At 34.2% G+C, this 122,351-nt stretch overlaps 23 protein-coding genes and 2 long non-coding RNA genes across 34 annotated transcripts in view; 12 read left to right on the top strand and 13 right to left on the bottom strand.

Moving 5' to 3' along the window:
- Nucleotides 1–1,438: 1,438 nt before the first annotated feature.
- On the bottom strand, nt 1,439–2,300 carry LOC129796638 (uncharacterized). The gene is made up of 2 exons (XM_055838726.1): nt 2,074–2,300; nt 1,439–1,984 (listed from the first exon to the last, which is right to left on the bottom strand). Exons 1-2 carry the CDS (start codon nt 2,135–2,137, stop codon nt 1,683–1,685), a joined length of 366 nt encoding a protein of 121 aa, XP_055694701.1. The 5' UTR covers nt 2,138–2,300; the 3' UTR covers nt 1,439–1,682.
- Nucleotides 2,301–3,945: 1,645 nt separating this feature from the next.
- On the bottom strand, nt 3,946–6,269 carry LOC129796637 (uncharacterized). The gene is made up of 2 exons (XM_055838724.1): nt 6,119–6,269; nt 3,946–6,008 (listed from the first exon to the last, which is right to left on the bottom strand). The coding sequence occupies exons 1-2, from the start codon at nt 6,128–6,130 to the stop codon at nt 4,935–4,937; spliced, it is 1,086 nt and encodes a 361-aa protein (XP_055694699.1). The 5' UTR covers nt 6,131–6,269; the 3' UTR covers nt 3,946–4,934.
- Nucleotides 6,270–13,294: 7,025 nt separating this feature from the next.
- LOC129796636 (uncharacterized) lies at nt 13,295–14,376 on the top strand. The gene is made up of 2 exons (XM_055838723.1): nt 13,295–13,753; nt 13,900–14,376. The coding sequence occupies exons 1-2, from the start codon at nt 13,602–13,604 to the stop codon at nt 14,300–14,302; spliced, it is 555 nt and encodes a 184-aa protein (XP_055694698.1). The 5' UTR covers nt 13,295–13,601; the 3' UTR covers nt 14,303–14,376.
- LOC129796634 (uncharacterized) lies at nt 14,311–16,046 on the bottom strand. The gene is made up of 2 exons (XM_055838721.1): nt 15,844–16,046; nt 14,311–15,759 (listed from the first exon to the last, which is right to left on the bottom strand). The coding sequence occupies exons 1-2, from the start codon at nt 15,928–15,930 to the stop codon at nt 15,046–15,048; spliced, it is 801 nt and encodes a 266-aa protein (XP_055694696.1). The 5' UTR covers nt 15,931–16,046; the 3' UTR covers nt 14,311–15,045.
- A 438-nt stretch (nt 16,047–16,484) lies between these two features.
- On the bottom strand, nt 16,485–17,529 carry LOC129796635 (superoxide dismutase [Cu-Zn]). The gene is made up of 3 exons (XM_055838722.1): nt 17,243–17,529; nt 16,908–17,126; nt 16,485–16,822 (listed from the first exon to the last, which is right to left on the bottom strand). The coding sequence occupies exons 1-3, from the start codon at nt 17,306–17,308 to the stop codon at nt 16,646–16,648; spliced, it is 462 nt and encodes a 153-aa protein (XP_055694697.1). The 5' UTR covers nt 17,309–17,529; the 3' UTR covers nt 16,485–16,645.
- Nucleotides 17,530–17,981: 452 nt separating this feature from the next.
- LOC129796631 (cytochrome P450 4d2-like) lies at nt 17,982–20,372 on the bottom strand. Its single transcript, XM_055838718.1, has 5 exons — nt 20,018–20,372; nt 19,764–19,949; nt 19,126–19,195; nt 18,570–19,056; nt 17,982–18,512 (listed from the first exon to the last, which is right to left on the bottom strand). Exons 1-5 carry the CDS (start codon nt 20,370–20,372, stop codon nt 18,102–18,104), a joined length of 1,509 nt encoding a protein of 502 aa, XP_055694693.1. The 3' UTR covers nt 17,982–18,101.
- LOC129796632 (protein male-specific lethal-3) lies at nt 20,358–22,509 on the bottom strand. The gene is made up of 5 exons (XM_055838719.1): nt 22,182–22,509; nt 21,919–21,988; nt 21,742–21,850; nt 20,954–21,678; nt 20,358–20,865 (listed from the first exon to the last, which is right to left on the bottom strand). The coding sequence occupies exons 1-5, from the start codon at nt 22,281–22,283 to the stop codon at nt 20,513–20,515; spliced, it is 1,359 nt and encodes a 452-aa protein (XP_055694694.1). The 5' UTR covers nt 22,284–22,509; the 3' UTR covers nt 20,358–20,512.
- A 28-nt stretch (nt 22,510–22,537) lies between these two features.
- Nucleotides 22,538–24,249, top strand: LOC129796633 (histone acetyltransferase type B catalytic subunit). The gene is made up of 3 exons (XM_055838720.1): nt 22,538–22,904; nt 22,966–23,307; nt 23,373–24,249. Exons 1-3 carry the CDS (start codon nt 22,835–22,837, stop codon nt 24,179–24,181), a joined length of 1,221 nt encoding a protein of 406 aa, XP_055694695.1. The 5' UTR covers nt 22,538–22,834; the 3' UTR covers nt 24,182–24,249.
- Nucleotides 24,250–24,378: 129 nt separating this feature from the next.
- Nucleotides 24,379–27,180, bottom strand: LOC129796630 (protein inturned). Its single transcript, XM_055838716.1, has 2 exons — nt 26,875–27,180; nt 24,379–26,814 (listed from the first exon to the last, which is right to left on the bottom strand). Exons 1-2 carry the CDS (start codon nt 26,988–26,990, stop codon nt 24,456–24,458), a joined length of 2,475 nt encoding a protein of 824 aa, XP_055694691.1. The 5' UTR covers nt 26,991–27,180; the 3' UTR covers nt 24,379–24,455.
- A 188-nt stretch (nt 27,181–27,368) lies between these two features.
- On the top strand, nt 27,369–53,191 carry LOC129796610 (nuclear exosome regulator NRDE2). Of its 4 annotated transcripts, none has more exons than XR_008751243.1 (6): nt 27,369–27,495; nt 27,567–28,433; nt 28,502–30,049; nt 30,130–30,386; nt 48,334–48,420; nt 52,456–53,191. XR_008751243.1 is itself a non-coding variant. In XM_055838694.1 (5 exons), exons 1-5 carry the CDS (start codon nt 27,435–27,437, stop codon nt 52,465–52,467), a joined length of 2,745 nt encoding a protein of 914 aa, XP_055694669.1. In that variant the 5' UTR covers nt 27,369–27,434; the 3' UTR covers nt 52,468–53,191. The 4 variants fall into 4 exon arrangements, 2 of the variants coding, with proteins under 2 accessions (XP_055694669.1, XP_055694670.1); XR_008751244.1 differs by lacking the exon at nt 52,456–53,191 and adding an exon at nt 49,182–50,835; XM_055838694.1 differs by lacking the exon at nt 48,334–48,420.
- LOC129796629 (uncharacterized) lies at nt 43,850–44,675 on the top strand. Its single transcript, XR_008751248.1, has 2 exons — nt 43,850–44,340; nt 44,414–44,675. It is a non-coding gene; the product is annotated as an uncharacterized LOC129796629 (long non-coding RNA).
- Nucleotides 53,192–53,199: 8 nt separating the features above from the next.
- On the top strand, nt 53,200–63,856 carry LOC129794532 (spondin-2). Its single transcript, XM_055835285.1, has 4 exons — nt 53,200–53,425; nt 59,157–59,425; nt 63,215–63,436; nt 63,620–63,856. Exons 1-4 carry the CDS (start codon nt 53,200–53,202, stop codon nt 63,854–63,856), a joined length of 954 nt encoding a protein of 317 aa, XP_055691260.1.
- Nucleotides 63,857–79,287: 15,431 nt separating this feature from the next.
- On the bottom strand, nt 79,288–86,385 carry LOC129796608 (putative Polycomb group protein ASXL2). Of its 2 annotated transcripts, none has more exons than XM_055838692.1 (10): nt 85,982–86,385; nt 85,542–85,813; nt 83,628–85,135; nt 83,231–83,558; nt 82,881–82,964; nt 81,733–82,049; nt 80,443–81,288; nt 80,096–80,380; nt 79,755–79,899; nt 79,288–79,671 (listed from the first exon to the last, which is right to left on the bottom strand). In XM_055838692.1, the coding sequence occupies exons 2-10, from the start codon at nt 85,789–85,791 to the stop codon at nt 79,493–79,495; spliced, it is 3,942 nt and encodes a 1,313-aa protein (XP_055694667.1). In that variant the 5' UTR covers nt 85,792–85,813; nt 85,982–86,385; the 3' UTR covers nt 79,288–79,492. The 2 variants fall into 2 exon arrangements, with proteins under 2 accessions (XP_055694667.1, XP_055694668.1); XM_055838693.1 differs by having other exon boundaries at nt 86,230–86,385.
- Nucleotides 86,386–86,572: 187 nt separating this feature from the next.
- Nucleotides 86,573–87,011, top strand: LOC129796625 (uncharacterized). The gene is made up of 3 exons (XR_008751245.1): nt 86,573–86,621; nt 86,694–86,760; nt 86,812–87,011. It is a non-coding gene; the product is annotated as an uncharacterized LOC129796625 (long non-coding RNA).
- Nucleotides 87,012–87,627: 616 nt separating this feature from the next.
- On the bottom strand, nt 87,628–91,430 carry LOC129796618 (transcription factor Dp). The gene is made up of 7 exons (XM_055838706.1): nt 90,978–91,430; nt 90,444–90,565; nt 90,306–90,357; nt 89,349–89,953; nt 89,132–89,280; nt 88,749–88,915; nt 87,628–88,524 (listed from the first exon to the last, which is right to left on the bottom strand). Exons 1-7 carry the CDS (start codon nt 91,015–91,017, stop codon nt 88,373–88,375), a joined length of 1,287 nt encoding a protein of 428 aa, XP_055694681.1. The 5' UTR covers nt 91,018–91,430; the 3' UTR covers nt 87,628–88,372.
- A 1-nt stretch (nt 91,431) lies between these two features.
- Nucleotides 91,432–92,790, top strand: LOC129796624 (F-box/SPRY domain-containing protein 1). The gene is made up of 5 exons (XM_055838715.1): nt 91,432–91,565; nt 91,637–91,735; nt 91,798–92,034; nt 92,100–92,266; nt 92,326–92,790. Exons 2-5 carry the CDS (start codon nt 91,677–91,679, stop codon nt 92,616–92,618), a joined length of 756 nt encoding a protein of 251 aa, XP_055694690.1. The 5' UTR covers nt 91,432–91,565; nt 91,637–91,676; the 3' UTR covers nt 92,619–92,790.
- Nucleotides 92,791–94,182: 1,392 nt separating this feature from the next.
- On the bottom strand, nt 94,183–95,351 carry LOC129796621 (snRNA-activating protein complex subunit 1). Its single transcript, XM_055838710.1, has 2 exons — nt 95,227–95,351; nt 94,183–95,146 (listed from the first exon to the last, which is right to left on the bottom strand). Exons 1-2 carry the CDS (start codon nt 95,349–95,351, stop codon nt 94,249–94,251), a joined length of 1,023 nt encoding a protein of 340 aa, XP_055694685.1. The 3' UTR covers nt 94,183–94,248.
- Nucleotides 95,333–100,544, top strand: LOC129796615 (protein LTV1 homolog). Its single transcript, XM_055838704.1, has 5 exons — nt 95,333–95,952; nt 96,013–96,153; nt 96,224–96,325; nt 99,240–100,138; nt 100,206–100,544. The coding sequence occupies exons 1-5, from the start codon at nt 95,950–95,952 to the stop codon at nt 100,438–100,440; spliced, it is 1,380 nt and encodes a 459-aa protein (XP_055694679.1). The 5' UTR covers nt 95,333–95,949; the 3' UTR covers nt 100,441–100,544.
- LOC129796612 (glutamate receptor ionotropic, kainate glr-3) lies at nt 96,176–98,874 on the bottom strand. The gene is made up of 3 exons (XM_055838698.1): nt 97,517–98,874; nt 97,061–97,263; nt 96,176–96,947 (listed from the first exon to the last, which is right to left on the bottom strand). Exons 1-3 carry the CDS (start codon nt 98,807–98,809, stop codon nt 96,347–96,349), a joined length of 2,097 nt encoding a protein of 698 aa, XP_055694673.1. The 5' UTR covers nt 98,810–98,874; the 3' UTR covers nt 96,176–96,346.
- LOC129796614 (6-phosphofructo-2-kinase/fructose-2,6-bisphosphatase) lies at nt 100,497–104,532 on the bottom strand. Of its 4 annotated transcripts, none has more exons than XM_055838703.1 (9): nt 104,104–104,532; nt 103,620–103,714; nt 103,427–103,552; nt 103,017–103,177; nt 102,194–102,328; nt 101,873–102,130; nt 101,344–101,562; nt 101,016–101,250; nt 100,497–100,778 (listed from the first exon to the last, which is right to left on the bottom strand). In XM_055838703.1, exons 2-9 carry the CDS (start codon nt 103,672–103,674, stop codon nt 100,639–100,641), a joined length of 1,329 nt encoding a protein of 442 aa, XP_055694678.1. In that variant the 5' UTR covers nt 103,675–103,714; nt 104,104–104,532; the 3' UTR covers nt 100,497–100,638. The 4 variants fall into 4 exon arrangements, with proteins under 4 accessions (XP_055694678.1, XP_055694677.1, XP_055694675.1 ...); XM_055838702.1 differs by having other exon boundaries at nt 104,094–104,264; XM_055838700.1 differs by having other exon boundaries at nt 101,873–102,328; nt 104,094–104,225.
- Nucleotides 104,366–105,960, bottom strand: LOC129796622 (lipid droplet-associated hydrolase). 3 transcript variants are annotated; one of them, XM_055838711.1, is made up of 4 exons: nt 105,892–105,960; nt 105,510–105,588; nt 105,110–105,426; nt 104,366–105,042 (listed from the first exon to the last, which is right to left on the bottom strand). In XM_055838711.1, exons 3-4 carry the CDS (start codon nt 105,404–105,406, stop codon nt 104,422–104,424), a joined length of 918 nt encoding a protein of 305 aa, XP_055694686.1. In that variant the 5' UTR covers nt 105,407–105,426; nt 105,510–105,588; nt 105,892–105,960; the 3' UTR covers nt 104,366–104,421. The 3 variants fall into 3 exon arrangements, with proteins under 3 accessions (XP_055694686.1, XP_055694687.1, XP_055694688.1); XM_055838713.1 differs by lacking the exon at nt 105,892–105,960 and having other exon boundaries at nt 104,587–104,699; nt 104,773–105,042; nt 105,110–105,582; XM_055838712.1 differs by lacking the exon at nt 105,892–105,960 and having other exon boundaries at nt 105,110–105,589.
- A 37-nt stretch (nt 105,961–105,997) lies between these two features.
- Nucleotides 105,998–109,291, top strand: LOC129796611 (uncharacterized). The gene is made up of 4 exons (XM_055838697.1): nt 105,998–106,435; nt 106,507–107,848; nt 107,906–108,049; nt 108,478–109,291. The coding sequence occupies exons 1-4, from the start codon at nt 106,408–106,410 to the stop codon at nt 109,214–109,216; spliced, it is 2,253 nt and encodes a 750-aa protein (XP_055694672.1). The 5' UTR covers nt 105,998–106,407; the 3' UTR covers nt 109,217–109,291.
- Nucleotides 109,292–109,518: 227 nt separating this feature from the next.
- Nucleotides 109,519–116,299, top strand: LOC129796607 (PAX-interacting protein 1). The gene is made up of 7 exons (XM_055838691.1): nt 109,519–109,975; nt 110,048–111,569; nt 111,918–113,248; nt 114,280–114,750; nt 114,810–115,191; nt 115,260–115,485; nt 115,551–116,299. The coding sequence occupies exons 1-7, from the start codon at nt 109,916–109,918 to the stop codon at nt 116,110–116,112; spliced, it is 4,554 nt and encodes a 1,517-aa protein (XP_055694666.1). The 5' UTR covers nt 109,519–109,915; the 3' UTR covers nt 116,113–116,299.
- Nucleotides 116,300–116,554: 255 nt separating this feature from the next.
- On the top strand, nt 116,555–119,859 carry LOC129796619 (peroxisomal membrane protein PEX13). The gene is made up of 5 exons (XM_055838707.1): nt 116,555–116,671; nt 116,831–117,221; nt 118,890–119,120; nt 119,197–119,423; nt 119,522–119,859. The coding sequence occupies exons 2-5, from the start codon at nt 116,872–116,874 to the stop codon at nt 119,764–119,766; spliced, it is 1,053 nt and encodes a 350-aa protein (XP_055694682.1). The 5' UTR covers nt 116,555–116,671; nt 116,831–116,871; the 3' UTR covers nt 119,767–119,859.
- Nucleotides 119,860–120,104: 245 nt separating this feature from the next.
- LOC129796620 (luciferin sulfotransferase) overlaps nt 120,105–122,351 on the top strand; it is a 2,680-nt gene continuing 433 nt past the window's right edge. The window contains exons 1-2 of the mRNA XM_055838709.1: nt 120,105–120,213; nt 121,132–122,351. The exon at nt 121,132–122,351 is cut by the window's right edge and continues 433 nt beyond it. Coding sequence (XP_055694684.1) covers nt 120,117–120,213; nt 121,132–122,087 — 1,053 coding nt within the window. The 5' untranslated portion in view covers nt 120,105–120,116 and the 3' untranslated portion in view covers nt 122,088–122,351. The remainder of the gene's footprint in view (nt 120,214–121,131) is intronic.

Here is a 122,351-nt window from a genome sequence, read left to right as displayed (position 1 = left end):
ACACATAAGAAAAAACATGGACTCGGTTGTGAACAAGAGGAGTGATGTGGAGCAGGTAAGTGCAGTTTATGCTGCACTTATTCAAGAAAAAGATACATAACAATAACATTGGAGAGATTTTACCCCTTAAAAACTCTCCAAAATCTTTTGGATGAGAAACACATGTTTCGCAGCGCTGAATGAAGATGATGTGTATGCGAGAGGGGAAATGTTTTGCTTCGTGTGGAAGTTGGAGAAGAATCCGTTGCCTGATTCAATTCAAGTTAGACAAAGAGTTTTCTCTGAAAATTGTATTTTCTTGCCTTTTCTCAAAGAATTTTCATGTTTTGTATTTTTGTGACGGCTTCCCCGCACTATGTAGTTCCGTTCTGTGGTAGTCTTGGACGTTTCCAGGAGTTTTCATAAGGAATTTGCAATTTGATGTAAGCAATAAATATTGTTAGAAATTTTCTCGGAAAAATCAATAAAAAAGAAAAACTCTCTCCACAGCCATTGAGAAAGGCTCGGAGGGAGCCGAAAGCTCTGGAAGAAAAATTATGTTTTTCCTTTTAACTCCTGGTTAAGAAGAAAAGCCCCCACTGACGAAGACCGGATCAACAAGGAAGTATGTGACTAAAATGTTCATTGTTTATTATCACACAATTATTATTATGAATTATGAATATGATTATGATTTATGTTTATGTTTTAATGTTTTTATTATTCCTATCATATAATAAATACCTAAAGAGGGGTTAGATTTAGACATGTTCTAAGAAATGTCATTTTAAATTCTATGAAGAGATTTTTAAATTTTAACCATATACTTCGTGCCCAGTGTACTTTTATGGTAACCTTAAATAGTGGGATACTTTCAGAACACAAGTGTGCGTGCACACAATTTAGTGATTTTAAATGACAAATGATCATTATACATTATATATAATTTTTATATTTAAATTATGATATGATTGATTCTTATTATGATACGATGTTATGTTATTGATTGATACGATTGATATGATGATTTGCTTGTGATATGGAATGTGATTTTCAAAATACTCGCACAACCAGGGTACAATAGATGTCCACATCAAAAATTATAGAAGAATCTCACAGTTTTACTGACCTATAAAAATATTATAATTAGTTGAAAAAGAAAAATGGAAAAAATAGGTAAATGTTTATGAAAATAAAAAATATATATTCCACACTTCCTAGCTCCGGATTTGTTGCATTCAGTTACTGTTAGGAAGAAATTGAAAGAATTTAGCAAACAATAAACACTAAAATGCTCATTAATTTACACTTCGCACTTGAAGAAAAAAGGTAAATAGTGCTACAAGAAGTTAAGAAGATAATTGCTGGCAAGCGATGTGTAAAGCAAACGCAAAGCAGTGATATCATACGCAGATTACTACAACTTCTTATATGGAATTTTGTAATGAAGGTGAATTTACAATTTTTTTGTCTTACAATTGCTATTCTTTCAATATGGTATTATAGAAATAGGCCTCCATATGCTGCAAGCAAATTCTTTTCCGGAAAACACATTTCCCTCACAGTAAAGTAACACATTTATTTTCCTATCATTCCTAGAACTGTATTATTGGAACAATTAATCGGTTGTTTTGGCGCAAATAATTGATTTTACGGATTTTACACAGCCCATGCACGTGGGTGCTAGGTGCGTATAAAATTATTTACCCAATATTTGCCATTGCCATTGAATTGGCATAAAGGAAAGGTTTCTGTTGTATCGTGGATTTTTGTTGCGAATGTGTCTGGTGATTAGGAAGATGAATTTTGTTGATCCATTGACCATACTGAGGAATGTACGTCCATTGCGATGATTGTGGGGGTGGATTTTGAAGTATATTTGCTGGTAAATCTTGAGGTGTTTGATGTGGTGGATATGGTGCTACATGAGTAATTGGTGGATATGTGGCAATTGGAGCATAACTCCATGAGCCAGCAAAAGCATAACTAAACCACCAGGAAGACACTGTGGACAGCATAAAAATAAGAATAAAAAAGATTAAAACATATAACTATTTCAGGAAATCACACCTTAAGTTAAATAATAAAACTCACCGCATAGTACTAATCTCGTGTGCAGTATCAATCCAAAAAATGCCAAAAATCTCAAGATGTTCATCTCAACGTGACGCTATTATAACGAATTGGGAAACAAACTGAAATTCAGATCATTATGCAAAGTGTAGCGCGAGCTATGATAATGATTTTGCCAAAATGATAACGAATGAATCGTTTTTTTTTTACAAAATACACACGCGAAAAAAATGTAGCTAAAAACGCAATCTCACATAAAGAGCAACACAACTTGAACTTTTTCACACTCAATAAACATTTTAAAATGTAAATCTTCACTGCTAATCTCTTCAAAAGAGCTTTATTATATACATTTAGAAATACGCGGTTTTCAGATAGTGAATTATGCAATTTGTAATATATTATTTTTTAAGTAAGGAAAAAGATATGAATTTAATTTATTGTTGTTTTAGATTTTTTTAGGATAATTATTTTGAACTTTCGAGTTCATATCGCAACATGTTTGGTGAATTTGTATTTACAAATATCTCGAGTTTTTTTTAAGAAGCTTTCAGTCTTGTAGCGCACAATTGTTACTATCATTCTTTTCCTTCTTTTCTTAGAAAAAGTCCTGGATCACAGCTTCTATTAATTTTAAGTTTATGATCCTCTACAAAATATACCAAAGTGTAGGTAGGTACTAAGCTCTTTGCACATGTATGAATATGTATATACCTACATTGCTCATTGAATTTCATTGCTAGGATTTTGTTGAAGAATTTTGAAAAGTTAACTACATATTCTTAAACATCAACTGCGCCGAATTTTGGTGTGTAAGAATTGATAAAATTCAATGTTTTTTTTCTATAACAAGGTATTTGAAAGAAAATTTATTAAATGTGTTACGTAAAATTACAAAATTATTTTAAGAATAGGAGATAAATGTGTTTTTTAAAAAAAATCTCTGCTTCTGTTGCTAAAAATATCTAAAGTGTGATCGAATGTAAACATAAACGTAAAGTACAGTATATGTTATAAGTTGGGTATGCATGAAAATATACGCTCCAAAAACTAACAACTATATCCTCTTCACTATTTATATAAATTTCGCTACAAATTTTCGCCAATGAAATCTGTCTTTCGTCTGATAATGAAATTGTCATCACGTATTCTGTTTTTACTTTTATGTTTTTACTTTCATTCACTATCCATCTTTCACTCACTATGGGAGTGTACCGCGGTAGAGTTCAAAAATGCATCAAAGAAAATATATATGTATACAAAGCGTAGGCGGTAAGGGATTTGGTGAGTCTCATGATATAGTCTTGCTTATGCTGTGAATTTGATTTATTAGAGATTGGACAAGCAGTTTTCTTTCGTATTAATACAGTTATTGTTGCTAAATTGTACCTTTCCGACCGTTTGAATGTCGTCTTCAGTGGTTTTTCACCGATCATTTAAACTCGAAAAGCTGATCCCACAATTATACTCAAGTTTACATACCTATTGATTTATCATTTCTGTTAAAAAAAAAATACATTTCTACTTCTTTGTTTCCACAAAAATGAATTAATCATGTATACTGAAAGGAAAAATAAAATAACACACCTTTCATACATAAGTGGTCACTTTAAAAAAAAACAAAGGATCTGTAAAATGCCAAAAGGATCTCTAGGAAAAAAAATAATAAACACTAGTAATGGTAAAATTCCGAAACACACTTACCCCAAGTTTGACCGCGATCTCCGAAGATTCGTGTGTGAAGACAATTCCAATACTTATCAATGCAAAAATTGGAATAATAAAAAAAACGTTGTCCCATGATGTATAGAATACAAATTGTGTATAATATTTCGTGCCATTGCCATTCACCTCACAGTAGAGAAAAAAAAACAAATCGTGAATATGTATGAATTTTTGAAGTCAAAGTTTTAATTTAATATGTATCTCATTAGTTTATTTTTATTACAAAATAAAAATATATATTTTTCTCTCACTTTCAATAGCTCACACATCTAATTAAGAGTACAAAATATTGAGGCATATCAAGGTGTTGCATTTTTGTATTTTTTTTTAAGAAGGAAATAAAAGACAAACCATTTGTGGGTCATACTACTTAAATCGAGCATTGCATAAAAGTTAAGATGACCTTCCCAAAAGAGTTCATAGGAAAATATGATAAATCTTTTTTTTTTTTATAAAAATGAAGAAAACGATAAAAAATGTATTTACGACAGATTTCTTGAATGTATTGAAGAATACAACCTATAGAGCAGAATGTAAAGAGTAAATGCTCAATTAAATCCTGTAAGTTTACTTTAAACATCTTTATAATGATTTCCTTGTACTACAGTTATAATGTCATAATGTTTATGCTCATCAAAATTTTGTGAAAAGAAAAAAGCAAAAAAAAAATGAAAAAAAACAGCTAAAACTTGTTAGGAATACATAAGAAAATAAGGCGGGAGAAATCGCAAGTCTAGTATATTGTAGTGTAGATTTTAGTGAAGTTGCACAACAGTTTGTAAATACTAAAATTGTAATGTACAAATGAATAATTCTACTAAATATTGTGATAAAATACAAGATTGTAAAATATAATTTCCTTATTTAGAAGCAACTTTCTAGTCTCTCAGTGAAGATCTGAGAACTATAAATGAAAATTTAATTTTTACTGTTTTAAAAATCATAAGATTGAAGCATTAGTAAATACTACAGTAAAAGAAGATGAAAGAGTTAAGGAATATTTTAAAGAATAAAGAGAGCTAAAAGATCCAGGTGAAATAATAAAAGATTAAAAGTTTGAGGAGACTTTATCACAAAAATTTTACTAATTAATCTTCACTTCCGTCTTGGCCACACTCGCATTTTAATATATAATCTCATGGAATCAACAAGAAGCCCTAATATCCATGGTGATCATGGTAGTCTCCACCGTAGCTACTGAATCCATGTCCTGAACTGCTAAAGTCAGCATGATGATGATGATCATCGTGGTGTTCGTGATGGTAAACAACGGGAACCTTTACTGGGTAGGGAACATGCTTCTCAACAGGATATGGTACGTGCTTCTCAATGTGAACGGGAACTGGGCGATCGACGGGAACTTTGACTGGATATGGGATATGTTTCTCCACTGGTACAGGGATGTGCTTTTCAACAGGGTAGGGTTGTGGCACTGGCACCTTTACGGGTACGGGAATGTGCTTCTCAACGGGAACTGGAACAGGTCGGTCGACGTGAATGTGCACGGGTACGGGTACCTTCTTAATGACTGGGTACGGAACAGGCTTCTCAACATGCACAGGGACAGGTTTTGGCACATGCACAGGTACTGGACGATCGACGGGCACCTTAACAGGTACATGAATAATCTTTTCAACTGGATAAGGTTGGGGTACGTGAACAGGCACTTTCACTGGCACAGGAACGTGCTTCTCAACTGGGTAGGGTTGTGGTACAGGCACTTTCACAGGCACATGAATATGCTTCTCAACTGGATACGGTTGTGGAACGAACACTTTCACAGGCACAGGTCGATCGACAGGCACATGCACGGGATAGTGAACCTTCTTCTCAACAGGGTATGGCTGAGGTATATGCACGGGTACCTTGACGATTTCCTTGACGGGATAGTGAACCACTTTCTCAACAGGATATGGCTGTGGTACAGGTACTTTCACGGGAACAGGTATATGTTTCTCTACGGGCACATGAATATGCTTTTCAACTGGATATGGTACTGGTACATTCTTAACAACCGTCACGGTTTTAACGTGATGATGGTGATCATCGTGGTAAGCACCGCTGCTGCTGAAATCATGTCCTCCATACCCACCGCTAGACAAGCCAAAATCATGACCACCAAATTCATGTCCACCAAAGTCATGGAAGATACCACGTTTCTCCTGTTTCTTCTCCACTTTTTTATCCTCAGCATGGGCACCCACAATGAGGGCAACCACAACGAGACACACCTATAGAGGGACACGATAAAACAAAAATTCACAGATCACAAATCACATATTATAACGGATAATGCACAACATATATATGATAATCCACATATTATGAAGAATATGCCTACCAGAGATTTCATTGTGGCCAAATATATAATCCAAATGCAATAGATGTGAGTAATGCTGAAGAGTACACAGGTATAGGCTACTTGTGAGCCCAAGAAACAAACTGAATGGAGTGTGACTATGGACGATGGCTTTTATACAAATGTATAAAGCCACCACCGAAAGCTCCACTTGATATGATTTACTTTCGCCCGCCCCCCCCCCCTATTTTACCACCACAAACTTCATGCGCACACGATGGTTGTGTAGTTAAAACTCGGGTAAAACCGGTAAAACAAATAACCCAGCTTCTAGGTATGCTGAAGAATCAACCGTACTATATGCATCACAATTATGTCATCATATTTACCAAAAAGCTCATTCTTTTGGCATATGTAACATTCCTCGAAGCCGTATGTCCTGCAGCGTTATGCTTTCGCGGAGAGAAAAGTGAGATGTTTGCCGGAAATAGTATGTGGATCATGTAACGTGGTTGAAATACTGCAAGTGCCGTCCTCTGATGAGATATAGGCACTTGAATAGCATTTTAAGCTAAACTATAAATACCATATATATCTACTGTGAGACGATAAAATAATACCTAATAGACAAGAAATGAATGAAGAAAAACCGCAATAACAGTACAGTCTCACAAAATGACAATCAATTTCATCGTTATGAAATTATGTTTATTAATACACAAAATTTGACCTATCTGCAAATTTACCAAATCAACATAATAAACCAAGATGCAAAAAAAATGCCATAAAAAGTGGAAAGATACAGATAATTCAACATGTATCATATACTGTAGCGTTCCTCAATGTAAACTAATTCAGTGGTTCAGTAGCCTCTTGTAGTGGTTCATGATAGTGGTCAAGATATTAAATTCAAGAAGCTGAAATGATGATTTAATTTCACTTTTAATGAATACAATATACGACAATCACTTAAGTGTAACAAAATCACATTGGTGAGATATTTCCTAATTTCTAAAAGAAAATACAAATCATGCTTAATGATTTGTGCAAACCAAAACATAAACTCCTAAGAAAAAACAAATAGATAAAATATGAGAAATTTTGTGAAACTATGCCTAATAATTGCAATATTCATTACAAAAAAATGCGATAGATTAACTAGGGAAATAAAATATGCACAGATAAGTTCAATAGACAGAAAATTGTCTATTTGAATTCGCAGCTTTACAATGGTGTAATTGTTCTGTAAAACAATCATTCTATCTCTCCACACACAGTGAATTAATTTACTAAAAATTCTATTTAAGGTGTGACGAAATTGTGCTACTTCACACAATCTTGACCACATTTTTTTCTCCATCTAATTTACCTCCCTTCGGGGCGGAATTCTCACATTTTGTAATGCATAAAGAATAAAATGTGCAATACATCAAAATATGTGTGTAGGTGTTTTGTGATAATTTTCACAAATATTACACTCAAAAAATGTAGGTATAATGTTGTATATACACACAACATAAAATTCATAATGAAAATGTAAAAGCTATAAATTTGCTATATTGCAGCAACACTTATTTCTTTTTCTTTTATTTAGTCTTCCTTCATGGTCTTCTTAAGATGTTAAGACAAAAACTCTACACAGCAAAGAGATGGTAAAATCACCTTCAGAGACCCATAAAGAGACACCACACACATACTGTGAGAAGGCGCATGATAGAAAATGCAAGAAAAACTTTTATGTATATGCAATGTGATATTATGTTTGATTACTATGTAGATGATTGTGAAGCAATTTCAAATTGGGCGAATTATTATGCAATGCAAAATGCTTCCGATGCCATATGTTGCTCTTATACTTTGTTTTGGGAGTTTTACATCATGTGTTAAAATAAATTTACAGATATTGAAAGTGAGTACAAATTGAGATGAAAAATAATCTTAGGCAAAGTCCTAATAAATTATAATGTATGTATAATCTTACATTCCAATGAATACTTCAATGAAGTAATTAAACATGTATTATGCAGAAAAGATAAGTTAAAATTAGTTTGTCAAATAACTCTGCAGATGCAGTAGATGTTCAATATTTACGTATTTTCCATCACTTCTTCTACTATACTATTATGTCCTTCATTTTTTTACGCTCTCAATCTGTATTGGGGCTCTTCCGCGAAGGTAAAAATGGGAAAAATGTTAGATATCAGTAAACTCTGGCTAATAGTGTCACATAATATATAAAAAAACAGCATTTTCGTCGTCAAGGGAAGAGTGGAAATATTGACTAATATTGAAATATTGAAGTTAAGATTATACAAGATGTTGATTTCTTATTAAATGCAGAACTTTAGAATTAAGATCATTACTTGGAATTGTCTGTTGTTTTAGACTTACACTCACGAAAAGTTCTCACATGAACCAAAATTGAGTAAAAAACAATTTTGAAGCGATTTTTACGAATCCGTTATTTCTGGAAAGGTATCTGAGCTTTTCAAAACTGGTAGGCCCATACTGTGGTTGACTGATTTGAACAATCAATGATTTTTGTATGACAAAAGTTAATAAGGAGATTTGTCATACTTTGTGGTAAAATTATGAATCACATTAAACAATATGTTAAATTAGACTTATCTTTGATTTTTTTTCTTTGATCTTTCAACTCAATCCATCACCCAGATTACACTCCGCTTAAATTACCATGTAAATCGTGAAATTGTCTAAATTATAAGGTTGAATCCGCCTCAATGGCCTCAAGAAACACAAAAAAAATTTCTTATATCTGGCTGCTTGCAATCTAATTCCTATATTCGTTCAAGACCCATTCAAGACATTTCAATGTAGTTCTCGCTTATTTTGGTGTTTATTTTTGCGAACGAGTTTACTGATAGAAAGAAAAATGTTGAGCAATTCCCTATAAGAGGAGATTTGGAGATTCATGAATTCATCTTACTGCTAACAATACGTCCTGCTTGTAGAAAAAAAAAACAAAAGGCGATTTTTTTTTTAAAAGATGAAAAATTCGCGTTTGAATGGTCCACTCGTTCGCTCTCAATATAATATGGGAAACAAACCGATCTGACCTTGATATTTTTACCATTATTGCATAATTTTTGAAAGCAACATAATTTTATGTGCCGTTGTCTTTATGCTCAATAATTTAAATATAGGTTTATATACAGAGCAAAAGCTAGAAAAAGTATATGGTTTGGATATGCCAATTTTTGCAATTCGCTTTGAAAATACATAGAAGACATTTTTGTGTAGAAATTTTTTGATTTTTTTTTCTTACAAAAAAAACAGCTTTTGAAATAGATTTAAAGTAGGTACTATCGTAGAAAAAAAAATTTCAAAATTTTTAATAAAAAGTTATGTTATATCTGTAAAGATTGCACTGCGAAATGTTTATGCGTTATAAAGTAACTAAAAAAAACGTTTTTTCCTCTCTTGGTAAATGGGTGAGTTTTCAAGCAGTGCACCACAGTTGTTACACAATTGATTCAATTTAAAAGACAACATCCATGGTGGTACGTATAACATCAACAGTGAGCCTTGTAATGATGAAAAATACTCCACAGCCGGTGTATGTGCAATTGAAAAGTGAAATGGATTTGGTGCTCGAGAGATTTCAACGGTTTGCCGCGCAAATGCTGCACAATTAATTGCACTGTGTGTCTTCATAGATGAATGTTAATTTATAGCACCAACTCTAATAGCATATACCTATAAAACATTGACGGCAAAGTAGAGGATATTTGGTACTTATGGCAATTTTTCAAATTACCATCAAGGTTGGGGCCACTCAAATTTTCTATATTCCTCATAATCATGTCTAAATTAAAGTAATACTTTAAATGTTATGAACCTGATTCCCGGCGATAGTGTCAAATAACTAATTTATTCAAACAATTATTATATAATTCATAAAAAGATTTTATGCTTTTTTGGAATAAACAGTGTTTTTCATGAAAATTATTTTAAAGTAAGGACTTTCATCCTTATGAAAAAAAAATAAAATAAATAAAATTAGATCAAAAAATTTTTCATCAGGTATAACTTTTTTTTAAAGAAAAATATTAAGTAGGTATCTCGCCTACAATAATAATCCACAATATCTAACATTAATTATTAATCATAAAAAAGAACATTTTTACCTCTTTGTACCTCTTTAAAAGCCAATATTATTAAATCTTGTAATATTAGCCTCAATCAATGGATAGTATCAATTAAATCTTGGCAATATTTGCAGCTGACCAAGGCGGTTCGTTATGCAAATTTCTTCTTAGAAAGTTATATAAATCATCCTCTCATTTAACTAGATCTCTGCAGAATTTGCAGCACATATTGAAAACGTTTAGAGTTGCTGGTGCGCACACAAGAAAATTTGCAAAAAGAATTTCAACATGATTGCGAATACAATAAAACAACAGCAACTTGACTTAGAGATACTTAAGGATAAAACCTCTGTTGTCTTTTTCTTAGCATTGTCTTTGGTCTATAAGTTGCGCTCCAACTTGAATGCCACCACGAATGGGAAGCCAATAAAGTAAATACATTTAAATTGGTTGATGGAAAATGAATGAAAGCGAAAAGCTGGGGCATTCTGTTGCATAATTTTGCTTCACAAATGACACATATGATCTTAAAATGTAGGCTCCATGCATACACAACTTAATGTACAAGGTATGTATACAATGCCTTCCATACTCTATGCAGCTGAATCTTTTATCATGAATACAACACATTTTCCCATTGCCTCCATGGACTTTGCACTTCTTTATAGTGGATGCTGCCGAAGAAATGAAAAGTGAATGTGAATTCTATACACAACACCTTTTTTCTGACCACTCTCACAGGCTGCTGCTCACTTGGCTCCATTTTCATTATGAGTGTACAACATTAAAAAGATCTTCACACATGCGGCCACTTTTGATTATGTAAAAGAACTACATATATTATGTTTTTTGCAGGCATCCACTGACCCAGACTCGCAATGTTTATAAATTTAACATCTTTTCCTCATCACGTGCTCCCCAAAACACACCTAATTGGTAAATTATTGGTATGGTAAATAATTCACATTTTTATACAAATTTTTATACATAATCAAATGTTATTTCCGTAATGATAGAGGATTGTGAGGATTTTTAAATACCAAAAGATTATCTGCATAATATATGAATAATTTTCAAAACAAACACTAAATATTAGACATACCCTTGACTCTTTAAAATGCTTTTATAACACAACATATAAATTGTCTTGTTATATCTTATATGCAAAAGATCTTTTCAAATTTGTAATTTAATTTAAAAATCTATTTCTCAATTTTTACATACTTGATGAAGGAAATAAACAGACTCTACATCATTACAATATTGTTCTGAATAATTAGCATTAAAAAATATAGGAAATATTTTATTGTATTTAACCCATATATACCAGCGTAGTTTAGTCAAATCGTAGCGTATATTTATGTAAAAAAAATTATAATTTTTAACAAACGTTTTTATTAATTACTACAATGTAATTTTTTGCAATACATAATGTATAAAATCAATTGGAATATTTAAAAATTAGATAGGATCCTTTTCAGGATATCCGTTAGAGGTAAAAGAAGGGAGAAGAACGATTTTTGGGTGTTTTATTTCTCGAGTACAACGACTCTGAATAATTATTCAAAAATCGTTTTGAGATATGAAACACAATCTAATTAGCTATTAAAAAAATTCGCAGCACCGTGAAAAGATCTAGGTACGACAACTGAGAGATATCTGAACTTTTCGAATTGCGATTTCAATTCCTTTACTTTTTATAGGTAGATATAGGAACTCATTGGAAAATAATTGTATGAATTGCATGACATTTTGCTAGTACAGGGTGGCCAGGAAATTAGGGCATGATTTTAACGAGGGAATAACTTTTGATTGGATTGAGATATCTGAAAACCTCTGCCACCAAAAGGTGCGTAAACTCAAAAAGTTTTATTTGTTTTTTATTTCAAGTCGATATCTTAAAAATTGGAGCTGCTAGAGCAAAAAATGTGAAAAGAAGCGTTTTGTCGATGAAAAATATACTGCTTTTCATGTCAAATTAACGCTGAATTGCCCATGATGACAATATCTGCTTTAACTCAAAAATAATCTTAAAATGTTTGAATATTTGGTCGCATAAAGTCAGGAAAGGCTTCTTTTATTCAAATTTAATCAAATATTCAATTGTTTAATGATCTTTGGATTCTTTTAATGGATTTTGAGAAAATCAACAGACATGAAATCCAGAATATTTCATCGTTTTCCATACAAATGGTAACTTTTACATTTTTTGCTCTAGCGGCTCCAATTTTTAAGATATCGACTTGAAATAAAAAGCAAATAAAACTTTTTGAGTTTACGCACTTTTTTGTGGCAAAAGTTTTCAGATATCTCAATCCAATCAAAAGTTATTCGCCGTTAAAATCATGCCCTAATTTCCTGGCCACTCTGTATAATGATAAATAAATAAGTTATAATAAATATAGGTATATATACACTATGTATTCCTATAAAATTACCAAGCATCTCTCCCAATTGAATTCTACGTATAAACGTGATTCTGCAACGCGCAAATGATTTTTTTCTTCAAAAATCGTAAATGGTTCTCTTGTGTAACAATTTCTTGCCTCAATTGCTTCAATGAATCGTGATGTTCACCTTAATTGTGTCCATTTTTGATTACTGGGTAACAGGTTTGCAATAAAAGAACCTCAAATGCTCGTGAAATATGAAAATGGTAGTGGCACTGCTTTTTTCCAACCGATTTTCCTTATAAAAAAAATCTCTAAAAAAAATTTGAATTCCATTTCCTTTCGGTCTGTACTCGTTACATTGACAATTTTAGTTTATTTTTTAATTCTAAATCCTTTGGTGCAGCAATGTAATTCAAATAAAATTTTTAGGAAGAATTAATGAGCGATTAAAATCCATTAAGAATTTTAATCCATAATTATTTAGTTTGATTTGAACTTTATTGAATGACTCTCATGATAAATACATTTTTTTTACGTTCATCCTGTTTGCCAAAGACGATTCCCGCTTTACTTCTCTTTCTAATGCTTATCATCCCTTTCTCTCTTTTTATCTTATCAGATATAAATAATAAAGCCTTCAAAGATTGTTGGATTCATACTATTGCTCTTCAAGTGTTTATTACCTGAGATACGCACAAATGGAATCATTTTCCTCAGTAATCGTTCTCTTCTAAGCACAATTGGTTGGAATAAAATACCTTCGCAATATTTTTCATAATAAATTCGGCACAATGTGCGCCTAAAAAGTTTTTCATTAGTTAAATGGAAAATAAATAGAATAATCAAATTAAAAAGTGAAAGAAATATTTCAAAAGTGCTTCATTTAGGACTCCAAAACTTAAATATACTTATCAAAGTTTTGATAATAGGCTTGGAGCTTAACTCAAGTGTTTGTGAATCATTGTTCAGAAATTTTGTTAAAAAAATAGAAAACAGGAACGAACAATTCATCAAGGCTATAAAATGGATTTACAAAACCAAATTTACGTTTTAGCAGGTGTTTTTGGAGGAGTATCCCTTCTGCTATTGCTTTTTGTGTCATATCTCATGCTAAGTATGTCAGAGATGCATTCCCGTATAAAATCTCGCGATAGATCAGATAGATCGGATCGCAGGTGAGTCACGTTGGGAATTTATGAATTCAATTAATTCAATTACATATCCATTTATTTTGGTATTTCTCTAATAAAGCCAAAATAATAAGTAAATAGGGGTATTAAAGGAATCAATATTTAATTTAACTTTTTTTTACTTTTTTTAGGTCAAAGGATGACTTTGCCTATGCCAATCCATCCATAGTCGCTGGTGAAGAGCTGAACCGTCGTGGCTATCACATGCATGATGCTGGACAGGCTGGACACAATGATGGACCATCAGGTCTTGCTGCTGCAGCAGCAAATCGTTTCAGATCGCAGATTTCTTCTGATGTGGGAACAAAAGATGCCTCACGTGATTTTTCGAGTATTTTAAATAATGATGCCATTATCTTCGGAGGTGGAGATGGGAATTCAGGAAGGAGATCCAAGTCGATTCCAATTCCACCACCACCACTTGGAAAGCCTTCGAATTACAACGACAATTTTTCTTATAATCAGAATACTCCTGTAAATCCACTAGGTCGCCAAGATAGGGGCTACTTCAACTCCAGGGGCGGAGGATACTAAAAACACAGTTTAATTTACATATTCGCATATATATATATATTATATATATACGAATAAAGAGTATATTCTGATAATGAGAGTTTTAATTCTATTTCTTGCAGTGCTTTTTCGTGCGGGATATTTTTGTGATGTCATAATTCTTGGTACGAATCCTCTCAGAACTCCCCACAATTTCCGTATTTTACTCTTTCTTCTGGCCTTTATCATTCAAGAGAGATTTTTTCAGTTTTTTTTGGTACCTCGATCATAGCTAATTGAATTACTCTTTTCTTTGGAAGTAGTTTCAGTACTGCTAGATTCCTTTTGCTTGCACACATTTTTGTGTTCTCTATAACATTTTATCTGAATGCTCAGAAGAAAAGAAGCCTAAAAAGAATTTTAGGCCCTATATACAAAATTTAGGCACTTTCGGAAGATATCGTGCCGTATAAATTAATAGGTTCAGTAAGGATGGTCGGAGGGTGAACTGAGCCCGGTCGACCCGTCGGAGCCCAGAACACCCCCTCAGGTAGGCATTTCTCCTCTGTGGGTTGCATTGTAGATATTAAACCTTTCAGGAGGCGCCCGCCCCCCCAAATGTTCTCCCATTTCACTTAACTTTAAGAAAGAGTTCTTAAGTATTTATATTCAATAGATATAAATTCAAAAAGTTTATTTCACAGAGAAAAGAGAAAAAAAATTGGTCAAAGAGTTCACTCAAAGAGAAAAAAATTAATCACAAAATGCGCTCTGCTTAAATCCGTCTATTCTTCACGAGATCTGACACAGTACTGATCATCTGTTTTAATGTAATTTGTGGGTTCCTTTCCAACATTGAGATTCTCAAGGGAAATTATTCCAGAGGATTTAATGGCTCTGAGAATATCCAGAGGACTTAGACTTTGTGATGTCTTCTTAGGTGTGATTTGCGAAACTTTTAATTTATCTGTCTGTTTAACTTCCTGTTTAGTGTACTCATTCTTGACGAATTCTAAACATTTTTTGAGCTTTCGCGGAGTAGGTGTATGAAATCTTTCTGCTAAGATCTCTTCAATATTCTCTTTGATTTTCTCTTTCTTCTCATCAACGATGTTCTCAAGCCAGTTTTTAATATCATTGAATTGTTCACTTAAATCGCTAGCGGTGTCATGCTCCAAAACTGCATCTAAGTCAAAATCTAGAGGATACGGTTCTTCTGGAGACAGTACATCTGCTTTTCCATCTAATTGTAATGACAAATCTTCAATTAATCCTTCGTAGGGGACTATCTCACTATCAAAAAGTTGTTTCGAATACTCAATCTGATACCGGTACACCGTACCATCAGAGAAATTCTTGAAAATGAATTCCCGGAATGGATATAAACAATCCGAACTTTCACATTTCAGCACAGCTTCTTCTTCATTCACAAACATATAGCGTACTTTGCTGATCTCATTACTCTCACCGCATTTAGGACATGTCGATAGTAAAGCTTCCTGAAAAGATTTGCAAAGATTATTCGAAAAGTAAATAAATAATTTTTATCCCAAAAGAAATGTTTGTTGACAATGAAAACTAACCTCGACTTCCGGTGAACATAATTTCTTTACTAATTGTGATTCTTGCGGTACCACACTTGTGATGTTTGGAGAAGGTACAGAAGACATTACATAAATGTAAGGGAATTCAATGATTTTTTTAGAATATACTTAAGAAAAACTATCACGAAATTTTTCATGCAAACAAAAACAATAGTCTCATTTTCTCTTCAACAACTTGGTACATTTCGTACCAAGTGGTTTCTTTTGGAACTACATTTAGGGCGCCAATTTCAAAAAGTAATCAAAAAAGCATGAATTTTATATGGGGGCTATGTGAAGGGGGGCTCTGGGGGGAAAATAAATATCTTTAGTGAAAACCGCTTGGTATCAGTAGTCTCTGTATCAAATTTCATCGCGATCGGACCAACGGTGTAGAAATGCATAGCTGTTCAGAAACGAAATTATATAGACAGACCTTTTTTTTTATAGATTTTCAATTGAATTCCTGACGATTTCCGTGAGTTATGTTTTACCAGGGATGAGACATCCTCTCCAGGGAGTTGGGAAAACTATTTTAACGTAGTTTCATGCTAATGTTATGAAAATTCGACGATTTTGTCAAGAAAGGTAATATTCAGGAAGAGGAACATTTTCTCCTATATTTTAAAAACGACCGGAAGTTTAGGAGATTTCAAGTTTATTCCAATTTCCCAGAAATAATATTATGTTGAACAGGATGTAATTCATATTGTTTACAAATTTCCGAAGCCTTGCTTTCAATTCCCATTCCAGTATTCTTTTGCCCAAGCTTCCTTTCATATTCTGTTGGATTTCATATTGATTAAATCTTAGCGATTCCAATTACTCCGCAGGCAACACGAGCCCCGGCATTTCCGGTAGTCTTGCTCAGCTCATGCCCTCCAAGTCCCAAATCGTCAGGATCAGCATGTACGACCAGAGTACGACCAATAACGCTGTACTGACCACTAAGGGAAATCTGCTTATCGGAAATTGCGACCTACAATTAAATAAATAAAAAAAATTATAATTGAAAATTATTAATTTTTGGGCTTACGTCGTCTTCAAAAGAACTAAAAGATTACCTTGCCAACTCCATTGGCGTCAGCCACAATGTTCCCGAGATCCCCAGCGTGTCTCACAGCGCTATCGGGACCCCCGTGCTCTTTGCCATGGGGATTGTAGTGAGCCCCCGCGGAAACGCAACCGTTGGTATTATCTCCGAATTCATGTACATGGAAACCGTGTTGTCCGGGCGTGAGTCCAGTTACCTCGCCACTGAGTACGACAGGGGCATCCGGGGACTGGAATTACATAATGCAGATTATTCGAGAAAGCACAGAAACAAAAAGAATGATATGGCTGTTTTCTAATACAATCAACTTATGTATGGTGTACATATTTCCAAGGCCATCCTTACCGCTTGATCGAAATACACAACGCCCTTTACGTCGCCATTGAGAACGCACACAGCTTTTGCAGCCATTTCGGTGAATTTATCACTTTATTTAATGAAATAAATGGCAAACTTTTGCAAATTAGCGCAAGAAAATGCAGAGAAACTGGAAAACTTGTTCGGCTTTGACGATAATTTTTTTATCAGTCTATTCGCTGGTTGCAACAGCAAATATCGTACAGCAGGTAGGATTTTTTTTAGAGAAGATACGATGTTTGCTGTTGTAAGCAGCGTATTCCAGACGGAAGTTGGCTACAAAACGTGGTAAACTTTGTGAAATGAAAAAAAAAATTTCATATTTATTTTTCTTGGAAAAACGCTTTTTTGGGCCCCAAAAGTTGCTGGGAATTCTTAGGGGCCCCAGGTATTTTCAGTAAAAATTTGGGAGCGCAACTCGCCGAATATTTTTTCCGGAATTTTTACATTTTTTTGATAGGGATTTTGTATGTTTTGAACTGCTGATGATCACAAAAAATCACACAGAAAATTGCGAAAAATGAAAAATTGCTAATAATGGTATAAAAAATAAATTAAAAAATGTAATTGATGACGTTTAAAAAAAATTGTTGTAAAAAATCGTGCTATTAAAGGGATATTTTCCGACAATAAATCATCCTGAAGCTCCTAAGTCAAGATCTTTTAGCATTTGGTTTCCCTCGATTGCAAAAAAAAAAGATATTTTTCTTTAAAAAATTTTGAGATATCTTATATACAATTTATTTCTTGCGTTATCAATACAAAAATTAAAGAAAAAATAATTAAATTAATTCGATAAGCGAATTAATTCCATTTTAATACTCTAAAAACCAAAGAATAAAAAATGTTATTCCCTCTTTTGGAAATTAAGAAGAATTCCATTTTTGGGACGTAGCACAATTGCAGCGACTAAGCGTGGTTTATCGTATGTGGAATCTACGGATATCCTAAATGACTGAAGAATTCGTACAACGATTGTCTTCATCTCCATGAGAGCAAATTTCTGTCCAATACAATTTCTTGGTCCTGCACTGAAGGGAATATAGCTATAGGGATTCTTTTTCATAGTAGTCTCATCCTCTACAAAACGTTCTGGTTTGAAGGCATTGGGTTCTGGGAAAAGTGTAGCATTGCGTCCCATAAAGAAAGCTCCAATAATAACTGTGCTCTTGGCAGGTATTTTAATATCCTTCAGTTGAGTATCCTCCTCAAAGTATCGTCCAATCATAGGAACAGGTGGGAATAGCCTCAGAGACTCCTAATATATATATATTTTTAATTTCTTTCGCACATTAATGTTTTTCATTTTACTTACTTTAATGACACACTCCAAATAAGAGAGATTCTTGAGATCTCCTAATGAAATGTCCTTGTTCGGATTCATCCCCAGAATATATCGAATCTCATCGACAATTTTTTCTTGAACATCCGGATAGAGAGCAATGTTATAGAGAAGGAAAGCAATTCCAGAAGTTGTCGTATCGTGTCCAGCAAACATAAAAGTGCTAACTTCTTCACGTATGTCCTCATTTACAAGTGTTTGTCCATCAACCGTAGCCTGCAGGAGTACATCCAAAAGAACCATTTTATCTTTTTCCCCAATGGCTGTATCACCATGAATTTTCTTTGTTGCAATGTTGTCCCTCAGAAGATCTTCACGGCGCTTCTCTATCAATTTTTCTGTCCACTTGTTGAGTGTTTTTACAATTTTTCGTTCGCGAATTCCACTCCTGGACAACCGAAAGAAGAATTTGAATCTCAGGAAGGCATTGTACATTCTTTTATGGAGAATATTTGTGATTCTATAAGTAAAGATGGCATAATATTTGTAAGTTAAATGTTAGTAGATCAATATTAGTATAATAACGTACTCTTGAACCCCCTCAACATATTCGGAATTCTTATTTAGCTGAACATCCACTGAAGTTCCCATTGCAGATTCTTTAATTTAACGAAAAACGATAGAAAATGATAATGTTTTTTTTTTAAGTATAAAAACCTATAAATATAAAAACTATAAACATATAATTAACGTATTACTTAGTCAATAGATAATGTACTATATAATTGGTTTTTATTAGTGACCCATTAACTCTGACAATTTAACATGATTCGACTTAATTAACACATAATCTACTAAAGTTTGTCAAAGAGCTTTAACATTAAAATTATTTCTGTTGATTTTTTTTGCTTTTCATAAAAAGAAAATTCTCAAAAAAACTTCATTAGACCTACATTATTTACTGTTGATCTTTTGAATTTCAATAAATGCAAAACAACATTTCTGTGAAAATTTATGTATGTTCTGATAAGCCATTATCAGAGGTTCCATAGCTCAAAAAACACTCTTATCGCCATTTTTAGCAATAATAAATTTATGAGATTGCTCAATTAAGCCACAGTATATCGTTTATGTAGATATAAAAAAAATCAACAAAGAGAGTGACGGCGACCTTGAAAGCGATCTGTTCTTTTTTTACATTTTTTTTAAATACTGAATAACACTCACCACAAATCACGTCGAAGGTGAGAAGACTGACCAATGGATAAACATCCACAGAGCTTCCTGGATCAAATTGTCCCAATTTCTTTACAAAAATTCTTGCTTGCTTATCGAAGATCTTTACAAAGTTGTCCAGGATCTTAAAATGGAAGGCTGGAGTGATGATTTTTCTTCGTATGTGCCATTTTTTACCTTTAAATGCAAATTTTTGCCGGGATGAGCCCGTCGATCTCAAAGCTACATGTATATTTTGAACATACCTGTAGTCAAGAGAAGTCCATCACCAAGCCAAGGTTGCAAGAATGAATAATCTTGGGCTTTAGAAATATGGGTTGAACTATTGAGGATGGGTTCAACGTATTCAGGATCTGTGATGCTGATGAAGAGCATATTGAGAACCCAAACACGTGAAACATCCCCAAAGTGTCGTACACCTTCCTGGAGAAGATCAAAAAAGTCTGTAGGTTTTTTCAGGATCACTTGATGGGCATTTCCAATGATTGGTAGAAATATTGGACCACCGATGCACGATCCCCATAAGCGTTTCACTTTCTCCGCATAATCCAACACAACGATTAGAATAAAAATTACCACAGCAACTAGTAGCACTGACATGTCTGTATTGTTCCGCGTTCAATCACACACTGTTCAAAAGATAATTCTTAATCTCGGACGTTTTATATACGTCTCGTTTCGCGTATATAGAATGCACATCACAATCATTATTTTTTTTTTAAATTACATAGCATAGAGCTCTAATCTTCCATTTCCATCTTAATTAGCGACGTGTGGTAGTGCTCCTCCCCAAACCAATTTGTATGATCCTCAAGAAATTCCAGCAATTCGCCTAGATAGTCCAGAAGGTGTTTCATCTTTTCCTCGGACATCGTTCCAATGGAGTGTGTGAGAAATTCCGGAAGTTTTATCAGCAATCGTGCCAAGTGTGGTGCCCCATAGATCATTGATGGTTCTGCGGGGGCATTTGAGGGCAAAAGGTGCCATGCTAATGTATTCTGCAGTAGCATCTTCATTCGGAGGGGTACTGAAGAGTTCAGAGGCTGAACACTACGAAGAATCTCTGTAATTTTTGCAGCAAATGGCATTGCTCCTTAAATAAGAAAAAAAAAACATAATAATGAATGAAAATTGTCTTCAAACGAAAGGTACATTAGATTAAAAAAAATGTAGCAACATACCATCTGTTCCTACATAATCAGCTTCAAGTTTGTATGAACGCAACCGTCGACGAGCCGTGTCATCCGTAACTTCTGTAGCACTTGTAGGAGTTGATTTTTCAGATGTACTGGGAAATATGAGATCAGTAAAGGATTTCTCTGACGGAATATACGTGAATGTCTTCAGATACTCCTCATCTAGTACCATCTCTGCCTGTTGCTGCTCTTGGCTGTACAATAAATGATCTTTGAGGGTGAAGTCAAAATATATTCTCAGCCCATCGGCAACTTCTTTGTATAAATTCAACTTATTCGTCAACTTCTCCGTGTCCAGTGGTTCTTTATCCGATCTCGTAGTGCTATTTCGTCGCTTTCTGTGATCCTGACGTATGTAATTGCAAATCAATTTCACCGAGCACTGCTTTACGAACTTCTCGAGGATGGTTACAATGGGAATTTGCGCCGGGAGCACAGCCAAACGGTATTCCTTTGTAACCATACGATTGTCAAACTCCATAAACTCTCGGAGCTTTTTGCTGACCTGAATTATGACCTTCTCATCCTCAATGGGGCCACTACCACTCTCTGTCGAACTGCTGTAAGATTCTGCATCATTGTCCTGCATCTGCAGTTCATGTTCCTCCTTCGCAATGGTTGGAAATGTTACTGGTGGTGTGGTTTCTGCTACTTCAGCACTTCCGCTACTTTTACTCTTCTTCCTATCCTTACGGTAGAGATATGCTCCTCTGATAAAATAAATCTAATGATAGTCTATTTTACCTTAATTGCCAGGATTTGTTCAAACTTACAGGCAAAGTTGAGATTTTTCAGCCAGATCTTTCTGAAGTTGGCGATTAACAACGTTGTCTTTTAGCACAAAGGTTTCACTGACCCGACGATCCCAACTACTGTTCCAACCTAATGAATTAAAAAAAATACCAGCATATAGGTATAAAGAAAGAAGATGATTTACAAAATGTATTAACCTTGGAAATGAATTAAATATTCAACAATGCGACGTCCCCGGCGATCTCTCGTATCAAAGATTTCAAGAACCTGAAAGATTTTTTTAAATTATAATCTTTTATTTCATGTCTAGAATACCTATTAAGTTTTTTTTGTACAGAATAAGGACTCAGATAAAGAAAAAAACTATTAGAGGAACACGAGAATTTTCTTTCAGCCCAACATTGTTCGGCAGCACCAAACATTATTGTTAACATTGTTGTTTACTTTACTCTATCCTTACCTTACTATCGTACAAAACCTTTGCTTTTGTGGGATCTGGCTCGTAGCAGAGGACTTTTTCGCCCTCAGAAAATGCGTATTTAATGCCTCTCGTGGACACCATCCCTCATTCAAAAGCACATTTACCAATTTTCTTGGTTTTTGTCGTTTTTGTATTCCTTATTACGTAAAAATTATAACGTAAGTTTCTCCTTTAGAAAATCACAAATATTTTAGGTTTTCTGTGTGTTATATAGATCAGAAATCTCACTTTTTACTTGCAAACAAGAATTTCATTAAAATTATTAATAATATTGAGGTTAGGCCTATTGTTTGGGAAATTTTCTTCTTCTTCTTCTTTTATGTTTTGCAGGTCCGGACTCATTTCGACATTTCGACATCCACACAGCCTTGGGAAATTTTTTTATTCTGTCAGTCAATTTGACATTTTAGTAGTGGAAGTTGGATTGGGTGCGCGCATCATCGTTTATTTGCTAGTCTTTTTAAAGTCTCTTCTGGGTCTAATAAGATCTGGTAGTGTTTCCTGCATAGATTGAATTAGTGCTTGAGTAAACATACATTGTGTGGGGATCAATTAGAAAGGAATATCAAACGCCAAGGCGTCAAATCTAAGTGAAGTTTTTCCCGCCTTCAGAGACAACACTATTCTCCAAAATGTTTGATTTGGAAAAAGAGCTGCCAAACTACGTAGCTGATGCTCTTACGGCAGTAGAATTCAAGCTAGGTATGTGTAGCATAAGCTGAAAGCATTCATAGTATATAATTTCATTGAATTTCATTTAAAGTTCGGGATATTGGTGACTTGGATGATGACAGCGTCTCTTTTCATCCTGTTATGGCTCATCAGATTTTTGGAGAAAACGAAAAGATCTTTGGCTACAAAGACCTAAAAGTGAAGCTCTACTTCACAGCTGGACCTCTTAATATCTTCCTCAGTGTGGAATACAGTCACAAGCTTTCCTTTGATGAGCATAATATTACACCAGATGACATAACCTCACTGATCACAGAGAAGCTTCCTGCTGGATGTTACTACACAAATATCGATGAATTTTGCAATGTTGTTCGTAAGGCTGATACCTTCCAACCGTTTGGAGAGAAGATTGTTCAATTCGACGTTAAATCTGGTAAGAATTTCATTATATTACTCTCACAGGGGCAAGGACGAACTAATATAGGTACATCTTTGCAGATTCAGGTGATGAAAGGCGCTTCGAAATTTACTTTTGCGATCCAACAACTCCAAAATTCTTCCCATATCATGCACGCTTCGAATCTTTTATTATGTGGTACATTGATGCAGCTAGTTACATTGAGCAAGATGACCATAGGTGGCTGTTCTTTTTCTGCTACGAGAAGTACCTCAACAGGGATGGTAATACGTGCTATGCTTCCGCAGGCTACGGAACAGTTTACCAGTACTACGCCTACCCAGAACATGTACGCCCTAGAATTAGTCAATTGATCGTCCTACCGCCTTTCCAGAAGTTGGGTATTGGATCACGGCTCATTCGCACCATTTACGATCACTACGAATCCAATAAAAGCGTTCTTGATATAACAGTGGAGGATCCCTCAGAGGACTTTCAGAGTATTCGTAATTATATTGATGCAAAACTCTGCATCGATTTGCCGGCTTTTCAACCTGAAAAACTCCGAAAAGGTTTCTCCAAGGACATGGTAGCGGAAGCTAAAGCAAAGGCAAAAATTAATTCACTGCAGTGTCGCCGTATCTACGAGATTCTCAGACTATACCACACAAATGTCAACAATGAGGAAGAATATCGCGCATACCGGCTGGATGTAAAAAAGCGCCTCAACATGATGTACACTTTACATAAGAGGAATCTGGAGAGGGCAGAACGTCGTGGGATGGATGTGACAGCCGCTAAAGTGGGTATGACACCGCTTGCCGAAAGACTGGAGCAGCTCCATGAGGAGTTCAACGTCTTAGAGCACGAGTATCAGCGTGTCATTCGGAAATTAAAGGAATACAACTGAAGACTCTTTTGGATTATCTCTTCTCAACACCTCAAGAATATGTAATAAATTTCTGTTTTAAATTTAAAGTGTATTCCCAATTTCTTGGCTGGCTTAACTTACCTCAATGCATGGGTTGTAATTTTTTTAGAAACGCCGGAAACAGTAAGGTACCGAATAGTACAGGTAGATCAATTCAAATATTACATATTCCTTACTTTGTAAAATAAGTATGGTATTATATTTATTTAAAAAATGGACGGAATTTATAAAATAATATATATTCTGCAGCATATTATCCAGCTGCATTAAGTGTAAGCCTAAAGGCAATTTCCACGAGATTCTGTGGCACATCGGCAACGTGACAAAGGTAAGTTTCTCTTCCTGTTGCCAAGAACAAACGCCCAATGACCCAAAAATCCGTCGATTTCATCCGCAATAACACTCCGTGCTCCTTGATAGCGACAAGAGATCGATGGGAATTAGGTTTGCTTGTTTCTTGTGCCAGTAACTGCCTAAAGCGAATGGTGTTCTGAAGAACGGTGTGAATGAGAAAGCATGTTTGCCGGAAAGTGCGAATAAGGTCTACATTGGTGGTGTTTGTCGGTGCTAGAAGGATACCTTCACCAATCTCCAACTGTACGTAGTGCAGGAGAACATTTGTGTGGCCGCTTGTGAGTCGACTTGGAATAATATCAGACACTTCCTTGAGCAATGTCTCTGTTTCAGACATATCAAATCCACTACTGCTCTTCTGACTATCCGGAAATCCATCCCAGTCGCTGTCACTCTCATCATCATCTCTTTTGTGAGAATCCTCACTTGGTGTGTGACTACTGGATACGTCTACGTTCTCACTGGATGTACTCTTACGCTTTAAGATCGAGATGAGTTCCATCTTTTTTGTTTGCAATGTACCACTCTGTGATGCTGCATCATCGCGAAGGACATTTGTCACGCACTGAGGTCTCCGATTGGATGCAATCCACGTATTTGCTAGCGTCTCAACACCCCCAGTCCTTAGGTGTTCGAGTGTATCTTGAATTTCCTCCACGTAGAAGGGTGATGGTGGGATAAATTGTGTCGTTTGGTTCGCATCAACGTACCTCAATTCGAGAATGACAGCAATAGCCATTTGCCCACGTGCAATTATATTAAGAAACCATCTGCCTGTTGGAATGCCGTAGATCTTCCCATTTGATGTGAGACCACGATCGCAGCTTCTGAGAAAGACCTCTTTCCACAGAACGAAATCTTTCACATTTTGCTCTGCCAAAAGCCGAGGAATACCATGCAAGCGTAAGAATGCGTTTAAATCAATTAAATCTGCCACAGGTAGATGCGTCGCCAAAAGGAAGTTCTTAAAAAATAATGCACTGCCTACAATGTAAAACTCTCGATGAGATTTGAGCGGTTCATAATTCCACTCACGGTAATCCATTGCTTCCATCTCACTTAGAGCATCATCAATGCGTAATTGAGCCTCTTTGGGAAGAGGTACCAAATGAACTTCCCGTAGGATTTCTTCAAAGGCAAATGAATCCCCTCGGGAGCGACGAAGACGAATGCTCCAGTCAATTATTTGGCAAAGATCCCGAAGGTGATTCATATTACTTTCCGCAAAAGCACAAGGAAGAACACGATAGGCAAATTCCAGAGCACGACAGATCTCACGTGTAAGGAAAAGGCTTTCCTCTTGTGTACCAAACTCCGAGGCGAGAGCTAAAATAAGGAGATCTTCATTAAATGGCGTGTAGACAACATGAAAAGCTCTGCCATTAATATCGAGGATTGTCACTTGTGGATTAGCATGAAAATCCGCAGCTAAGAGGGAGTTGAGCGTGAGAAAAGAACCTCTTGTGGCATAGAAGCTATTTTTTTCTTTTTCTGGAAAGCAAAAGAGGGTATCCTGATTAAGGGGCCCTTTTTCTCCGTTCATGGTCAAGTACAGCAGTGCAAAACACTCATCTTCTGTACTTATGTTGCCAGGAAAGAGAAGTTCCAAATTATTAGCAACCATTGAGAAATTGAAGAATTTGCTGAGATTATCCTCTGGCATTTCAATGGGTTTCTCATCGGCCGTTTGCTGAAGAGTGAGAACTACATCTGTTGGAGTTTCATAAGTGAGGAGTAATGTATCCCAGTTGGCAACATTCACTTCCTCTTCATCAATTTTTTTGATCCAGTCTCCGACTTTCACACTCTGTAGGATGGATGAAAAGCCAGCCACCATAACTCGTTCTCCATCTGGAAATGGGCAGGTGGCGATGCCCAAGAGAGACTCACTAATAGTCGTACGTCGGCCAAATTTGTGCCTGCGTGCCGGATCAATTGTGACTGTCAACTCTTTTATTTGCCCCGTTGAAGTTTCCCGAAAAGTCACTTTGCTATCACCACCACCACTGCTGGTGGATCCTTGTGGAATGGGCAACTTGGCACGGCGTGAAATTAACTTTGAAAGCTTACTTATACCTGAACTTCTGTTACTCCTTCTAGTGCTAACTCTGCCAAATGCATTCCGGACAGATGCCAACGTATTAACAATATTCTGTTGCTCTTTTGCTGGAATCTGAGGCATTGAATTTAGCTCCAAGTAGAATAGTTGTCCATCGTAAGTGACAAAGGGTTCCCAATCTGGGATGTAGCTGTCATCACTAAAAAGTTTTAAGTAATAATTATCAGAATATTGCAAACAAAACGCTAGAAATTCTTACCTGTCTGTGTAGGATGACCGAGAGGAAAAACTAGAAGATGAATCATGCTCACTCCAATCTGCAGACGAAGTAGAATTCCTTTCGCCTTTTAAAGGAATTTCTTGACTTTTATTCATTTTCTCTTTCGATACTTCTCACAAGAAAATCCTACACAATTTTTTTATTCGAGATTTGTCATAAAAATAACATTTTGTGTTATTTTTTCGTACCACCTTAAAGTTACAACACACATTTTTTGCTTTAACACAAAAGGATTTACTTTTGATTTTGATGATAATATGCTCCACAAACCTCACGACAAGTTTAACAATATTAAACGTTTCGATATCAGAAAAATAAAGCATAAGGATTATTGGAAAAGTACTGATAATAATTACTATTTAATTATTAATAATTATTTTTATTAACTGGCCAGTGTGACCAAATTGGTTCTTTGTATGTATACGTTTCTTTGAGCTTCATGTTTTTGCTATTGCGTGTCAAAACTTCAGGTTGATACGTTATTTTGTTTTGAAGTTTGTGCAGCACGAGCATAAAGTATCTTAACATTGGTGCATAAAATGTCTCTTTTTCCAGCATATTCGGACAATATCGAAAGTCAGAATAACTCAAATACCCAAGGTAGTATCTAATTATTTTGTAAGATACATAAATACATATCTAATTATTCCGTATTAATTATTGGAATGCAGATGAAAAAGCATGGCTTATCAATACAAGTTTTATACCATTGAGCTTGGAACAGAATGACCGAGATCTCTCGCTTCCTGGTTCTTCAGTAGAAACATTTACTTCACCAGATGACGAGAAGGGGGTGTCCAAAAAGAGAAAGAATAAGGAGAAGAAGAAAAAACAAAAGAAAGAGTGTTCCGACGATAAATCTGAGGCTGCAACAGAACTGGTTTTAGAATTCACCGGTCGAGAAAATTACTACGTAGATAAGACGAGCCAAATTGGCTACTTAAAAGTTGGAAAACTTCACAATCCCGCATGTCCGCGGTACCATTCATCTAACCACGTTCTGGGTAAACCAAAAAGGTATGAAAATTTCAAGCATGTGCGCTACTTTGCAAGGAAGCCAAAGAAATCTGACCAAGTACCTGACAAAGAAGGACAGTATCAATTGTCTGAGGAGGAGTTCCTGAAAAAGAATAAGGAATTTAATACTGAATTGAGAAAAGAACCCGGAAACATTACCAAATGGGTTGAATTTATAAATTTCCAATCACAAGGTCTTCTAAAATCTTCCACAACTAATATTCAAGTTGCGGAGCGAAAAATTGGTATACTCAATAAGGCTCTTACTCTAAATGCGTGCAATGAGGAACTATATGCTCTTTATGTAGACATAGTAACAGCAGTTTATCCCTCGTTTGAGGTCAGTAAGATCCTGGACAAGCTTCTTGCCAAAGATCCAACAAATTATACCCTCTGGAATGCCCAAATTTTGGCTACTCAGAATTCTATGGCACGCTGTATTGTTCCAGATGTTCTAAGTCTCTATAATAAATCTATGGATATTATGTATCGTAAACTCAGGAATGATTTTACAATGATAAGTAAGTTTATCATTTTAGATTTTAATAAGGAAATTGATTTAAAAAAATGAATCCTATTAATTTTACAGGACTCTTTACAAGTTGTGCATTTTTCCTACGTCAAGCTGGTCTACTTGAGCAATTTTTTGCCCTAATTAAGCTGGCTCTTGAGCTGAATGTCTCTCAGGACAAATTCACCGGGATCGAGCCACTTGAGGCAGATCAAAACACACTCGTTGAATTTGAAGAGGTTGTTTTGAACTCCGGACTACCTATGAATGAGATTTGGCTAAGAATTGAGAAGCTCCGGACGAGTTTTAACTTTCTACCTTGCCCTACGGGAATGAGTTGCACCGATCCACAGCGTTCAGTCTTCAATGAAGATGTTTGTCATTTCATTTATCCATTGATGAACCAGGAGAACTCCCTTGAGCTGATCTTTAACATTTTGCGTCTATTGAAGATTCCACTACCTCACTACAAAGCTTTCCAACAGACTAGTTCACTGGCAGATTTAGATGCACCAGAAGAATTTTTAAACTTACTGCTCTTCTGTGATCTTGGGCACGATGCAAAAATTAGAGAATCAACAGTTAGTCTCATCCGGGAATTGGCTGTTGGACCGAGCTTTATGAGCAGCTGGATTGGTAATGATATCTACATAAAAGTTATAGGAGATATAATTTTGAAACTCGCAGATTGCCATAAAGGGCGTCAAAGGTGTATATTTATCATCCTGTGGATACGATTTCAGCGGATACTTGTTATCATTAGTCGTCTTGAGGGAAAGTTGGATGATAAAAATGCCAAAAGCTACCGACGTACCATCAAAAGTGAACTAAAACGAGAAGAGAATCGCAATGAAGTAATTTACTTCACAGAATATGCACTGCTTGAATATGAAATTGGTGCCACAGAAGTTGCCGAGAGTATCTTCATGGGTGCAATGGCAAATTCCGATGGTTGTGTCAATGCAGATAGATTTTACACAGCCGTGACATTTTGTGAAATGTGGCTTAAGAATGGTGATCGAGAAAGAGCCTTAGCAGCTCTATCAAAACTTGCAATTGGATTAGATACACCACAAATCTCCCAAAAATTGCTGATTCTTAAGAAATTTCAAGATCTCCTTGCAAACCTTGTTCAAGTTGAACGTTATACCGAGGAAATGAGAATAGAACAGCTAATACTTCCAGATTACCTTATAAACCTCATTAAAGCGTGCGTTTATACTCTATTTCTCGTAAAATCTTTCAAAGAAGTTCTCAGTTTGATTCAATACCTCAAGAAAATTTTCATTGGTAAAAATCGCCGACATTCCTTTATTCAGGAAAATATCTATGAGTTGTTGGTGAATCTTGAAAGTCTTGAGAAATGTGGTACAAATTTTGAGGATGTTTCTGAGGCATTAACATATTTCCCAGAGAATATTTTCCTCGCAAAGTGCCTGATTGCCGTACAGTCAGTGCCATGGTATAAATTAAAAGGTATTCTGATTAAATGCTCAACTCCTCAGTCAATTCTCATGCTAGTTGTTGCTGCAAGGTTGCGACACGTAATACACGAAGAGCATGATCCTGTCCAGCAACGGAGTCTGCAACTTAGAGTTCTTTCAGCTCTTAGAATCGTCACAAATGGTAAAAAATGTCATATTCATGTACATATATTTTTTTCATATGACATAATTTCGTGTGATTTTCTTTCTTTTTTTTTACAGAAGAAGGAAAACTTCGGAAGAATCCTCTTATGTGGCGTCTCCACCTTCGTTGTGCATACGAATTAGAAGCTTCTCTTCATCAATGTCGGAATGTTCTATTTGCTGCTCTTGATGAATGTCCGTGGAATAAATCTCTCTACCTGGATGGTGCTGTGTATGTTCCACACGAACTCACGCAACTACAGGATCTCATAATTGAGAAGCAGCTACGGATATATGCTTTACCTGAAGAGCTTGAGATTCTGCGTAGTGATGGGGTAAGTTGTTATACATTATTATAAAATTCTAGGTGTTCCATCCAACGGATGGTCATTACTAATTAACACGGTGTCATCATACACCCGCAGAAGGGATACAATTTACTTATTATGTCTCTCCTGAATTCATCCTTTTGCTCGACACCGACACCATCTCAGTGTCACAGCGTCGTAAAATTTCACTAATGATGATGAAGAGTTGAGATTGTAAAGGGTGGTTCATTCCTAAAGTTAAAACTATATTTCAATTAAATCAAAAAAGGTAATTCATACTTAAATATACTTATGAAATAATTGGGGAAGATAATAAACCAATTTTTTTTATTGCATTAAATACGGTTACATTAAAATTTTAAAATAAAAAAAAAACTCGTCCCATGTGATTCACCAGGCGTTCAATAAACAGTTAAAAATATTTCTTTTGGAAATGAAGCACTACTTAGTAGCCCCTTTAGCTTTGGATTAAAATGATGCTATACTAATTGCCAGGAGTCACCTTTGCATATATAGAAAGTCGGATATGACGATCCGAAAATGTATCTCGTTGATTATAGCCTACTCGGCTGATGATGGTACTCCGTAGAATAACATTTTCCGTTTCCTCAATTAGTTAACTAGACGACAAGAGTGGTGACTGCGCAAAGCAATTTAATTAATAATTCGCGTCCCTTAATTCATGGAAGAAGTGAAAATACTTAAAAACAGCTATTTATATTGTTACTTAAAAACAGTTAGATATGTTTCCTGGAAAATTAGTCTTTCTGATGGGTTTTAAGAAAAATTAGTCATATAGGGGAGGGCGGGGCTAATAAAGTCACTTAAGGGTTTGGAAAAAGCCTAAAATATCATATTTCCTAGCTAGATAGAACAAAATGATCTGAGAAAGAGTTGTAGGGCAGTAAATCTCCTAAAGAAATAAGCTATACATTTCGCTTTATCTATTTGGGAAATATGATATTTTGAGCTTTTTCTAAACCCTTTAGTGACTTTTTTAACCCCGCTCTCCCCTACCCCCTGATAAAGCTACTGAAAAAAAACTTGATAAGTACTTTATTATATTTTTACACTTTTATTTTGTATACCAATTAGGGATTTTTTTTACTAATACTCGAGGCCTAGTTTGTAATAAATCTTTTCTACCTAAAAATAATGTAAATATTTAAACATCCCCCAACATAGGGTGCCGTTACCCTCTTTGTCTGAACTCTAACTAAAGATTTCCTTATATAGATAGTCTTATTTCGGTAAAGCCTTAATATAGTTTCAAATAAGGCATACAAGGTAGTGCTCATTGCTCGATATATTTTTATTATTAAATATATAATACATGGATAAAAAAAATGGAGACAAATATGTACCAGTACTGAAAGAAAGCTAGGAAGGTTTAGAAACTGTTAGCCTAATTTTTTCATTTCGAATTCATACACGGTTACTTACATTTAGTTTATTAGAATAGTCCGATGCTTTTTGGTTGATCTTATTGAAACTTTTTCTTCTGGAGATTCTTTTTAATTTCCTGTTCTGTTAAGATCAAGAAAGATAAATGTGCAGATTAAGATACGAAAAGAGAGTGAAAAATGGAATGAAAAAGTGTTTCAATTCGCCACATTTTGTATGAATTAAAAGTTTGTGGTTTTTATTTGTAAAGATTAAGGGGAGGGGGCTCAACTGAGAAAAATAGCAAGTTACTTTCACAAGAATTGTGTGTGTGGAAAAGCTATGAATTGCTGGAATTGATTTAAAAGTTTTTCACTTTCTCGTCTTCTCCCCTTCATGGCGTTCACTTTTTTTCCTTTTTTTTAATGACGCCTGTGAGGAAAACTTTCTAAATTATTCTTTTTCTCTCGTACACTTCATGTCATTTGAGACAAGTTGAAAGTCTCTATTTCTTCTACACTTTGTTCCCCTATTCTAACAGTCTAAACCTTATGGTGTTACTCAGAAAATGTTTGAGGGACATTTTTTGGGGGAGAGAATCGACGTTATTGGTTAAATCTAGAAGAATTTCTTCTATATATAACCTACATGCCTGCCTACCTATTCCATTTACTCAAGTTTATATTTAGCACTTCGTCTAACTAAATGAGTCTAAATTTTTGAAAAAAAATGAGAATATTGAAAAAAGCCCACCTAAACTGTGTGATTAGTTAACACTTTACTTAAAATAAGAATGTTAAAACTGACCCCTTGACCCTTACCAATAAAAGATTATCGTTAAAAGCTGTTTCGAAAAATTGAGATTTTGATCAATTCAAACTGGCGAAAGGGCTCGTCATATGTATTAAAAATGTCTCAGTACATTCATGTGTTTGTATAGTACTGTAGATAAATATGTAGGTAATAGAAATGAATGATAACAGTCTAATAAATTCTATAAATCACATCAAAGTGAATTAATAGGTAATAGAACAGTATTTTATTTAGTTTATTTCTCCTACATTTTTGCTGATCAAATAAGAATGTGAATATAACTTATAGGATTATAGTCGCGTTTCAGTATGAACCCTTCTTGCTTTAATCATGAGGTATTTTTCGACCAATTAACAAATAAGTATCTACATACATATGAACTTATATATACATATATTATAGTTTTTGTTAGAATTTATGTGCAAAATCTCTCCTCCATGTGACAATGTTTATCTCAAATCTAAAGAACTTTACTGAGGATGAGAAAAAGGGTGTGCTTGAAGTGCTTTCGGGTTGTAGAAAGAACGTTATTCACTATACATACAGTAAGTCCCCCGCATGTAACCAAAATTGGGTTTTAAATTATTGTAGGGGATCATTAAAGGTTCAAAATAAGCGTGGTCATTTCCCGGAAAAGCGCTGGGAAACCTACGAATTTTCCGATTTTCTGTTTAACCTATGTTGATTTATTTCTCAATTTCTAGCAATTGTAGAATATTGCGATTGATGTCAAATTAAAGCTATATTAATGCTTAATATTATATATTAAAACCATTTTCCAAAATGCACTAGAAGGTGAAAATTCGGAAAGATTTTCCGAACACGCATTTTTATTTCGCCTCCCATTTCCACAATATTGCATGGGACCACCTGGAATATCCCTTATTTTGTAGTTTTTTTAATCCCCTTTCATTTGGTATAGCACTTGGTGGGGAAATCCGCTGGGAAAACTCGCTACAGAATGATTTTCCAAAATTAAGCACATTTTCGCATTGGAGAAAAAGAGATGGACAATTTTTTTCTAGGGGAACATTCTAGAAACATCAAAGAGGAGAAATCGTTTATCTCTTTTCTTCCAACGCGAAAACGTGCTTAACTTTGGAAAATCATTCTGTAGCGAGTTTTCCCAGTGGATTTCCCCTGCAAGTGCTATACCAAATGAAAGGGGATTAAAAAAGCTACAAAATAAGGGATGTTCCAGGTGGTCCCATGCAATATTGTGGGAATGGGAGGCGAAAGAAAAATGCGTGTTCGGAAAATCTTTCCGAATTTTCACCTTCTAGTGCATTTTGGAAAATGGTTTTAATATATAATATTAAGCATTAATATAGCTTTAATTTGACACCAATCGCAATATTCTACAATTGCTAGAAATTGAGAAATAAATCAACATATAGGTTAAACAGAAAATCGGAAAATTCGTAGGTTTCCCAGCGCTTTTCCGGGAAATCACCACGCTTATTTTGAACCTTTAATGATCCCCTACAATAATTTAAAACCCAATTTTGGTTGCATGCGGGGGACTTACTGTATGTATAGTGAATAACGTTCTTTAACATTAAACATCCTGAACAATATGTAATAGTGCTTAGTTGATAGTCCATTCTTCACAAAAAGACAGTACATACCTACATACCAAACATAACGTATTGTATATAATGTATGTTTTTACAACAAACATGAGAAGAGCATGAAATGTAAAATTAGCATTGGGACTCAAAAGGTCTCTTCACTTGGAGAATGTTAGGACTTAATCTGAGCATAGAAATCTCTCTTTAGAGATACTAACCCTTGGGTTAGTCATATGTACCTATTAAATCACTCTTACTAATTTCCATTCTGTTTTGAATAGACCTTATGTTTCCTAAACATTAAAGTGAGACAAAATTAATATGATATGAAGCGTAAAGGGGTGGATATATATTGCCATTTAAATTATATTGTACCTCCTACTAAATCTTAACGTGTACCATGTCACTAAACATTCGAATATATTCCGAGATAGTTGATAAGGAGATCATCAAATGACGTGAACTAATAACATATTGTGTAAGTTAGCATCTGACTAAAATGTTTTCCCTACATTACACGGATAAATATTGTCATTTTCTCTATATATAAATAGTTGGTATTCTATAAAACATTAATTATTTCATTGGTTATTGTATTGCCAAAAACACAACTATTTTATTATATCAGATTAAACAAAATTAGGCATGTATATTAGCACGCTTTAGACATCTACATAAATTTTATAACAAAATATTGGGTCGTATTCTGCGACAAAGAAATTTTTGAAATTTCAGTATAAATTCTTGAAATTTCAAAGATTTCTTAGTCGCAGAATAGGACCCATTATGAACTTTTTAGTCTCACAATTTATATTGCAATTTTACTTATCAGTGTATTTTACCCTTCATTTTTGTAAGTGTAAAATTAATTAATTCTTTGCCATGGCAAATATTTTCCAGAAAATAAAATTAAATATGAATACAAGAGATTGAAGTATTAAACATATTAAGGAGCAAGTGGATGAGTTATACCAAAAATACGACAAATTCGTCATTACATACGTTTTATTAAATTTATTTACTTGCAACATTCAATTCCTCTCCAAACGTCATCTACTTTCCTTCTATGTGCCATGGTAGAAAATTAATAGAAAGAGTATATACCGAAAACGTACATTCCCAAAATGTTTGAAGTAATCTCCAGCACAAGAGCAATAAGTAAATTGTGATTTCACGATTTAACGAATAACATTTTCATGAAGAAACTCTGAAATGCATCTAAATAATGCTAAAAGATTTTTTGTGAATCCTAATTTATCTTGGTGATACATTAATTCCATTAAATCGTTTATAAAGTTACACATTATTAGTAATAGTATGCAGGATCGATAAATTTTTAATACCTTAACTTATAACGGACTTTCTCATTCACAACTTCAGTTTTTCTTTTAGCCATCTTGTCACATGATTTCTTCTATTGGATCTTCCTTTCGCGCTACCCACCCACGGTATATGTATAGTATGAATTATAACTTACGGATGAACTAGTTATAATTGAGCCCTGTGAAAACAAAATTCGAGTAGGTATATAATGAAAAATTATTGTTAAGAGATGATATAGGTATCTATACATGGCTGAGAAGAAATTGCGAAAATGATAGAATGGGAAAGTGAGGAAAGCGTAATTTGTGATATACCATCCCATAGCTCATGTAAAATTTTGTCGTAGATTAGTTTTAGGATATGGCGCTTTAGTAATTAGTTTGAAATGATAGTATGAGGGTGAATCTCGCTTTCGAGAATTGGGTGGAGTGGAGAATGTGAAAAAGCTAGGGTAGAATTTTGGTGTTGTGTGAATGTTGTCCAGCATTGACCATTGCATGGAGATAATGGGTTTTCAATAAACCGCCCGTGGTGAAGTTTAGCATCCCCTCCTGGAATACCCTTACTGTACTATAGAGCTCAGGATCCGCGTCCTGGAAATTTTCTATACAACCCAAGGGGGTTTATATACATGTGTATTTATACTATTTTTGTGCTACATACACACATCTCTGGACCGTTCATTGTGGTATATATACGAATATGAACAATTCGCTGGGGGTTGTTTTTCTCGCTTCTCCACTTTGATATTCACCCTCACAGCATGTTTTCATGAGTATACAGCAAACCACGTCAACATTTTCCGCTTCTGCACGCAAATTGCTTTATCAAATTCTCCCGGATGCATGAACTGACGCCTCCACATCACATTTCTGGCCATTTTAATATATAGCCTGTGTCAGTGCTTAGCTCACACAGTCCACACCCTCCAGTAATATACTCCATCAACAGTCCCATCCGGCTAACCATGCTCAACGATCAGAATGTAACATAACGACCCCACCCCCACCCTTCATCTTTTCTCAATTTACGCATCAATGAATTTTCAGCCCATGGTTGTCGTTGTGTACAACTTAATGAGACGATAACCATCAAACAAACCAGGCGTCTCCACTATATTATATAAATGCCTATGAACTTTAAACTTGGTGTTCTGCATTTTGTACAAAATGTACCTGTCCCTTCGAAAGATTGATAAGGTAAAATATTATATGTAAATAAAATGTATCAGAATTAATTTTATTGATTTTTGGGATATCAAATAAAAATCACAAATATGATTTTAATCATTTCAATTATAATTCAGCTTGACGAGTTTGTGATTACCACACTTTTTTAAATTACCCAAAATAAATGGTGTATTTCGATTGGTTTAAAATGATAAATTCAGTCATATTGACGTTTTCATTGGAAAATAAAACATTTTATATTTTTTTTATGCTTAAGCTGTTCAAGAAGGAAAACTTATAGCAAAATATTATCTACTTGAACTTAATATTTTTACATATTACGAAATTCGAATTCTTATTTATTAATAAACTTACTTTACCTACACAAATAACTTCATCTCTCTATTCCCATTATGAGGCATAGACAAATATTTCACGGTGATGCACATACATATGTATATCGCATCCCACCTCTAACTGCAATCCTACGGAAGGTATAGGTATAAAATGGTGCAAAATGCTCCATGTGAGCAATTAAAAAACATTCCACGTCATGCACATAAATTGAAAATACTTAGGTATGCCTAATGAAATTATTAATTGGTGTTTGAAAAAATACATTCTCTTGGACAATAAAGAATAAGAGACAGTTTATTTTAATTTTTTTAGAACGGTATAGGACAAATACAACAATATTTTAAATTTTATAAATAAAAATAATTACAACTTATTGTCATTTTCATTAAATATCATAGTTAGAAGTTGCTACAGCTGCTAAATCACAAACTTATTAGTTGGTGTTCCACTTCGTTGTATGTAGTACCTACATTATGTTATGTCTGTATGCAAAATACACTTCTTTCTACAAATGAAAGTTGAATAATGTTACAAATTAAATTTAAAAAATATCATATCTCAATAAAGCTAAGATATAGCTATAAATATTATAGTCAAGTAATCACACACACATATTTATTTTATACATTTGAAATTGAAATTTTCAAGCCAGACCGACATATAGGCAAAGGTAAAAATTGTAATATTCCCCAAAGGAAAAAATACTGAATAATAAGATATCTACCCAACTTTTTGTAAATATTGATCATCAATTGATGTCGTTTTGTTGATATATTTCAAAAAACCCCAGAGACACTTAAGGCGCCTGTCCGTTCAGTCATTTGCTGACACTGTAGAATCTAATAATACCAATCACCCCCTACCCCTACATATATTTTCCCGTCTGTTGCATTTGACCCCTGGGGCAGCCGAAAAGAGAACCCATCCGCACGATTTTATTAAAATATCCCTGATAAATCGATGAAGGAATTTATGAGTCGATTGAAAGTCGCATGTTCATGGATGAGAAACGATTGGAATGGAGAGATTTCAATATTTTCCCTATACCTACCTCTCCCATCAATTTTTCACTTATCATCGCATCTTTAACCTATATTCTTTTTTTATATTCTAACCGGCTGGATATGAAATTCACTGTGAAAGTGAGATTCTTTATTGCCGAGAGAAAAATGTGTCACCGGAGATACCTTTTTATTTCATCCGAGTTTTCTATCATCTTCAGATTTCACGCATTTTCTTTTTTGCCATTTAATTTTCACTTTCTCCCTCTCTGAAGTGTAGCCAGCTCATCGTCAAATAGCACGTATTTTCGCAATTTTTTTATTATTCTTATACCTGTTTTATAATTATTTCTATATACAAGCCTATGCGTAAATTCCAGAGCGTTAGAATAGAACCAATGAAAAATTTCATTATTAAGTGTTGAAAATGTGTATGATTTATTATTCTTTTTCCATAAATATAGTCTTAATATTCTTTTTCATGAAATTTGAAAAAATAAAGAAGAATAAATATCGATTTCAAAAAAATACATAGTACCTACTATTATTCTTTAACAAAAATTTTAAGGGTATGTTAACATCTAGGTTGAACATAAAAGTATGAGAAGTTACCCTCTTGCTCTTGAGACATTTCACGCTTTCCTGTTTTGGTATCTGACTCAAGTCTACTGAATGGGATCTTTGATTTATATAGAATTTTAAATAAAATATTAGATAAGAAGTTCTTGCACAGATAAAAATATTTTACATCACAACATTTCAATAAAATTTTTTAAATTTTCTTCTTGGCCAAGATTCTCCCAAGATCTTTGAGAAATATTCGGATATGACATTTATTAAGGTTAGGTGGAAAATACATTGGAATTTATTTGTAAAATGGTGAAAAGTTAAATTGCAAGTCACAATTGTTATAGAATTATTGAGGGAACGATGGTACTCAATTTGTAGACCGACACATCATCAAATATGTAGAAATTCTCCCGTCTACGTTTATCAAGCTAACACTCCCTACACTGAATGAACTGTGTCTAGTTTTAGTTCCATGCTCTCCATGAATGTGAGCGCCTTAATTAATATGATCTCTGGCACCATCCACTTTTGTGGGTGGTTTTGGGATTCATTGGCCTTGAGTTGAGGATGGTTTAGCGACTAGCAAAACAATGAATACTAAATGAGCATAGTTCGTGTTACTCTATACAACAATGCCCCTTGTATGTTACGTATCTACATGTGTATATATAGGTACTATGTAAAGTAACATACATATTTGAGTACCTACCTACCCTAAACGTGATATACGAAGGAGTGGTATCAGAGCCTCCTACTGAATTATCATGTTGGACGCCTGACAATAGGGATGAATGTTCAATTGAAGAATGAAGTGTCACATTCAAAATGAACTTGAAGTGCATCACACACAATACTACAATTTAGATTCTTAACACTCGGTATTTGAACGTGAATAAAATCATATGACTTGGTATTTCACACAAAAAGCGAAAGGATTGAAAATCTAAGGTTAAATAACGAATAAATAAAAATTTGGCATTTATTTAAAAATGTTGATTTATCTTAATATTTAAAGCTGAAAGTTTTGTTTTTTTGTTTGTTTGTTTGTGGCACATGAACTCCTCCGAAACGGCTGGGTCGATCTTGAAGTAATTTGGTATGGGGGTAGAGGGGGTCAATACGAGTTGCAAGCGCTATATGAGATTCCGCCCCAACCCCCCTTTATAGCGCCCCAACAAAAAATTGATTTTCGCATTTTCTACCTGCTGAAGGGTCTGATAACGGGATTTTTTTTATTTTAAAAAATTTTTCGGGGTACCGTATTATTCATCCCCCCTACTAATATACGCCCCCCTTTTATAGCTTAAAATAGAATTTGCTCACACGTGATTGGTGGCTCGGGTTGACTAGTAGAGAATATTTCGAGAATGTTGAAAATAATTTTAAAGTATATGAAGTTTCAAAAATAAAACATTTTTGTATTCATGATAGTTAAGTAATTCGAGAGGGTTGAATATAGTTTTCATCGTTGTCGTCTCCAGAAGAGATTTTTTTTTATTCCAAACCCACCTTAAGGTCTTTTGGTTTAGTTTTAGAAAAGGTATCTTCATTCTACTTTTCAAAATTTTAAAATCATTAGATGAGGCTGAAACGTGGTGCGAGCACAAATTGATTCGTTAATTTAAAAAAAAAGTATAAACCCTAAGAATATTTAATATAATTCTTTATATCTAATAAAAGAAACATTGTACCCGTAAGTAGTCAGCTTATTAGTACAATTCAACTTATAAGGGTATAGGGGTTATAGCTTCAGTCTACTGGGAAATACAGAATTGAGGGGGTTAATGAAATAATATAATTTGCGAATTTGGGCCCTCAAGTATATTTCTCCTTCATTCACTTTGCCGGTGTGTCTATTTTGTATAAAGGGTGGATTTGGTTTGCCTTGAGATTCGCATTCGCTTAGAATCCTTCGGGCTGATGGTGCCATGAGCAAATTGTGCTTTTAGATGAATTATTCAGAAGATATGCGAGAGATATACGAGATGAAACCCACCATGGTGAATCCATTTGCCTGCGCCTTAAGTCCATGGACGTACTTTATTTCCTTTTCATTTCACCCTCTCCGGTCGACAATCAGTGAGGTTTTGCAGAAAAATCTCCTTTACAATCCCTAATTTTTATGTCCTATTATTTTTCTCTCTTACTTCTGATTCAAGTCTGACTTATTATTCTACATACCTAACATAGATAGATGTATCTAGCACTTGGTGACTTTAGTAAATTCACTTCAATTTCCATCATATATTTTTTCTTCCGAATGCCTAATGGTATTTCTTGTTTGTTGGGTACATAGTCGCAAATGAAAATTGAGATAGAAAAGAATTCTTTTCCCTTATACACCTTGTTTATATTTCATCCACAAAATTAATCCTTCTCGGTCGTATAATAAAAAGCAATATTGTGGTGCGATGCGGAAGGTTAATTGTGAGGATGATGAAAGAAAATTTTACATTGGGGAAAAATCCTTTAAAATTTAATTGGGGCTACATTAATTTTGACTTGTGTAGAAGTGAGTGAACCAAATTTAATTTAGCCACCCACTCTATCCTTAGCTCCTTGTGCTAAAAATGAAATTTTAAATAGCTCATTCAAACCACCCCCAAGTTTATTCGCAATATACAACCAGAGCTGAGGGGTAACATTTTCATTCTATAAAGCGTCAGAGCTCTAGCTACATCAGCGGAAGTATTGATTATATATTAATTGTAAATAGAATTTCAAAAAATAACAATACATATGTGGTACCTATGTAAACTATTTTTTATTGAACTTTTAATTAAGTCATGGGACTTATGGATATGTCCTTATTAAATTTTATAAAGTAAAATTACAGAATACTAATTTTATTCACGTAGGGTAAATCGTATACTGTATTCATAGAGCTAAGTATGATTGTACATTATAGAGTAGCACAGTACCTATATATTATATATAGCATATATGATAAAAGTGCTGAGATTGCAACGCACAGCCACTAAAATGCATATTTAATCCTTCATCATGACTGCAATGCATTTCTCTTTCATTCTATTGCCACACACAGTAAAATGTTTCCCTTCATCACCCAGTGTAGAATGAGTAAGGGGGAAGAGGAGTTGATAAATATATAAATATAGATGGTGTTTGTATAAAATTGAAGGGTGGTTTTGACATCCTGTGGATGGCAAAAATGTCATAAATGTCTGAAATCTTGGCTTTAGAAATGGCAACGTTAGCGTTTAAATATTCATTACGTATCATTTCATTCACATGCGACGCTGTGTGTACTCTCCGGTGAAATGAAGTCGCATCCCACATAAAAAAAAATCTTTCTTTTTGCGAAATTGTCCATGACATCTTGTGCATTCAACGTGTAAGTCTATGAGGCGATGCTATTACAAAGTAAGGGCTGTTTAGGACAGACAGATAACCTCGACTCTTTTAACAAAATCTTTTTAATACATCATACAATTTGTTATCATAGGAGAGAACGGTCCAGTAAAGATTAGGTAATTTAGGTAAGGTTTTTATCATTCGAGATTTCGGGTAATAAAATTTTTAATTAAAGCCTAATTGGAACAAAATTGTTATTAATTTTGAGACATTAGGCCTTTGATTTTTAAATTCTTTTTCTGATGATCATTTTCATTTAGGATTAACTTTGGTATGTAACTTTTTTTTTTGTTTTATTCGGTGATTTGAGAGATTTCCCCTTTTGCACTAAAAGATAAAATACTAGTTTTTCATATTAATTATAAATATGTTCTTTAGACTCAATATTAGTTGGTATACCACAATCGTGGCATACCAAGTATTGTAATCATCGGAAAAACCGACCACCTCAGATCGGGCTCAAACTTGGTATGAGCACGTTTTAGACTTCCCACATTACGAAAATGGTGGTGGAAAATTTTTGATCCGGCCGGCCGGCCGTCCTGCCGGCCGGCCGTCCTGCCGGTCGCCCAAACTTTGCCTTATATCTTAAGAACGGTAACAGATAGAGACTTCCAGTTTGAAGTTTTCTATAGAAATGTGGGTGTAAAATTTCATTTTTTCACATTTTCAAAATTCAAAATGGCCGCCGTCCGCCATTTTGAAATACCGTGAACCACTTCCCTTATAGTTAGAGGTCTGAAATTTTAGTATGTTGTAGTGCTCAGTGAGATGTTTTCATCAACAAATCATACTTGAAAATCGGTCAAGCGGTTTAGCAAATATGGCGGCCTAAAGCAAAAAGTGTTTTTTCAATATAACTCGAGAACGGCTTGACCGATTTTGACCATCTTGGTATCAAATGAAAGGTATTGAGAAGCCCTACAACAGTCTAGAACATTCCAAGTTTCAAAAACATCCGCAAGAGGCGCTAAAATCGAAAACAAAAATTGCCTAACTTTAAGGGGCAATATCTCCGAACATCTGTTATAGATTTCCTTTAAATTTTGATATGTTGTAGCCTGACTCAATATCTATCATCAGTCCGAAAATGAAGAAAATCTATGTCTCCGTTTAGAAGATATAGCCATTTGAAAAATTCTTGAATTTGAAAAGTTCTAAGAGCCATATCTCTTGAACGGTCTGTCCGATTTTGCTCAATTTGGTATCAAATTAAAGGTTTTGCAAAACTCTATAACTTTCCGAAACATCAGAAACCTCTAGAACCATTCCTTGTGGACAAAAAGTGCAAAAAACTGTTTTGGTAGAACAAAAATCCGCCATTTTATGTTCTGGAGGTGACCTTGAAATGTATCGCAATATACATCAGATTATAGCTTATTTCAATAGCTTTCCATAACTAGTCAAGAAATTTCTGTAGGTCTAATAGAACTTAAGATATAAGCATTTTAATCTGTCAAATTGCTTAATTTTACAAAAAATCGACTTTGCCTACTAATACTACTCACAAATTAAATTACAACGCATAGACTGACCCATCCGCGTTGTGGTATACCAACTCTAATAACTGGACGCGTTATGATTGACTTTTTGCAGCTATTGTTAAAAACATTTTCTTAAAAAAATCAATCAAAGTGAATGTTTTCCATGATGATGGATAAAATCTTTAAAAATACATGATGAGGGAGGCGAGAACACGCTGAAAAGCACTGCATCGTCCCCTCATATCAATCTCTACGCTATTCCTTATCTGGACCATGCGATAATTGTACGATCGTCGTCGATCAGACACTGTAGTGGCCAACTCACACACTTCTGTATTTACAAGATTCATGCTTAGATGAAGGTCCCGCATCCGAGCAGCAGCAGACATTCGTATTCACCGTCCTGCATAAATATTTAATTATTGGAGCTTATTCTCACAAAAATATTTTCTTTTCTATCTATTTCGTCTTACAAGGGATTTTGTAAGATTTGGTATTCCAGCAAAAAAATCTTTTATAGCACCTTTTTAGAACATTCCCCTCAAAACAGCAAAACATAACTAGATGTCGCTATTTGTGACGTTTGACATTGAGAAAATAAATAAAATTAATTCGGATCGAACTTTATTACAGGAAATTTATTGAAAAGGGACGTTTATTTTCTATTTATTTCGTCTTACAAGGGATTTATTAAGGTTTGCTGTTCCAGCAAAAATTTCTTTTTCATTCTTTTATAGTAACAGACCTCCGAAACTGGAAATCGAAAACAGATGTCGCTGTTAACGTTGAAAAACGAAGTGAAACCTAAAATGCCGAAAATAGACGAAGTGAATAAAGTTAATGTAAACAAATAAAATGAGGTTAAAGTTAAGTGAATTTATCAACAAAACACAATGGATTATTCGGGATTTTTGGTAAAAATTTAACCCTATTAAAGTATTTTTGCATTTTATATAATAGAGTTTTTTTTTTAATTTTTTTATCTAGATTGTGATGTGAAAAAATTGAATCATCCAGAACCTTTGGACATCTGTGGCATCCACGGATTCCGGGAAGAGATACCCGGACAACTCCCAGGCAGCATGAAATGGATGAAATGTTTATTCAATAAGAAAATCTCATCCGTCGATGCTGGAAGCATTTGTGAAAGAATAGAAATTGTTGGGACCAGCTCTACAGAGTGGCCATAAAGAGATGAAGTCGTGAATCTAAAAGAATATTCTTAAATAAAACGTTTTTTCGTACTCTATCTTTTTGCTTTTAATTCTACACTAAATATCTTTCAATGCAGCCTGTGTGAATGAATAATCTAATCATCTTCCTCAAGGCCAAGTCTCTGGAAAGTATTGACATTCGTTGGCATAATTCCTAAAAAATGGTCAGAATTTTTCCACATATTTCACAATAGTTTTTGTTTAAAAACAACCTAAAACAATTCCAAACACTCAGATTCATGTAAAATATCCGTCAAAGTAGATAATTGCTGCCTATCATGACGATGAATCATGCTTTAGCGGTCACAAAAATCACAAAAAGATTGAAAAAGCACCTCGGCAGGTCCTTATAAATCATATGATTTTGTAAGATTTTCTTACAAGTTATAAGAAAAAACTCAGCCGGAATACCAAAATCTTTTCTTTTCTATTATAGCAAAAATGTTTCACGCGACGTGGTCTAAAAGTTGAACTGTGAAACTTTTTAGATCTTACAAATTTATAAGTTTTTTTTGTGAGAATGCCAAAAAACCTTATAACTCACGAATTGTAAGAAAAGAAAAGAAAATATTTTTGCCAGAATTAGCCCCATTATTGGCAATTTTCTGCGAGGACCTCATCGTGCGCGTATCAACGTGTTCGCGTGTTCATTACTTTTCATATTTCGCACTTAAATGTATCCCTCAAGTAAACAGAAAACTCTCAAATGATGGGAACTTAATATTAACCTGAAGCTTTACCTCATCACCTCTACATTCCTTGAATTCATAAATCTTTGGGTCATGTAGGAAACTAGGGTTATGTACAAAACCAGCATCCCTATCAAATACTGAGGGTAACACACCCACTTACGAAAACTGGAAAAGCATAAAAAGTAATGAACATAGTCTTATATAATAGTTTTAAATAAATAATAGTTTTATAAATAGTCTTATATATCTTTTTAACGAATATTATTTTCTTAAAAAGGATATTCCTAACTTTTGCGCTTGAGAATAACCTTGTTTAATGAAATGTTTTTTTCTAAATTAAATAGTTTTCTTTAAAAGGCCTTTCGATTAACAATTGGGTAATAATTATTTGAATCTATCACACAAAAATAAATATTTTATGTACCAATGGATATGTTATGTTGGAGTTTTTTTTAGTTAATATGTAAAGCACTTTTATGCCGATTCAAACGATAATCAATGTATTTTTTTGACTGAAAATCTCGATGTTTTTCTGGATATAAATGGATGAGAAAATATGTGTTCAGTATGTTACTGACAAGAAATATCGATGTGATCTCTGTTCCACGCTCTCGTGTTTTTTCATGTTGGCCCTTTATCGGCCTGGTGTATAAATAAAAGTGTACGGGTCCTCATTCTATCATTTCCTTATACACATACATACATCAGAAATTGTATATACATAGTTAGAGAATTAGTTTTGCTTCAGCGGAAACGTGACTTGAAAGTGAAGATGTACACACCACAGAGTATATGTATGTACTTCTTTTGGGTTCTCATCTCACAATATTCGATGCTGTAAAAGTACATATGTGCATTCATAGTTCGTTCTTAATATAAGACGGTGGGTTAAGGGAGAACTTGCTCACAGTTGACGCGTCACTGTTTACAAATTTACGGAAAAAAGGGAGCAGAATTAAGAATGTGGTAAACATGCCAAAAGCCACCCACATACACGAAATCTTAGAGGTGGGAGTATTGTATATACATTGCGGTTGAAGATTATGCCTTGTAACGAAAGGAAATAAGAGAAGGGTGGTCTTCGAAGTTGAGGAGCTTTGAATTCCTGGAAAATTCTTCGAAGAGTGATTGAGTAAAGGAAATCAAAGATGAGAATGGGAGGGCACAAGATAAATCAGCAAAACAAGATGCGAAATAGGGTGAAATTTTCCCTTATCCACATCTCTCCTCTTTCTCTATACAAGAGAATCTAAAGGGATGCCGCATATAACAGACATAAGAAAAAAAAACGAATAAGGAAGAGGATATTGAAATTTTTTTCTAATCACCCCCTCTTAAACATTTTATCTGTAATCTTTGTAAAACTCAATTACGTTTTCTCACAACAAACCCTCTTTTGATTTTTTTTTTCATAACAGATGTTTAGCATTATAAACCTATTCACAATAAATTGATTTTAATTATAAAGCGTATAAGAGGAAATAGGGAATAAAACGTAAATTAAAATTACGGAAATTAATTTCGCTAAGATAAAAAATGTGAATTTTTAGATTCTTTATCCAATTCTCCCTCGTGTTATCTTTGAAATTATTATGAAGAACAACATATTCCGTATGTATATGTATATAGAAAGCCCCTACTTATAAGAATTATATTGTTAATGTAATATCAAATTATAAATTGAATTAATGTATTTAATCAAAAATAAAGATAATTCGGAAAATACCTCATTTTCAGTTTCCAACGTTCACATTTAATATTCCAATAAAAGATTTTCCAATCCACGGACACACTATGTTGTTGGAAAATTGTAAGAAGAGTTAAATCCAGAGAAACAAATGATGATGGTAGAAAAAGTAAATTTGTGTTGGAATTTTCTCATTTAAAATTTCTATCTCTTTTGCATATCTCCGTGTTGAATCGTTTTATCTCCGTGGAAAAATTTTAGAATTTCCCCCGCCCTTAACTTTATCTGTGAAAAGCCATACATACATATGTAGCCTATACATATAAGCAAGATTTTCCTTTATGTACTATTTTACCTAAGAAAATCATGACAGAGATTGATGCAACAACCAAACCACCAGCGTTCTCCCCTAAAATTGCTGAATATGTGAATTGATTTAGGAATTCACTTTTATGTGCCCACACGTCTCATATTTCACAAGAAAACTTACAATAATATACCCTTTATCAATTGCATTTTTTCGATTTGTAAACCACTTTTAATATTAGTTGCTATTTTTTTAAAGCACAGTTTGCGTGATCCACGTAGAATACAATTTCGTACGACAGACTAATCCTTAGAACTAAGGAATTAGCTTAAACATTTTTGCATCAAAAGATGTTAACGTTCCTCCAGCTATCCGTAGGTATATGTAACTATATAATGAAGGAAACTGCAGACATTTATATACATAGGTACATACAGTCGATGGCAGAGTTAAAATAATGAATAAATCACTCCTACTATTTTTTTTACACCCACAATAATTTATAATCCGTATTACCAACACCACGCCACTAACCATACTCCTGTGTTAAAAGATAGGAATATGGTTCATAATCTTCAGGCTCATCGATTTAAGTATTTTCCATACAATACCAATATCTCACACAAAAAAACTTAAAGCGAATTGCTTTTATGGCGTATAAAACAAATCTAACTTTTGCCCTTCAAGTGCTTTCGTTTGGGATTTCCTTTTGTGGAAAAAATTGAGATTTTCGTTACGGCAATATAAGAGTTGAAAATCCTCTTCACATTTTTGTAGATGGTACAGAAGTGAGGGAAAATGAGTGGGAAATTTTCCTCTTATGCTTTTGTGCTTCTGTAAGAAACTCATTTACTGCATACCTTTCGTGAGCTCGCTCTATTTTGAATATTTTATCTAACGTTAGAAAAAAAAAGTCTATGAATTTGTCTATGAATGCTTAAGAGCTTTCTTTATCGCTTTCTTTGACATTTTTATTAAATTTTTTACCATTCCTTTTTTCTTTTCAGAATTAATTCTGAAATTTCTTTGTATGGAAAATGATGTTGCTGGCAACCCCTCAACATGGGTGACAATTGTCATTGAAATTATTGCAGGTAGCTATTTTTGTCTATCTTGTATGTATTATTTAGCGTAAAAAGTATTGAATGAAATTTATTAATACTTTGTCTATTATGAATTATATTGTGAGAAATAAAAAGAAGTTGAAAATGGTAGATAGAGTTTCCACTTTTACCTAAAATTAATATACCTAATGAAAATCATTTTTATAATAAAAATTATTCAATTTTTTAAAACCAAATTGTAAAGTATAAAATTAGAGAATGTGTAATTAAAATTTTCAATCAACAACATACGTACATGAAAGGACAATAATCTTACCAAAGTTACATTTTTTGTACATCTTTTATATTTTGCCATATACATATAAGGGAAAAATAAGGGATGATGGCAACTCTCTCCTTCATAAAAAATAGATAAAATGAAGTAAAATTTTGCCATATAGAAAAATATTGTCTATTTTTTTTCTTTTTTTTATTTTTTTATGGTTTTTTTTTAATATGTACTTGCTCAAAAAGGTATATTGTGTCTTTCGTACATAAAAATATATTTTCATGGTTGTTGGAAATAATTTTCGTATTCACTATTTTCGGAATTTTTGAGTACATAACACAACATTCGTTTGATTGATTTCATTAGGGACAATGAGAACAAAGAGAATGAATACCTACTAAATGTTGCAATTATGAGTTGATATGCATAAAAAAGGAAATGCCAACTATTGTAATCCACCTATAATATTATATAATCAATATAAAAATCATATTTTGCATTATGTATTTTACTTTATTTACAGCTTATCTTAGAACTCTATAAATGCGTAGAGTTGTTTAGTAAAGTGAATTTTTTTTAATAGACCGCTGTAAAAAAAAAGCCCTATAACTTCAAGAACTCGGTGTTATAAAACAAGCTAAGATCTTCAAGAACTGCTCATATTATAATCTCAGCGATCTCAGCTGTGTAATTCATCTGATAAATGCATATGTGTTGCACGGTCTGTTGTTCTCAAATACCAAGTTCTAAAACGTCTGTGCGTTATCGTTGGCTGTATTTTATGTGGACCTGGACATCCTTACCATTGTGTGCAGCATCATCTATAAACAATGCAAAAACAATGTTCATTGGACTTTTTTTTAATATCTACGTATACCTAAAGAAAAAAATGGCACAAACTTTGAAGGGGAAAATCATTGGTAAATGATCACAAATTATTTTTAATTTTCATATTTAGTTAATTATGGTTAGGTAATTTGATTTACTAAAAAAAAATTGTATTATAGAGACAAAAAATATGTTTTTTAAGCTTAGGGTTTACGAATAGAGTACACTAATTTTTTCAATTTTACTTTTTTTGTTTTGAGTTACAAGTTATAATAATCTTCAATTTATTCAGAGAATTTTAAAGTAACTATCTCTTTCCGTATTATTTAATTACTAGTCAAGACGAGCCCCTAATCACGTGTAAACAAACTCCATTTTAAAGTATAAAAGGACGGCGTATATATGTATGTAAGGGGAATACAAATTTTAAAAATAAAAAAAAATCCCGTTATTTGACCCTTCAGCATGTAGAAAATGGGAGAAAATCAATTTTTCTGTGGGAAAGCTATAAAGGGGAGTTGGGGCGGAATCCTATATAGCGCTTGCAACTCGTATTGACCCCCTCTACCTCCATACCAAATTTCATCAAGATCGGCCCAGCCGTTTCGGAGGAGTTCATGTGCCACAAACATACAAACAAACGAACATACAAACTTTTCAGCTTTATAGGTTAAGATTAACAGATCAATTATGTTACAGTTTTTAGCCTCTTAAACAAAGGGCGATAGAGAGAAGAGGATGTAAAGTGAGAGCTGGATCATGTTTCATTTTAATTAAAATTGCTATACATGTAAAAATAAATTGTATGTACATCGATATCATTTTTCATATAGCCCCTCTCACATACAATTTTTCACTTGACTATTCACTATGCCCTCCAAAAATTCTTGCTCTCTGCATAGTGGGTCTGTTGTAATTTCCTCTACAACGTATTTTTATGTCATATAAAATGAGTTATTACAAAAAAAACTGTATCCTTCCTATATGGTGTAAATAGTCAAGTTAGAAGTGCTATTTTTATGATCTTGCCCCTTTACTTTTTATAGTTTATATTATTTACTGAGGTTTAATACTTTTTTACCTTAGAAAACAACACAATTTGTAAATAAAATTCTAAAACAATTTTCTTTTAACTGGGGTATATATTAGTGCATCGTGGAAACTATCGGTATGGATCACCATATTTTCCAACACTGACTTTAAAATCGTATAATAAGGATAATAATGCATTTTTATATGATTCTTTAATCAACATTTTTTTAAATTATAATTCAACAAGAATTGCTCTTTCGATTATGATGAAATTTCTATGTATTGGTCGTTTTGGGATAGTGGTATATACAATACCTACATTTGATTAATTTGTCTATTAATAAAATTATATTGTAAAAATATGAATGCAAGTTGTTACTTTTATACTAGTTAATGGTTTTGAGGAGGAAGGAAAGTGAAAAGAAATATCTGTTGCTGCATCATCATTTAGCAATCATCAGGATTATGAATGTCCTGCGACGCAAGTTTAGAGATGGAATAATACACACCAAACATCAATTGACCATATAGCTATATTTATCTCTGCTCGGTGAATTCTCTTGGAGATAAAGGGGAGAAAAATAGCACCCAGTGAGTGCGCCCTCCACAAAGGAGGGAAAGCACAATTTTACCGTAACACTCTGGATATCACCCACACAGCAAATATAACATATATACACCCAAAGTTCATCACCCCCCCCCCCTCTATGTACTGCGCAGTTTCAGTGGTTGAGAGCATGGTAGCGCATTTCAAGAAGCAACCATAGGGTTGTTCTCATTTAATCCTCGGGAAAATGAAAATAAATCCACTGTCCGCGATATCAGATTTAGGGATGGGAATCCCTCTGCAAAGAGGAAAATTAATTGGTGAGATGTAGGTACCCTCGCTAATGAGCTTCAATAACGCGTGGATTTCCCTACCCGCAAAATACTGCCGTGGATTGCTTTTAGTCATTCCAGCCCACGGTCCGCCGGAACACTGCGGAATTAGCAAGAACTTTTCACACGTATTGAGATAAATATTTTCCCTCTTTTTCCCAAATGAGGGTCACGACTCAGTTTATACCCAAGACTTTTCTGTGTCAACAGCTTATGTATACCCTCCTAATTTATTTACCCAAAGGATTTATTTCGGATTATATTTCAGAAGTAATTTGTCGCTTAATTATTAGCCGTAGGGTGCAATTGAAATTATTGTTCATAACATTTTTTTCAATACCTACTGTATAATATTTTTATAATATATTGTACATATTACATTCCTGAAGAAAAATTTTTTTCTTTTCAGTCGCAGAAATTATATGCTAAGCTTTTTATTCTATCCATCCACATTATGGTTTGCGGATTTTTTCGATTCATATAATTTATTTTATACTATGTTTTTTTTCTCTAAGTACACTCATAGAAAAAAATTGCGTATTTATCACTTAGCGGTGGTAAAACGGGAATTTGTTCTATGAGTGTAAGATACTTCTTGTATAATATTTATTATTCTCCTTATAAAACCAACCAATTCCTAATTAAAGCACTTTGAAAATTATTATATACGATGTACTCTGAAGTCATGGATGTAATAAAGAATGTTTCAACATTCAAACAAGTTTTATATTTTATATGATATCTGAGTCTTTCGGAAAGGTACGTTGCATTTCTGAAGTGACTGATTTTTTCCGCAATTGAAAAGCCAAAGAATGGATAGACTCAATCACATCAAACTTTAAAGAACATGACTATTTTTGTGAATTTTTGAATTTGTTTACTCTAGGAGTGTTAATTGTTATTTTTATGAGTTTTCCACGAAAATGTTTTTACCTTTTGTGCTGTGCATATTGTACGTATTATACATACATACTAGCTCCCACTCTGACCGAGAGCTTCAAGTTATGTTCCGCAGCTTCTGCAAATTTATATGTAGAATATTTTTTTTCTTACTATAGGTACTCTCATAGGCATCTTGGTCGGGATATGGAGCGCATGGTTCAATTTGAGTTTGAGAAGCGCAGCGACGCCAAATTTGTAGCTCGTCCTGTTCGCCGTGCCGAAGCTTTAGTTTTGCGGCGTCCGTCTCGGCGATAACACGCTCTTGGAATCATACAGAAAAAGATACCTCGTGAGCCCCAGCGTAAGTTCGGTTACAATTATTAGGTATCTATTGTGCGGGTGTGTGTAAAAAAAATAACTCAAAAATCAAATCAATAATTTCAATCAATATTTAAAAATATACCTACTTAAAGAATAAGAGTAATGGTGAATGTGGCAATAGTATAAATTATTGTAAAGAAATATCATCTTTTCTGAGTCCCGGGGTGTTTGCAGACTGGATTGCTTTTTACGAGTTTTTTTTTTATAGAAGGCACCCGCACAGAATGAAAATTAGAGAGCAAATTTAAGTTCAAGTTAAGCGTCTATAGGCTGAAAGAAGAAGTGCTATTTGGAAAAATTCATTACATTTTTTTTCTTGCACTGAATTCTAAAATCTCTTTTGGGTGACGTAGCCCAGGGCAGATTAACATTATGAAATCTACATAATCATATATGTATGTTCGTTGAAGAGTGTAATAGGATAGTACGGTAAAAGGATTAAGTGTTGGACCTATTTAAAGAAGGTAGAAGTGTGTAACTTCTCAAAATTATTGGTGGTGATTGTTAATAAATTGAGAAATTTAACCAAAAGTGGAGCAATGAATCAAAATCCAAGGTCTCTAGCAATTGGAGTGTGGATCATTATTTGGATAAAGATAATAGGTGTACAGTCATCGTTGGTAGCATCAGTGAATCCAACCGATTGTCACATCGGCGACCGTCTGGCAGTCTACAAGGTAGTTTTGCATACCTACTGGACACGAGAGCTCTTCCCCAAGCACTTCCCAGACTGGCGACCGCCGGCGCAGTGGACGAAAACAGTCGGTAAATTTCACAATTTTATCATTTTATATTAATTTCCTTAGGGGAGAGCGGGGTTAAAAAAGTCACTTAAGGGTTTAAAAAAAGCTCAAAATATCATATTTCCCAAATGGATAAAGCGAAATGTATAGCCCATTTCTTTAGGAGATTTAGTGCCCTATAACTCTTTCTCAGATCATTTTCTTCTATCTAGCTAGGAAATATGCTATTTTAAGCTTTTTCTAAACCCTTAAGTGACTTTATTAGCCCCGCCCTCCCCTATATACCACATATTTTAGAAAAAGTGTGCATTGAAGAAATTATGAACAGATAGAACTAAAATATGTCCCTATATAAGGTTAAACTACTTTTTTATTTGAATTTGGGACTTCGGACAATTTTCAATGTTGGGGGAGTCAACATTTTATTTGACGCATTTATTAAAAATTAATTTTTTCATAAACAATATTTTCAATTACTCCTGAATTAAATTCGCACTTATGTTTTTTCCTCCTGCGCTATGTTTTAATTTTACATTTCTTTATTATATTTTTTTACCGAAATATCTTTTTCTAATTTTTCAAACCCTTTTAACTCAAAGTATGTAGTGTAATACATGTTTATTTGCCACCTACGCCACGAACATGGAAAAATGAGTTTAGATATATTATCTATAATATGTAGATATATAGAATGTGAATAGAAAGATAAAATGTTTCTTTATTATTGTAAGCTTTTTAATAAATTCTTATGGGTGAAAGCGACATAAGTTTGTTTTGAGTAGGTACCTAAAAGAGAAAATCAATTTATTGGAGGTTCGGTCAAATTTAATGTTGTGGGAGTCAAATGCGGGATCTGACCTTTTTTTTAAATTCCTCGTTTATTATTGTTGCTTCGTTTCGGAGCTTTATTTCTCCTTCCTCAGGCAGTAATAATTGAAAAGTCAAGTGTAAAAGGGTTCAGGAAAAGCTCGAAAACTCATATTTCCCAACGAGACAAGGAAAAGTGGTCTAAGACAAAGTTGTAGGCCAGGAAATTTCCTATGAGAATGACCTATCGAGGAAAATTTCTTGTCCCGTGTGAGTCCTCCAGATAGCGATTTATCCAAATTGACACAAATAGCCCTGCCCTCCCCTACTATTAGTTTTCTATAAAATACAAATTTTTTTTTCTTAAACCTAAATTAAATAAAATGAAGGTTTACAACCAAACTTTTTAATTCTTACTCTTTTTAACCCATCTGTTTCACCCTACTTTAAAAAAAATTTGCGTATATTATGTTGTTACTATATAAAGAGCTATGTTTCTTAAGTGAACTAATATAAATTAGAATTAAAACATTATGTAGTATATTATTATATTGGGATGGTACGGATAAAAAATAGAATAGTATGTAGGAAATGTATTTGAGTCGAAATTTTCAATGCTAACATGAATCCTATGTGTCGAACATGTGGTGAGGATGTGGATACAATTCCTGGGATGATTATTCGACTCTCAGACCTGAAAGGAAATGGGTGTAGAATCTCGTCTGAGAGGGTGAATTGACATAGACAGTGTCTGGATTATCTCTCATTGTTTTCCAAAAAAGACTAAAGCTTCTTTAGAAAAAAAATGAGATTGTTTGTATTTCCACGTTAGTTATTATAAAGTTGCTTCAAACAGATCGATACCTACAATCCGTACAATATACAGTGTCGAGAAAAATAATAGGACCACCAATATAGGTTTTAAATGTACCCCTGACTTCAATCGTCAATATCTCAGGCTGTGGGGGACATATTTTGAAAAGTGGCATAGATTCGGAAAGCTACATTCATCTCCTTTCCAAAGATGGTAGATTTTCGAAAATCGGCCCATCCGTTCAGTTTTGGCAGATGATTGAACAGAAAGTGGCATTTTTGGTATGGGTCTACTTGAACGACTGTCAAAAATCAGCCCCTCAACCGATTTTGATCACCCCGGCAGTTTTGGGCAGGGGAAGAATGTAGCTTTCAGAGTTTTTTGAAATTTTGAAAATCGGACACCCAGAAAAAAAGTTAGACGGGTTTTTGTGAGTGATCCTATTTCAATAATTTAAGGGTGAAAATGTTTCCTAATTTAAACAAAGTTTCATAACAAATTTTTATTTTTTTTTAGGAAAAATTTATTTTCGCAAGCTATAAGTCTTTTAACTTTACTCAATTAAATTCAAATGAACATTTAAAAAAAATAAAAATTTACAAAAATTTGTTATGAAATTTTGTGTAATTTCACCCTTAAATTATTGAAATAGGACCACTCACAAAAACCCGTCTAACTTTTTAGCTGTGATTCTTTCTTCAAAGAAGCACAGCTTCTGTGTACACTCTAAAATCGAAAGTCGTCAGATCGGGCTCAAACTTGGGATGAGCACGAATTAGGGTCCCTACATTCCAAAAAACGTATGCGCCAAAAATTGTTCCGTCCGGCCGGCCGGCCGGCCGGCCGGCCGGAACCTTTTGCTAAATTACAAGAGAACGGTGATAGATAGAGACTTCCGGTCAACGGCAAAGTTCATATATCAGGTGGAGGACATCTGATTATGATGTCAAATCCAACCCCCCACCCCTCCGTCCGCCATTTTGAATAACCTCTAAATTTTGTTTTCGCTATATCTCAGGCCCTATTATAGCTAGAGGTCTGAAATTTTGATATGTTGTAGGGGCCATCAAGACCTTTCCAACGATACTTTATTTTCGAAAATCGGTCAAGCCGTTTAGCCAATATGGCCGCCACAATTTTTCATCGAAAATCGGCCATAACTCGAGAACGGCTTGACCAATTTTGATCAACTCGGGCTCAAATGAAAGATATTAACGAGCCCTACAACTGCTCGGAACATCGAAACTTCAAAAAATGACCGCAAGTGGCGCTAAAATCAAAAACAAAATTTTCGATGAGTTTTCGATGAATATCTCAAGCACCGCTTTATAGATTTCCTTCATATTTTGATATGTTATAGTTGACTATAATATCTATCACCATGCCAAAAATGAAGAAAATCTATGTAGCCGTTCCGGAGATATCGCGTTTTAAAGTTAACATGTCATATCATGAATTGCATAAGTCCAACGCCCCGCGAAACGGGGCGTTTTATATATACACATATAAAATTAAATAAAATATATATAAATGCATAGATATATACATTATATATATACATATAAAAATGCAAAGATAAATATATAAAAACTGCAAAGATAAATAATAAATATAACATGGATGGAACAGGAAAGCGAAAGAACGGTAAGTAAAACTTACGGGCTGTGATTCTTTCTTTGTCAGTGAAATGTGAAATTGACGAAAAATTGAGGATAGGAAAATTTTGAGGAAGGCTTTCTCGCGTACCGAATCACAGCCAACGCCCACGATTAAGGCTTTTCACATAATTTCTTCGCGTTGGCTGTGATTCGGTGCGCGAGAAAGCCTTCCTCAAAATTTTCCTATCCTCAATTTTTCGTCAATTTCACATTTCACTGACAAAGAAAGAATCACAGCCCGTAAGTTTTACTTACCGTTCTTTCGCTTTCCTGTTCCATCCATGTTATATTTATTATTTATCTTTGCAGTTTTTATATATTTATCTTTGCATTTTTATATGTATATATATAATGTATATATCTATGCATTTATATATATTTTATTTAATTTTATATGTGTTTTCTGGGTGTCCGATTTTCAAAATTTCAAAAAACTCTGAAAGCTACATTCTTCCCCTGCCCAAAACTGCCGGGGTGATCAAAATCGGTTGAGGGGCTGATTTTTGACAGTCGTTCAAGTAGACCCATACCAAAAATGCCACTTTCTGTTCAATCATCTGCCAAAACTGAACGGATGGGCCGATTTTCGAAAATCTACCATCTTTGGAAAGGGGATGAATGTAGCTTTCCGAATCTATGCCACTTTTCAAAATCTGTCCCCCACAGCCTGAGATATTAACGATTGAAGTCAGGGGTACATTTAAAACCTATATTGGTGGTCCTATTATTTTTCTCGACACTGTATATGTATATACCTACATTAAAATAAAACTTTTTTATCTGTTTATAGTAAGAAAATTTTTGCCAGTTAGTTTGTTAAGTAAGTAATGGTTGTAGTAGGTACATACTTCGTCTTTTTTACTTTTTTTGGGATTTCTCGTTAGGCACTGTTTTTTTTTTTTTAATTCATATTAAATCGAATTTGCCTATTAAAAATTTTCTAATTGCAAAATACAATCACAGTTGAAAGAGTGGAAAGAGAGTTTAAGTTCTGTTAGTTGCAAGCTTTATTTGACGATTTTCATAATAAACTATATACATATGGAGTTAGTTCTAGCTTTTAACATGATTGATATATTGCCATAATCATTTTTCATAGGGGGCCAATTTATCCCATCTTCACCTAAAATTAAGTTTCAACCTCTATCATCAAAAAATTAAGTAGTTCACCAGGACCAAAAATTGCCATGTGCCAAATTTCATTTTTGATCGTGATGTTTTTTTCTTCTCTAAAAAACACAACAGGAAATTCAATAGAGAGAAAGTTAAAATCATTTTGACACATTTTTTTTAATTCGAAAATTTTTCCTTCATTTTCCCTGGTTGTATAAGCTCATAAATATTATAAAGCATCTCAGAGGCATGCTCTCACGAGTAAGCAATAATATACCTAAATATATAGGTACCACACAAACTATATATTACGCAGGCGAATGCGGAAAATTTTACCGGCATGAACAAAATATTGTGTGTTTCAAAATGAAACTGATGAGATGTAAATTGGCCAAATGCCATAATAAAGACGTTTTATACAATCTCATGAAGAAGAAAAAAATACATAAAACAGCAAATTATAAAATGTCTTTACACTTTTGCTGTGTAACCTTTGTGTACAAGTACATCTCTCACATCTTCACCCCTTTTGTGTTATATTAATATCACCCCCAATTCATATTTTGATTATATACATACATACATTGTACATATATAGGTATATTGTCGTATTCCAAAATAATCTGCCTAATATAAGAAATGTTGTTATAAAAGTTTGGTCAACCCTAGCAGCCTCAAATCAGGTGTGAACCTACTACTGATTATCTAGTATATCACAACTATAAAGGCCGTTAATCCAAATTCTTTATTTGACATATGAAACAGGGAAAAGGCGTCAATTTGGTATTTAAAATTTATTTCGAAAATGGTTTAAAAATCCTCTCCATAAAACAAAAGTTTTTAAAGTAAAAACCAAAAACTTTTTATAATAATTTTTTTCTGTAACTAAAAAAGAGACAGGTCATAAAAAGATTGCACTCATTTAGGTACATATTAAATAAAGAAAAAGGCCCATAGCATAATCAGTTATTTGCTAAGTATTTTTTTTTTCTATTTTTTTATTATTAAGTTTTAGTGTGCTTAATCCATTTAGGTATAAGATATACTCTAATTTATCCTTTATACTTCAACGTACATAACATGACTATGTTCGTTGGCAAAAAGTGTCAAGAGACCTTTGTCTTTCTCCTGACAAAATATACTCATATGTATACAAACTAATTAATTAGATTGATTAGAATTTCGGGGAAAGTTGAGTGAAATTGAGTGGCACACACGCAATCAGTCGAAGGAGTACGCTTGCTGTCAGATTAAATTACCGCACGAAAGCGTGCGTAGGAAGGTAGTACATATATGGTGGCTAGGGGTTTTGGTTGCTGCTAAGAAGGGAAAATTAATCTAATATTACTTTTCTCACCCAGGGCGAACACACACATCGCATTGGCGTCTCTTTCGCGAAGGTGAACTTGCGTCCGCAGGTGTGAAACAGTTTGTGGAGACAGGTCGTAGTGACCTACTTACAGATAGCCTAGATGAGAGAATTTTGGACGCCTTCACGCTACCTGGAATTACAAGTGGGAATGGTCGCTCCCAAGGAAAGTTCTTCGTTGATGGCAATCATAGTATTGTATCTTTAATTACTCGAATGGTGCCATCTCCAGATTGGTTTATTGGCTTGGATTCATTTTCAGTGAGTTCTTTTTATTATACACATTTTACCTATACCTGTTTTATTATTTATATATAGATATTTAATACATAGAAAAAGATTTTTTTTAAACCAAGAGCACCTTTTTCCTTCTTAACTTCATTTTTCCATTATTTTAAACGAAAAAAAAACACTTATCCACAGGCTCGAAAGTTGGATCTCAGACTTAAATTATATATACCTACATTTCTTCCAGACCTTTCGGCATAAGAAAGTTTATTACAATCAGACATACAATAGTAGAGACAAAGAAAAACACAGATATTATTATTCATACACCTTGTGTATAGATTTTCTGAACATCATCAAGTAGCTTATTGCAGAAGGCAAATGATGATTGAGAGGGTAACCTGACAAAAAACACAAGAGCATATAAAGTTAAGACAATGGAAGCAATACAAGAAAAGATTATGAATAATTAAAATTTAATTTTAGAGAGTTGTATAGGGATTATCGAGAGCTTTCATTTAAGTTAAATTTGAACAATATCGGTCAAGCGGTTTTGAGTTACAGCCGATTTTTAATGAAAAATTATATCGGTCATATTATTGGTTAAACCGCACGACCACTTTTAGAAAATGAGCGATTGTAAGAAAGAGATGAAAGAGTATAATCACCGCTACAACATATCAAAATTTCAAAACCTCGAGTTATTATAGAACCGGAAAGATAGGCTAGGTAAAACAAATTTTAAGTGTTATTAAAAATGGTGGACAGGGGAACGTGAAGTGTAAAATATGACCGCATAATCGGATGTCGTCTCGTCGATATTTAAACTTTACCGTTTACAGTATTTATATCTAGGCGTGATCATGAAATGTTGGAAACTCAGATACTTTCAAGAGCGACTTTAGAGCCAATTTTCAAACAAAAAAAAATTCCTCACACTCTCGTTAAATGGCCAAATATTGATTAAAATTCAGTATTTTCGCTTTTAAAAATAAATTTTTTGTGGTAAAAAAATTATTGAAAATTCTCACATTTTGAATTCCAAAATTTCTTGCCTATTTCTTGCAATTTAGCGCTGACGGTCGGCCGGCCGAAAAAAACTTACTTTTTGAGCATACGTTTTTAGCTGTGTTTCTTTCAGACACAGCTTTTGTGTACCGAGCAAAATCGAAAGTCGTCAGATCGGGCTCAAACTTGGGATGAGCACGAATTAGGGTCCCCACATTCCAAAAAACGTATGCGCCAAAAAAAAATTTTTCCGGCCGGCCGTCCGTCCGGAGTTCAGAGCTAAATTGCAAGAGAACGGTAATAGATAGAGACTTGCGGTAAACGGCAAAGTTTAAATATCGACTGGAAGACATCCGATTATGATGTCAAATTTTACCCCCCACCCCCGCGTCCGCCATTTTGGATAACCTCAAAATTTTGTTTTCGCTATATCTCAGTCCCTGTAATAGGTAAAAATCTGAAATTCTTATATGTTGTAGGGGACATCAAGAGCTTTCCAATGATACCTCATTTTCGAAAATCGGTCAAGCCGTTTAGTCAATATGGCCGCCACAATTTTTCATCGAAAATCGACCATAACTCGAAAACGGCTTGACCGATTTTGATCAACCCGGGGTCAAATGAAAGATCTCAACAAACCCTACAACACTCTAGAACATCCGAAGTTTCAAAAGTGACCGCTAGAGGGCCAAAAATCAAAAACAAAATTTTCGATGAGTTTTCGATGAATATCTCGAAAACGACGACATAAATTTTTTTCATTTTTTGATATGTTGTAGCTGACTATATTATCTAGCTTCATGCCAAAAATGAAGGAATTTCTTTGGATCCGTTCTCGAGATATAGCCTTCCAAAGTTGGCATGTCATATCTCGGGTTCTACAAGTCCGATCTTGATCAACTCAAGCGCAAATGAAAGGTTTCGAGAAACCCTACAAATGTCTAGAACATTGAAACTTCGAGAAATGATCGCAAGAGGCGCTAAAATCGAAAACAAAGTTTTCGAAAATTTCGAACTCGAATTTTTCGAAAATGGCGACATAATTTTTTTTCATTTTTCGATATGTTATAGCTGACTTCAAGACCTTTCAAACAAAAAAAAATTTATGAAAATCTATGGATCCGATCTCGAGATATGGCCTTCTAAAGATTTATTAGGGTATGACTTTTCTACTTTTCCTGACTGCGCGTATTTTAGTTAATTCGCATTCTAGTTTGCTCTCACAAAATTGGTACACTGAAAGAAACACAGCTCTCGTAAGCTTGGTCAGCTTACCAGTACATTTTGAAATGTGAGGACCCCTATTCGTGCTCGTACCAAGTTTGAGCCCGATCTGACGATTTTTGATTTTGCTCGTTACACAAAGGCTACCCAACAAACATTTTATTTGGCTTAAAAGACTAAAAGTCCTAAAAAGGTGTTATAATGGTGTAACACAGAACTTTTTGTCTTATAAAGGGATTAAATAGGCTATATATTCTACTAGAATTTTGCTCTTATAAGCCATGATTGTAGTTCTCTATAGGACTTCGATATGAGTCATTTGTTCTCAGGAAAATAATTCCAATAGTCTCTTCTTATAAAAGCCTACAGCCCATCCATATAGGATCAATCATCTACAAGAAAATATGTTTCATAATGGGGTATTATAAGTTAAAAATACTCAAAAGAAAGCTTATAGCATTCATTAAGAATTTTATAGAACTGCTTATAAGATTTTTATGAAACCTCTTTCTCCCTTAATGAAAAATTATTATTAAAGTTTAATTTTTATTGCTAAATATAAGTTAATTTATTGAGATCTAATCGATCTAATATGCGCAACAATACATCATCTAGTTGATTTTTCAAAGAAAAAAAAAAAGAAAATATTTTTTCTCGTATTTAATTAGCTTTGACATATCGCCTCTACCATGCAAAAGTATGGTAGCTGAGAAAGGCAAATTTTCACATGAAAAAGTATATTTATCGCGTACGTACAATACTTTCTCAAGGGAGATGCGAAATTTTGTTAGAGCATTTTTGAGGAGCTAACTAGATCGTTATAAGAATTCAATTCTCAAAGGTTCTTAAGAGCTCTCATAATGTTCTACGAGTATAAAAGTGTACCAAATATGCCGTATACTTCGGTAGAAATAAATTCTGAGGAGTTTTGTTAAATACGAAATTCACACACTTGCTTGGCAAGATATGTGTGTATTCTTAACTCTTTCAGATATGTTCCCGGAATGCAGAGGAAGTTATCCAAGACATATGTATGTTCATCAATTATACATATGAATTAATGAATTAATCATATAATATAATCACAAAATAATATGATATATAAATACGAAATATCAAAAAAATCACAATAATATAGAAAATTGGAAAAAAAATAATAATTAAAAATCTTTTTTAAAAATTTTACGAATTTTTTCGTAAGTTTTATAACGTTCCTATAAGCAGTCCTATAAGTTTCTCATAGTGTATTACAAGACGCACTAATAAGCAATCAAAACTTCTTATAATATTTTTCATAGACAGTTATAACACTGTTATAGGATAATCCTAGAGAACTCTTGTAGGCCCTTATTAGTGCGCCAGATTGGCTCATAATGGTCTGAGAGACATATATGAGCTATCTACAAGCGTTCTCTAGGATATTCATGGTTTTATAAATTTTACTTGAAGTATTCAATGAGAATACTATAGAACTTATTTTGTTCGTTGGGTATGTATGAAAGAAACACAGCTAAAATGAGCCCAAAAGAGATCCCTTAAACATCTTTTCGATATATAGAGTCATGTAACGTTACTATTGACTATTTGCAGTTGTGCTCTGGAGACACATGGATTGATAGTGTCACAGTGGAAATGAACCCAATGGATGCTGGAACGGATAATGGATTCACATTTACTGCCCCGAATTGGCCGACGGAGCCACAGGGTGAGATTTATCGTATAACAGCTCGATATCCTGCCCACCCAGCTGGAAGCTTTTTCTACCCGCAGAGTTCTCGACTCCCTCCAATTGGGACAATTCAATTTATTAAAGTAAGCTTATGTTATATCTCTGCTAAACTCTGATTTTTCTATCGATAAGGATGAAAAATTATCAGGGATGTGTTGTAATATTTTTTTCTCTCTAAGAAGCCGTGATGTATTTTAAGAAATTGATATCGTTTGCTATATCATCGTATCTAAATGGCATTTTTGTTATGTGATATTTTTTTTCAGTTGAAAGAGTATGAACTTAGTGAAGTCTTCAATCATGAAGAAGATGATCATAATTACGAAATATTAGCGGTGACAAAGACACACTTGAAATCAGAGAAAAATCATGTTGAAATGAATAATGAGCTCTCAGCTAACATTGAACGGGAACGACAATATGAAGTTTCACCATTGCCCAATGTTCTCAGCGAACACGATCGTATTCGTGCGAAATTATTAGCGAAACTTAATCCAAAGTAAGTGAAGCATAGATTTATCTCTTAAAACTTAGATTTATGTATGGTACATGAAAAGTCTCGTTACATTTTCTATTAAATTAAGAAGAGACACAAAAAATTATAAAAATAAAAAACTTTAAAATATTTATAAATTGACTGTGCGTATATGGATTTTTTTTACAATAAACATGTAGTTACCATTACTTATTACTAGTCAACCCGAGCCCCCAATCACGTGTGAGCAAACTTCATTTTAAACTATAAAAAGGGGGCGTATATTAGGGGGGATGAATAATACGGTACCCCGAAAAAATTTTAAAATAAAAAATCCCGTTATCTGACCCTTCAGCAGGTAGAAAATGGGAAAAATCAATTTTTCTGTGGGGGCGCTATAAAGGTGGGAGGGGGCGGAATCCCATATATCGCTTGCAACTCGTATTGACCCCCTCTACCTCCATACCAAATTTCATCAAGATCGGCCCAGCCGTTTAGGAGGAGTTCATGTGCCACAAACAAACTTTTCAGCTTTATACATATACTAGTCAACCCGAGCCCCCAATCACGTGTGAGCAATCACCATTTTAAGCTATAAAAGGGGGGCGTATATTAATAGGGGGGATGAATAATACGGTACCCCGAGAAATTCTAAAAATAAAAAAATCCCGTTATCTGACCCTTCAACAGGTAGAAAATGGGAAAAAAATCGATTTTTCTGTGGGGGCGCTATAAAGGGGGGTTGGGGCGGAATCCCATATAGCGCTTGCAACTCGTATTGACCCCCTCTACCCCCATACCAAATTTCATCAAAATCGGCCCAGCCGTTTAGGAGGAGTTCATGTGCCACAAACAGACAGACTTTTCAGCTTTATATATTAAGATTAAAAGTCAATCATAATGCGTCCAGTTATAAGAGTTGGTGTCCCACAACGTATAGAAGTTTGTTTATGCGTTGTAATACTATTTGTGAGCAGTATTAGTAGGCAAAGGTGATTTTTTTTGTGAACTTCAGTAATTTGATGCAAAAAAATGGTTATATCTCTGGTTCTATAAGGCCTACAGAAATTTCTTGACTAGTTATGGAAAGCTATTGAAATAAGCTATAATCTGACATATGTTTCGATACATTTCAAGGTCACCACTAGAACACAAAATGGCGGATTTTTGTTTCACCAAAACAGTTTTTGGCATTTTTTATCCTGAAGGAATAGTTCTAGAGGTTTCTGATGTTCTAGACAGTTGTAGAGTTTTGCAAAACCTTTAATTTGATACCAAGTTGAGCAAAATCGGACAAGCAGTTAAGGAGATATGGCTCTTAGAACTTTTCAAATTCAAGAATTTTTCAAACTGCGATATCTTCTAAACGGCGACATAGAATTTCTTCATTTTCGGACTGGTGAAAGATATTGAGTCAGGCTACAACATATCAAAATTTAAAAGATTTGCCTAATGGGGATTCGGAGATATTGCCCCTTAAAGTTAGGCAATTTTTGTTTTTGATTTTAGCGCCTCTTGCGGATGTTTTTGGAACTTGGAATGTTCTAGACAGTTGTAGGGCTTCTTGAAACCTTTTATTTGATACCAAGATGATCAAAATCGGTCAAGCCGTTCTCGAGTTATATTGAAAAAACACTTTTTGCTTTAGGCCGCCATATTTGCTAAACCGCTTGACCGATTTTCAAGTATGAATAGTCGATGAAAACGTCTCACTGAGCTCTACAACATACTAAAATTTCAGACCTCTAGCTGTAAGGGAAGTGGTTGACAGTATTTCAAAATGGCGGACGGCGGCCATCTTGGATTTTGAAAATGCGAAAAAATGAAATTTTACACCCACATTTCTATAGAAAACTTCAAACCGGAAGTCTCTATCTGTTACCGTTCTCGAGATATAAGGCAAAGTTTAGAGTCCCGGACGGCAGGCCGGCAGGCCGGCCGGATCAAAAATTTTCCACCACCATTTTCGTAATGTGGGATGTCTAAAACGTGCTCATACCAAGTTTGAGCCCGATCTGAGGTGGTCGGTTTTTCCGACGATTACAATACTTGGTGTTGGCCACGAAGTGGAACACCAACTAAAAGATTGAGTAGATCAGATTATTGAAAGAATAAAAAATTAATATTATTGTTTTTTTTTTGTGTTGCAGTCTTAACAACACAAGCAACAGCAACACATCATCTGTTATTGTTCCAAAAAATGACAAAGCTGCATTACTATCAAATATAGTGGATGGTTACACAACGGCAACACCTTCACGACATTCACGTAAGCGACGACTAAGGCTACATTCACGACGTGATTGTCGCGTGAGTCATTGGTCAGATTGGAGTGCGTGCAGTAAATCATGTGGTATTGGAGAAATGCACCGAAATCGACGTATGTTAAAACCAGCACGTCGTGGGGGACGGCCATGTCCGCCACTTCAAGAATCAAAATGGTGTGGTTCTGCTCGTGATTGTGCCACAAACGACAACTACTTCAAATGGTGAGAGTGACTTTAGTAGCAACATGTTAATTTATTAGTGTAAGTACATATACTAAGTCTTTGGTTCATCCTCTATTCTTTTTGGATGCCCCTGTAAATCTTCATCACAAGTGATACATTATTCAGTAATAAACATAAATGAATCATATAGAAGCACAATTAATATGCCCTTCCTATTTCTTTAATATCAATCATACTTCTTTTTATTACCTCTCTGTTTAACTTAATGGATACGAAGAGTTAAAGTGAGAATTAATAAAGCAATGTATGAGTGTATAATACAAACATTAACATAAAACACTGTCTGTAATAAATGTAACAATGGCGACAATATTTGTGCAAAAGAGAAGAGAAAAAAATCTTAAGATTGTAAGGAGACAGAAGAATATATCCATTCTTATGAGTGTATGACAAAAAAAATAATACAAAATTAAAATTCTTCCAATTGGTATTTATTTGCTCACATTAGAAAGTGTAAAAACAATGTAGATGAAAGGAAGTAATCCTAATTGAGGACGAGTAATGAATAAAACTACATTTCTTGAATTGTGATCGAAAATCATGTTTTACGTAGTTCTCCGAGCATTTTAAAAAAAAATATGACTACGATTTCTTATTGAACGATAAATATTTAGCCCTTATGTGTCTGCTTGAATTATTCAAATCAATTCTAGGTTCAAAACAAAATTCCGGATCTAGATTTTAAATACCTACAATCCTGTCTTGTTATCAAATATCAAATTATGAAATATGTTATATTCTTTTTTTTAGTTAATTTTTTTCATAAATTGTATCAACTGTTATGTATGTAATTGTAACATGTTGATTGCAGTCAAATTAAGAAAAAATATAAACATTCAATTGCCTTTTTTAGTCTTATTTGTTTACAACTCTGTTCAATTTTATAAGATTGACTCACTTATATGTATACGTACATACTATATGTACATATGTATGTACATACAAACAAAAAAGAAGGGAAGGAAAATACGAAAGGCCGGAAAAATGTAATAATTTTTGAGAATCACTTTCTTTTCTGCTTCTTTCTTAGTGAGAAGACAGAATTTCATTTTCTTTCATTTTTTTATTATACTTATACATGTTTAAGGAGTAAGGAAAAATGAAAGTACATAATATACATACATACATTATGTATGAAGAAGAAATAGGAAATACAGCACCTATTATTTTTATTATATTTTATATTTAGAAAGAGTAAAAAAAAATATGTATTTACGATAAATTTCAACTTTCATTGGAGGGTCTCTGGCCAAACATTTTCATTTTTATTTTACATTTTTCCTTGTTGCTCTTGTTGCTTTACTTTTAGGTAAACATTAAGTGGTCGAATTATGACGATTGAAGTCTTCAAAAATGTAAATAAGAATTTTTTTTCTTTTACCTTATAAATACAGTTTTGTATATAAGTATTGGTATATACGAGGGTATATACACAAGTAGAATTTTCATAAACAAAATTGAAACAGTTTGTAGATATGATTGCCTTTTTTATTTTCTTTTTTATGTCCAAAGACAAAATCAAATTTAATGTAATAGATATTATATAACATGACGTCTCATATGTTTTCTTGGTGGACATGTATGATAACAAAACTTTGATAAATATGTAGGTAAAAAATAATAAATTTATTTTGACAAAGAAAAACGACCGAAGAAATAATCAATTAATAATTTATTATATTAAGAAAAGAAAAAGAAAATAAAAAGAATGAAAAGCAACGGTTCAGTAGTATTTTTTTTGCATTCCTCTCGCCCTTTTAGAAGGTCATACCAACAATTTTCTGTCGAATATATAAATATATCGGGATATTTTTTTATTAAAAATCCCAACCAACCCTAAGATCATATCAGAATATTAAGTCAATAAATACCTGAGACATATTTACATATACATTAAAAAGTATTCTTTTGCAACTTGACCTCAATAATATGTGAAATTTAAATGAAATATTCTCATTACCTATATGTACGTACATTATGTAGGTATACTACATAGATATGTATGTATATAGACTTGGTAACATTAAGTTAGCACCTATTTTAATTAACTTTTATAGAACTAAACCAAGTGACTATGTTTGTAAATTGTACGAAATGTATATAAAGCATCCATGTAAAAGCATATATGAGATATTCTTGTAGCACTTTTTCTTTGTGTGGCCATTAATCATCCTTACTGAGTTAATGGGGTGTAACTGAACACCCCCAGCACCTATTTTCAACACACATACTACCTCGCGTACAATAACTTTTCCGCATATTCTTCAATATATTCTGTGCTCATGAGTTGAAATGTTACCAAGCTGAGGAGAATTGATGATGATCACATATCCAAAGTGATGATTTGTCGAAAGATTAGGATAATATATTAATGATTATTAATTGATAAAAAAGAAGACGTTTTAATATTAAATCAATAATTAATATTAGTATTTAATTCATAATTATTAATTTGAAAACTTTAAATATATTTAACACAATTCTAAATATTTCTACATTTACATAATCACTCTGGTTGTTTTATCTACTCAGCCCATATAATATTTAAAAGATATGTAATTATTTCTCATTCAATGTGTTAAATCATGAATGCTTACAATTCAATTATATACCTACAGATACTCATATACATATGTACATAACAACTAAGAAAATTATATAAAGCTTTTCAACAACATAGACGATACATTCTCGACATCTATAGTATGATACTTCAGGAAAATTTTCATTCGACTTAAACGTTAATGGAGCTGCTATGCGATAAGAAATATTCTCAGAGACGATATCTTCTTCGCACATGGGTTGTGATGATTTGTATGGCACTGGAAAAGCGGACTTTAATCTTTCGCCCAATGGGAAAAGAAGGTAAAAAATGTTTTCAACGAAAATTTATGAAAATTCAAGTGTTGCTTAATAATGCTTGTGGAAAATAACATGTTTTCGTGTGTATACTAAGGCCTTTAAGGGCAGCAATTAATTCAGTGACTCCCTAATTTATTGAATTTCTTGGTTGTTTTGGGCTCAAATACATATAGAAAGCTATTGATTCTAACAGATTACAGTAGAGGTCTACATCTAAGAATAATGGGATGTCGACCTCTACTGTAATGGAAAAAGAAAAAAAAACGAAATGAAAACTTCCCAATAAGTTTCAAAGGAACGAAGTCAAACAAATATTATACTCTGTCAACCTCAATCTACTAATAAATCAAATTTTTACGCATAGTATTAAACACCATCTACCCTAACGTGTATCCATTACATACACGTTGTCACTGACTTTTTTTTCTTTGTAATGTAGGATGGTTCTTTTTACTCATTTTTATTTACTCCCTTGAATTCGCAAAAATTATGCTTTTACCTTAAAAAATGGTTAAGTTTGTTTTTCGTACCGAAGCCTCGTATCATGCCGTCCCAGCTCTTGTGGAGGATTCTAAAGTAGATATTGCCCACGCACAGCAAAATCTCTTGAACACTGTGTCGTAGAGATGTAAATAAATTTCCTTTCTGGCCACGTACAACCAAATGAGTATTTTATGGGAGTTTTCCATTATGTGTAAGACACTGGGACACATCTCTCTTTCCATTTTCACCCATCCAGAAATTGAGATCGAGAGTTCAGGGTATGAGTATATATGTAAGTGGAAGTTTTATATAAAAGATGTTTTTCACCCTTTGCACCATTACGCTACCTTTAGGAGATTTTCCCCTTATCGCACGTTTGCTGTTCCGTCATACTGAAGATCTCATCCCAAAACCAGCATCGCATTTCCTTCAGAAAGCTTCTTTCTAGATATTTAATGATTTTCAGGTGATTCCACTCAATATGGTACTTTTCGTTCTTGGGATGAGGAATACCAATTGAATATTTAAAAGTGTAAGTTTTACTTGAATCTCTTTTCACCAATATGCAAGAGTTATATGAATTTATGTATCTACGTACATACATATACATATCTATTTAGGGTCAATAAGGGGGATTACGGATGGGAATACTATAAACCTCTCCAAATAAATAAGTATAAGAGTTAGAAGTGGTATGGTCCCAGCAACCTCTACTCCTTTGCATAGCTGAACTAAACTGACGGTACCAATGTACACGATCTTGTTCTTTATAATCTTTATAATGTATGTATGTAGATAAAAGGTAATGACCAAAAAGGAAATGTTGCACAGTATCTTCCTTTTAATAATTTCATTAAAAAAATTATTTTTATGTTAGAAAATCTCCATGTGTTCATAAAATCAACGAAATTATGTATTTTTCTATGAAAACATAAAAACTGACCACTATAATGATGCTCACTAAGTAGAAAAATAAAAAAATGTAAATGTTCATGGACCTAAGTCACCTAAGTAATTGGGGGCTCAGTTTGAATAGTCCTTTATAAATTTCTTGTACCAAAAAAATTAAAAAAAAAAAAGATATGAATTAATTTCATTTTGCTTGTATTTTTTTTATTTATACTTTTCAGTGTTGAATTTTATCAGGATTACCCACTTTAGACGTCTCTTAAACTTTTCATTTTTTCTTATCTCAAGATCACATTGAATTTGTGTATTAAGTTTAAAAAACGTTTTTTTATCTTTTAACACATTTTTACTGGATTATTGCATTTATATTTCAAGTACCTACTGAATCTTTTTTCCTCATTTTTTTTATTCACATGTAAAATCAGAAACATATTGGTGCTTAAAGCGATTAGGTGATCACACATAGCTCTTCAAGTCATTGAGTAGGTAGGTATAATATGAGAAATAGTTAGGGATTGTGAAGAATGAGGGCTCAAATTCAAACGGTTGGGATAAATGTGTCAGTGCATATAGCCCAAGGAGAAATAGGAAAGCATTTTTTAGCAGACCTCCCGCTCCCTGCACAGATTTTTCCAACACAAATCTTGCGAACATCATCCTCCAACACATGATAGAAGTCTAAGACGTATTTATTTTGTTTTTTGTTGTTACTTGTGTACATTTACAAAATTTATGAATCTACATCATATCATTCTGAAAGTATTTTTATAAAATTCAATATTACAAAATTATTATCACTGACTCTGCATATACAGTAAAAGAAGGCATAAATAGTGTATATAATAATCATATAATTTTTTAATCAACCACAAAGTCACCCTTAATATATCTACAATATAATGAATAATATCTTAAAATGAAAAAGAATAGACAGAGAAACAAAAAAAACTTAATCGTCAATTTAAATCATTTCGCTCATTGAGCTGAAGTAATTCAATTTCACGGATATGCGTTGCAGGCTAACCATCTCTATTCTATGTACATGTAACTCATTACATTATTCAAGCAATTACTGACAATTTTATTCTTTCCGCCAACTTACGAGAAATATTTTCATTAATTTAATAAATCCTATGTAGGTATGTTTCATTCTTCCTGCTCAAAAAAGTTTCATTTCAAAGTGGTTGTGAGGACTATGGAGCAATTTCTTTTCTCCAAGAAAAAAAAAGAAAGAAAGAAATATCATTGGATGAAAAGTATCTCATGCGTATTTTAGGTTCTGCAAGATATTACCGAATATACGCGGATGAAAAAGGGGAAGGGAAATGTTGTGCAAATGGAAAGAGTCACTTGGGAGAGCTTCTCTTTTCCTCCTTCAAAATATACCCTCAAACCATGTCTCCTGAGTGCGATTCCGTTGATGGAGGAAACTTGTAGTTACTATACGTCGAAAGAATGGGGAGAAGTGAAATGTGGGTGTTGGCTGAAAAAGACGTAGAAACAAAGTTTGATGTTTCCCAGTAAATGGAAGTGAGTGAGCTTTGACAATTATGACCCAAGATTTCCCACAGTTTTCTTCAAATATCCTTTTGGTTTTATGAGTAAAAAAAAATCAAAAAAAAATAAACACAATATACCTATACCTACAGTTTTGGCTATATAGCAAATTAATAAAAAAAATCCTTATCTTTTGCGGATACATATTCCTATAAATATGAACTACCATAAAACTTGTAGTCTCCTTTCTCACATGATGAAGAATTATAAAATAATAATCAAACTTATCCTTAACGTATCCGTCTTTCTATTTATTGTTCAAGTAATGCATGTTAGAGTGAGTATAAGCTTACCCAAAATGTGAAATATCTTAATTGGATCGACACCATGACCTTTTAGGAAAATAAACATATTCAATTATAAATAACAAAACAGAATCCTAATGAGAAATCCATTATAGGTAAGCTAAAATTGCATGGCAAAATTACCTATAATATATCATAAAGACACACTAGAAAAGATCAAGATATCTGTTCCTCGATTTTTATGTTTTAATGGTTGTAATCAATTAAAAAGTAAAGAAGGAATACGTACATAAAAGTAGAATGACGAATACCGAAGAATTTTAATATAGCAACCTCTGAAACCTTCTTTCGCTGTAAAAATAAAAAAGAGATGACACAAAGCATGACAGAGTGAATCGTGCGGAAAACTTTCACCTCTCTTCCACACAATTAACTCAAGATTCTTTTTTCCTAACTCTGGTACAGGACATACATATACTATATACTATGTATATATGTATTTTATATTCACTCTATAGTGCGGTGAGAATAATTTTTATATACCTTTTGAATAAAAAACATATATAGGTACGCGGTATAGAACCTAATATGTATTTTTCTAGGTTTACAATTCTTGGTGTTAACAACGAAATGGAACACCAACTAATTTAACTTTCATCTTTTTTTTATATGTACACAGTATAATCCGTAGCTACGAAAATCGAATATTTTCGCTCTCATATTTTTATGTGAAAGATACTACATAACATAGGTATAAAATGTATAAAATTCTATCCCCTTTACCAAACATGCATCACGTTCCATTCATAATACCTACTTACTTCTGCTTGCTGATCCATCTTATATGTGGTGTTATGATGAAGGTAACCTATTATCGAAAGAATAGGAATGGACAAGAAGTCGCACATTTACTAATCTGAAAACATTGATTAAGCAAACACATAAAGTCAATCGGAATTTGAGACACATATATGCGTATGGAATGAATATAATATACCTATAAATACTTATTAATCCTTTAAGAACAGCAAGGAATCAAGTTTACTGAATGTATTAAATAGTTCTGTGCTTTACTTTAAAGTTAAATAAAACAAGGCAATTTTAACTAGAAAGTCAATCATAACGCGTCCAGTTATAAGAGTTGGTATCCCACAACGTATAGAAGTTTGTTTATGCGTTGTAATACTATTTGTGAGCAGTATTAGTAGGCAAAGGTGATTTTTTTTTTGTGAACTTCAGTAATTTTATGCAAAAAATGGTTATATCTCTGGTTCTATAAGGCCTACAGAAATTTCTTGACTAGTTTTGGAAAGGTATTGAAATAAGCTATAATCTGACATATGTTTCGATAAATTTCAAAGTCACCACTAGAACACCAAATGGCGGATTTTTGTTTCACCAAAACAGTTTTTGGCATTTTTTATCCTGAAGAAATAGTTCTAGAGGTTTCTGATGTTCTAGAAAGTTGTAGAGAATTGCAAAACCTTTAATTTGATACTAAGATGAGCAAAATCGGACAAGCCGTTCAAGAGATATGGCTCTTAGAACTTTTCAAATTCAAGAATTTTTCAAATGGCTATATTCTTCTAAACGGCGACATAGATTTTCTTCATTTTTGGACTGGTACAAGATTATTAGTCCTGCTACAACATATCAAAATTTAAAAGATTTGCCTAATGGGGATTCGGAGATATTGCCCCTTAAAGTTAGGCAATTTTTGTTTTTGATTTTAGCGCCTCTTGCGGCCATTTTCGGAACATGGAATGTTCTAGACAGTTGTAGGGCTTCGCAATACCTTTCATTTGATACCAAGATGATCAAAATCGGTCAAGCCGTTATCGAGTTATATTGAAAAAACACTTTTTGCTTTAGGCCGCCATATTTGCTAAACGGCTTGACCGATTTTCAAGTATGAATTGTCGATGAAAACGTCTCATTGAGCTCTACAACATACTAAAATTTCAGACCTCTAGCTGTGAGGGAAGTAGTTGACAGTATTTCAAAATGGCGGACGGCGGCCATCTTGGATTTTGAAAATGCGAAAAAATGAAATTTTACACCCACATTTCTATAGAAAACTTCAAACCGGAAGTCTCTATCTGTTACCGTTCTCAAGCTATAAGGCAAAGTTTAGAGTCCCGGACGGCAGGCCGGACGGCAGGCCGTCAGGCCGGCCGGATCAAAAATTTTCCACCACCATTTTCGTAATGTGGGATGTCTAAAACGTGCTCATACCAAGTTTGAGCCCGATCTGAGGTGGTCGGTTTTTCCGACGATTACAATACTTGGTGTTGGCCACGAAGTGGAACACCAACTAATTCAGATTGTTCCGATGCATTTTCAATACATATAACTCTTTAAGAACTGTTAAATCACATAATTATAAGAAACTGAGTGAGATAAGAACGTAACATTTAAGCTAAATAAGAATATAATTCCCGCGGGAGGGAAATTAAGCTTACAGCTGCAATTTTTTTAATTAATAGAAGCCTCGTATTCGATTTATATATCAGTTGTGTTTTGAGAGGAGTAGAGAACATAAAAATTTTGACCAAAATGCTAGATTAACTCACAATAAGTACAGAACTACACATGTCTTCATAGTTCCAGAACCTGAACATTTTGAGATAACAAAAGGACATTACCTACAGAAAAACCTTCAGGATAAAGAAGGACAAAAAATTGAAAATTTAAAAGTCTGCTGTATTCCTTACGGTCCATAAAGGTTTAAAGTGACTGTTTAGTCCTTAACTGATGATTTTTTTTAGTTCATATTGAAAAAAAAATAATAATTTGTTAGGATGTTCGTACGTATATTATGTGTACAGTACACGTATATACATATGGGTATGTACTTTTTCAGATAGAAGAATAGTCTACGAGAGCTCGGTGAACTCGATTGTGGGTTCTATTGAAGATTGTGGATGGAGTAGCAGCATATGTTGTTAACAAGGCGTAAATCATCCTATTACAGTTCATGAATTCTGAGGAATGAGGAAGAGTATTTTCAGATGTGCAGGGTTGGGGTTAGGGGAATATACGGCAATTTGGTATTCGAAGAATCGAAAATATTTTTCTAAGATGCAGAAACGACTTTAGCATAGCAATATATATCATAATATGAAGAGGCGCATAAGTAAATGCATGATTTAAAGCTGCTTAAATGCAAAAATCATGCATTAATTTATGCGCCACCCAGTACATACCTCACATACCTATATTGAGTAACTATTGCGTTCATGGTGCAGTTATTTGGGTATATTTTTGCTTTCATGGTTCACCTTAGGATCTAGTTATTCGCCCCCTATATTAAGTTAAAAAATATCTGAAAATGTTATCAATCAGTAGAACCAGTAGAATGATTTCATTTTGGTCAGGAATACGTTCCAATTCTCTGGAGAAGTTTTGATAGGGAAAATATCGTTTTCTGAGGTAGTTAAGAACTAATTCTCATATATTATAATTATATAGATTAGTAGAATAACTTCGTTAAGCATAAATTTTAGAAAAGGTATTATTGTTTATGCAGTAAAAAAGATTTTTTAATTTTAACCATATACTTCATGTCCCATGTACTTTAAGGATAAATTTAAGTAGTTGTATGAGAATTCCGGTATTTCCATAATTGATTGATGATTATATTTATGAGGATTATGATATTATGATATGACTTATTATTGTTTGCTATTTTATTTATTATGCTTTATGCTTATGTAATATTTATTACCTATGATTTAAAATTACATAATTATGGTTTTTATAATATCTATACATAATGTTCGTTTCTTTAAATGTAGAAAAAAAACATTTTTCATTTTAATCATATACTTCGTGTCCCGTGTACTTTTAGGATAAACTTAAGTAGTTGTATGAAAATTTCAGTATGTTTAATTTATTGATTAATAATACCATTACGATTTATTAGCATTTGTATGATTATTTATTATGCTTTATGTTTATTGTGATTTAAAATATGTACTATAATTATGATTTTATAAATTTCTAAGTTCATTTTTTTTAATTCAGGAAAAATCAGTGTAATGTAAAGCTTCAAGTAGTGGTATGAAAAGTTTATCACTAAATTGATTATTATATACATACATATTAATTAAATTTACTATTAATCTACTATTGACCTATGGTTTATTATTTTTATTATGATTTATATAAGAATTATGTTTTTTTTATCATGAGTACCTACATGCAATAAGTAGGGGAGAGCGGGGTTAAAAAAAGTCACTTAAGGGTTTAGAAAAAGCTCAAAATATCATATTTCCCAAACAGATAAAGCAAAATGTATAGCTCGATTCTTTAGGATATTTCTTGCCCTACAACTCTTTCTCAGATCATTTTGTTCTATCTAGCTAGAAAATATGATATTTTAAGCTTTTTCCAAACCCTTAAGTGACTTTATTAGCCCCGCCCTCCCCTACACAGTATTACAACATAAGCGAAATAGTGGTGGTTTGGTCAGTCTCTTTAAAACAATATCTTTGCTACCAAAAAACAATCTTGACCACGTCGTTACTTTAGATCCTAATTATTTTGTTGGTTTTTTGTGCTACTGCTCTTGTAATTGCGTACGTGGATTAAAAAAAAAGTTAGAATGTTTGAGAATGTTTTATATCTACTTTTTTGAATATTCTACCCAGCTAGTCAGCTGTGGTTGTGGCTCCTGTGGCTGATATATGAAGCTCCAACAGGGACCTATAGCCGCCACAAGTCGCGGGGTTGCTGCTTTTGGTGAGCTGAGTAAGAATCACTGCTCCAAAACTTCTGGATCGATTTTGTTTAGATAACAACACTACAAATTCTAAATATGATGAAATTTAATTTAATTTTCCACAAAGCAAGAGGAAGGTAGAATTGAGCCTAACAAATTCGACGTAAAGATCCGTTATCCAAAATGCTGTTAGAGGTAATGAAGTAAAATTTTTCACTGAGAAATTTATTTTTTTCTTTTATTATAATATTTTACTCAAATCACATTTTCTTAAAGATTACAATAAAATATAATACTTATAATAGAAAAAATAGGAAATCTATAATTAATGTAGGACAAAAAAGATTAAATTGTTTTATTGATATAATTTTATATTATGTTTAGTGGGGCTACCATTACTTTTTTTATGGTTTGCTAAATGTGTTTTTTTTTTCTCATGTAATGCACGATCATAATTTATGAAATGTTGCCAATGAAATAAAACATTTATTTTCTTTCATTAATCGCTGTATTTTTCGAAAATTTTATAATATTTTATAGATTACCTTCGCACTATTTACATTGTACTTATCTTTCATATATTTTTATTCCTCCCTCTCTCTCTCAGGACAACTAATTTTCCCATCAGATTCAAATTTTTATCTTTATATTAATTTAAATTGTATCGTCTTCATCTAAACTTACTTATATTTATATGTATTATTTTCTCGTACATAAGAACTTAATAATATAGACACAACAGAGGTTTCATGATAGCTGTAGAGTTGGTATACCTACTTCACATATTGATTTAAAAAAAACTGTTTGATTATATATTTATTTAATTTTGTATAAGATGTTTTGTCTGATGTCTGTATTTTTTCATAAATTATGTATAAATTCTTGTACACTTAACATTACACCGACAAGTTAAATTACACCAACTTATGCAATGCGTAGGTATTTCTCCTGCTGAAAAATACCAACTCCTATAACATCGACGAGTTATCACTGGCTTTAAAGATGTCCAATCCAGTCTAACTTTTATATAAAAAATATATATAAGATCATATTATAAAAAACTATAATTTTTTAGAATTATTATTTTCCACATAGGGATTTTTTTTTAATAATTTTCTTTTAGAAATCATAATGTAAATATACTTGGGCATTTTCTAAAAAAAAATTGAAAGGATTTTTATGAACCACATAAACATATTTAGGTATTCTCAATGGGAGTACATAATATAAAAAATATATATAATACTACATTAATAAATAATTTCTTTATTTACTGTTTTGCTAATATTTTTGAATCCGAACCTTATATCATGTCAATTCACATAAAATTACGATAAATTCTTTTTTCTCTTACTACTCGCAAATGTTCGAATTTTTTTTAGAAGTACCTATATACAAAACTAATTCATAATGAAAGTTAATATTTTACAACACCTTTTTTTTATACTGTAGCATATTTTATCTGTGATTTTGTTATCATATCATATGTAATTATACTCAATTTTCCTTTTACTGTTAAACATATATTTTAATTGAATTACATTGCTTTTTTTTTAGAAGAAAACAAAATGCATTGAATTTTATTTTTAAAAATTAATAGAAAACTTTAGATATTATTTACTCTAAAATGATTGAAAAGATATATCACAGATAAAAGATGCGCAAGTACCCTCAAAGGAAATTATGGTTAATAAATGAAATGAAAGGAAATTCTAATACACAGTAATTCAATAGTCCAGAAAATTGAAAACAAATAGGTAAATATTGTTAGTTTGAGGATATCTTTCAGAACATTACAAGACAAAAAAAGACTCCATCGAATGCTCACTGAGCCTTCATGGGCATTCTATTAATAAATACACAGGGAGCCCCTATAGTTTTTATATGAAAGATGAGAATTTGGTGTGATTTTATATGCTACGACCGGAACTATATAAAACACTAAATACAAAATTAAGTACATTACTTAATTAGTGTTGGAATTTCTTAGTCATCTACATCCTTTTAAAAATCAGCTTCAACTTTCCTTTAGGTATTGAAAAAAAATCAGATATCAGTAGTGGTAAGTTAAAAATTTAACAGTATTTTGCTTAATTCCACCGTCTCATTTAGAAAAAAAAAATTCGAAGGCTCCTTTAATAAACTTTCTTTTAGGATACTACAAAGAACATTTTCTGCTGTAATTCTTTATTTTTTTTGTAATAATATCGCATATATAGCCCCGGTCCCTTTTAATGATAGTGGTGTTGAAAGAAAAGAATACAGTGTATACTAGCAAAAACAACATCAGAAATTATGAGCAATTCACAGAATTATCCATAATAAATCCATAGGGTATGTGTATAATGTGATTTTGGCAATGGATGCCATCCATCTCATCTAATATCGCAAGCAACACACAATTTGGACGTTCCCACGCAGGAAGCATGAGAAAAATTACCACATTGCTGACAAATGACCATCGCATTGAGGGAGCACGCACAATTTGGTGGTGTTCCTTCGCCGGCTAAACCAAAATTCTGCAGCGACGGATCCATGCTTATATCACCATAAACTGCACATGAAATTACAAGTGAATAAACAATTTGTAATTTTGTAACATTTTTTTTTAACATTTTCACATTTTCAAAGACTAACCTTGATTCGGTCCACGACGCGTCACCGCCTGGACACCTGGATTCGGACCAACAACAATCATCTGCTTCTCCCCAAGTGAATCAACTTCGACAGACGCTGGACGCCCTCGGTTACTGATTGGAATTCCATTGACACCATGAATTTGCTGAAATTTATACAAAAAGTTTTTTTTTTGCAAATGGTTTATAATATTTCCAGTCAGTCCCCAATGTGTAACAAATTTTTTGACTCAAAAAAGTTCGGGTATTTTCCGAAAAAGCGCTAAAAAATATACACCACCCCCACCCCTTACAGCACTCTTAATAGGGTTATATAACAAGTATGCCTGTAATGTTTAATACCTGATTCTGAGCTGGTGGTGCACTTGATGCTCTCGGCATGGATGTGTTGTCAATCCCAGCTCGCTGAACTAGAACATACTGCCCATCGGCATGAAGAATTTGCTGCTGTGTCGACGGCGATTGGTGTTGAAGATTGCCCGATGAAGGAATAACTGATATAAAATTTCCAACATTTCCCTGATTGGCATTTGATGCAGTGTAAACTTGCCGGACAAGTAGAGGTGATGTCTGTCTCTGAGCAAATGTTTTCTTTTGCAGACCAGCACGAAGAGTATTACTCTGAATCTAAAGAAATTTTTTTAATACAATTTAAGCTTAAATTTATTTTTTTTAATGTATCGACTAACCTTGTAAATTGTTCTATTTGTTGATGTTACAACACCATGCTGAGTCTGCTCTTCCTTCTTTGAACAATTACTACTTCCAGATTCGGATGAATTTGAATTATCACTACCAGAATTTCCTGAGGTTGCAGCTAACATTGATGGCGGTGGCCGCAGTTGGTGCTTCAATTGGTGCCTATTGGGACTATTCTGAATGACAGCCTGGCAAATTTGATAGCTCCTCTCGAGGTTCACCGCACCTGGTGGAGGTTTGTTGCTTTGTGATCTCCGTCCACCTGTGCTTTTATTTCCCGCACCAACAGTCGTCATTTTTGCACGTCCCGCTACCTGATTCACAACATTAGCAACCGATCTAAGTGGCTGGGCAGCAGTAAGAGAAAGAAATGGTACAGAACTCGAGCTAGCAACCACAGCAGCTCTTGGTTTCTGCAAATGTATCTCCTGATTCACATGCTGCACCTCTTGCTTAACTGCAGCCATTACAATTGGCTGCTCCTTCTGCCCAGTTGATGTTGTAAGAATCATTGTTGTAGGGAATTTTTCATTCACACTTGTATTCACATGTTGTAGGACTTTTGCCTGTGCTACCGTGCCAGTGGGCTGTGACTGTGTCATGATTGTCAAAGGATGTTTAGTGGTTGAATGTGTGGCATTAGAATTCTGTGACACAGACGTCATTGCTGTTGGGAGGCAGACAATTGTGGTAGGTGGGAAAACGGTTGGTGTTTGCCGGCTAATAGCTTTAGCTATTGACACATTTTCATTGCTTCCGTCGCTATCTGCCTGACTCACTACAGTACTACTCACTTCGGCTTCTGGTGTCAGTGTTACTTCAAGCTCCAACTTTACCTGTAATGTAAGAAAATAAAACTCTATCCATACCATAGGAAATTCCTTACAATCGTATTTACTAGCAGGGAAGTGAGACTCGCTTAAAAATCCGAAAAATAATCATGAAATAATTAACTTATAGTATGTACTTAAATTCATTCTTTTAATGACATCTTTTGGTTTTAAACAAGATCTATCCACAAAAATTGTTTGAAACGAGTCCTTGTATGTACTTCAAAATTGGGTTCTAACACATATTTTTTTCGCCATTCTGGTAATAGAGTGAAATCTGCGATACACTTCAAAACTAATATTTAATCCATGAATATAAAATGAAAACTTTTAGTGACCACCATTAAAGATCAAAAGTTATTTCATGAAAATGAATTTAAATTTAACTCTAGAACCGGAACTTAAAATAAATCACAAATAACAGGGAAAAGAATAAAAATCCTGACTCGCCTGTGACGTTGTCGAAAAGGGTATAATCGATTCACTTTTGGAGAGGATTGTCGCACATCCTGCCGTATCACTTGATGACTCTCCGCCAGATGAAACAATAAAAGTATCAGGAGTATTTACATCCATTTTTCCGCTACTACTTTCTCCGGTTGATGCACCACTAGTACCATCAGTTGGAGACCAAGGTGTAGGTAGCTGATATGTGCTCTCCTCGAGCCTCAACTCCAGTGTCTCCTGCATTGGAATCACTTCTGTACTTTCCGATGGGCTCACAATAGTCATTGCCACTGGAGCATTAACTGGTACACTGTCGAGTGCTAAATGGAAGATCACAACAACATTAAAATTTTCTACACCATACTTTGTAATTTGTACACATACATAATACTCCTCCTAAGAATCCCTAATCCACACTCCACCCAAGTTCTGATAATTTTACTCTCTAACATAACAACAAAAAAAGTAAAGAAAACATAATAAAGAAAGTAGGGAAGAAGAAGGAAGCAAGATGAATATTTTCAAATGAAATATTAAACAACATTGCACTATGAAGAAACTACATTGGCTATACTCATATGTATTAAAATTCTCGGAACTCATAAAAAAACATGTTTATATTTTTACGGAAGAAGAGGTGAAGTCATACATATAATAGAAGGAAAAAAACATATCCTCTGAGTTTTGTCAATAAGCAAGAAAATAAACAGATAATGGATAATCTCACTAATTAAATAAACTAAGATAATTCATCATTTATGTATATTATGATAATTTGAACTTGATTTATAGGAATTGTATTTCGGGTATTGGCATTTTGAATAAAAATTCTGTAAGTACAGCCGTGGTTACAGACCTGAGAGGTGGAAAAGTAAAATAAAAACGAAACAATACAGCATTTAATGGTTTAAAAATAAAATTTATAATAAATGCTAATATGTAGGTACGTATATATGCCGAAGAGGGAATAAATTCTTAAAGGAAAATGGATCTGAACAGAGTCATACAAGATTTCAAAGAAAACACAAAATAAAGAAGGCAAACATTGAGCACATGACATTTTGAGCTTTTGCCTCGGTCTTCCCTGATTATAAGTACAAATTACATAATATTAGAATGAAGAGAGCAAAATATATATATTTACTACCTACCCCTTGCTACAGCTGCTGCAAAAAGATCAGCTTGAATATCTTCTCCGCCACATAGTTTAGGACCCATTGAAAGTGTCCCAGAACCTGCAGAAAAAGAAAAAAAGTATATGAACCAAAAAGTTCTTGCGTTCTATGGCCTAACGTTCTCTCCTAAGACAATGATTGAAATATGATTTTTAGAGCATTTAAGATTTTCATTCTATGCGTCGATTTTGGTCGGGTTATAGCTTTTAGTGTGGGAGCCCGGTTTACACGAGAAAGCAGGATTTTCTTTTTTTTCTGTATTGCTTTTACACTAATGCAAGAGGTGCGAATGACGCTATTTTTCACTATTTTATAATTTGACAAACCTTCATCATCTGCTACTATTTCTCCTGATTCCAAGACATAATTTTCTGCGTCGGTAAAAGTTTGCTCGATATTTTCATGATCCACAACATCGATTGGGATATTCTGTATTGTAGGTTCAAGTTCTTCTACAGCTGCAGGATCAACACTGTTATCTCCACTGCAGTCCGCAAGTGCGGAAGCACTAGAATGACTTTCTTCATCTGCAATGCACGGCAATGTTGAACTCTGGAAAATCAGCGTGTCAGGTTGAATTTGAAGGACACCCTCAAAATTTTGCTGATGCGACTGTAAACTGTATTCCGTCGTTACAGTTTCCTCATCCAGCAACTGTGAAAATTTTTAATTAGGAAATTATTCCAATTACCTTTTTTTTTTAAATAAACCATTCACACTTACCTCATCTTCCTCTATAGGTTCGTTGAGTTTTTGCTCACAACTCATTGTGGATGCATCATCAATAGCTCCAACACTGCATTGTTGCTCAACAACTTCACTCTCCTCCACAAAATCCTCAATAATCTCATCATCTCCATCAGCACATACATTCTCCTCTTCATCATCTGCATTTTCCTCTACAATCATAGGTTGATTTGCCTTCTCAACATAATCATGTTCCTTTAGTGTCAACGATTTGGGTGATATCTTTTCTTTCAGCTCTACAACAGAAAGTTCTGTATATCCTGCAACATCTGACTCCATGGGCAATTCATCAGCCGCTTCATCGGTCTCTTTTTTCACATTTATCTTTGATGGGACTTCAGATGTTGCCTCCATCTCCATGGACACAAACGGCTGTTCATCAATAAAATCTGTCGTATCTTCAGACTTGATCTGTTTGCTAGGAAACGTTTCCTCTAATGAAGCAATTGGCGATGATCTCTTCAGTGATATACCCGACGTTCCCTCTGATGCATTTTTCTTTGACGTTTCAATGATTTCCGTCTTCAATATCACAGTACCTGCAGATTCTTTCGGTGGTTGCGACTGTTCTAGCACATGCGGAATCATTTGCGAAGGACGTGTAGCCTTTGTCCGGATAGGCAGAAGATCCGGTAATGGACTGCATATCTTACTAGGGCTATTCTGTTGCTGTTGACTTGCTAAACTTCCTGTTGTGCTCCGCGTGACAGCCCCTACAGTTCTCATACGCCTCGCAGGCGTCGGTGGTGGTTCAACAACTTTTTCCTGTTGCGGAACATGTGTTGTGCTAGTAGAAATAGTAGCTGTAGGTTTGAGCTTAATTGTGGTTTTAAGAGATGGCCTCTGTGGTAGTATAAGTTCTTTCTTTGCCCCTTTTTCACCCCATATGGGCTCAAAGTGTTTCAATTTCCACGGATCGAGGCGCATCTTTTCCCTTTCAGCTTCAGACTTCATTCTCAGTTGGTTTTCCGGAGTAAATTCTCCTTCGGCTAGTCGTTCACGCCACTCCAGACATGCCCGTGCAAAGAATTCATTATTCAAACTTGAACTATTAAGTCGTATGCCGCCAGTAGATGCACTGGATTCTCCATCAAGATCAGCCCGATCGACCCGTGGCAGCAGCTGTACGAGTTTTCGCTGATATAACGGAGGAAGGATACTAAATGTGTGCTTATTGAGCAATGCACGCAAATTTGTTCCAACGAGAATGGAATCAGGTGTCTCCAGATCAATACATCCTTCTCGTGTCTGCTCCAGTTGAGCTGCCGTCGACATCTTTTTGTTTCGCCTTCGTGGTTTTACGCTAAAGCCAGGAATTGATGCTAATATTTCTCGCATTGTCGACGCCTGAGATGTGGGAGAGACTTCCGGTTGATTTTTTGTCGCCATGGGTTTCATCATAATCCTGGACACAGAACGACGTAGACTATGATGGTGCTTAATAACTTTAGGCGCAGGCACAGGAGGTACCTTAGAACCTTGTACTGTAAAAACAAGAGAAAAATTATTGCCTCCTCTCATATTTCTCAAATTATTTTGTACTAAATAAATTTAAGAAATTAAAAAATTCCCAAAATAAATTAAAATTTTACACCAAAGAATCTGTACCTATACACGAATAAATGCATTATTATATAAATTAATTTTCTGTAGGTAACATTCATGTTTTATTCCTAGAAATAAATCCGCGGATGCAGTGCATGGGCTAAATATAGACTATGTAGAACAGCAAATTAAAAAAAAATCAATAAAACATTTTGTAGAAAGTAAAATGAAAATATAATAACTTAGGTTGTTCTTTAAAGGTATTTCTACTCCTAACAAATCCTTTCTTTTGTATACCATTGCTAGTTGAAAAAAATGTTTTACTGTCACTTTCATAAAACTTACCAATTCTTTGTGTTGTCGTACGCCTTAAATTGATTTCAGATGTACAGGGTTCTAGGGCACACGGCTCTATAGCTAAAGGGTCGCAAGCAAAGCCTCTCTGCTCATCTGACTGCGTTCCATCACCATTTTCGGGCAGTATTGTGTCCTCCTTCTCTGTTACTTCCATAATAGTGAACTTAACGATCCCATCTTCTCCTGCCTCCTCCTGAGCAATCTCAGTGGATTTTCCGGGTGTCACATCACACTCCATGATTTTAGCACAATATCAGAACCTAAAATATCACAGTTTCAATATCTAATGATTTTCTTGCAAGATTCTTGTTTGGGTTGAACTGTCAAAATGTCAGAATCCCCAGTCGCAGCAAAACACTCCCATTTTTTATTAACCCCAATTATTGGCTAAATTTCTTCGGTGAATCACTTTAACGACATACCCTTACCTTACATTTCCTAAAACACGATAAGTCTTAACTTTTAATGAGCAACAAGAGCCAACAAAAGGCTAAAAAGTTTGCAGGAAATTCCTTTGTCAGAATCGAGTTTATCCCGGATCCATCTGACGGAACAACACTAGTGTATGAATGCAATGGCGTTATACGTTGATGAAATGTACGAGAGAGAAGCACTGACGCTTTTTTTTCGTTTAAATATTAGCCTGAGAAAATCAAATTCACACTTAATATCTCACCGCAATATTACTTTTCATGATTACACTACACTTTGTTACACAGTTCTAAACAAGCTTTGAATAATTTTAAGACCCAAAAATAAGAGATTTTAGAGAAAGAAAAATCAATGGATCATAGCCGAATGCACTGGTCGAAATTTTTTCCGAATAATTTCGTTAAACTCGATGAAAGGCCGAAGTGATTTCGTCGAAAGTTGTTTTGGTACGAGACTTTGGTTCTGTCGTTCTTGCACAAAAAAAATATTGAAGCGTACACAAAAACATTGGCATCCATAAAGAATTTCGCCACTATTTTAGGAAATAAATTAGAACCATTAGTTCCAATGAAACCCACCATTGTGGCAGACGAAATGTTTCCCGAAGGTGCAGGCCCATTTATGGATTTGGAGGAGGTAATATCAAATGACTGCAAATTCCAATCTTGCTTCTTTTTGTCGTATTAATTCCTACAAAATATATTTTAGGGTTCCTCTGGCCTCTTAATGGACCTAGCAGCAAATGAAAAGGATGTTCATGGTGATTTCTACAATGGTAAAAAAAACAATGAAAAGAAATAGAAAATAATATATAATTTTCCTAAAGTGAGGTTATATTTATTTACAGCCTTTGAAGATCTCTTTGATGAAAGCGATATGCAAATCTAACTAAATGATGCTCGTACGATTCATTTATTTAAAGGCTATTACCAGAATGTATGGAGAATGAAAAAAACTTTTGATTCACATTAAATTTTTTTTCTCAATATTTTAAGAAGTATAAAATAAAATTATTTTGACTCATTACCTAGAGTTTCTAAAAAAAATCATTTGTGTACGGGATAAACGTCTTTCCTTTTATAAAAAAAAAATATATATGTATTAATGATTTTTGTTGTGTAATAAATATGTAAATCACTTTATAATCGGAAATAAAGGTATTAATGGTAGGGGAGGGCGGGGCTAATAAAGTCACTTAAGAGTTTGGAAAAAGCCGAAAATATCATATTTCCTAGCTAGATAGAACAAAATGATCTGAGAAAGAGTTGTAGGGCAAGAAATATCCTAAAGAATTGAGCTATTCATTTCGCTTTATCTGTTTGGGAAATATTATATTTTGAGCTTTTTCTAAACCCTTTAGTGACTTTTTTAACCCCGCTCTCCCCTACAAATACCAATTAGAATATTTTATTAAAAGTTTATAGTTTAATTAGGGAGGATGCTACATTAACGGCACCTCAATTTATTCATCCTGTGAGTATAAATCTATTTAGGAATTGTTTACTAACTTGTTTAAAATTGGATTTCTAAAAAATATTTTTTTTTCAGTCTCAATTCAAGGAATGGAACTGCTAGTGAGTACAAAAACTCCAAGAAAATAAAAAGAAGGGTATTACCTTGTTTTATTAGGGTAATGCAAATGTTTTTCTAGTTTCATATATTTATTTAATATTGAATTTACATGTAACTTTTGCATTTTCACATAAAACGTTTACCATATTTTTTTCAGACAATAGAACAAAAAAAAAAGAATAAACTTATGAAATTATTTTATAAAATTCTGTAAATCGCAAATGTGTATTAGTCCACATATGGGTAAACAGTATCAGCTTATAAAAATTATTTAAAATTTCGCCAGCCGGTTTACTGCCAAAAATATTCGCATTTTAACCCTTTTGCAGAGCGTATATAATAAAAATTATCCGTGAACACCTTAAGGGATACAGTTGCTCAAAACGTGATAATATATAGTATTCTTATCTTCACTTTAAATTTTTTCACGCATTTTTTAGTTCATTTTTCTAAATTTGTTGTCTTCATTATCTTTTTAAAAATATAATGGCAATTGACCAATAAAAGTCACCAATCTTTCATACATCCATCTGTTTAAAGGATTTTTTTTATGAAAAAAAAACATTGGAAAAAAATTATAAAAAGAAATTCCAAATTTATAAGATCAAATCGTTTAGCATAAATTCATTTCTTAAAATAAAAAGAAAACATAAGAAAAGCCTTAAATCTAATTATACAAACAGATAAGATCTGTTTCCTTTTATATCCACTAAGTTTTGTAATCAGAAGCTTTATTAGGGAGCCTCTTTAAAACTTCCTTCTTATAGCTTCTGCCTTGTGGTGCATTGCAGAGAATTATAAAAATTAAAAAAAAATTAATTTCCATCGCTCTGCTCGGACATATCATCGTCGTCGAGATCGGCACTATCGATAAGCTCGTGCTTGGGAGAAAAATACGAATTGTGTCGTCCTCCGTCTGCCATGTCCCAGTCATCTGACATATTTTCATCGGAGCCCCGACCATAGGCTATTAAAGTAAAACTTATTAAAACCTCTATAAAATATCTAGCGATGTGGACTAATAGAAGTATTAGGTACTTGAATTTTATTCAATCGGCATCGCATTCGTGCTACTGAAACGCAACTTTTATGCTTCATCTGCTTGCATTGCTGATTGAATAAAATTCAACAAAATCTATTCACGGTATAGTCGTTAAATCTAATAATCTAATAATTTTACAGTGTACTTACATTCAATGTACTTCCAAAACTGTTGTGGCACCATTGTCTTTAGCTTCTCAATATCCTCATATGTGCTCTCACCTTTGTCCAAACCTAACAAAAGTCCCATCTGCTTGAGAACCTTCACATGGTCATGAATTTCAAATTTGTCATCAAATTTGAAGAAATATTCTGTCCTAGATGAATTAAGAAAAACAATTATTACATATATGATACATTCACAATACTAAAGTCCTCCTTTTCAATGATTTTTTTTTAATTAAAAGTATAGGGGGTCTATAACACACACGAATTTAAAAAAAAAACATATTTCAGCAACTCATTTTACATACTAAATGAAAGTATTAATAAAGAATTTGTAAAAGAATTAAAAAAAAATCAAATGCACTTACTTATCGTGAGATATGCTGCAATTGATGTGAGTCTCTTTATGTGTATTAACAACTACAAAAGGCAATTGTATGGCTGAATTTGGCGTGGGGATTAATCCTCGCTGTTCTGCCTCCTTATTCCTTGCCACTAAACTTTTGAATGAGACTTGCTGCTCAGGATAAAAAAAAAGGAATAAGACTTTTTTTTTCATTTGCAATGGAAAAAACATGTACATACCAAAAGAATCAGTTCCTTGAGTACTTGGGCTTTGGACTCAATACGTTTGCGACGTTGCTGATTTTCCAACTCAAGATTCGTACAGCGTGCTGTGGAGTTGGATGGTAAACCAATCCAACGAATCTCCTTCTTTTCTTTTGAAATAATGTTCATGGCCATGAGTACATTCAGTGCATCATAGACGCGTCGACGAATATTTTTTTGGTCACAGCTAGATGGATCTGCAGGATCTGAACGACTGCTGTCCAATTCCTCAGCCACCAGCTCATCGGCCACTTCATTGTACGTCGTAATCATTTTTTCTTTCACCTTCTCGCACACCTTCATGGAAAAGTGACGTAGCCCCTTCCCTAGCTTATCGGACTTACGACGACGAACTTGAACACCACCAGCTGGCACGGGAGTCCCAGCATTACTCGCACGAGAAAATGATGCCGATCCTGTGGGCATTGGAGTAATTGCATGTGTTGTTTTACCGCCGCTCATTGTAAGCGTTGTTGCGCTCTGCCCATTCCCAGATCCTTGATGCCCCGACGATTGTATAAAATTCAGAATGCGAACTGGTTGTTTTGGATCACCCTTCGATTGTGGAATGGTCAACAGTTCTGCGAGAGAGAATAAGTAGAGAGTAATTAAAATTCTGGTCGATACTGAAGATTTATTATAATGCTTGAGATCATTTTAATTTCTGAACATATTATCACGTATCATTTAATCATTCTAATCAAACCACCAGGTACCTCTGCTTTAAAATTATTGTATATTTTCTAAATTTTAGTGTATCCAAAACTTAAATGGAATTCTTAAAAAAAAAACTTTATAAAATTTAACATTAATTTATATTAAGCTATGATGGCACCCCTTTAGTAAATAAATAAATTAACATCAAGTTTTTATTTATGATTATTTTTAAATAAAAATATCAATCATAATCAAATAAATATTCATTTAACTTACTGGAATTCTGTGGCACTGGCATTTTCTGTCCAATTTTGCTTGTGGATGTTTGCTGTAAGAAATAAATACATATATATAATAAAGGTATTACATTAATAGGTACATATACTTAATTAATAATACATATATGAAACTCACGGAAGCCGTTATAACTCTCGTAGCTTCTTGTCCAGTAACTTCCTTTACAATCGCCTTCACACCGTCCGCGGTGAGGGGTCTTCCATGGGCAGAAGGCATCACCTTGATTACCTGCTTTTGACCTATCATATATATTTTTTAAGTATTCTTTTTGATTTAATAGTTTGCGAATATGAAAATTTTGATAATGACTTTGTTCACGTGAAAGATTGCATTATATTTATCTCCTTCAACTACTGGAAGATCATAAAAAAGAATTAATTCGTCGAAAAATCTACGAAGGATCAACAATAATTCTTTAGAGTTGAGCTAAAATTTTCTATAGTTCTTCATAGCGCCCCCAAATGAGTGTTGCAAGAACAAAACAAAATTATTGTTTTCCCTAAAACACATCTATCTATTTCTTAGTTATCTTTAGAAATAGGTATTTCAAATACCTATGTACAGAGAAAAATTCCACTAAGGAAGCAAGAATATGGAAAAGTGCCATTGCAAGTAAACTTTTGAAAAAGTCCCTTTGTGAAAATGGCTTACCATTGGAGTCCTGGATGAGTAAATTCACAGGCTGTGCCATTGTACAGAGTCACTTAAAAGCACAAGACTCGTACACCACTTCTTACGTTTGAAATATCCTCAATAAAAGGCTGTGCAGATTGTTGATAAATTGGACAAAATCCTAAGTAAAATATGCGACTTTGTATTTTCACAGCTTTTACTTGCAATATCCGACAAAATGGCGCTCCACAAGATTACAAATGTGGCATTTACTTTACTATCAATTTTAAAGTATTCTTCTACAACAGAATACAAATTTCACTTCGATATTTCACTGAGGACTCACTGAACTTAGTTTTCAGCTATTTTTCTAATGAATGGGTACACCCATGTAGTCACAAGAACTAAATAAAAGCCATCAACTTTATGCAATTTTGTAATTTTGCGTCAGAGAACCGCGAACCATGGAAGTTTATCTACACTGAAGCAACTCGTCTAAAGGTACATAACCTATTTTTTGTGTTAACTGTCAAAAATCCCCTCTGATTTCTAAATTAAATCCTGAAAGATTTTAATAAATTGAAATTCTATTGCTGTTTTCTCTTTTCAATATAATTAGCACATAACGTAAGTAATTCAAACAATCATGTGCTTGTGAAATAATACGCATTTACCTATTTTTTTACCATATTTACCAGATACCTACGAACTTACCAAAAAAGGATTTTATTGCAAAATATGTATCATTTGCTTCCGGATAATGTTTTGGAAGTAATATTTTCATACCTAGATCTCAGGTAAGCATGAGCAACATCTAGAATTTTAATTAAACTTATTTTCTATAATTTTATTTTTTCAGAGAGTTGCGGGACTGTTCGTTAGTTTGCAAAAATTGGTATCGCTACCTAAATGATGAGAATAATGATGTGTGGCGGATGCATTGTGTACGAAAATTGGCAGAAGAAGCAATAAAGAGTGAACTTCTCTCCACTCTCCCATCGTATAAAGCTAAATTGCGGGCATTCTTTTACGCGTGGAATCCAAATGATTGTTCGAGGAATGTTTACATTAAACCCAATGGGTTCACCCTTCACAGGTATGAAACAAAAAAAACTAAATTTTTGTAGCAGAAATTATATTTTTAATATATTGGACCTTTAGGAATCCAGTAGCGCAAAGTACGGATGCTACTCGAGGAAAAATAGGTTTTCGACAAGGTAGACATGCGTGGGAAGTGATCTGGGAGGGTCCGTTGGGTACAGTGGCGGTTATTGGTATCTCCACGAAATCTGCCGCTCTTCAATGTCATGGATACGTAGCACTATTAGGTAAAAATATTTAAAAATTTAAATAATAATTTGTTTTCAAGGAAAAAAAATACTTTCAGGATCGGATGATCAGAGTTGGGGTTGGAACCTGGTCGACAACCACCTTTTACACAATGGTGATGCCCAGGGTAACTATCCTCTATTGAATAATGCTCCAAAATATCAAGTAGGGGAAAGAATTCGTGTAATTCTCGATTGTGACGACAATACGTTGTCCTTTGAGAAGAACTACGAATTTCTGGGCGTTGCTTTCCGTGGACTACCTGATAAGAAGTTATATCCTACAGTATCTGCTGTTTATGGAAATACTGAGGTATCAATGGTGTACTTGGGGCCCCCACTTGATGGTTAATAGTTAATGGGACTCATAATGAGTCATGTTTCCATGTGCAAATCCAAAGCTATTTAGACTAAAATATAAAATTAAGATATTTATTTCAATAAGTGTAATGATATTCCAAAGAAAAAACATTTTAAGTAGCACTTTCCATGACATAGGTAATAAACTTGAATACCTAATATTAGGCCTGATTCAGCGACCAAGAAACCCTTGAAATCTTTGAATTTTGTACTGAAATTTCAAGATTTCAAGCGAATTTCAAGGGTTTCTTGGTCGCTGAATAAGGCCCATTATTAAATTTTTTTTTCATTAAAAATAATTTGGTTTCCACATCAAATCCATCGAAAATATATTTTTTTTTATATATTTAGGTTCATCGTTTTACCCATAATGTAAAAACTCTTAATACTCCAAAATTTCAAGAAAGCGATAACAAAAATTCTAGAGCAGCAAAAATAAAATGTAATGAAGTGCAACCACACGAGCGACACGAGTACTTTTTCTATTCTTTCAAGTCCTGTAAAAATTTATAGAGTCACTTAATAAGAGTATTTAACAAATTCAAGGTATTCTTATGTATTAGAAAATTGTCAGTCAAAATATGATTTTTATGCTTCCTAAAATCTTTAATTTTAGACTAATTTGTTTAAAATTAGATAAATTGAACCAGAGTTTTTTAAAAACTTATGATGAAAAATTTAAGAAGCCATATTAAATAGTAATTCTGTTTTTTTTTTTTCAATCATTGCTAAACACAATTTATATCTCATATCTATGTGGTGACTTTAAATTTTAAGTGGTACATATACCTCAAGCTCTTCATACTTACCTTACCTTACCTTACTTCTAGTAGAAAATTATTGTCAAAAACTTATAAAAAATATTATGTAGGTATTGTACCCATTTCTTGCCAGACATACACATTTTAATGGGAACATAAAGAGTGTATAAATTAAATTAAAGGAAAAATTACTGTCGTCTCTCTCACCTGTATTAAATTTCATATAATCTGCCACCAAAACACTCTGAGTTTTGAACACTATATTAGTATTTCCTATTAGTAATAAATCTATAAATACTTATTTAAAAAAAAAGCCATAAGAACTTATAATCATTTTGATCTCATTATAATTTATAACATTCTGATTTATATTGTACCAAAAAAAAAAATAAATAGGATGATATAGAGAATCAGAATATGAAGTATGTACTGTTACAATTTTTATCAAAAAATAAAATGTGTTTTAGCAAAAGGTAATGCAGAAATTTAGTCGTAACTTATTAATACGTAAGTTCCCAAGATTATTGCATTTTTTCCTAAATTCTCTAAAGTTCTCAATATACCTATTTATATAAATATATATTTCAATTGTTCGGTTATATATTTTAATCTTGCACATCTACTTGTATATAAATGTAAGTTTATGAAGATATGTAGAAACACCACAAAATAATAGAATTAAATCTGACGTCGTGTAATTCATAAAAAAGGAAAAAAAAACTATAAGTCTTGCAACATGAATTTATAGTGGTGAAAATGATCTTTAAATATAAGAGATTCTTTGATTAATGCAAGTTTATTATTATTTAATTATTTTATTCCGAAAATATCATATAGAAGATACTGATAAAGATACAAAATTTACGTGATATCTGGAAGTACTTCTTCAGTTTCACTCACTTCTTGATCATGCTCATCATCTGTAACCGCTTCAAGATCACAATCAACAGTATCGTCAGATTGGTTGAATAGTTTATGAACAAAACTTCGATATTTCTTTTTGGCATCTCTGTATGGAGCTGTAATCTCCAAATTTCCATTGTTCACTTTTACTACTTTCTTCCACATAGTTGTTCTAATTTTTTTAGGATTCCTCTCCTTGGCATTTTTTGATTTATACGCCGCTTTCTTTTTCAGCATTTTCTTACGACTGTCATTAAGTGCACAATCAGAAATACATACAGGATTGAAGATATCATTTATTTGTTGCAAACCACTTAAAATGTCTTTTGCGCACGACGACTGAGGAAGAAGTTTTTCGTTTCTTGGGTCTTTTAGGCCTTCCTTCATTTCATTGTAACCCATTTCCAACAATTGAATAGCAGATACAATGCCATTCCTCTCATTCACAAAATTCATAATTTCCTCTTTGGTATTCCCAGCTTCCAACTTCTTGAGCACATCGTTATTTTGCGTTTCACCATCAAATTTACTCATATAGATCGATAGACCAAATTCGTGATCATTTCCTACGTATTTGTATGCATTCCGTTGAATTAATTTCCAAAATATTAAATTTGCTTGAATATAATCATTTGATTGTGATATCCTTTCATAGAATACCTTCATCACGTGCCAATCCGACTGTGTCATACGAATTTTTGTGAATTCCTTTGCTGGTTGTTTAAAATACAGAGTATACAGTAGATAGAAAGCTCCTAGGCGCTCCTTGAAATGCTCTGCTCTTAAAAAAAGCAGCTTTGCAATTGGAAGACACATATCCGTAAATTCCACAATGTCTAGAATCCGAGAAAATCCACTGAAAAGAAAACAAGAAAATGTATATAAGCCCAGATGGAAATGAGTCTTGAGAGGAAGGAGACACGAGTGAGAACTTACTGAAAAACAAAATAAAACTTGTGATTCATCCACTCCGAACAGAATGCTTGAAAACTTGTATTATCAGCAGCTACAAAAGCTCCTATGAGAGCTTTGCAGTCAGTTTCAAATGCACTTTCTTCCATTTAGCATTTATTTTCAAAATCCAAGTAAAAATAACATAAATAAGCGATACTTTGTTGTTTGTATACTATTACTCTTCTTCTTTTTATTTTGTTGGGCCGAACGTCATTCCGACATACAGTCAATTTATGTATAAAATTACTTCCTCTTTCGACCCTGATATTTAAAAATAAGAAAAAGAAGAAGTTATATATTAGGGGAGAATGGTCTACTTCGGACTGCTCACAAAATATGGTATAAAATTCAAATAAATATTTTTTTAAATAATACCATAAATGTCTATTTAATTCCTTAATTATTTTCGTTTTTGTCTATTGTAGTCTTATCCACATTAAGCTCGCGCGGTATAAAAAAAAATAATAAGAGGTCTGAATTGGGCCATCCTCCCCTATTACAAAACTTCTTCTTTTTATTATTTTTAAATTATTATCAGGGCCGAATTCCCCGAAGAAGAGAATAAAACCGAAACATGTGTTGTCTGACAGCCCATTCATAAATTTTCTTTTTTTGTGTGAAAATTACTAAAGAGATTAAGAAACACAGCCCGCACAGCTCATATCTGTTGATTAATATACACAAAGAAAATCTGTATAAAGTAAAATGGTAGGTGGCCGGTAAATACGCACAAAAACACATTTATATGTATTTTTAATTAATTTTCAGGGAAGACGCAAGAGGTTCATCGATAAAAACAACTCAATAACGTTCCACGTGGTAAATCGAAGTCAACAGGATCCCTTAATAACTGACGAAAAAGCTCCTCAGCATGTCCTTGTCGAGGCAGCCCCAGCAAATAAAGTTAAAGTGAGGCATCAAAAATATAAGGTTATGTTTAAACATTCTATTTATTTTACCCTTTATTTTGTTTTAACAGCGTAAAGAGGAACAAGCAAAGTTCGGTATCTACTTTGATGATGATTACGACTACTTACAGCATCTCCGACCACGTTCCCAGGTTGTTTGGGAACGCATCGAGGTGAGTTCATCTGCGAGCATATTATTTTTCATAGTACTTGGCCAGGTTACATTTGTCATAGAGAGGATGTTTTTGTGTTATACATTTGAAATAGATTATCTCCCCTATAAGGGATAATGTTGCAAGAAGATACCCAATGCCTAGAGCAACAAAGGCCACAGTCATTTTTTTGAGATTTACTATGGCACCCTCTGGTTGTGGTTCCACACTAGATGCAAATTCCTCAATTGTATCACTTAACCATTTCTTCACGAGTCCCGTTTCCGTTATCCACCTCACGTACTTATCCGTAGTCAATTTAAGAGGTGAATTTTTTTGGAGCCCAAGGGCAATAGGCATATGAATGACACAGTCTCTCATAATGTGTAATATCTGTTGATCTGTATTTTGATTGCGTTCCGAGCGAAGCTTGCGCAAGAAGTGCTCATTCTCATAGAAGGCATACATACCCTTGGCAACTTTTTCCACAGCCTCATCAGCACTAGTGATCTCCTCGAGGCGTTCTCCAATAGCTTGACTAGTTTCATCTAGGGATGTAAGAAAGAATTTCTTTGTTTCCGTTCCCCAAGCACCAACACCTAGTTTACTTTTGGCCAACTGATCCATTGTATCTATAGTTAGTCTGGAAAGTACATGAAGCATAACAGCGATTTTTTAGTATTACGAAATTATCCCAGAAGAAATTTGTCGGTTGCAAAATTTTTATACTGTAATTATGGTCCTGGTCAAACTTACCTGGCTACGGGATTAGCTAGAATAGCAGTCATACTTGCTCTATAGGCTACAACTAAGAGTATACAATATATATAATACCATCCGGTAAGAAGTCTTATAGCCCATGCCTTAGGCAATCTTGGTAAAGAGACAAGAAGAAGCATACTGTAGGTGTATAGGATACAATTTGAGAAATCATCAAAGATGTCCTTTGATCTTCGAATCTGAAATTTAATACAAACATTTTTTTAACTATCTGAAATATTAATTTCCTAGAAATCATGAACAGACTATCTTAATAAATAAAGCTGAAGTCCCCACACTTCATTCATTTCGCGCCTCCATTTTGTTATAATGAATATGTCGAGGTACTTTAGCTATTTATCGCCCCTTACCCCACTAATATACGCCCTCTGATCTTTTAAAAATCATGTACCATCAAATTATTTCTTGTCTTCTTTTTCCTCTAAAACATACCTCGTATTTCGTTGATACATCTTTTGTTCCATCTTTTAAATGAGAATTCTTTTCGGCATTTGTCTGTAGGTTGAGATTATTGATGCAAAAAGTCTTCTTAGGTGAACTCTTCGTGATCAATTTGTCATGTATGTAGATGTAGGATGTAGATAGAATGAAAAAGATTGATCCCACAAGAAGGAGAGAAATACAAACTCCTATCCACATTTCAGAACTAAATGGTAGTATGAGGGTCTTCCAAGAATTGTCAGCAAGTATTTCAGGTGTGAGGAATGTGAGACATTCTGTGTCATAAGGTATGCTAAGGTCCATTAAAACAAGATGATATCGAGTATAGTGAAAGTCTCCGAGTGCAAAATCTGTTCGAGACGACACAATCTCCCCGAGGAGTCCACTGAAGCTTCCGTTGTATTGATAACGACCCCACTTTTCGATTTCTGGTTGTGGAGATTCGTAGAATTCAATACGAAAATTAAGAGCTTGTGAAAGAGCTTTTATCATCTCAACTTCGACACCTCCAAATGTAGCACCAGAATTGGTGTCATTCTCGTTCTTGAAATTTTTCGTTATAGCCGGCACATGTTCTAACAAAGCTGCTCTGAGCACCTGACCGTCAAGATTGTGCGTTTTATCCTCAAAGAGTCTTGAACGCCGTAGGAAGTGACCATCTTGCCAGAAGTCAACTCTCTTGGGAACAAAAATCTCTTTTAGTGGTGGCGGGAAGGGAACTGTTGTGAGCTCAAACCAAGACCAAGTTGTATTGCTAGTAATATGTCTTTTCTGTGGATGAAATTGACGCACAAAAATCACATTGATTATCTTCTTCCAAATCTTCTGCATATTTTTCGTGAAGAGCCGATAATCATGTAGTAGGACGTACTTGGCATGGCTACTCAGTAGACGATATTTATCGCCGAAACGAAAAAATCTCTCCATTTGAATACCATTTGCAAGATAAATTACATAAACTCCACAGTCGACGCGACGCATTTCTTGAAGCATACGAACGGTTCTGTAGTTGGGTGAGAGGAGATCATCAGAATCACTCACCAAGACAAGATACACTGGATAACTTTCTGTGCCACTCATAAAAATACTCTCACGAAGGATATCGTAGTATTGTCGATCAGTGAGAATGGCAAAACAAACTTTCGGGTCGAGTTTGGATAGAATACTTGTTGTTAGGGTATCAAGACCATCATGAAGATTGAATTTATTGAATATATTTTCTTTGGAACCCTTACACAGTCCCCAAGAAATTAGATATAAGAAGAGAAGATTAGTAACTCTCATTGTAAAGGATTCTCAACAACTTACAGTACATTGAAATAAAGAAACCTTTAACTCAGCTCTTTATATACCGACCCACAAACCTATAGAAATAATGCAAGTTATTAGAGTTGATTTATACTTTTTTTTTATAGATTTGAGAGTTTGAAAAATTTTACCTTTAAACAATTATAATAATTTCCTTCAATTAAAAATTTTTCGATCTTTAAAGTCATCAGGTATTTTAGACAATCTCTCAGTTTATTTATTAATTTTAATTACATACCGTGGTCTCCATTCTGTTGAAATAAGATTTTTAAATCGTGAAAAATAAAAAGAGAGCGCATTAACTTTACATTACAAGACGACTAACACCTCTGCCCTTTTAACCTTTAGCTCCTTTAGCTTATGTAAATGAATTTCATTTATTATTTATCACTTGTTCTAATTTAAGGATTCGAATGCGAAAAAGATTGAAAACGCAAAGAATTCAAAGGAATTGAAGCTCCCTAGCTCTGTATTTGCGTCTATAGTGGAAGAGGAGGAAGGAATGCTTAACAAAGCTGCTCCAATTATTGGTCCTCAACCACATTTAGATCCTGATATTGTTGCTGCCCTCGACGATGAATTTGATTTTGATAATCCAGAAAATGCTCTTGAGGATGATTTTATGGAACAAGCTCTAGCTGAGGGGAGCTCCAATGATGATGATGATGAGGATGAAGCAGATTATGAATACAATGATGACGAGAAGTACGATGATTTTGATGAGAATATTTCATACACTGGGAAGTTAAATAAGGAGGATGTCAATAGTGGTAAAAATCATTTTGACAATGTTGAGACAAGATCACGCTTCACGCAGTACTCCATCTCTAGCAGTGTGATGCGTAGAAATGAACAACTTACCCTACTAGATGATAGATTTGAGAAATTCATACAAAACTATGATGAATCGGAAATTGGTGCACTTGAATGTGAAGACCTCGATGGAGGTGACTTTAACTACACAAATGATATGCTCGTTCAGCTGGCGATGAAGAGTAAACACGATAAATATGAGACATATGATAAGAATTGGGATAAGGAACGTATAAGAAAATTGCAAGAGGAAGGTTCTTCTGACGAAGAATTAGTGGATATACCCGTGGAAGACGATGAAAAACCAAAACTTGACTGTGTGAGTGTCCTGAGCTTAGCTTCTGGAAGATCCTATAAACCACGTTTGATTGAAAATACGAGGAAAAACAAAAAAATTGAAGTTGACTGTAGAGGAATTCCGAAGGATGTCTTGGACTCAGATAGAGGTCTCACAATTAAGGAAGTAAATAAACTTAACACTAAGAATCTCAAGTAAGTTAAACAGATTTGATTTTTTTTTTTAAATTTTATACATATTTTCTACGTTTATTCTTAAAAGGGAAGATTCCTCTGATATGACTGGCTATGCGGAAAGCGTGAGATCTACCCTGAGTATTCTTTCGCTTCGTCCTAAGGATGAGACCAAGCTGGAAAAAAAGGAACGAAAAAAACTTCTGAAAGAATACCGTGCTGAAAGACGTATTGAACGAAAAGCCAATATGCAAGCATTCAAAGAAGAAAAACTCCGTCAGCAACGTATCAACTCCAACGCAGTAACAAAGACTCTAACATAGAATTAACCATTTTTTTCTCCAATTCAATTCCTTGTAGGAATTATATTATTTAATTGTTGTCTTTTGCAAAAAGATATAATAAAAAAAATAAACAACAAAATTTACATACGAAGCGATATTGATGTAGAAAATATGCAGAGTCAAGCTATAACACCTCTTCTCTGTTTAAATTTTCTTCTAGCTGTGATTTATTTTTTTTTATTTGATGTCATCGGGTTTGGGTCGGTGTGTGTCGACAGCATCGATTGGCAATTTAATATGCTCAACTTTGCATCCATAAGCAACAGGAGTTAATTTAATGACAGTATGAAGAGGCACTTGCAAGTAAGGTAGTTCATCTGAAAAAAATGGAAATTCTGATTTTCAAAGAAGAACCTCAAACTCATTATTCAATTATAATTTCAAATACAATTTATATGCAATTTCTGATAGCTAATGATACATGTGCACAAATTTCTTTGTATTAAAAAAAGAGGCACAATTGTGTTGAATTCTACTTTATCAGTAGATTGGTACTAAATTATACCTTATTTTAGCTTTGATTTATTCTTAAAAGCACATTAAAACAAAAATACCTGAAGTCTTGTCCAAAAAGTACGCCAAGAGACATCGTAGAACAGCCTGATGGGATACAACTAGGACATTCCCTTGTCGCTCAAGTTCCATTATGACTGGCTCCAGACGAGCTACGAGGTCTTCATAGCTTTCGCCCCGTGGGTATCTGTACGCATATTTATTTTGATCGCGAGCTCTGAATTCATCTGGATGTTTCTTAGAAATCTCCTCATAGCTCATCTCTTCACAAATGCCCTTTAAATATACAAATATATAAATAAAAAAGCTTTAGAATATTTTGAAAGTACATATTTAGAGTGTTGCTCAAAAATTAATTCAATGCCTTACTGCATCAATCTCATTAAGAGCTTTCCATCTCTCTTGTGGAGCTGGAACGTCTGCAACTGTCTGAATTGTTCTTTTTAGCCATGATGTCCAAACACGCAATCCGTCAATTTGTTGGTCATTAATGTACTTTGCCAGAGCTTTTGCATATTGCACACCGCGTTTGCTCAGATCTGAATCTCCACCAATGAGTCCCCTAATGTTATGATCACTTTCTCCATGCTAAAATAAGTTGCAAAATGTGGCTACATGTGTCCAGTTTTGTACTCCTACAATTTTCATCTAAGACCTCTATATATATACACGTATTTTTTAGTCGTTCAACTTTTTGTTTTAAATACCTTCACCGCATTCATTCATATTTATTAATGAATTTGAAATTTTTTTCTCAAATTCAATCAATTTTGAGACTTATTCCCACAATGAAAGAATATACTTCACAACCATTACAAATCAATAGAAGCTTACATTTACCTGACACGAATCTGTTGATAGTTTAGCAATAAAAATTTATAATAAAAATTAAACTTACCCTCGTAAAGTAAATGGTTCTCGGAGTTATGTGAATGTTCATAAGGTAGTAAACGATACGTGACTGGATGTGCCCTTCGTGTCGATTGACAACAATCCTTTCACCTGTATTGAATATTTTCATGTAAGACAGCACATTTTCTTCCACCTCATCAAGTGGCTGATATTTTTCTTGGTAATGTTCAATTCTAAGAAGAAAGTCTTTGAGTGCAGCCTCTGTGTTCATATTCTTGTAATCGGGGCTGCTGATTTTTACTTCCTGCAAGGTATCTTCAATAAGATACAATGTGTTGCTGGGGTATGTTATTTGCATGCATTTTACCATGATATTCTGCTCAATGATCCTGGGATCGTCGCATATTGATTCAACAAAGAAAAGTTTGTAGCCCATTTTGTCCACCACAATACTTCTTATCATTTTTCTTCGCTCCTTTGTTGAGTTTGTAGCGTCAAACACCTGATAAAAAAAAATGAGAAAGAACAACATGAATTTAGTTCTAAAGAGAATATTCGTGAAAATGAATTGACATTGTAGTCCAATTTAAGATTGGCTACCAAAAATTCGTACGAGCAGCGGAACACGGCCAACTAAGTGTCCCACATGCGCCCCTGACGAAACTCAGAAAGAGACTGACCCATACCGGAGCGTGCTAATGGACGACGCTCACACGTACATCCACCGCCTAGGACACTTAGCTCGCACCTTTCCCCCACCCGTTAGCCATGAGACTAGGGTCTGGAAAAAATTAGGACTACAACATTATTTTTTTTTCTTTCATGCAATTATGTTAACTATTATAGAATAGAATTATAGAATATCGACACTGAATAGTGCGACATCCATTTTATTAAAATAATTATTGTAGAAATTAAAATGTGGTATCAACAATAAATGAACAATATTTCTTCTTAATGCACAATTAGATATTTGTTTTATATTACGAAAACTCTCTGTAAGTTAAGGCTTCATGTCACTTTTGTGGTGGCTCACCTAAAGTATACTTTAAATATCCAAGGAAATTTCTTACTCTTTGATCTTAAGCATGTGTATAGAGAAATCTTAAGAAAACAAGATTTCGTGTTTTTCATATATAATTTTTTGAATTAAAAAATACGTCAAAATTAAAATGAAAAGGATTCATTACCGCAACTTCACCACCTGTGTTAAGCCATCTGCAGACATCTTCTAGAGCTTTAATGGCACATGTTGTTCGTATTGCCATGGCTTCTTCATTGTCCTGCCTGAAGAACTCATGGCTTTTGTACGCTGTTGTTGCATGACGACGATATTCGCCAAGGTTAAAAACTGGAATGAAATGGAACATTATAAGGAGGCAGCCCTTGAATTTTTTGTGATGTAGAGTTTAGAGACTTGTGGTGGTCACTGGCTCTATAAAGAAGCCTTATCGGTGACCTTCTCTCACAGCATTTCAATCGAAGCGTCTTATTTGATAAGGAAAATATAATCATGAGGATTTTTTAGCTCAAGAGAAATATATCACGTAATGAGATGGGAAAAACATGAGATTGTGCTGTGCAATAAAAAAACTCCTACCTTTTGTATTAATTCCAATCCAATTCAGATAGCGTGATAGTTTCTTAGCAATATAGGTTTTACCTCGTGCCGGTAAACCCACCATTGCAATCACATGGGGACTGTTGACATAGTTTGCTCTCTCGCCTAAAAAAATTAAAGTAAATAGGATAGTATGCAGTAAAATTTTATGAATGTGTACTTGTACTCTCACCATAACCAAAAGTTTCCTTGTTTAGGAATTTCCATCCCAGCGATTTTAAATCCATATGAACACACGAAATGTTTTCCAATGTTATTCACATAAACCTGAAAAAGAAATTATGTTGCTATAGCATGTGCCTGACAAATAAATGACCATCAAAATCAAACATCATTAGTGAGATTAAATTATAAATGCTAATTGATTTGATTATTTTAGCGATTTTAGCATGTTGTATATATTCTCAACAACACATCTGACTTTGAACTTCAACTCTACAGCTTCAAAGGTTATTTTCCTATGATGTCACAAGAAAAAAACAAAAATTTATGTCTAAAAAATAGAAAAAATTGATAAAAGTAACTTTCTTAATATTGTGAGGAGCACGTAGGTATTGCTTAAGATATTAATGGAAATTAAATGGACTGTTTTACTCCTTTGTCTTATAATAGGTTTATGTGATAAGAGATTATACGTAGTACCTACCACTTCTCACCTCAATAGTCTGTCTTAAACTGCTTTTTCCTTGGAAAAATCAACAATGAGATGTTTGTTATCAAAGTGCCACATGATAACAACACCAAAATCTCTACGGGACAGCGTGCTGTGGAGTGAAAACATAGAAATTTGACATAACTGTCACTATTTTTAATCCTCGATTTAATCAATCGCTCGAAAATTTTCGTAAATGTACTAAAATAAACCGAAAACTGAAAAAGAAAAAAATGTATAGTGAATTTTTATAAGAAAAATTATTGTTACAATTTTCCAATCAATCTTATATTGATCTAAGTAAATATAAAATTCGTAAAATTCATTCCACAAGATTTTTGATCCACAAAGAAGTTTTTTGTGCCATCACTTTCGATGATTTGAGCACAAATGCATGTTCTATGTTATCACTATCAAGTTCAGCATCAATTTCAGGAATTTTTTGGCATATTTCCTCATAGTATTGCACTGGGACCCATCCATCTGTGGTACCGTAGTATAATTTAAGAACACTTTTATTTTCCTCAATGATTCTTATGTCTAAGTCCCGGACACGAATCATTTCCTCTTGAGCCAGAACGAGGCTTCGTTGAACAACTTCTGGATGAATAAAACGTCTGAGAATGATTTTTAGTTTTCCATCCAGGAATGACATGTAGAGATAGAGACTTACAATGAAGTTTCGGAGGAATCGTGGAGCAAGACAAAATAGTTTTGTCAAGAAAATTAAAAGTGGAGCAAATAGAGCGTTATATCTGCAAAATATTTGTCCATTGGGACTCTCAGCCATTCTCTCTATAGTGGGAAACAGGAGAAAACATTTTTTTGTTTGTTTCCTTATTTCAGTATTCTTCAGCATTTCCAAAATCATCCAACTACCAATGGAATGTCCAACAAGAAAAATCTCATGATTTTCAGGCACTGCATTCTTAATTATGTCAATCTGCAAAAAATCCAGGAATAATTTAAAATTATGTAAATTCTATCATGATTATGATATCCAATCTTACCTTGTGCTTTACTTGATTATCTAAACCATACAGCTGTTTATTGTCGTTTAAAGGAGGCAAATTTCTATCGTAATGACGACATAATCGCTCTTGTCCAAGATGTCCCGTCTGAATAATTGGAATTTCTTTGTCCAATGTATTATAGAGTTCCAAAGCAAACTCGTCGTAAAAAGCCTTATAACCGGGATTTCCAGGAATAATAACAATTACTTTTTTCTTATCCCCACCATCCTTATTGTCACGCTGCATTATCACAGGACACGTTGGAATTTCTCCAAATGCTGTGTAGGACTTCATGGTGCTCTGATCTGTTGATACTGCTATGCAAAGATAACAAAATATTAAGATGACGTGTCCTTTGCTTAATATGTTTATAGTAGGTCAGCTCCGTAAACGTTACTCGCTACTGAGTGAGGTTTAATTCTCTCTTCTGCCACAGTTTTTGTCTTTTCTACACTAAAATATTCATCAATATTAATCAGGGGGTAGACAAAGACTCTATTTCCATAGGAATTTACTGCTCACTCGCTGAGACACCCAGGAAAATGCTTCAATCTGAAAAAATCCACCACCACTGGATAGATAATTTAATATTCTATCGATTGATAGGTTTTGAGGGGTGTCTCACGAAGATTAATGCACTAAAACTGATTTTAAAAATTTTGATGCACTTTTTGGAAATAAAGTGACGTCATTTTCTTCCTTTAATTTCTCTGCAAACCGTCCGCCATTATTTGCTGTGTTCGGGTAAAAAAGGGCTTTGTCTACCCCCTGATATTAATGAAAGGAACACTTTTGATGAGAAAAAAAAGTTTATTTATGAAATCCTTAACAATGACGTTAAAAGGTTTAGAATGTCGTCGATTAAACAAGCAGTTTTCTTAGTTTATTAATTGACTATGTTTATTGTGTGGATGTCGAAATGACGTTACGCACTGCACATAAAAAAAAGAAGAAGAATATTAATTCATGTTTATTTTCTCCGCGGCTAATTGGTTGTGAACACCTGAAAATTACGAAAAATCGTGTGAAAGAGACCGAGAAACCGGTGAGATCAAAGGCACAGATGAAATCGATCCCTTTCGTTTTCTTCTAAAATTCTGTTCCAGTTTTCTGGAAGTGCACGAAAAGATTTCCAGAAATAATAACACCTAACCTCCAATACATAAAATTAACCTCAATCAAATGCTGATTTCACAATCCCAACAAATTGATTATTATTAAGTTTTATAAGAACCAAACTGTGTTATCACCAAGTTAAATTAATACAAAAGAATCTATCAAAAGGACGAAAAGTGATGAACAAAAAGCAGAACCTGGAAAAAGGTAAAATTTTAAAATATATTTTTAATTTTACAATGTTTACAATTCTCGTGATATTTAATTCTGAACTTTAGATTCAACTCCCAGAAAAGGAATCCGCGTGAAGGCACTTTCTACCCTTCAAGATGTTCCAAGACCACAATATGAAGAAGAGGAAGAAAATCGTCCTGAAAAAAATTCTGAACAACATGACGCTGTAATTATATTATCATCAGACAGTGAGGACGAACTTGTGAAGCAGGAAATTCCTTTAAGTGTAAAGCGACGTAGGCGGAAAAGATCAATAGCAATGAAGCTAGAAAAAGTTGATGAAGAATCAAGACAGAAAATTTCTTCGAATTACATGCAAAAGCATTCCCGGAAGCAACAAAAAATTAATAATATAGCTTCAAAATGCTATCGAATGGAAGATTATTTCAATCCTCTTTCGAAAGAAGAATGGACTCAGGCTATTCATAAGAATTTTGATGTACCCCAAAATTGTGCACCTGAAGATGTTAGTGGTCTAATATTACAAAACATAAGACAACAAAAACAGGGGAAAAAGGAGCGGAAAAATGAAATGATGCCCCTTCGACAGTTTACATCGACAAGAATGAGGAATCCCGTAACGAATATTTTTATAAGACGCAAATTGGGCAGGACTACTAACGTGAAAATGCTGGGAAAGAGTCATCTTACAGACCAGCAAAAAAGGATCCACAATTACTTTACTGTCTATAGAGGTTCTACTTTTCGGTCATACTATGACACTTTTAGAGAATCCCTCTTTCCTGTTTTGATTGCTGGGGAACTCAATGTGAATAATTTCCTATCTAAACTTCTGGAAGAAACCAATGAGGGTCAGACGGGTGATATGATTTTTGATTATTCCCTCAATAAGGACAAATTGATATTGCAGCCTAAGAAAGGGTGTACCATCGATGACGAGGTCCACATGTTGGAAATTTTCGAGAAAGTTATTAAGGAAGAAGGAGTTGATCTTGAAGTGAATCCCTGTGATCAAGATAAAGATAAAAAAGACACTTACAGTGAAATTAATATCCTGGGAAACGAAGCGAATTCTACAGAGGCAAAGGAAGAAAATTCAGAGGAAGTCAAACAAGAGTTCAAAGTTCAAAGAGGAAGAAAAGTTGTTTGTCCACCATTTAAAATTATCAAAGGAACAACTTTTGCCGTAGATGCATTTCGATATGGAAATATTCAGCATGTAACACACCACTTCCTTACTCATTTTCACGCAGATCACTACTGCGGATTGAGAAAGACCTTTAATAAGCCTGTTTATTTAACCACAGTGACTGCTAATTTGGTTAAATCCTTCATAAAAGTCAAGCCACAATATCTAAATGAGATGAAGTACAACATTCCTGTAATCATTAATGGCGTAGAAGTTATTGCTCTGGATGCAAATCAGTGAGTTTTTTTCTTCATTTTATTCAAGAAGTTTTTCATGAATTTTTCTATTCACAGCTGCCCAGGTGCTGCCATGTTTGTCTTCAAGTTACCAAATGGTGAGAATATTCTCCACACAGGAGATTTTCGGGCAACATACTTGATGGAAATGCTTCCAATTCTGTGGAACAATTACATTGACATTATCTACCTCGATACAACGTAAGTTAAAAGAATTTTAATTATTATTAAATTTTGTTTTGGATACAACCCTTCCAAAAATTACCATAAAATCGACTTTATCGATCATGATCAGAATACGGATCAAAAGCGCCCCCATATAAAAATTGATTTTTTCATACCTTCTACCTACTGAAGGTTCAGATAAAGGTTTTTTTTTATTTTAAAAATATTTCGGGGTGCTGTATTATTCAACTCTCCATCCCTCCCTTCCGACTAATATCACCATGGTTCGGGGGCTCGGGTTGTTTTTTTTTACTTGCATAATATGCATAATATAATTTATATACCTACTACTGGAACTCATGATTATAACGAATGATTTTTAAAGCTTTTTTTCAATCTTTTTTTTTTAATCCTTTGAAGCAAAATTTTGGTATAAAATGATTAATTTTAAATTTTTTATGCAGATATTTATCATCACAAACAATCTTGCCCAGTCAGGATGAAAGTATTGATATGGCTATAGAGGAGACAGAAAAATTTCTCACGAAGAACATAGGACAGAAGTGTCTTATCATCGTTGGGACATATATTGTAGGCAAGGAGAGAGTATGGCACACATTGGCAACAAGGTTCGGATTCCGAGTGTGGCTGGAGGGAAAGAGACGCCAAGCAGTGGAGTGCATGGAAAATCCGCGCCTTTTAGAGGTCCTCTCTGCTGATCCATGTAACGCTCAAATCCATGTTCTACCTCTGGGCAAACTGAGTTATGACTATGTCGTGCATTACATGTCACAATTTGAGAATGAATTTACCCACGTCCTAGCGATACGTCCTAGTGGATGGGAAGTGAATTCTAGACCACGTCATCAGGGCAATATTTCAATAGTTGGAGTGACTTACAGCGAGCACTCCAGCTATACTGAATTGCGGCGATTCGTGCGCTTTTTGAGGCCACGGTGTGTGATACCCACCGTCAATGCTGAGGGAATGCGAGAAAGAGAAAAAATCCCAGAAAAATGGCTCTCTAAGAAGATTGAGCCATGGCGAGAGATGCGCCAGAGTACGATAACAGTATTCTTTCCCCTAAAGATGCAGCAGCGTACACCAGAAGAAGATAAAGAAGCTGAAGTACAAAATCTTACGCAGTTCAGCCTTGTTGTCCAATGTGATAAAGCGGAAATTGATAGTCGGTTGACCGATTGAATGTCCTGGACCAACATATTTTCTTTGTATGATAAATATCTACGTATCAAAGTAAAATTCCCTCGGAAAACCATATTTCATTCTTTATTTTTTCTCATATTTATTTCTACAGTAATAATAATAAGTTCCAATTTATAAACTTTGCATTTTTAAAAATCCTAAATTTATTAAGCTCTATTGAAGTTTTCAGGATCTTTAATATATAAGTAACCTATACTAATAATAAGACATAAAGATCCTCAATTTTTACGTACAGGAAAGAGATCTACATCCCATCATTCTTAAATGTGGACCTGCACTGTATATCCTAATATTGAAAAAAAATCAATGTTTCATTTAGATGGAATTAATGTAACCTCCTATAACGGTGGCTACATTATTTTTTTTAACTAAAATATTTAATTCTAATTTGATCAAAACCATTAGAAAAGTTTTATTTCAATCTCGTTAAAACCATACAAGTGATTTCCGAACCACCATAATTAAACATTTTAAACGACATTTTCGGATCAAAATGAGGGGCCTGTCACCCAAGTGCATATAACATAACCTCAATTTAGTGTTAGTCTCTTTTTAGACAAAAGAAGTGTTTGCTACAAAGAAAAATTGGTAAAAAATCCATTTTGCATTTTGCTACTGTCTGGTAGACACGTTTAAATGTCTGCTCATGATGTTTTCTAATTGAATTGTGTGAAAAAAATGACAGAAAATCTGTTTAAGGAAGTAAAATACTACGTGACCGGAAAGTTGGACCCCAAGGTGACGTTTGTTTATTCAATTTGGTCGTAGTCCTCATTTTTCCAATTAGATGACAAGTTTTCTTCTTCGCAGGTGAAGGAACTTCTGAACAATGGTGGTGCATCCTGTTCTAAATTTATGGTGGACTACATAACTCATGTAATATGTGGATTGAATTTCGACGAAAACGAAATATCACAGGCGTCAGACCTATACGAATTGCCATCTGTGACGGAAGAATGGGTTCATGCGTCTATTAAGTTAGGGCGCTTGGCTACTACGAAAGCATATGAACCCCTTGGAAATAAACTTTTCTCTGGTTGTATATTTGCCTTGAGTGATGTTAGTGTAAAAGATCGAAAAACCCTCTATGCAACACTCACGTTCCACGGGGCCCAAGTTGAAAAGAATTTCACTAATAAAACTACCCACTTAGTATGTGGCTCAGCATCGGGAAATCCGTATGTCAAGGCTCTGAGTCTCGGTGAAAAAGTTGTAATTGTAACACCTGATTGGGTGACAAAGTGTCTACAGACGAAAACCCACGCAGAACCGCTAGACTTTCATCCTAACTTGATTATAAATATGGAGAATCCAAAGGCAAATGAAGTTGCTCAACAAACACTTGCAAACATCATTGGATTTGACTTTGAAGAAGGCATTGCCAAAACGGAACTACCAGTTCCGAAATCTACTGGTGAAATTGTTCCTGTGAGCTCTACTGCAACTTCTGGACTTTCACAGAGCCTTGCAATAACAGTCACAACAACAAAACCAAGTCAAACAGTTGCACAGGGGCAGTCAGTGAATCCATCCCAAGGAATAATACCCAATCAAATGGCTCAGATTCGCAATACACTCATTTTGCAGCAACCAACAAGTAGCCCAAGAGCTGCAATGCAGCAACAGCTACAGAATAAAAATATGATACAGCAACAACAATTTCAACTTCAGATACGCCAGACAAATTCTATCCAACAAAATCCGTCAAATCAGAGTGTATTTCAACAGCAAACATCTCAACAGACGGGTCAGATGATAAGTGGTATAAAACAACAAATAAATGTTAAGCAAGGTGATGTTGAACATCAAATGACGCAGGGTCTACAAGCTGAAGCTAATCAACCAATCATCCGTCAGCAACTAATTCAGCAACAAAATCCATCAGGAACTAATCTTCAGCATCAAATAATCTCCCAGCAAACCCATATTATCGCAACTCCAACATCTCAACAGATACTCCAACAGCATGTTCTCAATGCTCAAACAAAAACGCAACAGCAGCAAGTTCAGTTCATTCAGACAACACCGCAGCAAGCACAAAAACTGAAATCAGGTGCAATGATTCACATCCAACAAAATTCACAGGGACAGCAGCAACAAATCTTTTCGAATCAACTCCAAAGCACTGGGAATCTGGGGCAGCAAGTGCAAAACAAACATATAATCTTGGGACAACAGATAAATCAGACTCAACAAGGGCTCCAACAGCAATCGCAATCGATACATTCCCAGCAGCAACCACAGAGCATAGTGATTATTAATCAATCTTCCCTGAAACCACCCCATCAGCAAATGCAACAGCAACAACAGATCCCACAGCAATTGACTGGAGGTAAGTATTGTGACTACATATATAATTTTATGAGATAAATTGTCACTTTATTCACCTTCTTTAAACTTTGCGAAAATCTGTAAACCTTAACTTATAAGATGGAGTTTTTGTTTTAAATAAGTTTTCCCTTTTTTGTGGAATATTATTTGAACTCCTTCAAAATACAACCTACGTTTAGAAAATCCCCTATTTGAAAAAAGCGGCTTAACAATGTCCCCAACAACCTTCATACTAAATATTATGCAAATACATACATATGTCTAATTTCTTATAAATGAGAGACATGAGAAATAATAATAATTTTAATAATATAATATAAATAAATAAAGAAATTGTCTTTTTTTTTAGGTGGACCCCAGCAAAATACATCTCAAGCAACTCCCCAACAGCCGATTCAGTCTACATCTCAAGGGCAATCGCAGATTATAGGCCATCACCCCCAAAATATCCAATACTTACATACAATGCAGAATCAACAACAGCAACAGATGACATTTCAGATGCAGCAAAAGCCTCAACTTAACATGTCCGGAGGGCAAATTGTGCAGCAAAATTCATCGAATCAAAATACATTGCTATCACAACAGGGTCAACCTACGCAGCAAGTAGTACATCAAATTGTACAGAGTGCCCAGTCTGCTATTACGGGACAGAGTCAGCAGCAACAGAGGATGGTAACAATGGCAGGGCAACAGCAACAAGCAGGTCTGCAGACGGGTCAACAGCAATGGGCTACACCACAAGGACCATATGTAAGAGCTACTCGACCTCATTGGCAAGGTGGTGCTCCTGGACCACAGCGACAGCTCATACACTTGGATGCCCAAACACATGCTCATTTGCAAACATTAGATCCCGTCCGCCGTGCGGAGTATATAGCGAAATTGCAACAGAGCAAACAACGAGGAATTATGCTTCGACAACAGGTGTTTCCTGCTGGTGTACGACCGGGAACAGCTCCACAAGGAATTGTAACAGCTCAGCTACCAACAGGGGGCCACCAGCATATTTTGATTCAGAGTCAAATGCCAGGTGGATTATCACCACAAAAACAAGTACAGTGGTTACGTCAAAATCGTCCGTTACTTCTACGACAGGCAACTGCTCCAGGATTGTCACCTATTTCGCAACAGTCACCAGCTGCAGTAATACAGCAGCAGACACCACAGACTCCAAGTCAACAGGCACAATCTTCAGGTGGGCATTTTCACCCCGTAGATGCTGGAACTGCACCACCACCGCACTATCAGCGCGTTATGCTACAGATGCAGCAAACTGGATCACAAGGACAGACAAAGGTAATAACGCCAGCTGCTGGAGGTAACCAAGGAGCAACTGGACAAACAGCTGTACCCCGTAGTGGTTTTCCAACAACCCCTACAGAAATGACACCAAGCACACCAGAAGGAACTGCTGCTGTGCTGCAGACATCTGCGATTCAGGGAGTTTCGCAGCAGCCATCCCATCCAGAGAACCCTACTGCAGCAGGGCAAATGATTAATAAAACTAAAACCGCATTGGCTAACATGCTCAATAGTCGATTAAGTGGAGCCAACAATGGGGCTCTAGGAGGAGCTGGTGTGCCAGAATCTGAACCGTCTGCCGCGGGAACGCTTCGTATGATGACAGCTCAACACAATGCTGCTCTTAGCTTGTCTGGTACTCCTAGAACTCCTCAGGTAATAAGTTAATATGTAATTGTATGTTACTAGTCAAGTAAAAATATCCATCCTAATTTTATCAGTCTAATAGACATGTACATACCATGTAGGGGAGACCGGGGTAAAAAAAGTCAATTTGCATAAATCCTTATCTGCAGGATTCCCCAAAGGCAAGAAAATTTCCTTGATAAGTCATTTTCATAGGAAATTTCCTGGCCTACAACTTTGTCTCAGATCATTTTTCTCTATCTCCACGGGAAATATGAGTTTTCGAGCTTTTCCTAAACCCTTCCGCTTCTGACTTTTTTTAAACGCGGCGGGTAAATATAGTCACCAGTTGGCTAAATAAAGTGGGTCGAATTTTCCGACATTTCCAATGAGTTTTCACCTGAGTGATTGATAGTAGTTGATTGCTAAACTTCTCACCTTTTGATCCGCGACAAGGAATTTCATTTTTATACGCACTAAAACAGAGAATTTTGCGATTTTCTCAATCACGCCATTTTGCAACAAATGGATAGAAAATATGTCAAAAATTTCGAACTCCCATATGATTTACATGGGTTGACACGATCTACCCCAAGGGGTATGTTTTGATTCAAATAATTGTACAGAAAAATTATTAAAAGTTAGTGAAAAATACACCTTGGCAACGGTTTCTGCACTAATCCAGCTAGTGAGAAAAATTATCAGATTGGAAAATTGCTGAAGGAAAAGTTCGGAAAACGCGTTTTTCCAAATACGCAAAAGTTTGGGAAATGGGCCAAAAATCTATTTTAATTTTTAACTCCTAAAGTACTGATCGGATATCCTCCAAATTACTGTCAAAAATTGTAGGTGTATAGGGCTTTCCACCCTAATTTTTTCCGATTTTTCCGAATTATGATTTAGGAGAAATTGGCATTTGAAAATTCGAAAATGACTTTTTTTTACCCCGGTCTCCCCTACTATAAAAATGATTTTTCATCGACTTTCTGACCTAAATATTCAACTACTATTATAATCAATCAGCATTTTTTTAACATATTTATTCTTATTATTATGATTAGGATATCATCTCTATGCAACGACGTACTCTGGGAAACATAACGAACAATTCAACTGTGGGATCTGCTGTTACAGCTCAGTTACCACAGGGTCAGATGCCGATCGTTGTACCACAATCTCCAGTTTCTACTGGTCCGCTAAAGGGCACTGCACCCTTCAGTCCAGGTCGTGTACCAATTCCACCACGCCCTCAATTTTATGGACACAATCCCAACCTTAAGCTACCGCCAGATTTATTCCTTCTTGGGTGCACCTTCTTTGTTGTAGAGTACGATGAGACCAATAAGACAGATTTACCATCTTGGCGTGAGCTAATTCAAAAGCACGGGGGAGAGATAGAATTGTTCTACTGTCAGAAAGTCACTCATGTTTTATGTCGTACACAAAGACATGGTGTGGTGATGCAAGCAATAAGGGATTCGAAGAGATGTGTCACAGCTTACTGGCTCAATGACACCATTATACGTCGACAGGTAAAGAAACGGCTATTTCCAATATGATTTTTTTAATAGGTACTCTTAAATTTATGTAGGTCCAACCACCATGGCAAGCATTACATTTACCCGCTCCAAGTACTTTTGGGATGCAAAAACCTGCGTCAAGGCATATAATTGCCATCTCGGGTTTCGAAGGAGATGAAAGAATACGCATAAAAAATATGGTTGAAGAATCTGGAGCAAAATTTACACAATATTTTAGCAAACAAAATACAGTGCTAATATGCAAGAAACCCGAAGGTGCAAAGTATCGACGGGCAAAAGATTGGGCAATTCCCGTGGTCAATGCCACATGGCTTAGTGATATACTTTTGGGTAATCTCAGCTCAATGTCTCAATATGAGATCACAAAGTACCAGCAATATAATCTTATGGGGCCATTCAGGATTGAGTATGGTCTTGTGCCGCATCTAATGAGTAAATAATTTCCTTTGTTTTTATATTTATATATCGTACCTATCATTTCATTTCTTTGTCTCTTTCAGCGGCATGGAAATCTCCGATTAATCTAACCCAAGAATCACATGAAAGAGTTAAAAGATGCCTCTCAGAACCATCAAATGCTCCAATAGTAAAAAAGATGCGAACATTGCCTCTGTTGGAGCCCATACCTGATGAAATTATATGCACCAAGACACCGGAAGGGGAAGATGTACCAAAAGTTCTTTTTTCTCAAGTCGATAATCTCGATGGATTGACCAGGGCAGTCACGTAAGTTGTAGCTACTACATAATTATCAAACTTAAAAATTTATTCTACATAATTTCTTTACACAGGACCCTTGGTGGAATTGTAGTGCAGAATCCTTTAGAAGCGACTCATTTGGTAATGACACGTCTCACACGTACGCAGAAGTTAATGCTGGCCATTTGTGTGGTGCGTCACGTAGTTTCCACCAATTGGCTCATGGATAGTGCCAAAGAGGGTCATTTCTTGCCTTTAGACGCCTATTTCATCCGTGATGCCGCCTTCGAGGAGAACTTCAATTGCAATATCCACGAGACTGTGAAAAATCCTAATCGTGGACAATTGTTTAACGGGAAAACATTCTACATGACACCAAGTGTACGACCTAGTGTACGTGAACTATCACAAATGATCGAAGTCAGTGGCGGTAAAGTTGATAAAGCCCGACGATCTGTGGTTAAAATTCAAGAGGCAAATGCACAATCTCCAGATAGCTATATAATTCTAAGTTGTGCAAATGATTTACATCTTTTATCAGATCTCACTCGTTCTGGTAAACAGAATCGCATTATTTGCACTACAGAGTTTGTTATGCGGAGTATTATGACGCAGAAAATTGATATTGAGCCCCATATTCTCAAGTATTATTAAAAATTCTGCGTGTATGTAGGTATGTATATAATGGGGTTTCACTATTTTTTTTCTTTCATAATCATAAGAAAATAATAAACTATCTTTGTGAATTTGAAGTACATAATATTCTACTATAAAATAATATATTTTTAATGCCCCTGCACATCCTGAATGTCCTGAATTAAATAAAAAGTGCTTGAACAAACGTTTGCAGATAACTTTTTCGTTATATTTGCTGCGAATTTGATGTTCTAACTTTTGGCGCCCCAAAACTGAGTTTTTCATGGAAAAAAAATTTTTTTTAACTTTTCCGCACAGAAATTTTCTCATGCCATCCTAAATTATTATAATTTGGACACGACGATATAACGTTTCACATTGCAATGAAACAATGTAACGAAATGTCAAAGTCATGTTTCATTCTTTTTACTAAGGAAAGCAGAAAAAAATGAGGAAAAGTGAAGTGAAGATTATTATTGTTTAACCGAGAGTTCTTTTGTAATGCAGTAAAAGTCCTGTTAAAGTCTTTTGTAGTGTGTAATGCAAGCAGTAATTGTGGCATAATCAGTCAAGTAAAGTAAGTCTATCCACAATTTATAATGAACTTTAATCTCTACATTTTATTTTTTTGCATGCCTACTGATAAGTCTAAAAATATCTCCATCATGTGTCCATCTCCATACTGTCTTTATAACATTATTTAATATGAAAAATTAAACATTTCTTTTCAACACAGAACCAAGAATTCAGTGTCAAGTGCTTCAAAATTGAGGGAAAATGGACTCCGAAGGATATCATACACAAGAGGGATCGACGAACTTTCAAAATATCATGACACCTGAAGCTGGACAGATAAATACACATATGGGGCGGATTCCAACATCATTGCCTCCACCCCTGCCACCTCGGTTGCAACAACCAAGTTTAGGATTTCGTCAAACGTACAATTCGCCCTTTGGAGGGTACCAAAATCATTTTGGTTATGGTGCAGGAACAGGTTATAGTGGGTATGGTGGCTACAATGGGTACGGAACGTACGGAAACTTTAACAACTATGGAGGATTTGGTGCAGAGAATTATGGACGATACAGTGGCTATCGTGGATACCATTTGGACGCTGAAAATAGGTAAATAATATACAATAACTTTATTGAAACTATAGGATATTTTACATTCCCTTTATTTATCTCATGTATGCTGAAGTCTGTATGTTTGTGGCTAAAATCACTCGTAATGAAATTCGCTATGGGGGAAAGAGGGTCAATATGAGTTGCACATCCTGTATGGGATTCCGCTCTTTCCTCTTTCAAAGCGCTTCCACATAAAAATAGTTTTTTTCATTTTTTTTACCTACAGAAAAATCACACAATGAGATCTATTCAAAAAAAAATTCACTCCCACGTGATTAGGGGTTCGGTAGACTTGTATAAGAACAAGAGTTTATTAAAATGCTAAACCGAACATGCACAATACCTCTATACATACAAGATTATTATAAAAAATATCCTGAAAAATATTTAGGTACTGGGAATAAAATAATATCTTGTGAAATTATAGTACCGTGAGATGGGTTGTTTTAGGATTTATTTTTAAGGCTAATTTTTAAAAGAATAATTGATTGGATTTTTAGGGCAACCTTAGCTAAAAACCAGGGAGTCCGAAAATGGCTACAATTTTCATCTCCCTCACAAGAAGAAAAAAAGAAAAACGAATTTGTATAAAAAACAGCATTTTTGGTGGGTAGGGATGAGGGAGGTGAAAATTGTAGCCATTTTCGGACTCCCCGGAAATTTTTAGCTAAGGTTGCCCTTAAAATCCAATCAATTTTTCTTTTACAAATTAGTATTAAAAATAAATCTTAAAACACCCCGTGTGTCCCAGAACACCCCATCTTACGGTATTAAAAATTTGATTTTTAACCTGCTGGCCGCCAAGACCTTGGAGCTTCCTTAGAGCGCCAAGGTGGGGTCGTTGAACGACCCCAAGAAGGAAGTCGATTTTCTCATAAACTATAAAACCGGGAACTGTCGGGTCACTACCTTTAGACTCCTTATATAGTCCTCTTGCCCCTTGCATCACAAATTCGCCACTCGGAAACACGCAGAAGAAGATATTAGGGAAAAACATTTTTCACTCCTTTGTCACACTTTCTTCGTGAGAAATTTGCCACGAAGTTGACCGCAACTGCTATTTTTTTTCACTACTTCCCCACATTCCCCTCACTTCCCGCACCGTGATAAATGGCAATATTTCTCGAATATTCTTTATTGTTTTGCACATTTATATGCTTCTAATTATGTTTTATGTTGTTTATGTTACTTATTCGCGATAATTCTGACACTGAGAAGGTAAAGTGAGAAAGTAAACACAACCCTTCAACCATATGATTTATGATGTGACTAACTTCATTCTGAGAAATTTTCCGCAGCATGGCCGTTACACCAATTTTTGAATTCCCTTCTTCTACATTTTCCTTAATAACTTTTCTTGTGGTGGACGGATTGAGCTGAAATTTTTACACAACCTCCTCAGATAACCAAAGAACTTATTTCCAAAAGATGGGAATGGTATCTTTTATATTTATTAAATTATAGCACGAAATATAGGGCTGGGGTCGTTCAACGACCCCGCTTGGCGGCCTAGAGGTTAAGACTCATTTTTAGATATTTTTTATCAGTATGATTTTTAAATACAGGACATCTTGCCCCAACCTTTGACCTAAAAGATATATGAAAATAATTGCAAGTTTTTTGTTCATCGGATTAATAACAGTTTGTGGTTACTCTTCATTACAGATTTATTCAAATGGCCGAAGAAACATCAAGACCTGCTCTTCAAAGCATAGAAAATCTTGTAGCAGCATTTGGAAACATTGCATCAATGCTAGATTCCACATTTTTTGCGATCAATAGTTCGTTCAGGGCAATACTTGGTGTTACTGCTAACGTGGGTAAACTTCGAAGTCTTTTTACCCAATTTATTTCAACTTTTACACTTTTTCAAGGTTTAGCCTGGTTATGGAGAAAGTTAGTATACACAAAATTAAACATTTCAAAAATTAAATACAAAATTATAAGGTATAATTGTGTTTTTTTTTTGCAGAGTTCTATATACGTTTGGTATATCGAAGATTCCACCAAATTCTCTGAGTTTTAAGGCGGCATTTGAGACAGCTGCTGCCCAAATAGGAGATTCTAACCAGAAAGAAAAATCAATTGGTCAAAAAGCAAGTCCATGGCCCATCCTACTATTCCTTGGTTTCATTCTGTCTGCACCGTACCTAATAATGAGGCTATTAGGCGTAACTTCAACAACGTCCATTGAAGAAAGTATGATTTTTTTTCGTAATTGACTCAATTCATTTATTTTCCTTTTATTTTATTTGCTCATTTTTACTTTGTAAATTTTTGATTTTATTCGTCATCAGGTAAAAATCCACAGCAATGGACAAATTACATTCCTACAAGGGTTATCTATGATTTTGATGCCACAAATCCGGAGGAGCTGACAATACGGGCTGGGCAAGTAGTACGAGTTGCACCAAAAGAAGTTCAAAATCTTCACTCTCTTATGAATACCGGTTGGGCGTTAGCTTCTCTAGATGGATGCGAATCCGGTTTGGTACCCATAAACTATCTTTCGCGCCCAGGAGAAATGTCTTTGCAAAAATGAGGCTTCACACACTATAATTAATTTTAATCTTTTTTGGGGTGTTTGTATATGAGTGATTAAGTATATAGTACCAGTGGAGTAATTTAAAAATTACGTTAAATGATCTTTTACCATCGAAAGCAATATTCTTTTCGCAATGTGCTCATTTAGAGAACTTTCACTTTAATTTCTATATGTATTGGGAACACACGCTGTCACTATTCAATTCATTCACACACTGATCTTGAAAAGGCGAACCAGCTAAAGCAAGTCAGTCAGTGTGTTTTGATCCACTGTTACAGAGAGACGTAATCTGTTGTGGTTACGACTCACCCTCCAGTCTAGGGTGAAGCATAAAAAATTCGTGTAAAATGGAATTCAATAATAACAAAGGTGAATTAAACTTTCCATTTGAGATTAAAAAAATAGAACCGGAACTTAATGATCAACTCCTCAAGGACTTTACAGGTGAGCTTTTCTATGTTTTATGTACCTACCTATTTATATACTGAGATTTTTTCTCGAATTATATATTTTAATTCAAGAAAGTACCTATTATATAATTTTCAAATATTTTTTTACTGTTTTTTTGGGGACAATTCTTCAATATTTACTTCACTTTGTTTTTTTTTTATAAGAAACAAAAAAAACTATATGGGATGGCAATCACAAGCTCAAAAGGTCAGAGAGATCGACAATTAACACACTGGCGTAGATAAGTTTTACTGTAAATATTATATTCTTTATGTGGATACAAATTTGACACTGCTTTGTGTTCCACTCGTGGTTAACTCTAACACCAAGTATTTCACATACAGTCGTGATCGTGCAGTAGGACCGTCGTCAAAATGACTTCTCCGCGGTAAAACGGCTTCAGAATGAGGAATTTCGCCTTCGCAGTGGGACAATAAGTACTATTGGAAAGGTAGGATACCAATTGTCCTACTACGAAGGCAAAATTCCTCATTTTGAAGCCGTTTTACCGCGGAGAACTTTTTTTGACGACGGTCCTACTGCACGATCACGACTGTAATTTTATTTCTTCGTAAATTTTCTGAGTTAGTTATTTATTTATTCTTGAGTTGTAGGAAGAAAACTGCAAAGTCAGATCTTTTAATAATTTTTTATTCACTTTTTTTACCACGTAGAATTGTAATACATATGACATTGCGTTCGCTTTTTCAGTCAACTACATTGACTTTTTAAAAAAAAAATATTTAGAAAAAAAACAATGAGTTCAAAGGACAATAAAAAATGCATTATTTTTATTTTAATTTATGTAGGTACTAAACTTTGATTTGTATATTATTTTGAAGTTACATAATACTTGAAATATTAAGAAAACAATTTATAAGTAGGTACTACATTTTTACCTTATATTTTTAGGAGAAAAAACAGGATTTGTGCAGGTTGGAAAGGAGAAATGGTTCTTTCCTAGCCAATATAGCAGCATGGCAGAGAAGTTTTACAATTTTCAAGCACGTTCAGATGATATTTGGGTTGTAACATTCCCACGTTCAGGTACAACCTGGACGCAAGAACTCGTATGGATGATTGCCAATGACTTGGACTACCAAGGAGCTCAGAGAGAACCACTCACAAAGCGCTTTCCCTTTTTCGAGTTTGCTGCATTCCTGCATCCTGAGACAAAGGCTGAACTGATGCGGCTTAATACCGAATCGCCGCAGAATCAAGCATTTGTGGATGAAATATCGGTGCCAGCGTATACATTTTTGCCAAATATTACTAAGAGGCGCTTTATTAAAACTCACTTTCCATTCAGTTTGTTACCACCGAGTGTGCTTAAGTCTGGTGCTAAAATTATCTATGTAGCACGGAATCCACGAGATGTAGCGGTATCCTTCTACCATTTAAATCGTCTTTATCGCTCTCAAGGATATACAGGAGACTTCCACACCTACTGGGGTTACTTTGAACGCAACTTAGCACCTTGGATGCCTTACTGGACACATATTCGCGAAGGATGGGAGCACAGAGATCATCCAAATGTCCTTTTTATGTTATACGAAGACATGAATTCCGACCTCACTTCCACAATTAGACGTGTAGCAGACTTTCTCGGGAAGTCATTAAATGATATGGACATAGATTGCCTTTCGAATTATCTTAGCATTGAACAATTCCGAAAGAACAATTCTGTTAATTGTACTGAACTCAAGGAGATTCATTTATTGAATAGTGGCGAACAAGAATTTGTTAGACGCGGGAAAACTGATGGATGGAGTGAGGAGTACACACCAGAATTAAAGGAAAGAGTAAAAAATTGGATACTTAAGAATTCCAAAGATTTACCTTTTAAATTTCCTTGTGATCTGTTGTAGTTAAAATATGACTAAAATAGGAAATGTTAAAGTTCAGATTTAAAAATATTCATACCTATCTAAATCTGTTTTTATCAAATCATTTTTTTTTTCAAAAAATGTAGTAAATTAGAAACTTTAAAAGAATTAGGTCAGAAGCAAAGTTTTTCTTTGACCTTGTTGAAAAATTTTATTAGTATTTTGAGCTTTATTGATCAATCTCAGGGGGTAGACAAAGACTCTATTTCCATAGGAATTCACTGCTCACTCGCTGAGACACCCAGG

The sequence above is a fragment of the Lutzomyia longipalpis genome, chromosome 4 (genome assembly GCF_024334085.1).
Source record: "Lutzomyia longipalpis isolate SR_M1_2022 chromosome 4, ASM2433408v1".
Classification (NCBI taxonomy): domain Eukaryota; kingdom Metazoa; phylum Arthropoda; class Insecta; order Diptera; family Psychodidae; genus Lutzomyia; species Lutzomyia longipalpis.
The sequence above is the reverse complement of the archived record's forward strand: the minus strand, read 5'-3'. Positions and strand labels throughout refer to the sequence as shown.

Bases quoted from the DNA above. Each gene is read 5' to 3' on its own strand.
- LOC129796612 (XM_055838698.1), bottom strand. From the start codon at position 98,809: ATGAGAGTTACTAATCTTCTCTTCTTATATCTAATTTCTTGGGGACTG. The intron at 97,264-97,516 runs GTATGTTTTAGA...ATTAAATTTCAG, and splicing joins ATGTATCAACGAAATACGAG to ATTCGAAGATCAAAGGACAT. The intron at 96,948-97,060 runs GTAAGTTTGACC...TGTACTTTCCAG, and splicing joins CTAGCTAATCCCGTAGCCAG to ACTAACTATAGATACAATGG.
- LOC129796622 (XM_055838711.1), bottom strand. From the start codon at position 105,406: ATGAAGTCCTACACAGCATTTGGAGAAATTCCAACGTGTCCTGTGATA. The intron at 105,043-105,109 runs GTAAGATTGGAT...GATTTTTTGCAG, and splicing joins ATAATCAAGTAAAGCACAAG to ATTGACATAATTAAGAATGC.
- LOC129796615 (XM_055838704.1), top strand. The intron at 96,154-96,223 runs GTGAGGCATCAA...TTGTTTTAACAG, and splicing joins CCCCAGCAAATAAAGTTAAA to CGTAAAGAGGAACAAGCAAA. The intron at 100,139-100,205 runs GTAAGTTAAACA...TATTCTTAAAAG, and splicing joins CTTAACACTAAGAATCTCAA to GGAAGATTCCTCTGATATGA.
- LOC129796633 (XM_055838720.1), top strand. From the start codon at position 22,835: ATGTTTGATTTGGAAAAAGAGCTGCCAAACTACGTAGCTGATGCTCTT. The intron at 22,905-22,965 runs GTATGTGTAGCA...TTTCATTTAAAG, and splicing joins GGCAGTAGAATTCAAGCTAG to TTCGGGATATTGGTGACTTG. The intron at 23,308-23,372 runs GTAAGAATTTCA...ACATCTTTGCAG, and splicing joins TCAATTCGACGTTAAATCTG to ATTCAGGTGATGAAAGGCGC.
- LOC129796635 (XM_055838722.1), bottom strand. From the start codon at position 17,308: ATGGCTGCAAAAGCTGTGTGCGTTCTCAATGGCGACGTAAAGGGCGTT. The intron at 17,127-17,242 runs GTAAGGATGGCC...ATGTAATTCCAG, and splicing joins TTGTGTATTTCGATCAAGCG to TCCCCGGATGCCCCTGTCGT. The intron at 16,823-16,907 runs GTAATCTTTTAG...ATTTAATTGTAG, and splicing joins ACGCCAATGGAGTTGGCAAG to GTCGCAATTTCCGATAAGCA.
- LOC129796634 (XM_055838721.1), bottom strand. From the start codon at position 15,930: ATGTCTTCTGTACCTTCTCCAAACATCACAAGTGTGGTACCGCAAGAA. The intron at 15,760-15,843 runs GTTAGTTTTCAT...AAATCTTTTCAG, and splicing joins TATGTTCACCGGAAGTCGAG to GAAGCTTTACTATCGACATG.
- LOC129796630 (XM_055838716.1), bottom strand. From the start codon at position 26,990: ATGAATAAAAGTCAAGAAATTCCTTTAAAAGGCGAAAGGAATTCTACT. The intron at 26,815-26,874 runs GTAAGAATTTCT...AAAACTTTTTAG, and splicing joins CGGTCATCCTACACAGACAG to TGATGACAGCTACATCCCAG.
- LOC129796621 (XM_055838710.1), bottom strand. From the start codon at position 95,351: ATGGAAGAAAGTGCATTTGAAACTGACTGCAAAGCTCTCATAGGAGCT. The intron at 95,147-95,226 runs GTAAGTTCTCAC...TTTTCTTTTCAG, and splicing joins AAGTTTTATTTTGTTTTTCA to TGGATTTTCTCGGATTCTAG.
- LOC129796636 (XM_055838723.1), top strand. From the start codon at position 13,602: ATGGATTTACAAAACCAAATTTACGTTTTAGCAGGTGTTTTTGGAGGA. The intron at 13,754-13,899 runs GTGAGTCACGTT...TACTTTTTTTAG, and splicing joins TCAGATAGATCGGATCGCAG to GTCAAAGGATGACTTTGCCT.
- LOC129796638 (XM_055838726.1), bottom strand. From the start codon at position 2,137: ATGAACATCTTGAGATTTTTGGCATTTTTTGGATTGATACTGCACACG. The intron at 1,985-2,073 runs GTGAGTTTTATT...TGCTGTCCACAG, and splicing joins CACGAGATTAGTACTATGCG to TGTCTTCCTGGTGGTTTAGT.
- LOC129796614 (XM_055838700.1), bottom strand. From the start codon at position 103,674: ATGGATTTAAAATCGCTGGGATGGAAATTCCTAAACAAGGAAACTTTT. The intron at 101,563-101,872 runs GTAAGTTTAATT...AACTTATTTTAG, and splicing joins GAACCATTTACTTTACGAGG to CATGGAGAAAGTGATCATAA. The intron at 101,251-101,343 runs GTAAGGCATTGA...GTATATTTAAAG, and splicing joins CTCTTAATGAGATTGATGCA to GGCATTTGTGAAGAGATGAG.
- LOC129796632 (XM_055838719.1), bottom strand. From the start codon at position 22,283: ATGGTGTCCACGAGAGGCATTAAATACGCATTTTCTGAGGGCGAAAAA. The intron at 21,989-22,181 runs GTAAGGATAGAG...AAAATCTTTCAG, and splicing joins AGGTTTTGTACGATAGTAAG to GTTCTTGAAATCTTTGATAC. The intron at 20,866-20,953 runs GTATGTTGCTAC...TTCTTATTTAAG, and splicing joins TGATTATGTAGGAACAGATG to GAGCAATGCCATTTGCTGCA.
- LOC129796631 (XM_055838718.1), bottom strand. From the start codon at position 20,372: ATGTCAGTGCTACTAGTTGCTGTGGTAATTTTTATTCTAATCGTTGTG. The intron at 19,950-20,017 runs GTATGTTCAAAA...TTGCATTTAAAG, and splicing joins TGGACTTCTCTTGACTACAG to GTAAAAAATGGCACATACGA. The intron at 19,196-19,763 runs GTGAGTGTTATT...GTTAAATTAAAG, and splicing joins CACCTTCGACGTGATTTGTG to AATCTGCAATGGGAACTTCA.
- LOC129796618 (XM_055838706.1), bottom strand. From the start codon at position 91,017: ATGGCACAGCCTGTGAATTTACTCATCCAGGACTCCAATG. The intron at 90,566-90,977 runs GTAAGCCATTTT...TATATATGATAG, and splicing joins ACTCATCCAGGACTCCAATG to GTCAAAAGCAGGTAATCAAG. The intron at 89,954-90,305 runs GTAAGTTAAATG...TCTCTCTCGCAG, and splicing joins GCCAGTGCCACAGAATTCCA to AACTGTTGACCATTCCACAA.
- LOC129796608 (XM_055838692.1), bottom strand. From the start codon at position 85,791: ATGGAGTGTGATGTGACACCCGGAAAATCCACTGAGATTGCTCAGGAG. The intron at 83,559-83,627 runs GTAAGTGTGAAT...AAATTTTCACAG, and splicing joins AACCTATAGAGGAAGATGAG to TTGCTGGATGAGGAAACTGT. The intron at 81,289-81,732 runs GCGAGTCAGGAT...CTTACATTACAG, and splicing joins CCTTTTCGACAACGTCACAG to GTAAAGTTGGAGCTTGAAGT.
- LOC129796624 (XM_055838715.1), top strand. From the start codon at position 91,677: ATGTATCATTTGCTTCCGGATAATGTTTTGGAAGTAATATTTTCATAC. The intron at 92,035-92,099 runs GTATGAAACAAA...TTGGACCTTTAG, and splicing joins AATGGGTTCACCCTTCACAG to GAATCCAGTAGCGCAAAGTA. The intron at 92,267-92,325 runs GTAAAAATATTT...AAATACTTTCAG, and splicing joins TGGATACGTAGCACTATTAG to GATCGGATGATCAGAGTTGG.
- LOC129796619 (XM_055838707.1), top strand. From the start codon at position 116,872: ATGGACTCCGAAGGATATCATACACAAGAGGGATCGACGAACTTTCAA. The intron at 119,121-119,196 runs GTTAGTATACAC...TTTTTTTTGCAG, and splicing joins TTAGCCTGGTTATGGAGAAA to AGTTCTATATACGTTTGGTA. The intron at 119,424-119,521 runs GTATGATTTTTT...ATTCGTCATCAG, and splicing joins AACAACGTCCATTGAAGAAA to GTAAAAATCCACAGCAATGG.
- LOC129796610 (XM_055838694.1), top strand. From the start codon at position 27,435: ATGTCTCTTTTTCCAGCATATTCGGACAATATCGAAAGTCAGAATAAC. The intron at 27,496-27,566 runs GTAGTATCTAAT...ATTGGAATGCAG, and splicing joins GAATAACTCAAATACCCAAG to ATGAAAAAGCATGGCTTATC. The intron at 28,434-28,501 runs GTAAGTTTATCA...TTAATTTTACAG, and splicing joins GAATGATTTTACAATGATAA to GACTCTTTACAAGTTGTGCA.
- LOC129796607 (XM_055838691.1), top strand. From the start codon at position 109,916: ATGACAGAAAATCTGTTTAAGGAAGTAAAATACTACGTGACCGGAAAG. The intron at 113,249-114,279 runs GTAATAAGTTAA...TATTATGATTAG, and splicing joins GTACTCCTAGAACTCCTCAG to GATATCATCTCTATGCAACG. The intron at 114,751-114,809 runs GTAAAGAAACGG...AAATTTATGTAG, and splicing joins ACACCATTATACGTCGACAG to GTCCAACCACCATGGCAAGC.
- LOC129794532 (XM_055835285.1), top strand. From the start codon at position 53,200: ATGAATCAAAATCCAAGGTCTCTAGCAATTGGAGTGTGGATCATTATT. The intron at 53,426-59,156 runs GTAAATTTCACA...TTTCTCACCCAG, and splicing joins GCAGTGGACGAAAACAGTCG to GGCGAACACACACATCGCAT. The intron at 63,437-63,619 runs GTAAGCTTATGT...ATTTTTTTTCAG, and splicing joins GGACAATTCAATTTATTAAA to TTGAAAGAGTATGAACTTAG.
- LOC129796611 (XM_055838697.1), top strand. From the start codon at position 106,408: ATGAACAAAAAGCAGAACCTGGAAAAAG. The intron at 106,436-106,506 runs GTAAAATTTTAA...TCTGAACTTTAG, and splicing joins AAAGCAGAACCTGGAAAAAG to ATTCAACTCCCAGAAAAGGA. The intron at 108,050-108,477 runs GTAAGTTAAAAG...TTTTTTATGCAG, and splicing joins ATTATCTACCTCGATACAAC to ATATTTATCATCACAAACAA.